This window comes from Desmodus rotundus, chromosome 6 (assembly GCF_022682495.2).
Source record: "Desmodus rotundus isolate HL8 chromosome 6, HLdesRot8A.1, whole genome shotgun sequence".
Classification (NCBI taxonomy): Eukaryota; Metazoa; Chordata; class Mammalia; order Chiroptera; family Phyllostomidae; genus Desmodus; species Desmodus rotundus.
This window is the reverse complement of record NC_071392.1, coordinates 158,850,137-158,965,553: the sequence shown is the minus strand read 5'-3', so window position 1 is coordinate 158,965,553 and position 115,417 is coordinate 158,850,137. Positions and strand designations below refer to the sequence as shown.

At 62.0% G+C, this 115,417-nt stretch overlaps 5 protein-coding genes across 11 annotated transcripts in view; 1 reads left to right on the top strand and 4 right to left on the bottom strand.

Moving 5' to 3' along the window:
• Positions 1-1,557: 1,557 nt before the first annotated feature.
• Positions 1,558-18,070, bottom strand: EIF3B (eukaryotic translation initiation factor 3 subunit B). 2 transcript variants are annotated; one of them, XM_053926704.2, is made up of 19 exons: positions 17,418-18,070; positions 13,395-13,587; positions 11,867-11,986; positions 11,460-11,517; positions 11,133-11,261; positions 10,741-10,898; positions 9,282-9,413; positions 9,135-9,201; positions 8,771-8,817; positions 7,723-7,933; positions 6,955-7,027; positions 6,168-6,290; positions 4,768-4,846; positions 4,169-4,307; positions 3,712-3,837; positions 3,265-3,342; positions 2,779-2,887; positions 2,399-2,521; positions 1,558-1,989 (listed from the first exon to the last, which is right to left on the bottom strand). In XM_053926704.2, the coding sequence occupies exons 1-18, from the start codon at positions 17,842-17,844 to the stop codon at positions 2,418-2,420; spliced, it is 2,373 nt and encodes a 790-aa protein (XP_053782679.1). In that variant the 5' UTR covers positions 17,845-18,070; the 3' UTR covers positions 1,558-1,989; positions 2,399-2,417. The 2 variants fall into 2 exon arrangements, with proteins under 2 accessions (XP_053782679.1, XP_053782678.1); XM_053926703.2 differs by having other exon boundaries at positions 2,404-2,521; positions 17,418-18,066.
• Positions 18,071-30,303: 12,233 nt separating this feature from the next.
• On the bottom strand, positions 30,304-54,991 carry TTYH3 (tweety family member 3). Of its 2 annotated transcripts, XM_053926670.2 has the most exons (15): positions 54,650-54,991; positions 42,200-42,369; positions 42,002-42,113; positions 41,643-41,863; positions 41,242-41,337; positions 40,959-41,031; positions 40,594-40,669; positions 38,881-38,936; positions 38,171-38,263; positions 35,974-36,066; positions 35,636-35,772; positions 34,640-34,813; positions 33,987-34,062; positions 33,243-33,343; positions 30,304-31,877 (listed from the first exon to the last, which is right to left on the bottom strand). In XM_053926670.2, exons 1-15 carry the CDS (start codon positions 54,770-54,772, stop codon positions 31,862-31,864), a joined length of 1,617 nt encoding a protein of 538 aa, XP_053782645.1. In that variant the 5' UTR covers positions 54,773-54,991; the 3' UTR covers positions 30,304-31,861. The 2 variants fall into 2 exon arrangements, with proteins under 2 accessions (XP_053782645.1, XP_053782646.1); XM_053926671.2 differs by lacking the exon at positions 33,243-33,343 and having other exon boundaries at positions 54,650-54,989.
• An 8,586-nt stretch (positions 54,992-63,577) lies between these two features.
• IQCE (IQ motif containing E) lies at positions 63,578-89,408 on the bottom strand. 2 transcript variants are annotated; one of them, XM_053927222.2, is made up of 23 exons: positions 89,080-89,408; positions 86,529-86,576; positions 85,741-85,786; positions 84,036-84,164; positions 83,394-83,531; positions 82,637-82,707; positions 79,294-79,407; positions 79,114-79,164; positions 76,959-77,029; positions 76,550-76,622; positions 76,304-76,353; positions 75,089-75,252; positions 74,538-74,593; positions 73,713-73,873; positions 72,268-72,372; positions 71,515-71,605; positions 71,174-71,344; positions 70,802-70,825; positions 69,146-69,256; positions 68,568-68,689; positions 67,635-67,729; positions 66,532-66,648; positions 63,578-65,664 (listed from the first exon to the last, which is right to left on the bottom strand). In XM_053927222.2, exons 1-23 carry the CDS (start codon positions 89,239-89,241, stop codon positions 65,480-65,482), a joined length of 2,355 nt encoding a protein of 784 aa, XP_053783197.1. In that variant the 5' UTR covers positions 89,242-89,408; the 3' UTR covers positions 63,578-65,479. The 2 variants fall into 2 exon arrangements, with proteins under 2 accessions (XP_053783197.1, XP_053783198.1); XM_053927223.2 differs by having other exon boundaries at positions 83,394-83,528; positions 89,080-89,406.
• A 1,477-nt stretch (positions 89,409-90,885) lies between these two features.
• BRAT1 (BRCA1 associated ATM activator 1) lies at positions 90,886-101,027 on the top strand. 4 transcript variants are annotated; one of them, XM_053927221.1, is made up of 14 exons: positions 90,886-91,017; positions 91,798-91,940; positions 94,568-94,722; positions 95,267-95,414; positions 96,172-96,544; positions 96,827-96,943; positions 97,393-97,484; positions 97,965-98,083; positions 98,154-98,340; positions 98,556-98,629; positions 99,247-99,349; positions 99,457-99,555; positions 99,682-99,857; positions 100,155-101,027. In XM_053927221.1, the coding sequence occupies exons 2-14, from the start codon at positions 91,814-91,816 to the stop codon at positions 100,851-100,853; spliced, it is 2,469 nt and encodes an 822-aa protein (XP_053783196.1). In that variant the 5' UTR covers positions 90,886-91,017; positions 91,798-91,813; the 3' UTR covers positions 100,854-101,027. The 4 variants fall into 4 exon arrangements, with proteins under 4 accessions (XP_053783196.1, XP_045041053.2, XP_024432629.2 ...); XM_045185118.2 differs by lacking the exon at positions 90,886-91,017 and adding an exon at positions 91,024-91,285; XM_024576861.3 differs by lacking the exon at positions 90,886-91,017 and adding an exon at positions 91,024-91,573 and having other exon boundaries at positions 100,158-101,027.
• An 11,119-nt stretch (positions 101,028-112,146) lies between these two features.
• GNA12 (G protein subunit alpha 12) overlaps positions 112,147-115,417 on the bottom strand; it is a 56,394-nt gene continuing 53,123 nt past the window's right edge. The window contains exon 4 of the mRNA XM_024576822.3: positions 112,147-114,842. Within this exon, the coding sequence (XP_024432590.2) occupies positions 114,273-114,842 (570 nt within the window). The 3' untranslated portion in view covers positions 112,147-114,272. The remainder of the gene's footprint in view (positions 114,843-115,417) is intronic.

Below are 115,417 nucleotides of genomic sequence, written 5' to 3'. Positions count from 1 at the left end.
CGAGGGCGCGAGATGCCACCAGCTGACGTGCAGAGAAACATTTTCAGCTGTGATCATTTGCCCATATGAATTTCTAAAGTGACCCTGAAGCGACCTTTGGTTTTGACAAAAAGACGTGGTCACTGCCCCTTTGCCCACGCTGGCGTCCTGGCGGGGCCAGAGCCCGACTTCTCAGCACCCTGCAGGGCGGGTGACTTGTGGCGTCCTGGCAACACTTGGGTACGAGTCCAAGATGGGTCCCCGAGTCCGGTCTGAGGGGCGGCAGAGGCCCACACCAGTGCAGTGCAGCCTCTGGCTAGGGCTGCCGGAGCACCCAGAGCACCTAAGGTCCACAGGCCGGGTGGCCGAGACCACGCAGGCGGTGGCTTGGTGGGCCAGGCAGGCTGGTGCTGGACCTGCAGGCCCAGTTCAGGCTCAGGGCCTCCTCGCTGGGGGACCAAGGGCAGGAAGGGAAGACAGCGCTGTCCCTGCCACACCTTCTCCAGCCGGACCCCTGGATCCTGGCTCCATGTGAGCAAACCCCTCACAGCTGTGCAGGCTGCCAGGGCCTAGTGTCCACCGTGCACCCTGTCACCACAGGTCACACAGTCCCTACAGAAAGCCAGCCCCGGAAGCCCATTTCTGCAGCAGAGAGCTCGACCTAACAGCATCTCAGGATCTCCCATATACAAAGCGTGTCCCAGTCACAACCAGCAGGTGTGAACTCGTGAGACGTGGGTTTGGGGACGCTGCCGGGAGTCTGTGCCCTCCTGCTCGCTGGCACCAGGCCCGAGGCGCCAGGTCTCAGCACACGGGGCCTGCAGAACCGCAAATGACGCGGCCATGACAATGTGTTGACCGGCCAGGACCGGCCCGCCAGCAGCACAGACACGCAGGGCTCAGGGGACACACATGCACACTTGGTCTCTCTGGGGGCCTGGAGCCAGTTAGTGGTGGGGACAGGCCTGTGGCCAGCAGCCCACAGACCCAGCGGTTGCTGCAGCCCGAGGACAGGGGCAGAAGCCCCTCCCAGGATGGCCAATCGTCCAAGGACAGACGCCATCAGAGGCGTGTGCCCACCCCAGCGAGCCCCAAGGGCCTGTCCTGCCTTGCTGTGTGAAGGCCCCGCCCTGGGTGCCAGGAGATGGGGTTGGTGGGGGAAGCTTCGCTGACAGGTCAGTGGTGGACACAGGTCACAGAATACGGGCGGAGCGTGCATGGCTCTGTCCACTCCCTGGTCAGTGGGGAAAAAAGGTTGAGTACTCACAGGACAGCAGCTAAAGGGACGACCCTGCCCGCCTCCAGCCGGATGCCCGAGGAGCGGTGGACAGGGCTTTCTTGTCAGGCTCCATGGAGAGCGTGGAAAGAAACCCAAAGGAGCTGCTTTGGACTGACTGGACCGCACGTTCCTTCCAGCGCACAGCAGGACATGCAGGACACAGCCACAAGGGGGCCCCTGCATGCCACGCCTGCCCCCTGTGCCCGTGGGGAGCCCCACCGAAACCAGCCCTGCAGGGGCAGGGAGGGAGGCGCCCAACCCCGGCAGCCACCCTTGTTTAAAGACAGGAGGACAGCGTGTTCACTCAGGTCTGCTTTTATTTCCACCTCCGGCCCACGAGCCCTGCACCGCCTGCGGGCGGGGGACCAGGCGCCGCCGTGCCCGGAGCCGGGACACAGCTGCTGAGCGGCTCCCCGGCTGGCGCCCACACCCACGGAACAGCAGGTCCCACAGGGAGGCCACGCGGTGGACAGCCGCCTCAGCAGTGCGGCAGCAGGAGGTGGCCCTGCTGCCGCACCACGCCGGCGTCTCGGTAACAAACGCTGGTGGCGTGACTCGAAAACTGAATAAGAGACTGCAAGCAGCGCCGGGACCCCGCCCCCGGGACCCGGGGTGAAAGGCACGACTGGAGACAGGGCCTCCCGGGGCGGGCGGAGCGGAGCGGGAGGCATGGGCACTCGGGCCGGCGCAGGCTGTCTGCAGGGACGACCCGGCGCCAGCACTCGGAGATGCTGCAACAAGGGAACACGGCTGTCTGCCCGGCACACCGCAGGTACCACAGCCAGGCAGCCCCACACCACCCGCTCCATCTGAGGTGGTAGAGCACCATCGCCGAGGACGACCGGAGGCGCTCGTCCTGCCTGGACACCCAGAGACCCCTCACCCCCACACCCACCAGCCCTGAGGAGGGAACCCTCTGGGTCCTGCCACAGGGACTTTTCGTCAAAGCCTGCCCTGCTCCCTCCGTCCCAGAGCCCTGTGGCGAGGCGGGGTCAGCCCTGCACTGGATGTCACAGTTTGCACGCAAGAACGTCGTAACCTTGAGAACACAACCCTGGACTGCCTCGCACCACTGCACACCAGACGTGTTCCAGCGTGCGGGGCAGTCCCAGGGTGCCCCTCCCCACCCCCAGAAAGCACCTCACCACAGTGCTCTCGGTCACTCCTGACTCCCAAGGGGGACAACTTCTTCAGTGACAAAGAACTCAATGGTTTCCTCCTCCCAGTCCTCTACGTTGCTGTCCAGCTCATCTGTGTCCACGCCTGGAAAGGAAGGAGAGGCTCCAGCGGGCGGCGGGGCAGCACTGGTGCCCCTGGCTCCAGCCCGGGGGACACCCACACACAGGCTGGGCCAGCCATGCCCGAGTACCGTGGGCAGGCGGCGTGGGGCGTGCACCTTTCCTCAGTGGAGAACTGTCACCCAGCACTTGCTGTTTGCTGAGAAACCCGGGGAACCCACACACGGCCGCACGGGGAGCAAAGCGCTGTCAGGCACACGCCGAGTCTCCCCCGCGGGGTACCTCCGCGCAGCTCCAGGCGCTCGCTCTTCTGCTGCAGGTACCGCTCCTGGGCCGTCTGCCGGTACTTCCGGAAGTCCTCCATCATGGTCCGTCTTCTCTCCACCAGTTCCTGGCACGGGGCGGGGGTGACAGAGTGACGCTTACCTCACACCCTCACCGTGTTGCTGAACCGACACGGAAACCTGTGTCAGCAGCCACCCCACACCAGACGGCGTGAGGACACTCCTTTAACGGAGGCTGTCAGGGCGCCGACGGGCGGAGCTCGTTCTCATCTTTCCCCCCTCACTGCCCCACCCGAGTCTGTGTCTGGAAAGCACAGGGAATTATGGGGCCCGACTCCCCCCGTGATGCGTGAGCAGGCTCTGTGGACAGAGAGTCGGTGTCCCCACCGGACACGCCCTCCGCCCCAGCCAGGCGCTGGCCCCTCTCCCCCAGGAGGCGGCAGGGACTCTGTGGCACATCCGCCAGGGCGGAGAAAAAGCTGACCTTTGAGGCTTTGGACTGGCTCAAACGATCCTTCTGTTCAAAGATCTTGGAGTACTTCTTCAGGTCTTTTCTGATTTGCTGGAACAGAAACAGGTCACTCGGTACTTACACGCACAGGCCAGTACCAGGAGGGCAACCACGAAGTCGCCTGCGTGAAGCGACACTCACAGGCTCCCGGGAGCCCCGCTAGCAGGTCCCCAGGCTCACAGGAGCCCCACGGGTGGGCCTTCCAATCCCGCCAACCCCCCATGCACGCAAACTTCCCAGAAGAGACCAGTGTGGCCTGAGCGCACCTGAAAACCCTGGGGCCCGTCCCAAAACCGTTCTTTTCCATTCAGATGCTGTTGTTCGAGCATCTCTTCAAAGGGCCACCAAAATGTCACCTTTTCACTGCTCATTTATTACCACTGTTGTCACCATAAGTGGAAGGAAGGGAGGGGGGCAGACCTTTATCTGGTCCTGGCTGAGGAGTGTCGGGGGCCGGGGTCGCCACAACAGCTGACAGAAGCGGTCCTTGTTGTTCTTCTGTAAGAGGCGCCCCTGGAAGGTCCACAGCCAGTAGGCATTGTCCACCTGGAAGGGGCAGAGATTGGAGGTGACGCTCGGCACTGGCCCTGGCCCACACCAGGGCCCCGTGACCTGCGGCAGCAATGGGACCACAAAACCACCCACAGACCTCTACTTTCATCCAGCCGTACCCAGCAGGGGATGGCAGTCGACCGAGGAGACCCACCCCCCGGGGTCCCAGACCCCACGGGCTGCACACACAGTGGCCTTGACTGCACTGACCACCCACAGGCCCGCCCACTGCCCACGGGGGTGGGGTAAGGAGGCGACGCCCCCCTGGGCACTCTTTCCAAGGCAGAGAGGAAGCCGCAAGCCTAGCAACAGCCAGGCCCTGTACCTTATGGCTCCACCAGGACACAGAGGTGACGACATAGCGGCCAGTCGGGTCCCACTCCACGTCGGAGGCCATGTAGTGCTCGGCGATGTTCATGACAGTGCAGTCCGAGGCGTCCACGAATGCCAGGGCGCCGTTCATGCTGGGGACAGACGGGTGGGCGGGCGGGCCTCACCAGGAGCCCCGCTGCGCACGGTTCTCCTGTCCCCGCACCGGCCAGGCCCTGGGCGGGAGCTGGGCACTGCTGACAGCTGCCCCGCCGTTGGCGTGGCAGTGAGAGGACGTGGTGGTACCATCTTGCGGGACACGCTCTCTGCACCAAGCCCCCCGCCAGGGGGAGGGGCTGTTTGGTCCTTGTGCTCACCCCCCCACCCCCCAGGGAGGCTCACTCTGGGGCACAAGGCCATTGGAGGCCGTCCTGCCCAGCCTCCACCCCCAGGCCTGCGAGGTGAGCCTGGCAAGCGCCCGCTTTACGTCTGTCCCATCGACTGAAGCTGGGGTGACCCTCCAACTGAGAGAGGACTCAGCGGTGTCACCCCTCGGAAGCCAGAGCAGGAGGTGTGGGACCGGGACCGGGGCCAGGCCGGGTGGCAGACACCCACCTCCTGAGGCCGGCCAGCACCACGAACTGGCCCTGGGGGCTCCAGAAGATGGTGTTCGCCTGCTGCTTGTCAAACGCCTCTGAAAGGGAGGGGAGCGCCGGTGAGAGGCCGGGCCGCAGGCTCTGGGGCCAGCCTGCAGCCAGGACAGAGGGGCTGGCCACAAGCTCCCACTGCCCTTGCGGGTGTCGCAAAATGGGCTTTTGCCACCCCCCCTGTGCACCATGCCTATGAGAACCACCAGGGGCCCACTGTGGACACACAGTGACGTGACGGCCCGCATGGCACACAGGCACAGGTGGTCTCAGCTGGGGCACCACTCTGAGTAATGCCTCATGTTCAGAGCGATTTGCTCGGTGACGCAATGAGACAAAAGGTTTCTGTTTACAAGGAGGCCTGTTCCCGGGAGTGTGCACCAGGCTGGACTCCAGGTTCTACCAGGTTCTGACTCCCACGTCCTCCTGAATTCCACGCTCATGTCACCTCTCCAAAGCCGTCTCTGCCCACTGCCTTCTCGGACCCGGAGGAGCCCGGAGGCGGGGGGAAGGAGGGTCTGACCGGAGTGGGCGGTACCCAGGATCCCAGCTCAGCCTGACAGGAAGGGGTGCAGGCCAGAACCCCGGAGAAGCAAGCAGCTCTGTGAGCAGGGCCCCCCTGGCCCTGGAGCCCACGGCTGGGGCAGCCACCACTGTGGCCTCATGGAGACCACAGCGCAGCATTCTCGAGGCACCTGCATGCCTGCTCGTGACCCTCCCACAGCAAGGGCACAGCCTTCTAGCCGTTGGCGACTGCCCGTTTTGCGTCCAAGGGAAGGGAAATAACAGCACAGTGAGTTTTGCGATGGACAGCCAATTAATTCTTCCATGCATGCTGCTGAGCTGGAGGGAGTGAAAGCGACGCTCTCCCCAGAACCATCTCAGGACAGCTTCCCCCGACCCTGGGGCACACAGAGAGCCGTGCACGTGGTCAGAAGTCCTGTGTGACGCCCCAGGCCGTGTGGGGGCATGTGAAAGCATGCTGTGGAGCCACAAGCAACCGTTCTCTCTGCCCCACAGCGCTGCCCAAGGACCTACTGTGTGCTGAGCCCTGAGGACACAGAACGGGAGCCCTGCCTGCCTAGGGGAACAGGCCGGCCCTTCCCAGGCAGGGCTGAGGGAGAGTGAGGACGGGGCGCCCACACGGAGGGGCAGGGAGTATGTGTCCCCAAGACGGCAGCCCTGCCCACAGGGCAGGAAGCTCAAGTGTAAATGCTGCTGTGGGAGGGAGCTGCGGGACCTGCCTCTCTGTGGACGGGACGTTCCCACCAGAGCCACGACGGCTCGGCCTTCCAGTGGCTGCCCTGGCTGGCGCCCCACAGGCCCGCCAGACCCCCCACACGACACACGACTGGTGAGGCCACCTACTGATGAGCTCGATCTTCCCATTGCTCCTCACGTGGTAGAAAGACACGGAGATGCGCGGGGCCTCTCCGTGAAGCACTGCAAACTTGCTCCCGTTCGGCTCCCAGGCAAAGGCGATGATGGTCTCTGAAACCGGGAGAGCGGTCCCAGTCAGTCCCCCCCAACCCCTAGAGCATTCAAGGGCGCACAGTACAGGTGGAGGAGCAGGGTGCCTGGGGCCCGGAGCCTGTAGCACTCATTCCAGGCACAGCAGGGACACCTGCGCTGAGGCCGCACCTGGCCACCTGCCCTGGGCTGCACAGCCCACGCACTCGCCCTTCTCTGCACTGGCCATGGTGCTAACAGAGAGCCCACAGGCCCGTGAAGGGCTGGCCTCCTCCCCATCTCTGTACCATCCCTGCTCTTTCTCCTCCCTCCAGCAAAACGGAACACACAGGCTAACGCTGCCACCTAAGGGGAACCACGGCGATGGCACAGCGGTTCGGGCCCCAACAAGCTGCTTGAACCGGGAGCTTGTGTGAGGAGGTGACAGGGCTCAGAGGCCAGGCCCCGCCCCGTGCAGTCGCCTCTCTGCTCTGCCGGTAACCCATTTCCCCCAGCCGATGGGGGAGTGAAGAGACTGAACCTGGCCACCTTGCAAACGTGTGGTGACTCAGCACACAGCCGGCCACCAGGAGCGAGAGCCGAGTCCCAGCGTTCTGCCCCGCACGGCACTCCCACAGGTTCCCAAGGCCGGGTGCGCACTGCACACCAGGACAACTGGACCATGGCAAGGCCCCATGGAACTTGCCTTTCATTTCGACCACGTCGACAGGTACCTGCTTCTCCCTCATTCGGAATATTTCAAAGTTTGTGACAACACCCTGGTTAAAAAAAAAGAAAAAAAAAAAGGGCGACACTGAAAAAGTCAAGTACAAGGAGTACGCAGGGCCCATGGACGTGGGACGCAGGGACGGCAGGCTCCCCAGAGCTTGACCAGACACACACGTGGCCTTGACTACAAGGAACTACCCTGCAGGCCCCAGGCCCTGGTAACGCACAGATGTCCACAGGCCAGCAATGCAGCCCGCCTGCAAAATTCCCCCGGGGCGGAAAAGGTCCACCCGCAGGCAGATCGGAGCCTTTCTGACGGGGGCCTCCCGGCAGCACCACTGCAGGACGCCGGGCCCTCCGCACCAGGACTGCTCGGCACCGCTCTCCACCTGCGGCTGGCTGAACTGCAGACATGGAGCCCAGGACTCCGAGGGCCAGTGCCACCACCCTTGGAAGAAGCCCATGTCCAGGTGTCCCGCACAGCTCAGACCTGCGCTGTCCACGGGCAGCTGCCTCCCCCGTTAACTCTGCACTGTGAGTGTGCCACCCACTCAAAAGACACTCCTCAGCCAGAGTGTGACCAGAGCCCCAGCTGTGACACACACCAGCTCACCACATCCAGTGTCAGGTGGGTCCGAACCCCCCCCACAAAGCTGAACCACACCCCAGTCAGCACCTTGCAAACCACAGCTGGCTCCCAGCTGGGCTGAGGGAGGGTGAGGACGGGGCTTCCGGCACCACTCACCTGGGTACCCTTGGGCGTCCTGTCCACTTTGACGCACAGGTAGTCCCCGTTTTTCTGCCAGTGCAGCTTGCAGTCCACGACGTTGAACAGGTTCCTGACTCTGATCTCCTGCCTGCTGGGCAGCTGCATCAGGGTGACCCTCGCCGGAATGTCTTTGTCCTCAGGCACCCAAAAGGCTATGATGTTTCCGCCGGGAGACCAGGAAAAGTCTCTGCAGAGCCAGAGGACGAAGCGTCACCGAGGGCAGCTCGGGCAACTCGACCGTCAGAGCGCGCTGCTGGCAGGGCCGACTGCCGGGTGCTGCCCTAGGGCCGCGCAGTCATCTTGCCTCCAGACAGTGCGGCACTAGCCCACTCCGCCAGGGCGCAGGCAGGTGCTGCTGACTGTGTCCCCCTTCCCCGGCCCAGCCTGGCCCACGGGCCTCCAGGTGGCACCCAACCCCGCTCCTCACTGCTGCCTGCAGGTGAGATCGCTTTAGGCAGAGGGACCAGCCACTGGATTTCTGAGGACACGATGGGGGGAGCCCCACCCCAGCAGGTGAAGGAGGGCTGGGAAGACGGGACAGCGCCCCACCCTGTGAGCACCCTGGAGGTGCTGGGAGGAGGGCCACTCAGGAGTGCACGCCACGAGGAGCATCGCCACGGCTGCACGGAGGCGAACTGGTGCCGCTTTCATTCTTACGAGCCACGGCGCTGCCCGAGGACGTGAGAATGAAGGAACAGGAAACGTGGCTGCCCCTATGGGACGGACACTGCCCTGCGGAGACACTGGCCCGCTCAGAGGCTTCTGAGACAGAAAAGGGGGCCACTGACAGAGAGGAGCTGGACCCACTGCACAGTCACCCAAGTAACAGAGAACACCTAGGCAGAGCCCCAGCTGCAAGGAAGGGCCCTCAGGAGGTGCCCACGTGTGGGGAAGGAGACCAGCGGCCCAAGTGGCACCCAGCAGCACCCCAGGTCCATCCTCGTGCCGGAAACAAGGATGGCGTGGAGCCCAGGGCTTGTGGAAGGAGAGTGGGTAAGAGCAGCTGGGAGGGACAGCCACTTACTTTATGCCCGAGATCTTCAAGCTCTTCTTGTCCAGGAGACCCATAGACTGCCGGGAAAACAGGGTCACAGAGGACTCACATCAGCCTAATGTCTCAACATAATTTTTTTCTTTTTTTTTGCACCAAGGCAACCCGAGGTATCAATGGGAGCTTGTCAAAGGGGCGTTGTGAGCAGAGAGTGAGCGACAAACACCGAAACGGCTCCCATTTCCCAGCTGCCTCGCTGTCCCAGCACGCAAGACCCCAAGGGGGCACCATGCGGCCTCCATCCTGAACGTGCAGCCCCGCCCCTCCATCGCCAGGCTGGGGGGAACCCCGAATCCCAAGCCGGCCCCAGTCAGGTCTTGGTACCGAGGCCACTCACAGGCGTTTCATAGATGCTGAGGGTGTCAAGCGTCATTCTGGCGAAGAACTTGCCATCGTGGCTCCACCTGAGAAGGAGAGAGACTGTACCGGGCCCCACCCATGAGCTGCACAGGGAGGCACCAGGCCCCAGCCCTGGCCTCCTTACTTGAAGATGGGCCAGTGGGCTGAGCTCTCGCAGTGAAAGCCTCTCTTCTTCTGTCCCGTGAGGATGTCCCAGATGATGATGGCCTGAGGGTCGTCCTGTGTGTCCATCAGGGGGCTGAAGGTCACCAGGTATCTGCAACACGGGGAAACACTCACAGCCTCCTGCCCTCTGACGGAGGTCACGCCTCCGTGGGTAGCGGCTGACCTGTGGCCTGGGAGGCTGCGGGAACAGGCCCACGACTCCTGGCTGCCACGTTCTCGGCCCCAGGCTCCCTGGCCACTCTCCCGGAAGGACACCCCAGTGGAACCGGAGCAGAACCGCCCATGCTGTGGCGGCCCCGACTGCCTGGAGGCTAAGGCAGGGTCACAGGGACTAGGAGGTGGAGGCAGCAACCTGACCCGCCTGTCGTGTCCTGGCCCTGAGTCAAGCCTTCCTGGGACCCGACTACACGTGTTACCGCTGGCACGAGACGCCCCCTCTCTTCTGTGCTAACGCCACGTGGAAGAGGTGATGTAAAAATTACTCCATCAGACTAAGAAACCCCATCAGCTAGCACTTAAGAGTTACAGGAAACACAAGGACCAAAATGAAAACCGAAACACCCTCAGCAAATCAGGAAGGTGGGACGGCTCGCAGGCTGCTGGCCCGGTCCCAGTGAGTCGCTGTCCACCCGCAACCCGGCCTAAACACCATGTGTACCCCTGACCTGGGACCAGGTTTGACCCAAGCAGCTGTGAGTAAGAGCAACACGGGGACACGGGGAACGCAGAAAGCACACTGGAAAATTCGAAAGACACAGCGCACGCAGAGGCACGACCTGGGAGCCTGTGACGGGGCTCCCGGGTCCCACCAAGGACGGCCTGCGTGGTCAGAGGCGAAGCTGCAGCACTCGCAGCGTCCCAGAGGCACAGGTGAGGCGGCTCAGTGTGCTCCGGGACTGAGGCCAGGGCAGACAGGACACTGCGTGGCCGTGGCCTTCAAGCTCCCTGTGGTCTGCCCCCCAGAGCGGGGCCACACAGATCAGCACACAGCGGAGGGGCACCCATTCACAATTTACCCATCAGCAAAACACACAGTCTTGGACTGGATCCTGAGCTAAAGGGAAAACATTTTACAAAGACCACCTCTGGCTGAAGGGACAAAATGGGAGCATAAACCAGCGTTCCCCTCCCTGAGGCTGGTAGCAGCCCGAGGCTGCGCAGAGCTTCCCGTTCCTGGGACGTGCCCCCCTGGGGTGGGGGGGCTTGCTCCTTCCCCTCACTCCAGAAGGCTCCTGGAGAAACTCCGGCTGAACGCTCAGAGAGGAAATGGTGGAGCTACGCAGCCCAGCGGGGACCGCAGAGCCCGGTGGAGGGCACACGGGAGCTGTCCGAGTGTGAAGCGGCAGCACAGTGAGAAGGCGCAGGGTGAGCCGCCGACGTCGGGCCGGCACTGAAAGGAACAGACCCCACGGGCCTACCTTTCACAAGGCGAGAAGTCGATGAGCTGGACGCCCTGGTGGCTGAACCTCTGAATCTGCTTGAACTTCTCGCCTCCCCAGAGCGCAATGCCACGCTGATGGAAGGTCGCCAGGTAGGTGCCCTTAGGAGACCAGCGCACGTAGGTCTCTGTCCACCGCTGTGGAGAAAGCCAGGCTGACGTGACTGTGACAGCCGCAGCCCCGCTTCCCCCTGCGAGGAACCAGCCCGCGCACTCCGACCCGGCATACACCGGGAGCCTCCTGCCCATCCCAACTCCCATCACAGCTGGGGGACCGAGTGGAGCTGTTCGCACAGACCACACCTGGGAGGATGGGACACCCTGCCTGCCCCTGGGCCACGGTGGCAGTCCCAGGCGGCAGCAAACACTCACCGCTCTCTCCTCTATGGAGACAGGGTCCTTGACGTCGTTCCAGAATATGGACGTGCGGTCCCCACTCTCGAAGATCACGCTGTACTGATCTCTGCATTCCGCTTCCTCCAGCCAGTAACGTAAATTTCCCTAGGAAAAGAACCGAAGGCAAGGGACACAACGTACTTCATTAATTTTCATTGAAGACGACGACTTATGCGTGGCTACTGCTCACAGAGGCCGACAATTCCATCAGCATCTCTAACTCCCAGGGAGTCTGTCACCTCAAGCCAGAAGGCCAGCCCGCACTTCTCTCCACTACTTAGCTGTCGACGTGGTACAACGTACCAAGTCTTTGAAAGGCTGTTTTTCTGGAATATCCCACTCGTCACTGATGGTCATGTACCTGGAGAAGGAAACAACAGGTGGCTAACACAGGGACAGTGGCGGCCACCCCTGGCTCCTGCCCAGGCGGTCCGCGGTCAGCCCTCACTGAGCACCAGCTCAGCTGCTCGCCCCTGCCTGCCCGCCCGCCCCGGAACAGGGGAGAGGGTGAGCTTTTACTGGTAACACTTGGTGGGGGGGACATTAGTGGGGGGTGCACTACTGGCTATTTGAGGGGCTAGGGGTGTGAACGGGCCTGCAGGGGTCTGACTGGAGAATGGAACCACCCGGAAGGCCAGGGGCACGGCCCCCAGAACCTGGTCGCTCGGCGGGGCGGCGCCCAGGGCCTCGCGGCCCGAGCCTGAACCCACTTGTCGAAGTCGGTGAAGAGGTTGACTCTGAACGTGTGCTGCTTGTCCAACTTGTAGCCATCGGCGCTCTTCACGGCGTCCGTGGCGTGGGCAGGGGACGCGTACTCCAGGAAGATGTACCTGTGGCGGGCGGAGCCGTTCACGCGAGTGTGCACTTGGACCGGGGTCCCGGCTGACACAGGAGGCCCAGCTGGTCGCCAACATGGCTGGCACCACGGCCTCGCCCCTGCCGAGTGCAGGTGGTCGCCACGGCGTCAGTGCAGCTCCCTCAGCATGAAGGACACTCTCAGCAACCCCCAGCCCCCCCCCTTCACAGAAGAGCCCACCCACCAAAATGCCCGTCACCTGGACTACGGTGCGGCTTCACGCCAAAACCTACGAAACCGCACTTTACAACTGGGCGAGTTTACAGTGTCCATTATTCCAATACAGCAGTTATAAGATACAAAGTCGCAAACGTTACACATCATGTTGTGTTACAGGCAAAGTCACAAAGGTTAAAGAGCATTTTATTACAACAAAAATAGAATGTGAGGTATCCTTCTACCCAGTTCCAAAGAGAAAACGTTAGATGCGTTACCTGTACTTGGTCACTTAGTTTCTAAGAAGAAATCAAAGCTACCCCAGCTGGTTTGCAAACCTGAGTTACAACGCTCGGTCACCTCCCAGTGCTGTCCTCTCCGGGCTGGCACCCACAGGGAACGCCAATGGAGGAAGGCTGGCAGGACTGTGCAGCCAGACGCAGAACGCTCGCCCGTCCCCGCCGGCTGCAGTGTGAGCCAGTCACCGCCTTGTCACGGGCGGACACTGCCCAGCAACACTGCGGGGGCTTCAAGCCACCCCCGGCTCCACAGCAAGGAAACGACCACACTGCCCACAAGGGGACACGTGCCAAGCCTGCGACCGTGACACACTGCGCGTCGGCCGGCAGGAAGACACTGGGACGGCGACGGCCCGTGCACGAGGTGGAGGCGCAGTCACACCGCCAGCACGAAGACCAGCGTGGGACTCTAAGAGCGTACCGTAGGTGTGCGCAGCACCTCCCGCCGCCACATTTAACAGAGGCACTGCTTCAGGCAGCCCTAGAGGAGAGCTGCTGACTAAGCGGTGACACAGTGCTCTCCCCCAGACTGTGAAAACACCCCATTTCAGAGGTCAAGATGTGAGGGCGGGGGGAAAGCGTGTCATCTTAAAGCCAATAAAACCCCCACACACAGTTTGCCTGAAACTCTGCCAGCTTCCAGATCTACGGGCCCTTTGCCCAGGACGTGCCTTGTGCCCACTGCTCTGACAGCAGAGTGGAATGCCAAGCGCCGACCTCCTGAGTGGTCAGTAGCCAGCCTCCAACACCCTTGGCAAGCAGCACACCTGCCGCCGCCTCTGTGCGCTGGCCCGGAATGAGGGACTGCACAGTGCCCCAGGGAGGCGAGAGGCCAGCGACAGAACTCTGCCACGTGGAGCTCGCCGCAGGCGCCTGACACTGAGAGAGACGCCAACAATGCTGACGGCGAGAGAACCTGTGACTTACCCCTTTGTCTTTCCATCCTCCTCTGGGTAGAAGTCGTTGGTGATTTTCCCGAACTTGGAGAAGATCTTATGGATGACGTTCTTGAGCTTCTCCAGCCGGTCCGGCCCCACCTGAGGAACATTGTCGACGACAATGACCGAGTCGATCCCGTCCGCCTCCTGGGGCCGGTCTTTGAGCACGTCCCCGAGCAGCTCTGTGCAGGGAGAGATGTGCCCAGTGACCGACTGGCCCGGCCACAGGCCTGTGCAGCAGCTCGGTGCCCTGAACACCCTCCCAGGAGCAGGAAGGCGAGCCACCTGACACCTGTGCTGGGAAGGACGGACGGAGGTCTCGGCCCTGGGCTGCCTGCGAAGTTACACCTGCAAGAATCGGGAAGACGGGGCTCCTCACACTCCCGTCAACAGTCAGGACACAGGGGAAGACCCCTGGCAGCCAGCGAAGATGGTGACACCAGTGTTCAAAACAGACTGCGAATAACGCGGAACGCAGACCAAGAAGACCTTGCACCAGCAATCAGAGGAACCCAGAGAGGCTGGGACTCACCTGGGAAGCCTTCCCCAACCCACCACCAGTGCAAACCAGCTTCCAGGCGTCTCTTCCCAAAATCCCTTCTGTCTGAAGACGGCGTGGGGCAGAGCTGGGCATGTAAACAAGGAGACCAGAGAACGCACAAACTCGGGGGAGCGACGCAAATGCTGCGTCAGGCGATGGCTGGGGCCTTCCACTGGACAAAGCGTCTCGCAGGGCTGCCGGGGGCCCCCCGCTGTTTACAGGCATCACATTCCTACATGCTGGGACGTTGCTGGGAACACAGCAAGCAGCGTGTGCTGTTATTTTCTTAACTACACGCAAAACCTGAACGTGTGTTGTACTTGTGTATCTGCTTTTAAAGTTAAGGTGGCAGAACCCATCTCAAGTATTCCAAAGTCCTAGACCTGCTTCGTTTCCGTAAGCTGGAAGGCTGGAGCAAGAGAAAGAAGGAAACGCAGGTGTACAAATGAGAGGAACCAGTCAGCACGGGCCTGAGAAGCAGATGGGAGGCCGACTGGTTTGCCAGGGGCTTCAGGGCCACCTGCCAACTGCCATCCTGCCTGGGGCGGGTCCCACACTCTGGGTCCTTTGACCATAAGGCTCCAGAACCGGTAAATGCCGACCAGCTGCTGGAGACGGGCATTCGGAGGTCACAGCACCGGACAAAATAAAGCGAGTCCCACCCTCCCGTTCAAATTGGCTCGTGTGGAAAGCGGCGACACGCCAAGGCGCCGGGCTGGGAAAGAGGACAGACACTTCAGAGCCACCCTCGAAGCACACGGGCGAGACTGGCCGGGCTGCCAGCCAGCGCGAGCGCCTGCAGCCCCGGCTGGGGCCAGGAGCTCGGCACCACGCGTCTCCGCGTTCCGGGGCCCAAGTGCCACCCTGCGTTCTCCGTCGCACTGTCAAGAATTCCCGAGTGCCAGATAGAACGCGCCAGAAAACACTCCTGCTACAGTTCGTTCCCTCCACTTTGGGGTTTGAGATGTTCCATAATGAGTTGAAAGGTCTTTTAGAAAGAAGTCCTTTAAGTTAAAGAGGATGCCCTGTTAGAAACGATTTCTGATTAAGTTCAACCTTTATACGTGACAATGAAAATGTTATCTTAAAAAAAGAACTGCCACTTAAATCTCACACCCTGGCTGGTGCGGCTCCGTGGACTGAGCGCCACCTGCAAACCAGAGTCACTGGTTGATTCCCAGTCAGGGGAAAGGCCTGGGTTGTAGGCAGGGTCCCCAGCAGGGGGTGCGCAAGAGGCGACCACACATCAATGTTTCTCTCCCTTTCTCCCTCCTCTTTAAAGATAAATAAATAAAATCTTTCAAAAAAGAAAAAACAACTACCACTTAAATTTTAAAGAAACAAAAACTGAGACCAAAGAGAAAGAAGGCAAAGAGGCAGGTCCAAGCCACATCCTGAAGATGTCTCCCCTCCCGAGGCTCCGCTGGGTAGGGTGCTGGTAATCCTTCTGCAGCTCACTGACTGTGCAATTTCGTGGCCTGTGAAGCCTGATCTGAATTTACAAGGGCTAGAGTGGGAATACCAGTTCTTTATGAGAGTCTGCCGCACACAGCAAGGAGCGAGGGCGGCAACTACACAGGGAGAAACATGTTTCCGGCCCACACTTCTGGTTACTCCTGGCTCAGAGTCCCCATCTGGCTCCAGGAGAAACAGAAAAAAGCAATTCTCAAAGGTAAATATAAATATAAACAATACTTAGTGAGCCAAAGAAGAAGGCACTTAAGAGTTAACACTTCTGTTGTGTTTGGCAGAGCCCTGAAAGCAGCTGAGAAGCGAAGCCGAGAGCAGGCCCGTGAGGAAGACGCAGCGGGGCAGGTGTCTCAGTGGGAGGAGCCAGGGCTGCCCTGCACCGCAGGCCGCAGCTGACGGCCCCCGGAGTGGCCACTCACTCGCTGCTCCCTGTGCACAGGACAGTTCTCACGAAACGCTCCCGAGCACTGGACATAGCCAAGGGCCCAGGGAAAGCTGCAGGCCTGCTCAACGCGGGTCCCCAGGACCGGGGCCTCCCGTCACTCTGGCGCCCACGTGCTCCCCAAACCTGCTCCTGACAGCCCCTGACCACCATGCTGGGCACATCTGGACACAACCCCTGTGTTAAAACCTTGTGTGAAGGGAGCATGTGCAGAAAATGATTAAAAAAAGTCAAGCCCCGGCTGGTTTGGCTCAGTGGATTGAGCACCGGCCTGCAAACCAGTTCCATTCCCAGTCAGGACACATGCCTGGGTTGTAGGCCAGGTCCCTTTCCTTCTCTCTAAAATGAAATAAAACCTTTAAAAAAAAAAGTCAAATGTAGAATACATACCGAAAGCATCAAAATAGGCTCTAAAAAGAACACTTAGATTTCTAAGAACACCGACAAGGTCGGTGTGGTAGAAAGACCCCGGTCTGGGCAGCAGAGGCTGCAGCACCCAGGGATTCTCGACGGCCTGTCGGTGGTGGAAGCCCATTTCCCTCCCTCTCCACCAGCTGTACAGCCCCCCCTGCTTCTCACTGGGGAATGTCTTTATCTTACGAAACAAAGTATGACATGAAAAGTAAGGACACAAAGTAACCCTATAATACCACGTTTAAGAGCTGATAGCTCTATTTCAGTTTTCTAAACTTTTACATTTTACTGGAGACTCGTTATGATTCTGACTCAGTCGCGGTGCGATCACACACGCCACCTCAACAAACAGTCTTGGCGTCTCAGCGCAGCAACGCCACGTTTTCTTGGTGCAGCACTGGCTGCCCGAGTGCTCACTTTTCCCACCGCACTAAGACGTGGTCCGTGCACAGGGGTCCACTGCTGTGCTTCATGCCTGCAGAGATTAAATCGCTAAAAACAAAACAGAAGCCAACAAAACCCGCTGAGATTAGGAGCTGAACTCTCCCTCTGGGGCAGCAAGCAGAAATAACGCCTGTCAATGGAATCAGGTAGAGAGGAGAGCGAAGCAAGCTGCAACCAACAGGAAACCTGAGACAGACAATTATCTGCGACAGCACAGTGGTCTGCCTCCCCGATTACAGACAGACGCCCAGGCAGGGAATCGCAGAGCGTGCCTGGCACTGTCCCAGTGGGGAGCTTCTCTCTCTGCAGGGAGCTCTTCCACTGAGCGCTCCAGCGGCCCACCCCACCCCCCGGAGCCCGCACCGGGTCTGTTTCACCTTTGACAGGTGTGGCTGGACACTCACGCACCCACACCTGTAGCTGACCACTGTCACCGGAGACGGGCGGCAGGTGCGATGTCCTGCTTTGCTCGACCCTCACCGCCCCATCACACACCGGCCAGGCTCCAGCGTGTGCGCGGTGTGGCCGCTTCAACCTCGGAACAGCTGGGTCGCCAGGTTATCTCCACCCTGCCCCTCTTTTACAAGGAGAAAAGGAGGGGATCCAGAACCTCCCAGTAAATCTTGCCTCTCTGCAGGACACCGGATGGAAAATGGGGGCCACCCCCCGCTGACCCCAAGTTTGGCACCCCTCCGCCTCACCTTCCTCGCTCACGTCGTCCACGAAGTCCTCGGGGTCGCTGAAGGAGGGCTCGTCCGCGTCGCCGTTCTCAGCCGCGCCGCCAAGTTCCCCGCCCGCTCCGTCGGACCGGGCTTCGGCCGCCGCGTCCCGGGCCTGCTCTCCTGGGGCCCCGTCCGCGACCTGGGCAGGGAACTCCTCGGGCGGGGGCGGAGACGGGCCGGGGGTCGCGCCGGCCGCCTCCTCCCCGTTGGCCGCGGGTTCGGCGGGCACTTCAGGCCCCGGCCCTGTCTCCGACTCCTCGTCCTCGCCGTCCGCCGCCTCCTGCGCGCCGGGCCCCGCGGGCCGTGGGGGCTCCTCCTGCGGCGGCTCGGCGGCCGGCTGCTGCTGTTCGGGCTCTGCCCGTTCCTCGGCCGCCTCCGGCGCCGCCACGTTCTCCGCGTCCTGCATGGGCCCGCCGCTGCCGCCTCGCCGCGCTTCCGACTCTCCCAGGCCGCACCGCGCCTACGGCCGGGCCATGTGCGTGCGGCGGGGCGTCCCACGAGGATGGGGGGAACGCGCCCACGCCCCTATGCCTCCCAGCGGGAACCGGGAAACTCAAAGGGCAGACGTATGTCTACCAGCGATTACTACGGCGTTTCCACAACCAGTATGCGCTCAACGTCAATCACAGAGCTCCTCGCGCGTCTACAAATTCACTGCGAACTGCAGATCCCTGCTCTTGCAAGCGGATGGTTTCGCCCAACATGGCAGCCTTCTACCATCGGGCGCTGCGGCGAAGGGCTAAACCATTCGTGACGCCGCAGGGAGAGAGGGTCCCAGAAGTCAGCTTAATAGTCGGAATTGGGTAAAAACATAACTCACAAATTAATACTGGAAAAACCTGTAAACTCAAGGAACTGCTTTAGTTGTGACGTATTGACCTTTCACCATGTAAGCAGTTTCACTTAACATTACTAAGTTCCCCTCTCACTTGTCGGTGTTTAGACTCGTCTACTGACTGGGCACAAGAATGGACGATTCCAAAATATTAAAGGAATTCTGCCGAGCGAGAGATGGCCAACATTACTGGAAAGACGACCTCCCGGTGCAATACCAAAAAAATGAGAGTTGTGTTAATCAATCACGCCCGAGCGCACTGCGGCGTCAGTAATTCGCCTTTCTCCATTCCGATGTCAACAGTGGTTCGACCCGCAGGAGCCTCAGCCCTCCGCCGGGGTAGAGGGCGAGTGTGGGTCACGTGGGTGGGCGGGGACAGCGCGGGGGCGGGGCCGCGCTGCCAGGTGTGGCTAGAACTGGGAGCGGGCCAGTTTGACCCGAGAAGGGCGTCGTGTGTTTGTATCTTGTATTTTGGTTATTGCCAGGCGTGAAGACAACTGCTGATTGGGGATGTCTGAATCATCCTAAAAAGGGAACTCATTGCGGGGTGGGGGGGGTGGGGGGGCGTGAAACGAGAAGTTAGTGTTTAACGGAGACAGAGCCTCGTTTGGGAAGAGGAGCAAGTTCTTGAGTTGATGGCTTCCTAAAGCCAAATTAATTTCTTCTAGAGATCAAAGGTTTCACTTTTAGTTTCATCTGCACTTTTCATAGATAACTGGCTCCGCCAGCCCTTTTCTTCTACAAAGTGCTAAGAGTGACAAATCAATGGTGGCGAAGCGACTATTCAGGAGAAGCTTGGGAACCGCGGACGTTGGTTGGGTGGCGGCTTGTTTCTTCCGGGAGACCTCCAGGGCATTGCTGTTCCCCAGTGAAGGGGTTTGTCATATCCTTTACTGCTGGGAAATGATGAATGCGCTCGTGATGCAAAAAGTATATATTGGGTTGGCCAAAAAGTCCGTATGGTGTTTTCTGTAAAAGACCTGTTTTTCATTTTCACCATTTTAAATTGATTGATTTGGCTATTTTGAATATGTTGGCCATCTCCCCCCCGCGGTAGAACCTTGACTGGTTTCCATGAATGTCTCCATTTGATCGCTATCAGCCTCCACCGCGTCCAGTGAGAAATCCCCGAGCGCACCCTGTCAGACCAGTCACACACCTTCTCCGTGTACTGCACAAACCTTTGTATGCGTTTCAGTTGTCTCTTACCTTTCTTGAAATAATAATGCATGATATGCTGAAAATGCTGTGTATTTTCTTCCATTTTTAATATTAAACTGGTGACATAAAAATTCAATTTTTGTTTTTTAAAATGCACCGCTGGTATGACAGCTGTCACAATACAATCTAATAAAATCGTTTCAAATGAAATTGAAGATAACTACGCATTCCTAGAGCCATCCTACAGGAAAAAAGAATGAAAAATATAGACTGAAAACCCGACATGACAATGTGATCATTTTTGCTTCTAACACTCACCTTTATTTGAAAGAACTTCATAGGAGAAAAACAGCCTCCTTATGTACTGTTTCTGTTTCTGTTGCTCTTCTTTCCTTCCTGAATTTCCTGCTCTTACTGTTTCTGTTGCTCTTCTTTCCTTCCTGAATTTCCAGGTTTCATCTTCTCCATCAGCAAAAAGGAGGTAATTGTGCTCCCTGCCTCCCAACATTGTTCCCACACACTGTGTAAAAAAACATTTCGGCCCCGGCCTGCTGGCTCAGTTGGGTGGAGCATCATTTCATAAAGCAAAAGGTCGTGGGCTCCATCCCCAGTCGGACACATGCCTGGGTTGCAGCTTCGACCCCTGGTTTGGACGCATATGGGAAACTATTGATGTTTCTCTCACATTGATCTCTGTCTCAAAAAAAAAAAAAAAAGCGATTTAAAAGTGTCCTTGGGTGAGGATGAAAAAAAACCCATTTCGATAATGTCTGCTCATACACGATCTCATTTACTGTTTCTCACTCAACACTATAATCAAAGTTTTTCCCACGTTATTATGTCGTGTTTGTAATGACCATTTGAGACCAACCTAAGAAGTGCCCGTCAGGGCTGGGTCCCGGAGCAGAAACAGGACGTTCGTGGACGGACACGTGAAACCTCTGTGATGTCTGGGGAGTAGTTCCAGGTCCTGGGTGGGTGCTGTTTTCTTGGCTGTGACGTGTGAGATGTTAACATGGGTCATGAGAGCTTTCTGAGCTACCTTTGCAACATTTTTGCAGATTGTAAATTATTCCGAATAAAAAGTTTGTTAAGCCCTGGCTGGTGTGGCTCAGTGGTTGAGCACCAGCCTGGGAATCACTGGTTGGATTCCCAGTCAGGGCACATGCCTGGGTTGCAGGCCAGGTCCCCAGTAGGGGGTGTGGGCGAGGCAACTACACATTGATCTTTCTCTCCCTCTTTCTCTTTCCCTTCCCCTCTCTAAAAAATAAAATAAAAAAATAAAATCTTAAAGTTTGTTAAAAACTCCTGAGACTCAAACGTGCTTACGCACCCCAAGTCTACAGCAGCGGTTTTCACCATAAGCAATGGGGGGGTGACCCCATGCCCATCGATGGGAGAATGGCCGAACAATGTGGGGCCTCCAGACTGGGGGCCTCCAGACCGGCGACACCACTCAGCCTGGACAGAAAGGAGACTCTGGCCCCTGCTACTGCGTGGATGAGCCCCGAGGACATTGTGCTGAGTGAGACAAGTCAGACAGAAAAGGACAGATGGTGTGTGACCCCACTCATACATGAGGCCCCCAGCGTAGTCCAATTCACGGAGACAGGAAGTAGATGGCAGGTTCCATGGGCCGGGGGACAGGCTGAGTGTTTCATGGGGACAGAGTCTAGCTTGGGAAGGTGAGAAGTTTTTGGAGGTAACGGTGGTGATGATGGTCACACCACAGCGTGAACTTGCTTCCTGTCACTGAACTTACACTTAAAAAAGGTTAAATGGTAGATGTTATTTATCTTGTGTACATTTTGCCACAATGTTTTTAAAAGAAAAACAATGTTGCAAGCCTGCCTTTCTGGTGGTGGTTGTCCTGCCAGCTGGCTGGTAACCTCCAGAAGGATGCTGAATTGACCAGGCCTTGGTCTTTCCGTGATCGAGAAGAAATGACCCGCCTGCAGGTGGCGCTCGCAGGCCACCCACTGCAGTTACTGAGTTGGGCTGCTTTCTCCTTCTCACTCCTAACCTCAGGAGTAGGAAGCTCTCAGAGAGCGTCCCAGTCGTTTCTCCTGGATGTTTCATCCGGACAGGGCTGTCTCTATGGCCACAGAACAGGGAGAGGAGAGAACAGGGACAGATGGACTCAAAGGGTCCACTGTGGCCTCCTGGCCTCTGAACCCCCACTTCGCACCTGACCAAGGACACCTCTGCCCTCAGCGAAGGCTGCTTGGTCTCCCTCTTGAGATGGCCTTGTAACTCGGGGCAGGGGGCAGGGCTCAGACAGCCCCCACTGGCTCCAGGGGTTGCGGCCCCTTTGGTGTCCCCTATGAGCCTGTGTCCTAGCTGGAACCCAGGTTAGCACCACCGAGGTAGAAAGAGGGTGGTGGGGTCCATGGGGGGGCCATTTCTGCCTGGGCCCTGTCTGCACCCCACGGCCCCTGGAGCCCAGCTGCCAGACCTGAGCTGCCAGGTGGTCAGACTTCTCACCTGGTCACTCACGGAGCCTCAGACAAGCCCTGGGGCCAGAACTGCCAGTGTCCCTGCTATGGGGGCCGGGGTTGGGGGGGTCCAGTGGAGTGTGGCTCTGGCCGTGCCTCCCTGCTGTCCCTGGTGAGGAGGGGGTGCTGAGGACTGGAAGGTGTAGTTTGCCACAACCGGCCATCAGCAGGAGGAAAGAGTCGGGGCAGGAGTTGGACAAGAGTGCCCTTGTGTGGAGCGATGCCAGACAGGCCCCCCCACCCCCCCCAACCCTGGCAGGGCGCACCCGTCACTACCGGCAGTGCTGAGACCTGCAGAGCACCTGCTCCGAGCCCCCACTGCTCAGATGCTCCACAGACACCACCTCACACCGCCTCACTCAATCTTCTTGGCATTTTTAAATTTTTATTTTATTGATTTTAGAGAGAGAGGAAAGGGGAGCATGTGTGTGTGAGTGAGTGAGAGAAAAACATCAATTTGTGGTTCCACTGATTTATGCATTTACTGGTTGCTTTTTAAAAATTTTATTTTTTAGGGGGGGGGAGAGAAACATCAATGTGAGGTTGCCTCTCATGCACCCCCCCACTGGGGACCTGGCCTGCAACCCAGGCATGTGCTCAGACTGGGAATCGATACTGGAAATTCTCAGTCCACAGGCCGGTGCTCAATCCACAGAGCAACACTGGCCAGGACTGGTTGCTTCTTGTTCGTGCCCTGACTGAGGATCGAACCTGCAACCTTGGTGTACGGGGATGATGCTCTCACCACCTGAGCTACCCGGCCAAGGGCAAGTGTGTCAGTCTTTAATTTCTCTGATTCCAGTCAGTGTATAGCGGCTGAGGTTTTAATCTGTATTTCCTCAATCGCGGTGTTGGACTTATCTCATGTGCTTTTTGGTGGTCTGTACGCCTCCTCTCTGCTTTTGTGACTGTCCTGTTCGCCCATCCACGTCTTCTGCCCACTTTTCACTGGGCTGTCCTCTGGCTGTGAGCCTCCCACCAGGGCGAGTGTGACACGGGTTTTCTCCTTGCCTGTGGCTTGCACTCTCATTTTCTTACGGACTCGTGCAAAACCCAGAGGTTCTGGAGTTTCTAGGAAATCCGCTATGTCAGTTTTTTTTCTTTTTGGCTTCTGCTTTGTGTGCCCCTCTGAGAAATCTGTGCCTGTCTCAAGGCTGCAACCGTTTTCTTGAGTGTGTGTTTTTTCCTGGAAGCCGAATTTAAGTTTTACATTTAGATCCATGACCTGTTTTGGGTTAGGTTTTGGGTATAGTATAAGGTGAGAGATGAGGGTCGTTTATTTTTCCAAATGGACATCCCCTTGCTCAATAAAATTCATTGAAAGACTACCCTTTCCCTCACTGAGTGACCGTGGCAGTGTTATTGAGAATCAGTCGACCACGTGTGCACGGGCTAATTGCTGGGCTCTCCGCTCTGCTCCATCTGTCTGTCTGTGTTTCTGAATGAAAACCACATTGTCTCGAGTACAGTGGCTGTATACAGATCTTGAAATCAGGTAGCGAGAGTCCTCTTCGTTCTTTCTGACGATTGTGTTGATTATAAATGCTTTGTGCCTCCATATCCATGGTCTAATGGGGATACACATTTCTAGGATGACAGCATGCTAGCATTATGATTAGAAGTGCATCGAGGCCGTAAATTGAGGAAGAATTCACATACGTTCATATGAGTAGCCAGGTCTTCTTTAATTAACCTCAACAATGTTCTGTAATTTTCTTTCTAGAGGTCTCGCTCATGTCTTTTAAAAATTATCCCCAAATATTTCACTTTTTTATGCTATCAGTATTTTTAAAAGATGTTTCCAAATACACACGGTTAGTATGCAGAAATGTAATAGAGATTTAGATTCTCTAAATCTCTACAAGAACGAGGTTGTGTCTTGCAACCTTGCTACATGGGGTTCCCGGTTCAAACAGCCTTGCTGGAGTCTACAGAGCTTGCCACAAACGTCCATCCTTCCTGAACAACATTTCTCTCCTGTGTGCATCTCTCCTGCTTCTGGCTGCTCCGAGCTCTGACCTTGACGCCCTACTGCACGCACGCTGCGAGTGGGCTGGGGGCCTTCCCCCCAGGTGTCCGGCATCACCTCCTCCCTGCGCAGAGGGCGTGAACAGGTGCTGGCATCTCCAACGCTTTCACCCTTCATCGTAGCCGAAAGGCTGAGGGCGATTCAGACGCTTCCTATGCGCCTACTGAAGTGACCACACGGATTTTCTCTTTTGTTCTATCAGTATGGTGTTCGGGGTGGAGCTGCGTGTCTCCTTCCCCAGCCCCCATAAATACACACACACACACACACACACACACACACGGGGCGAGGTCCTGGCCCTCAGGACCAAGGGACGTGACTTTGTTTGAAAATAGGGCCTCTGCAGATGTAACCAAGAGGAGGCCATTTCGTGGCCCCAGTTCAATAGGACCAGTGCCCCTATAAGAAAAAGAAAATGCCTCGTGAAGACAGAGACACCCAGCAGGTGCCCACAGCAGCCAGGGGAGGGGGGAGCAGGTGACGTGTCTGCCAGCCCGGGAGCCCCGAGGGCTGTGGACATGCGCCAGGAGCCAGGAGAGGCAGGGAAGGCGCTCCCCAACACGTTTCAGGGCGGGGAGGGGGGGTGGCTGCCGGCAGCATCACGTCAGACCCCCAGCCTGCGGGGTGGTACATCCTCGACTGTCTGCTGGTTTTGGCCACCAGTTCTCGGTGCTTCTTTGCCGAGGCCCTGGGAAACTAACACGTGTGCTGAGCTGCGGGACCGAGTTTGAGACGTTAGTCAGTCCACTGGATTTCACCTGGTCCCAATACTTTATCCGTTTCGCACGTATTGCTGGATTGGATGTGCATATATTTTTTTAAGGATTTTTGTGTCTGTGTTCATGAGGAATAATGTCTGTAGTTTTCTTTTCTTTGTCTGGTTTTGTTATCGAGGTAATTTCCTTCTAAAGTTTTTGTCCTATTTTGGTATCAGACTTTGAGAGAAAGAGTTGGAGAAATACTTTTTTACAGAGCAGTTTAAGGTTCCCATCAAGATTGGGAGGGAGGCGCCCGGACGTCCCCTGTGCCGGAACCCCGACGCACACAGCCCCTTCCGTTACCAGTGTCACACACCCGAGTCAGAGTGGCAGGGCTAGTGGGGACTGACGGCGCAGGCGCCCGCGCCCCCAAGTCCACAGCTAACCTGGGGCCCCCGCTCCACGCCGCACATTCTGTGTGGGCTTAGACAGACTGGGGAAAGGGCTTTGTTCTTCCTTTTACTTAACATTTGTTTGTTGCTACTACGTGGAAATACAGTTGATTTTCGTGTATCGCTCTTGCATCCTGCCAGCTTGGGAAATTCACTCAGTTTAATTCGGTTGAGGTTTTTAGTTGTTTTTTTTTTTAATTTTTCTTATACTTCCATACACACCTTCCTTTCCAATCTATATGCTTTTTTTTTTTTTTTTTTTTTTTTTTTTGGCTATTCTACAGGCTACTACTACCTCCAGTCAGTGTTGAGTAGGGGTGGGCGTGAACATCTTGCTTTGTTGCTAGTCCGATGGGAAAATATTTAGTTTTTCACTATTATGTATGAAATCAGCTTCTGAGTTTAACAGCTGCTCTTTATCAGGTTGAAGAGATTTCCTCGTAGTCCTAGTTTGCCCACAGTTACAATCATGAATGGCTGTTGAATTTTGTCAAATTTTTGGCTTTTTGGGCATTATTTGCCCCTGAATTTTACATTTTCTGCCCATGAGATGGTCCTGTGGTTCTTCTGCTAATACCGTGCGTTACACTGACTTTCCAAACAATCACACCAGCAGCGCACCCCTGGAAGCAGCCCTGCCCCCGGGAGGCTGCCGCTCCTGCCCTTCAGAAACTCAGGAGACTCACTAGCGGAGCATCCGGACCAGGAGTTGGCTCTGCAAGGAAGGTTCTTGTTTGCTTTTTAAGTTGTGGCAAAGGCCACATAGCATGAACTAACCACCTTAGCTGGTTTTTCGGTGTGCAGTGCGGTGGCCCTGCGGAAGTCCCAGCAGTCGCGGCTCAGCACAACAGGAGGTACAACCTCACGTTTGGGGAGGTCACGGGTCTGAAAGGGGTCTCTCAGGGTTGAAATCTAGGTGTTGGCCGGTTCCTTGGAGGCTCTGCGGAGAACCCGTTCCCGCCCCCTCCGGCCTCCAGGGACTCAGGACTCCAGCCTCTGCTTCTACCGCGCTGCCCTGGCCTGCTCCCTCCCCCCAACGACTCCCTCCCTTGCCATCACATCCACCTGCTCAGACGGTTCCGGATTCTCTTCCCGTCTCGAGATCCTTAACTTTTCACATCTGCAAGGTCCCTTTTCCGTGTCACATACTCACAAGGTTCCAGGGATTCGAACCTCTTCTGCCACAGGCCACCCTCTGGCCCCCAAAGATTCCCATCCATCCCATAAGCAAAATACATTTACCCTCCTTAGTCCCCATCCCCAACGTCTCAGGTTAGAGCAGCATTTCAAGGTCCAAAATCGCATCTAAATCTCAAAGTAAAAGTCCCAACCCCCCCATCAAATAACGTCACCGGGTTTGGGTGAGACCCTTGTATGAGGGAGGTGCCCTGCCTTCTGAGCACCTAGAAAATAGATGCTCTGATCCCGACACAATGGTGTGTGTGACCAGCGTGGACAGTCCCCTCCAAAGGGACAGCAGGGAAGGAAAAGGGATCGAGCCCTCAGTCCACGCAACTTTGGGATCCAAGGAACAGAGGCAGTTAGGAGTCGAGGCCTCGGAATTACCCTCTGAGGCTCAAGGTTCTGCCCCCCAGCCCACCGCCCCGGGGCTGTGGCTCCACCCGGTCTCCCTTCCCTGTTCCCTGCAGTGGGTCCTGTGAGCCTTGCCCACCTGTTTCCTGCCTGCAGATGCTGAGGCCCGGGGAGGCCTCTCCTATTTTGTCCTTCTCTGTCCAAGCTGGCAGGGGCTCTGCTGACGTAGCTCTCTCCGGAACCCTTCTGGGCCTCCCAGGTCGGTCCTCAAGGCCGTCCTGAGTAATCCCCTCTCTGCTTTTGCTTCTGCTGACATGGCGCACACCTGTTCCCTTTCCGTGACTGGATACCGGGACCTTCGTTTCTTTCCAGGCACCAGGAAATGGTTGTCCAGCTGCTTCAGGCTTTCTCCCCGAAGCACCGTGCCAATCCATGCGAGTCTTCCGATTTTACTGCCGCCCGCAGGTGGCACAGGTTCTTTTCTGGGTGGCTGGCAGACCCCACTTCACTGGGCTCTCTTCCGCCGCCCCTCCAGGCTCCAGCCGCTCGCTCCTCCTTTCCTCCGCAGCCCCACAGGAGGCGCCTTTACGGCCTGCGGATCTGCCAACAGTCCGTTTAGGATGTGCCGGTGTGCCCGCTGAGATGACGTGGGTCCTGTACCACAGTCCCCCTCTCCTGAGCCCTCGCCGGCCAGGTGGCTGGCATCCACGTGTCCACGAACAGCCTATTCGAGGCAACTTGGGCTTCCTCTGTCACGCCTCTCAGAATGCTTCCAGTCTCTAATCCCAATGCCAGCCCCGCTCTTGGGGGGTCGTTATAGCAACACCCCACTTCCCGGTGCCCCTGCGGGCATGGTGCACTCTATCATTGCGGTAGGTGTCTCATTGGGGGGATCCCACAGGGACGCGTCATCCGGCCTGCGGGTCTCCGACGGTTGTTTTCAGCTTCTGAGAGTGAGCCTTTCTTTTCTTCTTTGTTAAATTCGTGGACCGTGCTTTTATTTCTCTCGCACAGCTGTCTGGGCGTGGCATGGCCTCAAGGGTTAATCTTGCTCCACTCAGCCACGTGTGGACAGCCAGCTGCCACGCTGCTTGTGGAGGCTGGGGTTCTCTCTTCATTACTCCCGATTCCATCTGTGATGCTCAGGTCCGTTCCCACCCTTAGGCCGGGACCTATGTCTTCCTCTCCCGTTGCCTCAGCCCGGGGCCCTAAGATCTTTATTATTTGTTTTGGTTTTTTTTTTTTTTAAGAATTCTTTTTTAAAAGATTTTATTTAATTTTAGAGAGAGGCAAGAAAAGGGAGAGAGAGAAGGAGGGAAACATCAATGTGAGGCTACCTCTTGCACGCCCCCTACTGGGGACCTGGCCCGGAACCCAGGCATGTGCCCTGACTGGGAATTGAACCTGCGACTTTCTGGTTCGCAGGCCGGCACTCAGTCCACTGAGCCACACCAGCCAGGGTGCGAATCCTCATGCCATTACCAATATGTGGTCTGAGCAATATGTGTAATGTCCAGGGGCCATTCCCGCCACTGTCTGTGCCACAGCTCCAGGACGGGGCTGGTTGCCGTCTCTCCTCATGGCCCAGCCCAGCGGAATCCCCGGGTCCTTGACCTCAGCGGATGGACCTCTCACTCCCTGCTCCAGCGTGGCACTGACAGCCGAGCCCGGACCAGCAGCTTGCTGGACACACAGTTCCACACTCGGCCCCCAGCCCCTCGGGAACCATGCGGAGGGCCCGACAGTCCCTGCACCAGCCCTGCCCTAACCCCTGTCTTCCAAGGCCGCCGCCCCCTGGCAGGGCCCCACGCCAGGCCGCTCCTGCCCCACAGCAGCAGGGTCTACTCTGTCTCCCTCCTCTCTGTCCACAGGACCTCCGACCCCCGCTCACTTCAAACCCTCCCCTGGCTGAAGTCCCAGATCAGCCATACCCTTGATCTCGCCTGCTCTCACCTCCCCTCCCTCAGGTCACGTCCACATCTTCCCTGGGCCAAGCCTCTGGCCTGACCTGTTCTGCCCAGCCCTCCCTCTGCTCAGCAGCCACCCTGAGCAGGAAGCCGCTCTCCCCCAGCCTTACTCTGGGCTCCAGACCGAGAGCCTCAGGCCCTTGGGGAACCCCACATTCCTGCCCCGTGGCTCTCCCACAGTCCCAGGTAATAGCACCCACCATTCTCCCACCCAGCCTCTCTGCCTGTCACCTCTCGTGCGCCCCCTACAGGTGGTGGTGGTGTCCCCTAGGGCACCTCCACTGCATATCCAGATTGCAAAGCAGGCTTCTGTACTGCCCTCGAGACGCAGTTCCTGGAGCACACACCCTTTGGAGAAGCCGCAAGGAGGACCAGAAGCCCTGCCCCCAAACCCTGGGTCTGATGCGCACCCCACTCTACTTCCCCAGCCCCAGGGTCCCCGCATGTGGCCACCCTGCCCACGGGCTCGGGTGGGAGCCAGAACAACTCAGGAGGGGAGGCCTGTTTTTTAAAATTTGTTTATTTTAAAACATGAAACCCAAGCTGAATAGAAACCACAGAAATTATATTGACGAGATTTTAGTATTTGCCAAGAAAAATAAAGCCCCAAAGATATAAAAATTAAACCCCAAGCCCAGTTTGGGGGGAAAAAAAAAAAAAGAAAAAACAAACACAGCGACAGCACATCCAGCCATGGCCCTGGGGAGGTCAGAGGTCGGAGGTCAGTGACCTCTGGCTCAGGCCTCTGTCCCCAGTCAGCGTGGATATTAAGTCTGGTGGGAGGGGATGGTGGGAGGGGACCAGGAGGGGCGGAGTCTCAACGGAATGGTATGGAGATCGCGTATAGCAAACATGAGCATGTGACTGTATGAACAACCCCCCCCCACTGCCCCCACTGGCCCCCAGGGGGCTGCCACCCACTCTCGTCCTGGGCTCGGCAGGGTCCTGGATGGGCAGGGGCAGGGTGCTTGGACTGGAATTGCATAGTGAGATGGGGTGGGTGTGGCTGGGAGAAGGGTCAAGGGCTTCCAACCAGGCCTCCCACTCTCTTCCCCGAACTGGGGCAGCAGCCAGGGCCCACAGGCCAGGTGTCCCAGCTGGACCCCGCCCCCAGCTCACCCAGCCTCGTGAGGGCTGAGCCCTGTGGGGCTTTGTAGGGTCCCTGCTCCCCACACGGTTGAGGACCCACCCCCCAGGATGCTGCAGGGCCAGAGGCACCCAAGGCCCACTGGTGCAGGGGTGGGGGGTGTGGAGAGGCTAGAGGGGTGGGGGACTGGTGCAGGGGTGTGGGGAGGTTAGCAGGGTGGGGATGGCCAGGAAGAGGCCCCAACACAGAACAAAAATAAAACCAATGTGGGCCCCCCCCTATGGCTGAAGCTCAGCTTTGAACCCCTTGGATTCCTCCCTTCTCCTGTATTCAGCGTCGGTGAGTGGAGAAACTGGGGGGCGTCACGGGCAAGTGGGCACACCCCGCCTATGCAGGGGGACTCCACGTCATCACAGGTCGTGGGCAGGCCTTGCCAAGGCCTTGCCATGCACGAGGCTGGCACCACAGGACTGCTGGGCCCTCCTTGTGGGAGGCCTGGATGCTCTGGCCATGGCCATGGGGCCGAGCCCAGGGCACAAGTGGGCAGGCGGGCTATGGCCTGGTCCCTGGGGGCCTGGAGCACCCCACAGCACAGTGAGGGCGAGGTCTGGCCATCCCAGGGCCCAAGTGAGTCCACTAGCACCCCCTCCCTTCCCAGGGCAGAGGCTGACCCCGGGTGGGGCAGATGTGGCCCTTTTGGTCCCAGACACCAGCACAAAGAAAGAGGGTCCCAGAGGGAGGGAGGCGGTCTGTCCGCAGCGGGCCCCAGGAAGGGGTGTTGCCCACGCTCTGGGAGTTAGCGTCCCCCGGCCCCCTGGTCTGTAAACTGCTCAGCCAGCTGCCTGGCTCTCTCTGTGGGACCTCAGCCGGGGCCTCACAGGCCACAGCCAGCACCCAGCCCCTCCGCGTAAGGCCGGCCAAGCCAGGGTTGGGGCTGGCAGGGGTCTTCCTGTCCCGACTTGGGGTTGGCCCCCTCCACGGCAGGAAACAGCAAACACTGTACACTAAAGCCAAAAGCACCCGAGGGAGGCCTTGCTCCCACTTCACAGGTAGGGAGACCGAGGCCACAGGGACCTCGGTCCTACAGCCCTCAGTCCTCCCGGGGCAACACCAGCCCGGGTAGGGCTGTCCGGGGCCTTGGACGGGCTGCCTGTCCTCCCACAGCAGCGCCCAAGAACCGGCGGCTCCAGCCTGACACCCGGCTGGTTGTCCTGGATTCGGGGCCACACTCGCCGGCCTGGCCGGGGGCCCTGGTGGGTGGCTGGGGTAAGGTTAGTGGTTAGTCCCCAGGGGCGGCAGGGGCTGGGGCTCATTCACAGGAGGCTCGGGTCCAGCCCCTGAGCCTGGGCTCCGGGACACTGCACCTGTCCTGGATGGAAAGGGGACGGGAGGGAGTGTGCTCGCCGGCAGCCCCATGGCCTGCCCACCCTAGAGATGATGAGTGTGGTTAGTGCAAGAGGGAACTGGAACCAGCTGCCAAGTCTGGGGGGAGAGGGAGAGGGTTTGGCACCAAGAAGGCGGCCAGCACTGGGTGAGCGGCCTGGGCTGGGCGTGATACCTGGTGCCCTCCTGCGGCGTGGAGGGCCGGGTGCTGCGGGTGCTGAGGGAGAAAGCGATGCTGGGCAGAGGCAGAAAAGGTGGCCCCTCCGGAGGCTTCAGGCCGCTGATGGGAGGGGCCTGCTGTCAGGATGGGAGAGAAGGAGGGAGACACTGCAGAGTGGAGCAAGGAGGCACTGGCGCCAGGGCACGGAGTGACCCAGGGCGTCAGGGCTTCGGAGGGGAGGAGGGTGCTGCGAGGTGGAAGCTGCAGGGTTTGAGGGTCCCCGTGCCGCAGGACTGGGCCAGGGGTGCAGCGCCGGCTGTGTGGCCTGGAGCAGGGCTCTGTGAACCTGCACCCTGGGAGGGCAGAGGGCGTGGGGCCGGGATGTCCTGTGGCAATGCTCCCAGGTGTCCAGGCATGTGGCCGGGGTCCCTGCTGGGAACTGCAGGCTCCTGCAGGAAGGGGCAGGGAGGGCCTGGCTGGAGGCCTTGAGGGAGGTGGGAGCAGCAGTGCTGGCCTGGGGAGGGCAGGGCGGTTGGCACATGGGGCTCTGGCCGGCCTGGCGGTCTAGTGGCCGCTGCCGCTGGAGTCGGGGCGAGGCTGGCTCGTGGCGAGGTATTTGGCTCTCATGCTGGACGTGTACTGCAGGGAGACAGGGAGGCATTGGTGAGCAGGGCATGGGCACAGCCTCGGCCGGGCGCTCTGCAAACACTCCCGGGGGCAGGGCATGTGGCTGGCAGCCTTGGGGGAGGGCTTGGGAGGGCCCGTCCCGACGAGATGAGCACTCTGCCCACACCGAAGAGCCAGAGTGCGAAGGCCCCCCGGGCCCAGGACCTGAAGGCCACACACAAGCCTTCCTTCCCCTGTGGGGCGCCGGCTGGGGGGCCATGCGAAGAGCGCCACGCAAGGGTGGGGGGCGGGCATGTTCCAGGAAAAGTCAGGTGGTCCCCGAGGACCTGGAGCAGCAGGGCCACGAGCCATGCTGCCCTATCACCCTGGGAAAGGAGGGCCCCCAAAGCTGTGGGGGCCCCTCAGGCTGAGGGGATGCTGCGGCCACTTAGCTGGGGGACCAGCTATGGGCTCCTCCCGGGCCCCAGACGCAGGGACAGGCGAGTGGGGGCGGGGAGGACTGCACAGCTCACTGCCCTCGTCCAACCTGAGGCGCGAGGGCTTTGCTCAGCGCACATGTGTGGGCCGGACCCGTGCATGTGTGTGCGTGCAAATGCACACATGTGCCCATGAACACACGTGGAGGAGGCAAGGGCTATGGTCCACGTGCAAAAGGCCCCACACCCATAGGGGTGGGGACAAGGGCCGAGACCTGTGCCACAGGTCACCGGTTGTCAAGGAATTTGGCAGACTGACCCCTCAGCCACAGGCTAGCCCACCCGACAGTCCCCAGGTCAGGAGGATGGTGTCCCCTGGTCTTGAGAACCCTCCTGGGACTCCTGCTGGGGAGGGTCTGTCGTGCCTGTTGGGGGCCAGGAGGGACACAGGAGGAGCAGCAGCGGGCACTAGGGGCTGTGGCATTCCGTGGACATGCGGAGGGGGCGGGGGCAGCGGGCTGCAGCCCAGACTGCTGAGGGAGCCCATGCAGGCGCACAGCACTATGGGGACGGCTGGGCGTAGCCCACACGCTCGTTGGCGCCACCTATGTGCACTTCGGGACATGCAGGGCCGCACCCAGGGGCCGGGCTCGCTGTGGGGAGGGGGCCTGGGCAGACGGTGTCCTAGCTGGGAGGTGACTAGAGCAGCTGGGCGAGGGGAGGGTCTCACTGCCCCTGACGTGGGGTGACGGCCCAGGGCCGGCCCCAGAGGTCTCTGGCTGTGCTGGAAGCGACGAAGCCACAGGCCTGTGCTGGCCCCACAGCACTGACTGGGGTGGCCCCAGGGCACCTGCGTCGGGCCCAGGCCAGCCCTGCTGCGGGCGGCAGTGAGCAGAGGGCATGAGGCACGGAGGCGAGGCAGGCAGGCGCTGCACAGGGCAGGGGCCAGGCGGGTCAGTACCTGTCACTCTGAGGGCACGGCCACCACCGCGCTCGGGCACTGTCCAGGGGCTTAAACTGCCAGCCTGTGTGGCTGCCATAGTCCAGGGCAGCCAGATACCGCTAGGAGGGCCCAGGGTGGGAGGGGTGCAGGAGAGAGAGAGAGAGAGAGTGGCCTCAACGCCAGGGTGAGGGCCCAGCTGGGGGTGGCTGTGGAGGCCAGGGCACAGGGCCGGCGGGTGGCAGCCGGGGAGCCTGCAGCGCCCCAGGTCCAGGAGGTCCAGGCCAGCGCTGCTTCAGGGCACAGTGGGGCCACTGCCCACTAGGGCAGTTTTTCTGAAGCAAGGTGACCTTCAGCCCCTCCGGCCGCCCTGTCCTTTGCAGCCCACCACCTCCAGAAGCCCATCCAGGACCCTGCCTCTCTGTAAGCTCCTTCTGTTTGGCACAAAACCGCTTTGTCCCCCACTTCCCGTGCTTCAGCCCTGAGGGCCGAGGGGACACCAGGCCAGGCTGGAGCAGCCAGGGCCCAAGGCCTGGGTTAGGCTCAGGATGCCAGAAGAAGGAAAAGAGGAAGAAGAAGGTTGGCTGGGAAGCAGGGCTAGCAGCCAGGCCACTGGCCTCTGCTGCCTACTTGGGCCCCAGGGTACCTTAAGGCCAGCTTACAAGCCCACCCAGCCCCGTTGGCCCGGCTGCAGGTTCACAGGACCACAGCAGACCACCCAGGTGGCAGGGTGGCGCCCCCGCCCGCCTTCCAGCTCCGACTTACTGAGGGTGGTGGGGACTCGCGCCCAATGAGGGGGGTGTTCTCACAGCGGGGGTTCTGGAAATTGGCATTCTGGCTCCTGAGGAGTGAGGAGAGAGGGGCTGTGAGTGGCCACAGGCCACGGTGGTCCCAGCTCTGAGCCCGTGGGCTAGCTCTGGATCCAGGCAAACCCTGTGCCCCCAACCATGGCTTCAGCAGGGGCGGCACACCCTGGGCTTTCTCACTGTCCCTGGGTGCTACCTTCTGGCAAGTGCCCAGCACAGTAACCAAGGGCTCAGAGTGGGCCCAAGGGTGTCCCCGCCTGCCCACCTCAGCCCCACCAGAGCATGCTCTCACCTGGCTGCCTGCGCATCTGGTGTCTGGCCTGGGCCTTGGGCCACAGCATCCCTGTGGCCTAGCTAGATGCAGACCCTGTGTCTGACCCAGTGGCCTCCCTGTGGCCTCGACCCAGGTCTGCCTGGGCACAGAAGGCCGACCCTACCCCACCCCATGCCCCGGCAGCCCCTGCGGGGGCAAGGCCCAGCCCTAACGTGGCCCCACTGTGGTATGGGCCCTTCTCCCCCTGTGTGGCCTCCTGGGGGCCTCTGTCCAGCAGCCCCCCTTCTCTGGCTCTGCCTGTCCCCGCCGGGGCTACCCCCAGCCCCCACACGACTCACATGTACTCGGTGACCGGGGCGTTGCTGACAGTGTGGGCTGCGGCTGGGATGCTGGCCTCACTGCCGTAGCTGCTCCCGCAGCTGTACAAGCTGGGCATGTGGACGCGGTAGAGGCTGTCGTGTGCCTGCCGCGGCCCTGGGCCGGCCTCCTCCTCCCCGTCCTCGTCTGGGCCTCTGTGGGGACGGACACCCGGCACAAGATCAGGCCCTGAATTCACCATCATCACCACCGTCGCCACCATCCTCATCGCTGTCACTGCCTCCATTGGCAGCGGCAGCGTCTCCATCACAACAGAGAACAAGGGAGTAGAAGTCCCGAAGAAGGGAAGGGATCTGAGCTGAGCTATCTGCCACCGGAGCTGGGCCACCGAGAAGCAACCACAGCCCAAAGGGGAGGGGAGGTGGTGATTGTGGGAGAGAAACCACAGGGCCCAAGAAGGGAAGGGGCTTGGCACCCCAATACCCCCCACCCAGTACTGACTGGGAAGATGAGGCAGGGGCTGCCAGGACCCCCCCTTCGAAGATAAGGACATAGTGGCCCCCAGGGAGGGAGGGGCCATTCAGGTCAGCCGGCTGAGTGGGCCATGGAAGCCACAGCCACCTGGGGCCCTCCCGGCAGAGCTGTGAGCACCCCCAGCCAGCCAGCTGCTTTCCCCCACAGCAGCCCTGCACACCTGCACCCGGGTGGCCAGCTGGAGGTGCAGAGGGCGTGGGCGGGCAGCCAGCCCCACGACGGGGGCCGCTTCTCCCCACCTGCTCTGGCCTGGTGGCCCCCCTGTGCTGGGAGCTCCTCAGGCTCGGTGTCCCGCCTGGGACACGGGGCTCCTCTAGGACCCGCCAGCCTCACAGAGACGCAGGGGCTGCTGGCAGGTCAGGAGGTGGGGAGGCACTGGTCCCGTCTCTGGGGACTAGGATGGGGGTGTCCGGAAGGCAGGTGCCTACCACACCCTGCGCGCCGGGGCTGGGGAGGCGTGAGGGCATCTCTGAGCCCCTCACCTCTTCTGCTGCCAGGTGTGCGGGACGCTGCAGACGATGGAGCTGAACATGAGTGCGGTGACGAAGGAGAACAGTGCCAGGTAGATGAGACCCTCGACGCCGTCATAGCAGAAGCCGGTCAAGGCCTGCACGTAGTCCTGAGTCCAGTGGGGACAGGAAGAGGCGGGACAGCAGGGTGAGACGGACACGCTGGGGCTGCAGCCCAGCTCACAGCAGCCCAGACCGTCCCCCACTCCCTGGGGAGCCAGCTGGAGGCTGGGCTGGGTCCCCACCCCGGCCCCCAGCTGCTCCCCTCTCCCAGTCACAGCCCCGGCCCCGGCCCCGGGAGCTGGTCTCACCAGGTGCAGGCTGCGGCAGTCCACCAGGGCCGTGAGGTGCTGCAGGTTCACCTCCGTGCCATTCAGCACCTCCTGGACACGGAGCAGAGGGGCCTGGGGACACACACCACGGGAGGCCAGCGCCACGTTGGAGGGGAGCCCTACCAGCCCCAGGTGCCTGGGGTTCTCCCAGGTCTCCACCCTCCTCACACCCTGCCATCGGGACCATCCCCAACCCTGCCGTCTCCACTCAGGCCTTGAGGATCCCCTGCTTTTACAAATGGCATCGCCGGAGTCTGGCCTGGCCTCCGGGGACAGCTGGGGACAGGAGGGGAGAGGACGACAGCGGGGCCCACAAATGCCTGTCCAGTGCAGACACCACTGTGCTGCCTCTACCGTCACAGAAAGGTCAGGCACACCCACATGTCTCCCTACACGGGTCTGGCCCTGTTTTATCCTCACCTGCAGACCTGTTTCTCATTCCTTGTTTTTTTAAAGAGAGAGAGGGAGGGAGAGAGGAAGGCAGAGACACACCGACGTGAGAAACACTGATTGGCTGCCTCCCGTACGCACCCCAACGGGGGATCGAACCTGCAACCCAGGCACGTACCCCGACCGGAAATGGAAACTGAGCCCACAACCCTTCGGCGACGGGACAATGCTCCACCAACTGAGACGCGCCAGCCAGGGCGGGCCTGGGTCTTTCAAAAGCTGTATTTTAAGAAATAGCTAAAGACAAAGGAAAATTTCCACAACTTTTAAAGTGACAAAACATCCCTGAAAACACTGTGTAGAGTGAGCATGGTCATGCATGTTTGAGTTGCCACATGTGTCTGCACATCCGTGTTGTTGGGTGTATGTCTGAGTCATGCATGTCTACGTGTCCGTGTGTCGGGTGTGTGTATGCGCCATGTGTGCCCGGGCACATGGACACCGCTGCCTACATCTCCAAGGAAAGAGGCTGCACAGACACACCCCGGGGGTGACAGTGGTCCCTCTGGATGAGCCACTGGACCTTACCCACCTCCCGTGACATGGTTTCCATGGCCCCCCTGCAACCTGAAATGGGGTCTCAGGACATGACTTACTACTAGGGCCTGACTCTGTCCCCCCAGAACCCGCCTGCTGAAGCCCTAACACCAGCTCCTCAGCATGCGCCCGCACATGGGGGCGGGCTCTGTGAGGGCCTGATGAAGGTAAAACACGGCTGTGGTGGGGGGACCCTGAGCCGTTCTCACCAGGGTCCCTGTGGGAAGAGAGCAGGACACAGACCCAGGGAGGGACGGCCATGCAAGGACACAGGGAGGAGACGGCCAGCCGTCCGCACGCCCAGGAGAGAGGCCTGGGGCAGCCAGCCGTGCCTGCCCCTGCGTCTCAGACTTCCAGCCGCCAGGCCTGGGAGACAAACACCTAAGCCCCGTGGTGTGGCGCTGTGATGGCACCCAAGCAGCCAACACACCTACCTACCCCCCCCCCAGGCTGCAAAAGACCAAGGGTGCCCTGGCAGAAATAAGAAATAAAAGGGAGTAACATTAACTTAGAGTGTGGGGCGGTATGCACACCTCCGGGGGGCCGGGCGTCAGCAGTGGCAGTAACAGTGCCCAAGTGCGAGGGGGAGAGAGAAGGAGGGGGAGGGAGATGGAGAGAGAGAAAGAGAGAGAGAGGGGCACCACCCAGCACCAGCACATGCAGAGTCCCTGCTGCCTCAGGTCCCCAGGATCCCCCAGGGGGCGCACCTGTGCAGGAATCACAGCCACGCAGGTCTTCATTTTGCCCTGCACCTCCTCCCAGTTTCCCTACTCTTTTAATATGAGGAGTTTGTACGACTTTTTAAATGAAGGATAGAGCCCTGGCTGGTGTGGCTCAGTGGATGGAGTGCCAGATTGTGAAACAAAGGGTCACCGGTTCAATTCCCAGTCAGGGTACAAGCATGAGTTGTGGGCCAGGTCCCCGGTAGGGGGTGTGCGAGAGGCAACCACACATTGATGTTTCTCCACTGCTCTTTCTCACTCACTTCCTCTTTCTCTAAAAATAAATAAATAAGATCTTAAAAAAAAATAAAGACGAAGAGCAGAATATTTTTTAAGAAGCCACCGAAAATCCCCAGGGACACAGAGGGAAGGATGGAGGAGAGGGACGGAGAAGCCTCTGCGTGGGAGGATGGGCAGGAGGCCCCTGCGTGGTGGTGCCGCCCGGCTACCCTGCGCCCACCCCTCACCTTGGTGGCCGGGGCCTCCCGGGGCGCGGTCTTCAGCAGCTCGGCCACGATGTCCTGCATCTCCACCAGCGCCTTGTGGCTGCCCGACAGCTTCTGCTCCACAGAGAGGCCGGCTGAGGGCGGTGAGGCCGGCAGCCTGCTACCCCCCCAGGCCCCGCCTCACATGGGGCGTCTGGGCACTCTGCTGAGGGGGCCCGTGGGACACCCCTCCCGGCCCCCAGGCGTCACACACCCAGAGGATGCAGACAGTTGGGGGTGCTGCATCTTTCAAGCAGACCTGCGGTCCTCAGGACCCTGAGTGCCAGGCAGCCACGGGGAGTGATGGGCAGCGGGCTGAGGGTTTCCCTCCAAACCCACCGTGGCCACACCTGCCCACTTACTCCTGCCGGCACAGGCCCCCCGCACTGTGAAGTGCTCCTGGGCTCCTCCACATCCACCCATTGGCTTTGCCCTGCAGGGCTGGCCAAGGGCAACCCAGGAAATGAGAGGAGCCCCAGGGATTTGGGGGTCATGGGGGCACCAGGGCAGTAACCTGAGGGGCAGTTAGTGACATCAACAAGGCGTTTGTCCAGCTGTCTCCTCACCTCACTGCGGCCTGACAGTGGGCCTGGGGGGCTGTGGATACCCCAGCTGAGGGGCCAGGGCCTGTGGGGGGCTTCTGCCTGTGCCCCACCCTGCGACCCAGGGGCCGGAGCAGCCCAAGCTCTCACCTGCTGGAAGGGGTTGGCGGCGCGGGGCGAGCAGGCCAGGTAGTACTGCAGGATGTCTGCGGAGAGAGGGCAGCGGCTGAGCAACGGGACGTTTGTGGGCGCGGCTGTGTGTGTGGCTGTGTGCACATGTGAGTGTCTACGGTCACGTGTGGGGTGGACTTGGGCCCCAGGGAGCTGGGCTGGGCCCAGGCCCTTCCGCTTTGTGTCCCCGCCAGGGGCACGACTCTCTTGCGGGGCAGCCTCGTACCTGCCCTCCCTCGGCAGCAGCAGCAGACGGGGCGCTAAGGGGGGGCAGAGGTGGTTGCTGGGTCAGAAGACCCCCGGGGCAGAACAACCCGTCTGAGGCCAGGGTGTCGTCTTCAAGAGAAGGAGATGCAGCCCAGAGGTCACAGCCTGGAGGACCCAGGACACAGCTGTCCTGTCTGCCCCCACCCCACTGAAACAGGGTCAGAGCCGCCCCCAGCGTGTAAAGACAGGGATTCACTCACAGTTCTGATTCTGGAAACCCTAGGAGACCCTGACCGCCTGCCCTCCTGCCCCTCCTTGCTCTCTGGCCCTGGGGCCCCCCGGGAGGTCAGAGTCCCGCCCTGTCCTGAACAGGACACTAGCTTTGCAGCTCCACACACCTCCCCTGCTGAGGGCCCTCGGGGGCCCAGAGCAGGATGGGCTCGGGGACAGGGGCCGGACAGGGGGCAGGGTGGGCCGCGCCCACACCCGGCCCCTCAGTTCTGGGGTCCCGTCAAGCTCGTGTGGAAACATGGCGAGGCCCCCACTTCACGCCAGCCGCTGTAAACGGGGCTGGCGTGTGGGCCAAGGCCTGGGACAATGGTGGGGACAGCTGTCACCAGCCTGGCCAGCCCCCGGCAAAGCAGGGCCCCCCACCCCATGGTGGGGCTCCTCGGGCTTAGGTGGAAATGATTCCTTAGCAAAATAGGCTAAAACCAGCCCTGCACGCTTGCCCCTGGGGCTTTCTTGGGTAAAAGGGGGGACAGTTCCGTGAGGGCCAGTCCGCACCCTCGGGCTCTGTCCCCCACCTCATGCTCAGCCCACAGCCCTGGAGCCCTCCTGCCTCTCCCCTGCATCCGAACTTCTGCCCCCATCAGCTCTGCCCTCTCTCTGGCCCAGGCCACTTCGCTGTCCTCTCCTCTCACCTGTGGGCTCAAGCAGCCCTGTCTCCTGCCGGCTCCCTCCTTGACCCCCTGCTGCTCTGGCAGCCCAAAGAAGCTTGGGGCAGACACTCACCCCCGGCACATCTCCCCCTGTTCCCCACCCTCCAATGGGTCCCTGGTGTGAAGTCTGAAGTCCTGAGCACACCTGGCCCTGATGCCTCCTACCCTCTCCTCTTGCCACGGCTGTTTTCTGTCTCACCAACACCCCCCGTGTGTCTCTGCCTCGGGGCTTCTGCACATGGGGCACAGCCGTCTCTGTTCCCACTCAAAGCCCCTCCTTGGCAGCCGCCAGACTGCTTGCTCTAAGCAGCTAACTGTCACCTCACCCCATCACTTGCGCCCCTCCTTGCCCTCCATGTCACCTACCCCCTCCCGTCGTCAGCGGCCTCCCACTTGAGGGAGTTGTTACTGTTCACTCGCTAGCTTCTGGTCCGGGTGGGCCCGGCCTCCCCCTGACCCTGACCCTGACCCTGGGGCCCCAACTGGGTACCTCGGCCTCACACAGCGGGGCCTTCCCAGCCCGGCAACAGGTGTGCACACTCACCCCCACTTAGCACCGAGTGTTCCTCCACCATCCTGGTCACGTAGGTGTCGGGGTCCACACAGAAGTCGCTGGAGCCCTGGAATGGATGTGGGCAAGGAAGACAGGGCAACCAAGCTGGGCCCTCCCACCCTCCGCTCTCCAGGGTGGAGCCTCTGCCCCCAGGGTCTGCTTGCACTCAGGAAGGTACTACATGAAGGGTGGGAGGGAGATGCAGGGACTGCTGTATGCCCCAGGGCAGGGCCCGCCCCCTCGGGCCCTCGGTGCCCCCCACCCGTGGGAGTCGGAAGGAGCGAGGAATTGAGGCTCCCTCCCCACCCCCAGGACAGGCCCTGCTGACAGGGACACCCTCCCTGGCAGCCACTCACCACAGACGCAGCCAGCTCCACGCCCAGTGCACCCCAGCTGATGACCAGGGCCAGGACCCCCAGCAGGCAAACCCTTGGGGCAATGAGAGCCAGTCAGCACCCCCAGACGAGGTGTGGAGGGGAGGCGGCGGGAGTCATGCCACCCACCAGGCTGTTGGCCAGAGGGCCAGCTCCCAGTGCACAGGTGTGGCTGCGCCCACACAGGGCCTGCGGCTCTTCCCCGGGGGCAGACCCTGAGCTTGACCCACCAATGGGGGAGGGGGAGGCCAGGGCACAGACTCACCCGACCAGGATGCCCTTGGAACTGCGGATGAGGCCGACCAGCACCAGCAGGCAGATGGCAACGTCGAGCAGAAGCAGGCCCAAGTAGCCCAGCCACCTGCAGGCACAGGGGGTGTGGGCCCCAGGCGGCTGGGGGAGGGCGCGGGTGCTGGGGCAGGTCAGGCATCTGGACTTGGGCTGGCAGAGTCGAGGCAAACAGCTGGGGACCCAAAGGGGCACCCATGGGTGGTTCTGGACTGTTCGGTCTGGAATCAGCTCTTCTAGTGGCTGCTGGAGGCCCAGACCCTCGGACCCATAAAACCTCAGGCACTGGGTGCTGGCAGCCAGCCGGCCCTCGGAAGGTCAGGCCTAACCCCGGAGTGGCAGGGCCAGGCGGGGTGGACCGTAAGGAGTGCACCGTACCTGTACCAGTCATAGAGGTCGACCTGCTCTGCCAGCATCTCCAGGGACACGGCCGGGTTCCTCCAGAACGGGATGGCAGCTGTGTAGCCCAGCAGTGTGTCCAGCAGGCCCTGCAGCCGCTGCACCGCCCGCAGGGGCTCGGGCCGAGTGGCCAGCTGCCGCTCCAGGCTCTGCAGGCTGGGCTCCGCCGAGCGGTTCAGGGCAGCAGCTGTGTCCCACACCTGCGCCAAGCAGGCGGGTGAGCCGGCGCACGACCACCCAGCACACACCCGCCACCCGGCCTCTTCCCACAGGCTCGGGCACGTGCGCAGGCACGGGATTTAGCAGCGGAGCCCCCTGCCATCTCGGCAGCCACTCACGCGGTCCTGGACCCCTGCCACTGTGCGGTTGGCGTGGCGGAGCGAGTAGGTGGCCCGATGGACGCCGTCGCTGGTCTCCCCGTTGCCATAGAACCCCACGGCGATGCCGGCGCTGGGACAGGGCGAGGTCGTGTGAGGGCGCTGGCATCCCACAGGGGCCCTGACCACCGCCAACAGGCCAGGCCCCGCCCCACTCACCTGCACACCAGTGTGGCGATGATGACACACCAGGCGGTGCAGCAGCAGTCGGCGTCCAGGTGCTCCTCGCTCTTGCGCCGGCGGCAGCACAGCCAGAAGGAGTAGAAGAGCAGGAAGAGAAGGTCCAGGGCCAGGCAGGCCAGCGCGGCGGCGCCCAGCAGCAGCAGCGCCTGAGGGCGGGGAAGCAGCGCTGGAGGTGGGGGCCAGGACCAGCACGTCCCGCCTGAGCTCCAGACAGGGCACCCAGAACCTGCTCCCTAAGAGCCCTCCCCTCCTCTGGGGTCGCAGCTCCCCAACACCTGCGTGTGGCACCTGTGGTCACCCAGAGTCTGGTCCTCAACCCTGCATGACACACCGGGACCCAACCCAAGCTACTAGGTGGAGCCAGGCGGGGAAGGCCATGGGGTCCACTTCTCCTACCCCACCTCACCCCCCTCCCCATGGGAGCTGTCACCTCCTGGGGCCCAGAGCCCAAGGTAGGATGTTTGAGCAGGGGTCCCCCTCCCTGTGAGGAGGTGCTTGGAGGGGTTGGCCAGAGGACAGCCTCCGAGCAGAGGTAGGCTCTGTCCCAGTAAAGGCCCCGCAAGGGGCTGCTGGCATGGAGCCCCCATCCTCACCATCACGCTCAGGCTGCCCTGGGCCTGGCTGCCTTTCCAGGCCCCTGAGTCCCCCGCAGCTTGGAAGGCCCGGAATTCTCCACCACATCCGGGGAGGCACCCCTGTCCCTAAGGCTGGGGTCCCCAGTGGGTGCTCACAGGGGGCAGGGAGGCGCAGCACAGGGCATTCGTTGGCAAGACCGGTGCCAGCCCCGTCCCCTCTGGGCCCTGCCCCCGGTCAGTTTGCTTCAGCCCATTTCACAAATAAACTGGCTCCAGAGGAGGCATGGAGGAAGGGGGCAGGTGCCCGCCCCACTGGCCCTCTGGGACCGTCAGCACAGGCCTTAGGGTGGGAGATAGAGGGCCACGTGCACCTCGTGGGGGCAGTGTGAGGAAGTACCCCCCCCCCAGGGGCCCATTGCAGGCGTGGCGGGACCACCAGCACCTCTCAGCTGCCCTCACTGGCCCCGCGGCCTGGACCCCAGGAGGACCTGGGGACACCCTCCCTCCCCATGTCTGGGTGCTCAGCAACTTGGCCTTCTGTGGGCCTGAGCCAGGGAGATGCTGGGGGTGGAACACCCGGGCCCAGTGCCCCAAGGGACTCCCTGGGACAAGAGGCTCGGCCAGAGGCACTGGGACTGCATCTCAGCCGCCCCGCCTCCGCCGTGCCCAGTGACTGTCTCCCTGGAGATGGTTGCCAGGCAGCGTGGGAGGAAGGCACTCTCCAGGGGAAGGCCAGGGCACCACTGGGAGGCCGCAGTCACAGGCCGTCTCGCAGTGCCCACCAAGCAATCTGGGCCCCATCAGTGTGGGGGATGGGGTGCTGCCACACCCTGCCTTGCACTGGCAGGAGAGCTGACCTCCCCTGCTCACCAGTGGTGGGGTGAGGAGCAGGCTGTGGGGCTGGCATCAGAGCCACCTCTCAGCCTAAGGCTCCCTCGAGGTCCCCGGGGTACTCAAGGTCACGGGGACACAGGCCAGGAGCCAGCTGTGGTGGGGAGCACGTTTACCTTAAGGGTTCTGGCATTAAGCACCAGCCCTACCCTACCCAACACTGCCCGATGCAGGGAATCAGTAAACATTAGGGTGCTCAGAAGAGCGCCCTCTTGTGGGATCCCTGGGTCTGCCTGCATGTGCACAGGCTGGGCCTCAACCAGGGGTGCCGCAGGGTCTGTCTGACCCGCCCCACAGGTCAGAGGCAAAGGGCAGTGCAGTCCACTGCCCGGGGCCTTGGCTCCAGGGGATGCCTGCACTTCCGGAACCAAGGCCACCCACCAGCCCCAAGTCAGTCGCCAGGCTCTGCCACTGTGGCTCCCCCCACACCCCTCCCTAGAAACCTGCACCCCACTGAGTCTCCCTCAAAGCCCCGCCAGCCGCGGCTCCCAGTGTTGCGGGCCCTCCTGGGTGAGGAGGCAAGGTTGGGGCGCAGAGCTCGGAGCTCAGCCGGGCGGCGAGCAGTCTGCACCGGCGCGTGGCCGGGACACGGAGAGCTCGCCCACCTGGGTCCCACGCCTCGGCGGCGCCAGGACCACCCACTCCCATCGACCAGATGAGAAAGCTGAGGCGAGATAAGCATCGCAGGCCCGGCCAGTTCCTGGTACCTGGGGCGAGGCACAGCGGGGAGGCGCCAGGGCCGGCCCGGAGGTGGGCGGCTGGGCAGTGTTCCTGGATCTTCTTCTACAGCTTTGATTGGGTTAGTTTTTTGTTGTTGGGTTCTTTTTCTTGGTTTGTTTTTCTATTTTTTTTGAAAAGCCACAAACACGTGCTACCTTTATAATTAAAACACCAAACCAGAAACCTGGGAGCAGCTCTTTCCAGCCAGGCGTGGGCAGCCGCTGGCCTGAGCCCACCTCAGTCACGTGCAGTCCCGTGTGGCCTCTGGTTGGCCCTGCTGGCTGTGTAAGATGGGTTAGTGCTTCCCACCCCCCGCCCCCCATCCCCGGGCTCTCACACCGGCCAAAGGCCCTGGCAGCCATGAGGCCGAGTTTGGGCCCCTCTCGGTTTGTGGTGCTGTGCCACAGCCCCTGCCAGAGCCCCCATGCCCAGGAGCCAAGATCAAGGGGAGAAACTCCCTGGGCGCCCCCACCAGGAGGCCAAGAACTGCCCTGCCCACTGCTGGACAGAGGCCCAGGGGAGGGCCTCCCTCCTGGCTCCCACCCTGCTCCCAAACTCAGGGCCCCGAGGGGCGCTCAGCTCCCAGGGGACTGGAGTGCCGCCATTCAGCTGCTCCTCTGCCTGGTTCTCCATGGGACCTTGAGCCGGTGACTTTAAACTCTGTGCCTCAGTTTCTCCACATGTAAAACGGCACATCGCTCTCCTGGACAGTTACCTAGATTAGGTGAGCAGCTGTGTGTAAAGGCCTAGAGCAGCTCCTCAGTGGGGAGCCCCTGGAAGGAGTCGGGGCCCACGTGTGTTCGGCCTGTGGGGGGCTGGGGGGGGCAGGCGGCGGGCGGGTGCTCTGCTGCCAGAGGGGAGGGAGCCCAGGGCCGCTCACAGGCACGGTGAGCGAGTGCACACCCACACATTCACACTCACATCTACAGCCACACATTCACATACAATAGTCATACCCGCACATTCATGTTACAGATTCACACCCACACATACCCACGCTCACACATGCATATGAAGGGGCTGCCGCATGAGCTCTCCAGCAGTGGCTACAAACTTGCAGGGTTGTGGGTGGTGGGTGGAGGGGTCCCAAGTCCCTGGGCACCAGACACTTGCCAGAGACTGGAAGGGGCTGGCCGGGGGCAGCCTCACACCCAGGACACTCCCATGCAGCCCTGCCTCAGGGAGCCAAGTCAGGGTGGGGCTGGTGCCCCCAGGCCCAGGCCCTTGGGGGTTAAAGTGGGACCTGGGCTCACAGCCGGGCACTCAAGGGCACACATGGCCCAAGCCTGGGAGGCATCGGCAGGTGGAGGCTCCTCTGGTGTCAGGTACCACCCTGCCCTCCTGGCCCGCCTGCCCAGCCCCAGGAGGCCGCACCTGACCGAGAGGGCAGGGAGCCCACTTCTGGCATCCATGTACAAGCTCCGTCTGCCCACACTTCCCCCAGTGGGTGCAATAAAGGCCTCAACAGGCTCATCCATTGGCAGGGGTGGTGCCCTGTGGCCCCGAGGCCTGGCAGAGTGAGCACTCAGAAACAGGGGGACCCTGTGACCCCCACCCCAAGCCCCGAGAGGCTGGGCTGCTTTCTCTCTGTCAGGGCCAGAACGGCTTCTTCCCAGGAATGTTAAACAGCAACCCCACTGGGTGGGAAGGCAAGCTGCAGGCTCCGTACCAGGACAGCCTCGTAGGGCCCCCACAGGGAGGTGACAGCGCCCTCCCGGTCACATGTGGGAGCCCCGCTTGCGGGGGTCGGCACTGGGAAGCAGCATCAGGCTAGGCGGCTGCTTCCTCCGGCCCTCGGGGCCCAGTGCCACGCCTGACCCCTGCCCCAGTTTCCTGAGGACAGTCTCCCAGAGACCAGGCTTCCGCTGGCACTCCCGTGGGGCCCGCCTCCCCTTTCCACGGGCTGGTGTCCCCGGCTCCTGCCTGGGCCCATTCAGAAAGAGAATGAGAACTGCCTGATCGGCATCTGGGCTCTGACCAAACAGAATTTTCCGTCTGTGACGGAAGGGACATCAGCACTCGGTGGGGCGCGGCAAGATGCTCGGGCCCACGTCCCGACCACCAGCCCCGGCGCTGGCAACCAGCCACCTGAAGCACCAGGAGTGTGCTGGGCTCAGTGAGGGCAGAGCGATGAGGACTCGGGCAGCCGTGTGCCACCAGGCGCCGCGGCCACCCGCCTTCCTGGCCCCCTGGCTTGTTCTTCAACCCCCATCCTCCTCTAGGCCCTGCAGCCCCTGCCACGAAGTGTGCCCAGGAGAATGCCCTGGCCTGCGGCGATGCAACCCCCTCTGGTGCCCTGAGCCCCCAAAGCCCACCCACTTAGGAAGCACTGAAGAGCCAGAGCTCGAGGTCGGAAGCCTCTCTCCACCCTAGTTCTGGCCCAGGCCCAGGCCGGAGGCCAGTCAGGCAACCTGACAAGCCCCAGCCCCCAGCAGGTCCTCCGAGCCTGGACAGGGGGACGCAGGGGGCGGGCAGGGGCAGCACTGAGGGGTGGGGGGGTTCCTGGCTCGGCCTCAGGCTTGCTGGCACTCTGGCTGCAAGGGGCCTGGGCCCCAGGCCCAGCCCACGAGGGCCGTGGTGGACCACCAAACCCGCCTAAAAGCTTCGTGGAGTGGGAGGCTCAGCTCTGCCCCACAGAGGGGAGAGCGGAGAGATTTGCAGGCCTCCGGCCAGCTCCTGCCACACCTCCTTTCCACCCCCCACCCCCCGCTGCCCCTGCCTCAGGCCGGTCAGCGCACTCGTGTGGGCCCACCTGCCACAATGGCAGGCTCAGCTCCACACAGGCCACACCGAAATGCCCCAGGCCACCAGGCTGGGAGCACCACGCATGACCCGACCACCACCCTGCTGTCCCGGCCCCAGCAGACTGACCCCTTTGCCAGCTTCGCTGTGGAAGTCACCGGGATTTCCTCGAGGGCACACAGCTGGCGGGGCGGAGGCAGGATCCCCGCCCAGTGGGGCAGCAGCCCAGCCAGGCTGGGAGCCGGCGAGGCCCGGGGCCAGAAGGCCGGCACACCTGGGCTCAGCCCTTGCCAGCCCTCCCTGAGGGCAGGCCCACCAGGTGGCAAAGAGCAGGGTGTGCCACCATCCTCGTGTTGGTGACCTGTCCCCCCAGGGCAGGAAGGCTGAGTGGCCCACAAAGGGCCCCTGGGCCCACGCTGGCCCGAGACAGGACATGGCAGCACCTGTGGCATCTGGACTCGGCACTGGGCCTGGCGCTGGGGCACCAAAGACACAGCCCTGCTGGGCTGGCCAGAGATTCCCAAGACCCCAGCAGGCAGACCTGGAGGCTTAGAGACTCCAGGGGGAGGCCTTGGGAGGGCACAGAAGCATCAGGGGGTGTCCCCTGAACTGTCCTCTGGGGCCAGTGGGTGTCAGCAGTGCACCATGAGGGGTGGGGACAGCCGGCAGCTGAGAGCAGGCTGGGCTCAGGCCTGGGCCTGCAGCACCAGGGGGCAGAGCGAGGGGTCTGGTGGGTGGGGTGGAGTGGGCAGGCAGGGGAGCAATGGGCCCTAGGTTGCATCTGAAGGGGCGTCCCACCCCAGCCCCAGAACTGCCTTCTCCAGAGGACCAGACCAGCATGGGGTATCCAGGAGGCACCTTGTAGGAACCCCCTCCCCTGTGTCTGGGCTGGGGCCCAGGGCGTCGGGGAGGGGGCATTGGGCCAAACCCTGAGTCTGGGCCCCTGCTGGGAAGCGCACACCCCGCAGCTGCCCCAACCCACTGAGACCCGGCTTCAGCCACAGGCTCACTGGTCCCCAGGCTGCCAAGGCAGGGGGACACTCACTTCCCAGACCAGGGACCTGAGGCCAGAAGAGACCCCCAGAGCCCATGCTTAAGTGACAGAGGCAGGGTCAGAGCTGGCACAGGCCTCTGGAGGAAAGCTCCAGAAAAGGCCGGCTCACCTCCTGGGCCAGGCCGAGTGGATGCTGAGGGCCCAGGCTGAGGGGCTGAGCTGGGCGCCGAGCTGGCTGTGTGGCGGCAGCCCCTTGCCCCTCCAACACGCCTGGCTGTGGCGGCCAGATCCCGGCCAGAAATTAAAAACAGATTTTCACTGAGCTAGGCTTGGGTTTGCAAATTCCATGCTGGTGAGCTCGTGGTCCTGCCTGAGAAAGCGCAGCCAGCGGCCAGCTGGGTAGGAGCCTGGGAGGGGCCCAATTTTCTGTCCACCCCCCCCACCTCAGGGTTCCAGGTCCACTGTCCAGGCCAGCAGGTGGCATGCAGACACACGCCAGCTGCCCTCAGGACCTCACAGGCACACGCCACACGTGCCTGGCCCTCCAGGAACCATGTGGACGGCGCCCCAGGGCCCCGGAGACACTCTGGCAGGTCACCCCCAGGCCCAGCACCCTCCCACCCCCGCAGCCTGGGGCCAGTGTGTAGGAAGCACTGAGGCCCGGCTCTCCCTGGCCCTGCCTGCCTGCTCACAGCGTGAATGGACATCAGAGAGCCCAGACTGCCTTGTCTATTTCCGTCCCACTGGCCTAACGTCCCTCCCAGCATGGCCCCCGGAAAGCTCTGCTCTTTACTAGCACTGTGCGCAAGTGCCTCCCCACTGGCCAGGTCTGGAGACCCGGAACCCGGATCCCGGCCGCAGGCGTAGCCAGAGGCTGCCTGTACCAGGGACATGTGGCCTGGGGGTGCGGCCCAGCCTGGACTGGACTGGACTGAGGGCCCCTTGTGACGGTCGGGAACTCAGCTTGGGGTGTGCAGGGCAAGGTGGCATGGCGGCGGCCACCCTTCTCCGAGGCGGAAGTGGTCTAGGTGAGAAGTGGTCAGCTAGGTTTTGGGGAGCCCAGCCTCACCCTAGGCCTTTGGCCAACGAAGGACAGGCTTGGCCACGGTGGTAACTGCGGGAGGAAAGAGCCTCTTTGGCACCCCTGCCCCTCCTGTGGGTGGGAGGGGGGGCGCACCGACAGCACAGCCCTCAGTGGAGGGCAATGGAAAGGGAGGCTTGTGGGGGCCTGTGCCGCCCATCCAGCACACCTGTGGCCCTGGCTCCACTCTGCACCACTCCCTGGAAGCACACCCCACACCCAGGCGCCTGTCCTGGCTCCAGACAAGAACAAGAGTGGCCTCGTGGCCAGCTGGCACCAAGCCCACCCCGCCTCTGGCACTGGACTGGCAGCTTAGCTTTGACCAAGCCCACCACAGCCCTCCTGCTCTGTCCATGGCACGGACCCTCACTGCCTCAGCAGACATCGGCCATGCTGTGGACCCCTCGGGAGGCCTGCTGGGCAGGCAGCAGGACCAATCTTGTTGGCCTCTGCCATCCCATCTCCTGCAGGGTCCCCAGGGCAGGCCTGGACCCCTCCTCAGGACCTTAGCTTGGGGATGTCCTCTGGGAAGTGGTCCCCCCTGCTCTGGGTGGCAGTGCCCCGTGTTCGCCCTCTGGAGCCTTGCCCCACTGAGGGTGCCGCCTGCCCCGTGGTTGTGGGGAGCCCCGGAGGCACCCGAGGGCTGCGTGTCCCGGCCCAGCACAGACCCAAGGGCAGGACCCCTGCAGACCCCAGGAGGCAGTGCAACCAGGTGCCCCCAGGGTCCTGCTGCTGCTCCCGTCACGTGCCCCAATCCCTCGGGGGGCCACATGGGGCACTTCCCATATCGGTGACCTGTCCCTGCCTGCAGATTCGGTTCCTCTTCTCCAACTGAGGACTCAGCAGAGTGCCTGTGGGGGGAGGGGTCCAGCCCTGATGCCCGCTGGACCTGCACTTGCCGGGGGCCCAGGGAACCCCTCCCCCAGCCTAGAAACTGCTGGGGGGGGGTTTGTGCACGGGGAGGGAAGCGTCAGCTGGAGCAGGAGCCTGCCCACATCTTCCACTCAGAGGTGCTCGCTGGCCAGGGTGGGGCCGATGGCGCCCACCCCCAGGGCCAGTGTGTGGCTGCCCAGAAAACCGTTTATGGAAAAACCAGCAGAAGCCTCTCGGGCAGAGCAGGTGTGGCCTGGGGGTCAGAGCTGCCCATCCAGAGCCTGACCAAGAGCCCCTGGCCAGGGACAAAAGAGCAATGTCCCTTCCTGCATGTCCCCTAGAGCTTGTCACTGCATCCTCAGACCCTTGAAAACCAGGAGTCGATAGTCTAGCACCAGAGCCTGGTGACGATGCACACCCCACACCGCCAGGCGGAGGAACCAGAGTCGGGCCCCAATGCCTGCCCCTCAGCAGGTTTGCGCTTGGCAGCACAGGCCACCAGCAGGCCAGCCCTCCGCCAGCCAAAGGCAGGCACGTGACCCCAGCGGTGCCAATTGGATTCTGCCCCTGGACTTTGACACTGGCCAAGAGGGAGACAGCCAGAGTCAGTGCGGCCCCACAGAGGCTTCCCTGCGCGCCCACCCACCCACGGGCCCTGCCCCCCGGAAGCCCAGCCCTGACCTCTGTCCTTGCTGCAGAAGCTTTCACCCGGCTCCCCGCGTGCTCTGCCATTCCGTACATTTCTGTCACTTGCAGCCTCAGAAGCTGGACTGCTACCACGGGGCGCAGGCCAAGCGTCAAGAACCCGGACCAGGGACACAGGCCCGAACACACGGTGATGGAATGCAGGCGACTGGAAGGGCGCACGGCGCGATTCTAGCGCCGAGAGTGCCCCCCCTGCCTGCCCAGCATAAGCGCACGGACGGACTCCGGCCAGCGAGGCTCCGTTTCTGTGCTCATGCTCTTTCCTGTTTGCCAGGTGGCCCACGCGTGTGCACGCCTTTTGTGAACTAGGAGAGAGCACCTCAGTGCTGCTGTTCTGCCAGAGTGGGTTTCCTTCCCAGCAGAGGTGAGGGTGGCGACAGGGCCAGCCTCACCCATCGGACCGGGCTGCTCTGCCACCCGCTGACAGGCACAGGCTGACCTGGCTGGCATCGCTTTAAACTCACATCCCCTCTAACTGGCCAGCAGCCTGGGCTCGCACACCTCTAGGCACTAAGCACTCACTGCCTTCCAAGGCAGCATGTTCAGATCAGAGTGACTCTAATTCTGGGCTGAGGCTCAGGCTCCTCCCTGCTTCAGGGCCTTGGCACATGCTGTTCCTGCTGCCTGGGACCCTCTTCCCCGAGGTCTCCCGTGGCTACTTCAGTCTCTCATCTTTAGGATCATGCCAGCAACGTGCAAGCACTCACATCTCTAGTAGGAAACAGGCCCCCGCATGGGGAAAACGTGAGGCGATGGCTGCCGTCTGCCCTGGTGCGTGGGCCAGGCTCCAGGAAGACACTGGCCCTGCTGCGTGTTCACAGCCTGGCTTGCGGCCCCCATGGAAGGCCAGGCAGCGCCTCTCAGTTGCCCCGTGTGTGGGAGCTCCAGGCACGCTGGGGTGGCTCAGCTCCAGGGGAGCCAGGCCAGCAGCCCCTCCTGGAGGCAGGTAGGGGTGCGGCTCAGGCAGTCCCCCAAGCTCCTTGGCCTCCTTCTCCCATCACAGATCCCATCAGCCCCACAGAACCAGCACCACACACCCCCGCTGTCTGTCTGTCCAGCAGTCTCCACAGGCCCCCAGGAGATGCACCCATGGCCAGGGAGTCCCTCCTCTCCAGGATGGAGGCCTGAGTGGGAACCTGGGAGCCTGAGACCCTCAGCCAAGAGAAATCACAACCTTCAGGAGCCAGCTGGGCTCCGGGAGGCCTCAGGACAGCCCCCACCCAGGAGGCCCCTGACCACCTGCTGCCCAGCTGAGTCTGGCCCCTGAGTCAGGAGCAAGAGGCGGGCAGCAGGGTTCTGGCCTGATCCCCGCTCACTGTGATTCTGGGCCAGTCCCCTCTCCCTCTGAGCCTCAGCCTGCTCATCTCTGTAACGAACACGGTCCTCATCCCCAGGCTCGAGTGACAAAAGGCTAGTAATAAATGTCCTCACACAGCGCCCTGAAACAGGGTGGCCGTGGGGCTTTCCAGTGGGTTTCACCAGGGCTCCCAACAGTGGATGGGGGCAGGAAACAGCAAAGAAGGCTGACGGCTGGTCTCTCATCCACCCCAAGTCTGCACCAGGCCCCCCCTTCCCCTGTACGGCTCAGGAGGTAGAAGCGCCCAGCTCACACAGCAGGAGAGGGCTCTGGGGCCCCTGCAGGCCAGGCTGGGGCTGGAGACAGGCAGGCACCCCGGCCCCGAGGTCAGGAGATGGAGGGTCTACCACCCACCAGTGGGACAGGGTAGTAGCCCCTCACAGCAAGGAATGCTTCACCTGGGGAGGCAGGAAGGGGCCCTAGCCATGGCCTATGGCGCCCCATCGCCTCACCCCCCTGGGAGGGAGCTCCCTCCGCTGCCTGCCCAGCTGGGAGCAGGAGCCTGGGCTCTTGCATCCCCGCCGCGATCGTGGAGAGAAGGTGCACCACCCCAGGGTCTGGGAGGAGGTATGAAGCCTCAGAGAGGTTGCACGCTTGCCTAAAAGCACCAGCACAGAGGGTGGAGGCAGGCCGAAGGCCCAGGTCTGGCTCACCCCGTAGCCCCCCACCGGGAGCACGGGTGGCGGGGGATGGAGACAGGCCGGTTTCCACCCTGTGAATTATTCAGTGGCTCGTTCTGCTCCTTAGAGAGGAGGCAAGAGAGAGGGTGAGTCAGAGCCTCCCACAGCGACAAGGAACCAGGGCTTGGGAGGAAAGGGCCCTGCGGGAGGCCAGGTCGCACTGAGGGGTACCTGGCCACCACCCCAAGGCCTCCCCGGCTTCAGGGGCCTGCCCCTCGCTCACTCCCAACCAGGTGTCCTGGAACCCCAGCTGGGAGGCCCACAGAGGACAGCACCCGGAGGGCAGGAGCGAGGTTGCCAGCCCAAGCGTGGCAGGCAGCAGGGACAGGGGTAGTCCCGGGGCCAGCAGGGGCACCTGGTGTGGCTGGGCATCCCCGGTGCCCCTGGGGCTGCCTGGAGCCGCAGAACTGACAAGGCAGTCCAGCCTCCAGCCTGTGGAAGCTGAGCTCCTGGGACAGACGTGACAGAGCCGGAACACAGAGTTCCTGGGGAGCCCAGAGCTGGTGCCCCCACACTGGTCGCCCCCCAGGGCTCAGCCTCTAGAATGCAGTGTGGGGTTTGTAAAATTCTGCTGCCTCTGGGTGTGCCTCGGCCAGGCCCGCGCCCTCTCTAATCTGCTCAGACACAGGTCCGCGGGACTGGGGGGGCAGGCACCGGGTGAGCGCTGGGACTGGGAGCCTGGGGCTCCCCTGCAGAGCTGGGGTGTCCACGGCACCCTCACCCTCTGCTTCCAGTTCTCTCCCCTGGATGAGGGAGGCCACAGAGAACAGAGGGGCTGTGAGCAGGTGAGCAGTGACATGGGCCATGAAACACTGGACTCCAGGGCCATCTCGGCAAGCAAAGCTGTTTCCACGCCACCCCGGCGGCTGCGCCACGACTGTCAGACAGAAGAGGCCCCGAGGGGTTCCAGTGGCCAGGTGACCAGGCACGCAGGTTGTGAGGCTGCTGGAATTCGGACTCCCAGGCAGGAAGGGACAGCCCACAGCCTGGTCCCTGGCCCGGTGCTCAAACAGCAGCAGCTCAGCGGCAGGGCTGGTGCTGGGGCTGGGCATGACCCTGGGCCGAGAGCTCCATTGGGACAGCCCAGTCACTGGGGAGAGGGATGTGAAGGGCCTGGCCACCCCCCACTCTGCCCAGGCTCAGCCCCCTCCGGCCTTCCAGGCCCAGGTCCACCTTGTGTCCCTGTGGCTAGGCCTCCTCCCTCAGGGGCTCCTGGCAGCCAGTCCCGGGCAGGCTAGGTGTCACCAGAGGCACACTGCACTGTGTGCCTCCCAACAGCCCAGCAGTCCAGCAGATCTTTGGGGCCCTATGGGTAGGGGACTCTGCCTGGCGACAACCTCCTACCCTCTCCCCCACCCCAGCTCCCCCCGCCCCCCCAGGGCAGCCCCTGTGATGGACAGGGGCCTGGGCAGGAGCTGACAGCTGGCAGAGGGGGTTCCACAGAGGGGAGAGAGGAAGCTCCACGGGACCCCAGAAAAAAGGGCCTTAAGCAACACCAGAGAGAGGCTAGAACCTGCAGGAGAGCAGTTGACCCTTAATGGGGGAGTGGGTGTCCTTACACCCTGGAAGAAGAGAGACCGTGACCAAGGAGAAGACCCTCAAGAAGGGGGGGCAGCAATGACTAGTAATGAAAAGTGGGGCATTTTTAAACCCTCAGAAAGGAGGGGGACAGCGACCCTCATGGAGGGGGCACCCGACCCACGAGGAAGAGAGCTGTGACCCTCAATGGGGGAGGGGGTGTCTTCAGACCTTTGAAAGGAAGGACCATGACCTGGGGCCCTGACCCTCGACCCGGGGGTCCGCGTCACCTGCTGGTAATCGGTGTCTTCGGGTCGGAACTGGCTGCTGGTGGTCTCCCAACGCAGGTTCAAGTGCGGCAGCCGGTGCAGGAGGGTCACCCACCAGGGCGCCGTGTAGCTGACCCCAGCCATGGCGGGCCGGCCGCCTCGGGCGCGCGGCCGCGGCGGAGCTCCTCGCTGGTCCGGGGCGCCAGGTTCAGAGGCCCGTCGACCCGGGCCTGGCAGCCCGCATAGCCCGCGCGCTCCTGGGCCCGGCCCGGCCCGGCTCGGCCCGGCTCGGCTGCGCTCGGCTGCGCTCGGCTCCCCTCGGCCGTCCGTGCCCGCCGCCTCTTTGTTCGCCGCCGCCACCGCCTCCGCGCGCCCCCGCCCGCCGCCGCCCCGCCCCCGGGCCGCCATTGGACTGTTACCCGAAGGACTCTCCCCTCCCACTAGCCCCTCCCCGCTACCTAACTCCGCCCCACACTGCCATTGGTAGGTTGGGCAAGGCTCCGCCCACATGTGACTCCGTCCTCCGGCCGAGGGGCGCTTGGCAGGGGAGGCTGGGAGGACCCGCGCCCTCTCCTCATCCGCAAACGGGGACCGGAGTCGGTCCGTTCCACCATTGCACGTTCATTAAGCTTCTCTGGGGGGGCGGTCTGGCGCGGCCGGGCTGGCGGGGGCGCGCAGCAATGGACCCAGGGGCCTGACTGGAAAATAAGGATGATCTGGATTCAGACCCTGGCATGGTTACCTAGAGCTGTGTGACCTTAGGCAAGTGACTTAACCTCTCTGTGCATCAATGTCCTCGTCTGTAAAAAGGAAGTACAATGCGTGTAAAGTGCTCAGAACACCAAAATGTGATAGGCAGTTCGACATGAGCCGACAAGGACGATGGGCCAGGTACAGGTCACCAGGGTGTCCAGGAAGGGGCAAAACTGGAACAATAAGGACCTGGACCCCAGAGTAACCTTTCCTCCCCAGACCTGTCGCTAGTCCTGCGGTAGACCCCCTTGGGGGAGGAACAAGGGGCCCAAGAGTGGCCTCACGCGATCCTATTAGGCCTTAGCAAGACCACTCCCTTACACAGTGATGCCTAGGGATAACAGCGAGCTTCAGCTCCAGGCCCAGAAAAGCAGCAAAACCAGACAAGTGGCGCCATGGCTGCCTCAGGACCAGCTGCACTGACTAACGACCCCCTGCCAGGCGCCGACCAATCAGCTAAGACCAGGATGCCAAAAGGGCGCACCTAGAGAACTGATCCCTGTTCTACTGAAACCGTCCCTGGAGACCTCCCTAAGCTTTCCCGCCTGCAAGAGAGAGAGAGAGAGAGAGAGAGAAACCCTCAGCACGAAGGACCCAGCACACTCCCCCTCTGGGGGCGTGCATGGCCCTCCCCCTTTCCCCTCCCCAACTCCTTCCCCAAAAGGCACGCACCTCCTCCACTCTACCAGACCCCACAAGACTCGAAACCAGGAGAGCAGTGGGCAGCGGCAGCTGGTCCCTGGCAGACCCCTGACCCTGTCTCCAGGGCCCCCTCTTCTCTGGCTTCCCAGTGAGCTCAGGCAGCCCTGCCTGGGCTCTCCCGTTGCTTCTAATCTGAGTCCTTCGCTGCTTCACTGTCCTGAGGGGGCTTTTGCTGTGACTGATAAATTCTTGCTTTACTGCACTTGGTCCCCTGACTGAGGAACCGAGGTCTTGTCGCCTTGCTGGTAACAGAAGTGTGACCCAGTAAGGGGACTCGAGAGTAGATTGGATCCCACCTGGCCTTCCTTCCATTTGGGAAAGGTTTTATCTTTGGTCCAGACCTAAAAGGAAGCCTGGCATCCTCAGGCCTAGCACCACACAGCCACCCTCCCTTCTGGGGGGTCTTCGTGCCCGTGTAGGGGAGATGGGGGCCCTGAGGACAGAGGAGGCTGGAAGCGCTGTGGGTGCTTGGCCCTGGTGCACCCCTCTCTCAGCACCCAGGGTCCGGAGGTGTGTGTCCTTTGGGCTCTGACTCTTCACTATCCTGGGTCATTATTTCTGGAACTCCTGGGTCTGAGAAACAGGTTTTCGCACCTGTGCCCCGGCTCAGCAGGCTGTGAGCAGACAGCGCCCCCCCACTCCCCCATCCCCCACAGCAGGCTGGGCTGGGCTGGGCTCCTGTGGGCAGGGACAGCTCTGGGCAGTGGCTTCTGGGGGGGGGTGCTGTCCTGACTCACCGGTTCCCTGTGAGAGGCGGCAGGCACGGGAGGGGTGGGGCAAGAGGCCTTTGCAAAGCGGTGACTCCTCCTCCCAGGGTGATTTGCAGACACCACCAAGTTGGGGACCAACTGGGCTGGAGGAAGGAGGTTGCGCCTACCATCCCCGAAGGGCACAGCTCCTGGCTCCTGTTATTGACTGCAGGTCCCACAGCCTTGCTTTGCGCACAGCGTCAGCGCAGCAGGCATACCGGGGGTCCCCAAGCTTCTTCCCAGTGCCCCAGAAGCCTCACAAAGTGGTGCCTTTGCCTCCGACAAGGCCAGAGAGCCGACCCAAACGTTATACGAGACGATAACTCGGTACGATGGGTTGAACTGCGACCCTTGAAAAGATCTGTCCGGGTCCCACGTGCTGGTGCCTGTGACGGCGATCTTACTCGGTCACACTGTGGAGGTGACCCAGTGAAGATGGGGTCACACTGGATGGGGGAGGGCCCCCATGCAAGGACGGTGGCTGTAGAATGAGAGAGAGAGATGTGGACACAGGTGCTGACACAGGGGAACGCGATGTAAACCCAGAAGCAGGCACGGGGTGATACGTCTTCCAGCCAAAGAACCCCGAGGACAGCCGGAGGCACCGGACGCCGGGCGAGGCCTGCAGCGCAGCCTGCCCCTCCGCCTCGGGGGGACCAGCCTGCCCACACCTTGATCTCAGGCCTCAGCCTCCAGGACGGAGACCATGTCCCTGTGGGTTCAGTGGCCTGGGGCGGGGTGCTTGGTTACAGAATCCACAGGAGACCCATGCGCTGGGCTGTTCAGAGCTTCCAGGTGGCAGGGGCTCTGTGACTGACTGGTACCAAATGGCAAAGGAGCTCATCACTAATACTCGTAATGTGCCTGGATGGCGAAGCCTTTCCTAAGGGAGTTCATGAGGAAGGATGATAAAGGGGTGCAGGTGGAGAAATGGAGGGAGACACACATATGACTCTGGCAAAGCACCACCAGAGCCTCCACAGGGGGACCCTGAGCCCCGAACCGGCTGGGGCTTGGGGCCAGTGCTAGCAAGGAGTCCCTTTGGGACTGAAAAGCCCTGGGAACATGCTTTCCTGGGAGACAAGGAGGACCCGGGGCTCCGGGGTCCGACCCTTGCTGCTGTGTGAGCTCAGGGAAGCACCTTTGCTCTGGCCCCTGAACTGCAAAACGGGGCTCCCGTGGCTGCTCAGTGCCAGGAGTGAGAGAGCGAGTGAGCCAGGTGCGGGGCAGGGCACGAGGCGGCACTGGCTGCGTGGTTTCCCCTGCCTGTCCTGGACGTGGGGCAGGAGGCTGGTCTCTAAGACCCACTCTACAGATGGAGCCACTGAGGCCCTGTCCTGCCGTTGCTGGGGATGCGTGAGAGCACTGCCCAGGGAGGGAACCAGATTCCAGCCTTGAGCTAGTGGCCGCAGACAGGGTGACCTGAAGTTGGACACCATGGCACGAGGAGTGAAAGACGACTTGGTCTGCATTGCTGCTGGCCACTGACTGGGGCACAAGGGATCGGCCTTCGATGACTCAGGGGTGACTCAGGAGGAGGTGGCGGAAGGGAAACCACTAGGCCTCCGCCAGCTAAGGAAGTGGCCCCAGGTGACGATAGGGGCTGTGGTGTCCCATCCCCTCTACCATGGACACCGGAAGGCCCAGTACTGCCCGCCTGCGGGGACAGAAAGGACAGCCCTGGCTGTCGCCAGCTGAGAGCCCTGAGCCAGGTGCCTGAGAACCCAGCCCACGATCTCCTCCTGCCTCCAGCCAGGTCCCCATGCCCCAGAGGGGTGGTGAGGGAGCTGGTGAGGCTCAGAAAGTCACCCGCCTCCTGGGACTGTGTGGAAACCCAGCGTGCGTGCCCGCTCCATCCCCTGGGCACTGTCCGCACACCCGCCAGGGCTTGTCTGTTCTGTTCTCATTCCTGACCCACACCCCCGTCTCAGGCCCTCTGCGCGCGTTCCCCTGCCATGGCTAAGGCGGGGACAGTCACGCTGGGCTCACAGGAGTGTGAGAAGCGTGTGAGACACCAGGATGCAGCGGCGCCCTTCACGTTGGCCGAGGTGTGGAAACAACCCGCGTGTCCGCCAGCTGGTGAACAGAGAAGCAAACGGTGGCCGGGCCATACAACGGGCACTGCGCAGCCCTGAAAAGGGCTGAGGGGCTGGCCCGGCCATGGTGGGGAGGGAGTGCTGTGTCTGTGGGTTTCTTTTCCGGGGGATGTAAAGACTTGCGGAGTAGAGAGTGGCGGTGGCCTCACAGTGCGGTGACTGTGCTGAGTGCCACTGAGGTGCAGGCCCGCACGTGGTTCAGATGGCTGTGCGAGTTTGCCCCACCCCCTTGGCGAGGGCTGCATGGGAAAGGGCCTCCCTCAGGTCTCCTTCCCTCCTTCCCCCTTCCTTGTGAGGGAAGCACAAGTATCAGAAAGTCTGAGCATTAAGGTCTGAGCAACTTGGAGGCATCTGGTAGAAGCATCTGGAATGAGGGGGAGGGCAGGCCAGGCCAGGCACAGCCCTGGGTCCCTCTCCCAGGCCAGGAAGGTGGCTGGGTTGAGGCTCCTGTGCCATAGTCCCACAAGCTGGGGGAGCCTGGAGAAAGGCCAGCGGGGGCTGGGCCCCCGATGCTGGGGCGGAAGCCAGAACAATGGAATCCCCTGCCTTTGGGCCTGATCCAAAGAGGTTCATATTTTCCGTGGAGATAGAGCTCCTGAGAAAGCCGGGGGATGGGTTTCCCTGGCGCCTGCCCAGCTGTGGCCGTGCAGCCAGCCCGATGCTTGCTCCCTGCAGACGCCTGGCTCACGGGCCCTGGCCACAGGATAACCACGGAGCACTGCTGGCCATGATGGAACCAGCCCCACCGCTCTGGAGGCTGGGAGAGATGCCAGCCGACTTGGTGCCCAAGAGGGCCACGGAGTGGAGATGTGAGTGGCCTCCCCCGTCTGGGGTAACCAAGCCAGCGGCCTCACCTCTCCAGGGAGCCCCTGGACACAGCGAATCAGCAGGGCCGAGCGAACGGCCGAGCGAGCGGCCAAGGAGCCGGTCCCCAGCCCCAGCCTGCAAGCACCTCCCTCTCTCAGACCTGCCTCACACACGGCGCTGGCGAGGCTAGTCTCTGGGTCCCGAGCCCCACGGCACCAACACCAGCCCTGAGGGAGGCGGACCAGGGCCGATGGGAAAGGAGACCAGCATGAGGAGGATGCACAGAGACACCCTCCTCCCACTCTGAGCTGCTTCCCCTCGGCCCCTCCTTCCTGCCCCACACCCAGCCTAGCCGGGTGGGCACGGTGCTGGGAGCCGGAGCCCTCTGGGAGCCCGTGTTGCCCCTGGGACTCTGGCCTATGGCGTGCACTTGGCCCAGCTTCCCCATTGGACAGCTGTCCCATCCGAATGCACCAGAGAGCAGGAAGTGGGATTCGGTCGCTCCTCTTGCTCGAGGACAGTGACCATGCAAGAGACGTTTGCACAAACACACCACACAACAGACTCTGGGCTCAGGACTTCAAACCAGCCCCGCCCCACAGAGGAGACCGAAGCCCAGAGGGTGAAGCAACAGGCTGGGGTCCTGAGCTGGAGTCTGAGCCGGCGCCACCCTCAGGGCAGACCCCCAGGGCCTGGCAGCATGCAGGTCTGGCCCTGGCCCTCCGAGTCAGGAAGGAGACCCGAGTCCCACCCGACAGGACTGAGCTGGGCTCTGACAAACCTCCCCCCGGCGGCCTGTTTCACTGTTGTGTGTGGCAGGGGCGTGGTGGGGGGAGTGTCCAGGGAGGCAGGGTAAGCCAGGGTTTCCCTCCCCAGCATGGGCTGCCTCTCCCCTGGAAGTGCTAGCCCAACCTCCACCTCTAGGTCCCCTGGGGCTTGGGCAGGTGGAGAGGCCTGGGCCCTCTGCCCTGGGCTCCTCCTCACCACCTTGGTCTTAGTCTTGGTCTTCCCCTGGGTCTTGGCCCCAGGGAAGCTGACCTGCTGTGCCCTGATGGCCCCGCCCTGGCTCCCAGGGCCCAGGGCCATCACCCCCATCTGCCCTTTCTGCCTCCTCTCTCCCACAGGCAGGGGTCAGGACAGGAGCAAGGCTGTGACTGGGGTAGGTATTGTCACGCCTGGCCCTCCATAGGTGCTCAGAGAGTTCCCTGGGGTGGGATGGACCAGGCCAGCTCTGGCCCCTGGCTCATTGCCGCCCAGAGACAGGGCGGGCCTCAGTCCCTGGTTTGGAGACTCAGGGCACTGAGGCTCACGCTGGGGCCTGGCATGGAGGGGCCAGCTGGGACCCTCAGCACAGAAACCCTCTGCCGCCACCACACCTTAGCCTATTTTGTGGTGTGGCTGGGGGGCAGGCAATGGGGAGCAGAAGCCCACACTGAGCTCCCTCCTCTGCCACACACTCAGCTCTGAGCTGCCCCTCCCTGCTCCACCCAGAGTGGGGGTGGTTGGAGATGCCCCTCCCCTCTCTGAGGCTGCCCCTCCTTGGCCAGTGCCCAAGTGCTCCTCACTGCCTCCCTCTGGGCCCTGGGATGCCCCAGCACTCTCCTCTCTCAGGGAGGGGCCGGCCTCCCTGGGCTTCTGGTACTGGGGGGCGAGTAGCATTCACAGGGCCCCTCTCCCGCCAGTGAGGCATTGTGTACCTCCCACCCTCTGAAACGCAAATCCAAGCCGGTCATTCTCCAGCCAGCAGCCTTCCCTGTTCCCATGGCTCCCGGGTGAGGCCGAGGTCCAGACCAGGCTTGCAGCCCCCACATGGCCTCCTTCTCCTCCTGAGACCCAGTGGGGCTGATGGCCAGGAAGACCCCACCCCCCTACCCTCAGCTCAGCCCCCCTTCCTTTTCTGGGGTGGGGTAGGGGGAGAGCAGGTTCCTGAGGCCTGGCCACTGCCCACTCCGTGTCCCTGGGCCTCTCTGGCCTGGCCGCTCACAGGCGGGAGTGCTTAGACCAAGGTCTTGCCCCCTGTTGGGAGGTGGGTCCCAGCTCCTGGGCAGGTGGATGTTTCCTGGGTGAAGGAATTTGCTCCAGGGTGCACGGAGCTTGGCCTCGTGCAGACAGGCTAGCAAAGAGAAGAAATAAACCTTGATATCGGGCACAAAGTGCCCCTCCCTCGGTGCCGGGCACACTGCAGACGTGCGGTAAATATTAAAACAGACGAAATGAACTCATTCTGTGAGAACACAAAGAAAGAGGGGCTGGTCCCAGAGCCTCTCGGTGGCGGGGCCGTGCGGGCTGGCTCTGGGGAAGGATCTTCCTGGCCGGGAACAGCTGTGTGAGGGGCCGACTGGAGGTGGGAGGCCTCGAGTTTCTGGAAAGGGCTGCACAGGGGAAGGTGGGCCAGGCCAGGCGGGCAGGGAGCCCACTGCTCCTCCATGGGACCTGCTGAGTGAGTGGAGAAGGTGGGTGTTCACAGTGGTTCTCGGCCTAGGACTGCGGTGGCAGTGTGGGGAGTAAGGACCAAAGGGCCTGGCCCTGGAACCAGGGCGGCCCAGAGGTGATCAGGTGCAGCGACCAGACCTGCCTCCTCTTCACTTTGCGATTTAAAACGTGTGTGTGTTAGCAGGGGCGGCACTTTTGGGACGCACGAGCCTGGGGAGGAAGGAATCACCCAGACCTGCTGCCTTGTCGGCAGCCCGGGATGCCTGGCACAGCTCGGACCCTGGCCTTTGAATCCCAGGCTTTCTGGGCTTAACTAATTCACAGCTTGGGAGCTGCCCCCCCGGCCCCCCTCAGAAAGGACCCAGTCCCATGGAGGCTTCCCACAGGTCCCCAGGCAGCTGCCTCTAATGGGGCCACCCTCCAGCTGAACCAGGGCTGAGGTCCCAGGGTTGCTGGCAGGTGAGGCCGAAGGCTGGCGCCCAACTGAGGACCTGGACCTGCTGCTGTCCCTCCGCTCCTGTTCCAGACCCAACAGCAGCAATAAAGGAACGGGCTTCAGATCCTGACCTTTCCCCTTTATTCCCTGGTGACTTTCAAGGAATCTCACACTTACGTCACCTTGAAAAGGACCTGAGGTCACTCAGTGACCGGTGCGGGAGAAATCCCATGGCTCCTTGCAGACCGAGCCCATTTCCATACTCATGTGTAGCCTGCCTTTCGCCGGGTGCAGGCCCGAGGCAGGACCTTACCCCGTTCTCTGGCCAGCTCCCACTGACACTCGCCCCACCCAGTTGCTGCCCTCGGCTCCCAGGCCCCAGCCTCAGGAGGCCATGTGGTGGGCCTGTTTGTGCCTGGGGCCTCTGAGGTGCCCCTCCCCCCACCGTCACAGACCCTGTAAGGCCCCACAGTCCCTCTGCAAAGCACCAAGTCTTCCAACAGACCCCTGGCCGGTGTGGAGCGCGATTAGCCTGCCAGGGTGGGCTCAGCAAGTCTGCGGCCACCAATGCGTGCAAGGGACGGCCAAGGAGGCCGCAGACACCTCGCCCTGTGCAGCAGAGCACTGGGAAGCAGGCCTCCCCAGGACTGGAGCAACTGGGGAGAGTGGCGGCAGGTTTCCCAGAAGTCAGCCTTGCCTGTCGCCGGCATCTGCGTGGGATTCCTGAGCAGACCATTCTCTCCCTGCCCCTAAACAGATGAGAGACAGGATGGGGGACAACACTCCCACCTCTCGTTTCCTGTGCTCAAGGCCTCACTGGGGCAGGGGGAGCCTGGAGGGACAGACAGAGGTGTCAGGAGGAGCCAGGTCTAATGCAGCCGCAGGCCCAGCAAGTGAGGCGCGAGCAAGGCAGCAGTGGTCCACCTGGAAGGAGTGAAAACCACCGCGCTGATGGGTAATTGTGACAAACGCGCTGCAGAACCACCTTTATTTGCCCAGGCCAACGGTGACGAGCAGGGGGAACTGGGGCTTCCAGACTCTGGAGGGGCTTCCAGACCCGGGAGGGGCTCCCAGCAAGCCCAGCTGGGTCCCACTGGGGTTGCCGGCAGGCACCCTGCACAGGCGTGGGCTCGATGGACAGGAAGCCCAGCTGTCCTGCCCTGCTGCCCGCACAGCTGAGCCTGGGGGTCTACCTCTTCCTGACGCCAGGACCACTTCCTCCCAAGGGACCTTGCAGACTCTCACCCGACAGTGCAGCTCGGATGGCCAGGCCCGTCAGAGTCCTTCCTTGCCGCACACAGGGACTGGCCCAGCCTACAGAAGCCCTGCTCCCTGCCTGGTCCCCACAGTGACACCCCTGCGGCCCTCTGCCCCTTGCCACCCCCCACAGGAGCAGCTCCCAGCCATACCCCTCACTCTCAGGGATCACACCCTGCACCAAGAACTCCGGCTCCGCCTGCGACACACCCTCACTCCCACTGTGGCCTCCAGGCTTCAGCCTTTCCTCTGCCTGCTGAGTCTGGTGGACCACTTCCCGCCAGCACCCGCACACAGAGGGGAGCAGGGTGGGAGGTGGGAATAGCCGCCAGGCCCTGCCCCCTGCCCAGCAGCCTGCTGCCCACCCACAGCGCAGGCAGCCAGGCCCAGAGGCCACAACTCGTCACTGCCGGTTTTGGGTATTGGGATGAGACAGGTGTGCCCCGCTGTCACGTCCATGGGATATGCAGGTGCTGTGGTGAAATCGGCACACCAGCCCCTCCTCCACCCAGACACGCAGGACCTGGCCTTCTGGGCACAGACATCTGAGGTCGCAGTCCCTTCTCCTAGGTCTCTTTTCCCTTTCCAGTCCCCCCAGGGACCTCAGCCCTGCCACCTCCCAGAGCTTCACCCCCGCAGGCTTGCCCCTTGCCCTGCTCACACCCCTGGCCCTGCCCCCTGCTCGGCCCTGAGCCCACCTGGGGGCCTGAGTGCAGCGTGGGGCTAGCCTGGCTGGCCCAGGGGAAGGCCAGCCCCAGGCCTGGAGCCCAGCTGGTGCAGTGCTGGAGGCTCCCCGGGACGCACACTGGACACCGGCCGGCCGGAGTTATCTGAGGTTTGTTGTTTACGGAGATAGCTTCGAGGCTCTGTGTTTAATAGGCCGCCGAGCTCGGTGGGCCCCAGGAGACCCAGGGGCACGGCGGACGTACGTGTTCCCACGGTGCAGGAGTGCCTTCTCGGGAAACTCAAGCCCACAGGCTTATCTTGTCCTCCTCAGCGCCCGCTGGCCAGGCCCCCGCAGGTTCCAGGTCGGCCTGGACGTCTCCCATGGCTGCCCCGCCCCTCCAGAGCAGGGCCGTGCCCTCAGGATGCACTGCCTGGAGCTGCTCGAGTGGACCGAAACTCAGACCGCCTGGTCGTGGGCGAGGATCATGCAGGCTCATGGCCCTGTGCTTTCCTGGTCGACTGGCTCCCACGGACCTTCAGCTCCGAACTTGGTGGCCAGCGCAGGGCGGGTCAGGCTGCCTGGGCCAGGCCCAGTGGATGACACCAGGCACGGGTCGGCACCCACGTCAGTCAAGCTCCCAGTCGGTCCAGTGGGGGAAACAGGCAGCCTGCAGACCGAACCATCGGACAGACTAGGCCTGGCTCAATTGTTTCCCGGGTGGAGGGCCAGGCGGCCGCCAGCTGCTGTGAGAGAGATGTCTCCTCGGGGCTCCCTGGCTGCCCCTGCAGTTCTGGCGACGGGCATGGGAGACCAGGGGCTGGCGTGACCACCGGCCCTCCCCCAAGATGAAGCAAAGGCACTCGGGCCCCTCCCATGAACAAAGGAGCCGAGCGGCAGGGAGCGGCTGCCCTTTGGGCAGGTACTGCCCTTCAGTGTGACCACCCACGCAGCCTACCCCTCCCCGGATAGCGCGTCACCAAGAGGGCCACAGCCACAGGGACCCAGGGCAGGGGGCGGGTGGGCAGCGTTCTTCACGGTGGGACGAGGAGCCACGACAACCTCGTCGGAGTCGTCGGAGCAGACCTCGTTCACACGCAGGGGTGCCGGGGGTGACCGCCCCTCGGGAGGGGACTCGGCTGAAAGGAACCAGAGACAGGAGGGTCAGTCCCACCAAATGCCCCGGGCACCGTGCCTGTCGCTCTTCCCTGGCAAGCCCAGGGTCACGGCCCAAGAGGGCCAGGAAGGTCGGACCTGGGACCTGGGACCTGGGCTCTCATTACCTCCTAGTCACACCCACCTTGGTGTGTAGGCTCCCCTGGGAACTGGGGCCTTGGGACAAAACCTGGGTGTTGGCAGCCACAGGCAAGGGTGTGGCTTTGGTGGCTCCGTAAAGATAAGAGTAACAAAGTGACCAACCACCGATTCGAGTTAGAGTTAAAGAAGATGAAGGACTCATCATGCTGCTGACACTCTGATTGGATCAGTTTCTTTTCTGTAACTTCCAAGACAATTACTAGAAGGGAAGCTTATGAAATTAAAACATCAGTTTTCAAGTCATCGTCAGGCTTTTCCTCCAGAAACACTCTGGCAGCAGATGGAACCAGGGCCCCGCGCGCACCGTCACGCAGACCCGGCTCCCACGTGGCGGGTGAGGCTGCGCTCACACCGCGTGCACATGCGGGAGGCAGGTCTGCGGATGCAGCACCTCGACCTCAGGGCTGCAGGGTCACCCCCTGGCTTCCCGTGGGGGCGGGGGCTTTGTGCACACTGTCCCTGAGACCCCAGAACTGCTCGTCTTGGTCGGCTGAGCTTTCCAAGTGGAGGGTTTGGAGCAAGAATCAAAGCTCAAGGCCCACTAGCTCGGACACAGCTGGAGGAAACGGCTGCAGTGGATTAAATGCGATTTCACACGTGGGAGGTCGGGTGAGACAGGCGCCGACCTTGGCTGGTGCAGAGCCAGCCTGCCCCCCGCACCTCCTCCTCCTGCCCCCTCCTGCACTCACCAGGGCTGCAGGGCTGCGGGGCTGCCGGAGCCCCCAGCCCCCACGGCCTCGGCCCCCGGGCCTCAGCTGCTGGTCCCCTCACGGTGTCCCCAGGGCTCATGCCGCGGTCTTCCCGACCTGAGAGGACACTCGAATGAGACGCACACGGCCTGTGGAGCCAGCGTTTACTCGCACAGGCCCGTCGTCACAGCCACCGCTTCCCCTCCCGTTTCTGGCTCAGAAGACCCCCTCCCAGGCAGTCAGTCACCTTGAGGGGCACACAAACACCGAGTCACCACATTGTGCCTGCAACTAATCCAAAGCCGCACCCCACACAACCCGCTTCCTTCTGCAGCTTTTCCTCCACCCGGAGCACTGCTGCCTACCCGCCCCACCCCCTGGGGTTCCATCTCTCCACCTAAGAACCACAGAACAGTGCTTCCTGGGAAACCTCCACTGGCCGTGACAACAGCGCCCCCGAGTGGCCCCTTCACAGCAGAGACCACAAGGCTGCGTTCTCAGTTTAGGGAGAGTCTCAGCTCAAGGCTGCCCTGTGCCTGTCTGTGTCCTCGAAGGCGTGGTCGGAGCAGACCCGTGGGACTGTCACCGAGCCCCAGACTCGGGCTGACTGGCCCTAGCTCCTCGCCGGGAGTGTCGGCCACACAAGGCGTCTCCAGTGACAATTTTGGAACTTAACGGATGGGAAAAGGAAATGGGAGCAAAGCTTTACTTAAAAACCAGCCACGGAGAAAGCCCTGGCCCAGGGTGGGAACCGCACAGCCTGGCTGGAGCTGAGAACCAAGTCACGGGGCCCTGGAGCTCCACTGGGTGGCCTGCAGGTGGTGGCAGGAACTGCCCACGTCACTGACAGCCACTGTCCCCAGCTCTGTGAGCTGCACCTGTTCCTCTTGAGACCCACGGGACAGAGGAAGGAGCTGTGACAGGGAGGCTGGGCCCAGGCATCTCCCAGAAAACACAGGACCTGGTTTGCGGGTGGCTGTGTGGGGGACAAGCCCTCTCACATGCTCACACATCCACATTCCAGGGACGGTGGCAGCTGTGTTAGTGAAACCTCAGAGGGCGTGCTGCCCCCGGCACTGACCGTCACGATTACACGGACTCACCGGCAGGAGCTGTGGCGGGGGCTGGAGAGGACGCCCCATAGCATGTGGCCGAAGCAGCCGACCTCTTCGAAGGAACTGCAGGGCAAGTCCTTGGACTGGAAGAGAGACAGAGCCGGGTGATAGCCGGCTCCTGGGTGCCCTGGAGCCGCTGGCCCGGTAGTGAGCGTGTGGCAGCCACACTCCCGCAGAGCCCACATCCTGGCCCCAGCTGACACGTGGGGGATGCGCCGTGTCCTCAGTCGGCCCCCAGACACTCGTGGAGGTTGGGCCTCAGACGCCTTCCTCTCCTAGCGGTGTCTTGGTGGTAGAGGCCCACCACTGTCCACTTCTGAGCCCGGGCGGGACCCAGCTATGGTGAGACAGGACTGGGGCCGTGTGGTTCTGACTGGGATGGCTCCTCTGCAGAGAGCCACTGCGGGCTCACCAGTGATGGGGCCGCTGTCCGTCGTGCAGGTCAGGAACAGAGGGTTGCGGAGGCAGGACAGCGGCACTTGTGGGCCTGGGAGGGCCTGAGCTTCCCAGGGCGCAGGCGCTGGCACTGCACACGGCGCTCACCGTGGGTGCCGCCCAGCCCGAGGCTGGTGTGGTGGTGCTCTGAGCACCTGCGGCCCGGAGTCCGGCCTGAAGGGCTGCCCTGGCAGGCGGTGCCGGTCCTCAGAAAGGGGCAGAGTGTACGCACAGGCCGGTGGTGGTTTACCCACTGGAATCCGCCAGCAACCCAGCGCCCAGCCCTTCCATCTGTCCCTCCACACAGGGCCAGGACGTGCCCCCTGCCACCCCCCGCCCCCGCCCCCAGTGGCACGGGAGCAATTTCTCCTGAGGTGGGCCTTTTGCTCTGGCAGCAGGCCAAGGACCCAGCTCTTACCCCCTGGGCATGCCTGCTCTGGCATCCCCTGGGGTACAGAGCAGAGCGGGGCCTGCCAGTCAGCTCACCTGTGCCCGGCCCGTGCCAGGTGTGCCCGGAGGACGGACTGGATGAGGGTAATGGCCGCCTCTTGCCCGGGGTCACCCCCAGCCTGGACAGTGGGGCTCAGAACGCAGGGTGCAGGAGAGTTCTGGAGAAAAGCCACAGGGGGACGGGAGCCCCGTGAAGCCCTCCGCCACCCTCAGTGTGGCCAGGCGTCACCCCGGACCTTGGGGAGCCAGGGGAGGGCAAAGCTCGGTGCAGGGGGCTCTCCTCCCCACCAATCTGTGGGCAGTTCCCTGAGTACAGGGTCGAAATCCCAGCCCAGAGACCCTCCTGCCCAGCGCCGCCTCATTTGCATGGGCTGCTATGGGAAGCGCCTGTGTCCCATTTGCAAGCTTCTGTCTTAATTGCAAGATGGACCTGCTGCTTGATCTTCTAGCGCCTCTGAGTCACTGGGCCTCAAGGCCACGGGCAGCCAGGCCTGGCCCCAGAGGCACCGGGTGTGGCCTGAGGAGCCAGGGCAGGCAGGTTGGAGGCTGGGAGGGGCCGCTTTCCTTGGCAGCTGAAGCTGGGAGCTGGGCTGGGTCCCGCCCTGGAGGCTCACCTGGCTTGGGAGGCTGGGTGTGCAGGGAGATTCGGAGCCACACACTTCGCTCAGTAACAGCCTCGCCCGTGCCAGGTGTCCCCTGAAAGCTGCCTGAAGCACAGTGGCCGCCTGGCAGGGAGAGAGGACAGAGGTGGTGTGGACTCCCAGGTGGCCGGCAGGTACAGACTGCAGGAGAGTCCCGGCAGCAGAGAATGGACATCCCTGCGCCACGTGGTCATGGGGACACATGTGTACCTCTTCCCTCAGTCCCCTGGGGCCTCCGGCGGCCACAGGCAGCACCCTCCAGGGAGAAGGGGCTTGGACGCCTGGCCCCCACAGGCTGTGTCTCGGAGCGGGACGGAGTCGTCGCGCACACTAGCCCACGCTGTAACCACCGGGAGGGCTCACGTGGGAACCAGTCCCACTGCAGACCCTCCGCCTCCACCTCCGAAAGTCACACCGGGGCCCTGGCCTCACGCCATCATGGTTTTCGTAACCACGCAGGGGCCCGAGACGACGGCCCGGGTTCGGGGCAGCTGTGGCCTGAACAAGCCTGCCCCTGCTGGTCGGAGTGCTGTGGCCCAACAGGACTGTGGCCCCAGAACCGGCCGCCCGGCACACCGAGTCCTCAGTGGTCTGGACACCCCATGACCACTGTCACCCAGAGAGAGCCCCTGTTTTCTCGGAGACAGGTGGCTAAAGCGACACAGATGCGTGGGTAAGAAACGAGCGAGCGCAGCAGAGGAAGGTGAGAGCACATGGGAGGTCACACTAGGGTCAGCGAGCTACAGTGACTGTTAGCAGCGGGCGAGGGTGGACGGTGCTGTTCGGGTAGCACGATGGAAGCCACATGCGGGCCCACTCTGTCCGTGAGCCCTCGAGGCAGCCCCACCTGGGGGTCTTCCCACCTGGACTCCCAGGGAAGGACACTGGGGCTTCTGGAGGGGGCAGAAGGGGAGGGCAGCACCTGGCTCAGAAGCTGGCTCTCTGGGCCTCTGGGTCCCAGCCTGGCTCCCTCACTCATTGGGAAGTGCGGGCGGTGTTAGTTAGCATCCGAAAGCCTCACGTTGGTGGCTGCTGGGGAGAGGCTGCAGGAGGGCGGAAGCCCCGGCTCAGGCCTGCACTGTCCCTCACGCAGTCCATCGGCACCACCTGCTGTCTGCGCTCCCCTCCGTCCGGGTCTGGCTGCCCTGTGCTCACACAGACGTGCTCCCCCGCTCCCCTGCAAGCTGCACGCCCAGGGCTTCACTTGCGCGACTGTTCCACCCAGAATGCCCTTCCTCTCCCTCCTGGGTCCTGAGAGGCCCTGCACACTGTCGCCGCCTTGCTGGAGTGGCGGGAACTCCCGGACCTGCCCCAGAGCCAGGGCCGCACGCAGCCCCGAGCCACCTCCCCCTGAACTGTGAGGACCTGTCAGGACCTGTCAGCTGTGTGTCCTGATGCCTGTGTCCCGCCGAGGGCCGCAGGGCACTTCACACAGAACTGGTGAATGAGGAACTGCGAGCCCGGGGAGGGTGTGAGTTATTGAGCATTTATTTGGGGTCAACACCACTCACGTGCCTCGCACGCAGTGCCGGGGTCCGGGCTGGCTCCACGCAGACCAGTGCTTAACACAACCACTGCCTGAGACACCCGCGCACCCTTTTGGAAACCAGTGGACTGCACCTCGCTTACCTCGTCCAGCATGGCCTTTTCCTTCTGAAATAAAGAGAAACCGCGAGTCAGCACGAGGGTGCGTGCTCCGCAGCAATGTCCCTTTCTGACCCTGCCAGGCCACCGTCCCTGGGAGGGGACATCGTGCCTCAGCAGGGAGCCCGCCCTCCTCCAGGGCAGCCGCGGTGAACTCCCCCCACCCGACGGCCCCGCGCCCCCTTGTGCCTCCAGGTGGGGTGTCTCTCCATTCCGTCTCTCCGGATCCTCCCGCGTGCCGCTGCGCCCATTGCCCGTCGTGGGCTCAGGGAGTGTGGGTCGGGGGACAGCCAGGCGCAGAGAGGTCTCTGCCGCTTGGAAACGACGCGGCACGGCTGGTGCAGCCCAGCGTCTCACCTGCCGTCTGTACACCTTCCAGCGCACCTGCAGGGCTCGGGCAGCTGCGTGTCTCCGCCCCTCCACGCAGGTGCAGGGGGGCCGGGGCAAGTCCTCCCCGCTGGCTTCGTACTCCGAGTGCTGCTGAGAGGGAATGCCGGCTGGCTGGGGAGGTCGAGGCTGCTCCTGAGCCTGCAGGGAATTGAGGTGTAAAGGGTGACCCCATGTCTGGGAGGGTGGCAGGTGCCACCTTCCAGGACAAGGCCAGGCTGATCTGACCAGACTGGTTAATCCCGAGGAGAAACCTGCTCCCGCCCCATCTGCCCACTGTGGGGAGTGGGAATGGCTCACAGGAACCGTACCTCGGGGGTCAGTTCTGTGCAGCCACCCTCCTCTTCCTTCTTAACTGTGTCCAGGTCTTGAAACTTCTTGGTCAGGGCTTGAATTTCCTCTCTGACGTGAGAAGGGAAAAGGTGGCACGTCACTTGTCATCACGCTGTGTGACATGTCCGTGTGTGACAGTAGGGATGGCAGCCTGAAAAGCGGGCAAGGACGCCTCTCCCAGAGTGGTGGGTCCAGCCGTCACCCACAGCACGCAGGACGGGCACCTGCTGTCTGTGTCCCCTCTGGATGGGAGTGCCGGGGGGTGGGGGGCTGGGACCGGGGGTCCCTGAGTGTCACGCCTGCTCCTGGTAGGAACTGAAAACGCTGGCTGCATGGGTGACGGACAGGTATGGGGCGTGTCCTTGGTCAGGCTTTAAAGGCAGAGCACACAGTTCCTCACCACGTGCCTGCCCTTTCCGACCAAACCGAATCGCACTTCCTCTGCAAACAGAAGTCTGTGTTTAGTTCATAACCTGTCTTATTACTTATTCTGAGCGCTAAACACCTCTGCTCGGACTTCTAATCTACTTTGGGGGCATTTGTACGGATGTAAATTCACTATTTCAGAGTGCACCATTCAGTAAATTTGCAATGTTCGGTAGCCATCACTGCCGGCTAATTCCAAAACCGCCGAGGGCTCGCCCGTCACCCCCAGCCCCGGCCTCACGGGAGGAGGAGGGCCACTGGCGCGGTGGAGCTGGGGTCGTGAGCACTCTCCGACTCCTGCTTACCTCAGAGCCTCCTCCTTCTCTCTCCTCGCCTTCTCTCCTTCCCGCAGATCTTCCAGCACCTTCTCCAGGTCGGCCTTCGCCTGGAGTAGCTGCTTCACCTCCAGACTGAACACAAAGCAGAGCGTTTGGCCATGGTCACACCACAGGTCAAGGGGCAGGCAGAGCGCCCAGGCCTGGGCGGAGGGCCGGGGAGGAGCCAGGAACAGACCCAGGAGTCACCGAGCACCCACCGGCCACATGCCAGCACAGCGGGGCGCAGGGGACGCATGGTGAGTACGTAGACTTGCTATGGTCCTGCTTTCATGACCTCACTGTCTTGCGGGCACGGGCTTGCCCCAGTCACACAACCAGGTCCCTAGCCCGTGGCCTGGGTGGTGGGGCTGCAGGAGCTGAGGCCTTGAGGGCGAGAGGGCTCCCCTGGAGCTGCTTCCACCTGGGCTCTCCTGGGCCCGCACGTGACATGTGGCCAAGAGTGTGGCTTTAAAAGGAGACCTCTGTCTGAGCTGAGCTCCAAACCTTCCAGGGCCCTGGGAACCTCCGCATGGGGGAGGCCACACCTGCGGAGCAGCCAGCAGAGCAGGGCCCACGGTGGGGGTCCCCCGATATGGAGCTGCTGCCACGCAGGGGTGGCGTAAGGGGTCACCGCAGACGTGACTTTCTTTTCAGAGCGCCTAGCCTGAGTTTTAAAACTTTTCCCGAAACACTCATTTTCACGAAAAACCCATCGGTCCCGTAGACGCACTGTTAGCTCAGACCCACGGGGACGGACGGGCCAGAGTGGAGGGCCTGGCCTTCCGCCATAAGGCCAGCAGTGGGGAGCTCCGGCTGCCGCTCAGCTAGGGGTCCCCCTAATGCCCGCAGGTGCTGGTGTGTTGGGCTCCCAGGTCCAAGGCAGAGCCCGTGCATCTCCGACCGTCCCTGAGCAGCAGGTTCTGAGAGACACACACGGCCTCAGAAGGCCCACAGCTTCAGATTCCTCGTGACAGAACTGAGCCGAGAGAAGCCCCGAGTTGCCAGCGAAAGGAGACAGGTGCATTTTGGGTGGGCACCAGATCAAGGCACCGGAGAGCAGAGAATAAGCGAAAGTCATAAAGCTTCGCTTTCGAACTCTCAGGGTCACACCGACTATTTCACAGCATTTACGTCACAGCGTTACGACGTCATAAACACATCACTGAATCTCTGCACGAGATCTAAAAAAGAATCTGGAAATCCCTCTACACTCAGTGGAAAGAGATTTAAATGACCACTTTTCAATGATGTAAATATGGCCAGTTAACGTCTTCCCTTTACCACACAAACTGCCTTTACTTTGTAACCAAAACATCAGTTCTGGAATCAACTAAAAATACCAACACGGTTCCTGCTGCGAGCTGACCTGCTCCCTGGTCTGACCCAGCGGCCCCATGCCCACAGCAGCCCGGGTTCAGGGCGGCCACACGTACTCTCGCTCCCGAAGCTGGGCCTGCAGGGCCTCCCGCTCCCCCTGCAGGCTCCGCACGGCGCCCCGGAGACTCTCGCTGTCCTCGTTTCCGGGCGGCGGGTGCGGCGAGGAGCTGGACGCAGAGAGGGCCTGCGGCTCTGGGCCTTCCATGGCACTGACCATCTGGAGGCGACAGGGCGCACTTCAGACGCCGGCTCTTGAGGCCACCACGGCACCGGCCTGCTGGGCCAGAGACACACAGCCCCACTGGGCCCTGCGCCTCCTCCCAATGAGCTCTGTTTAAAACAACCACGAAGCATCGAAGCTCACTCAGTTTTCTGCCTCTAAATACATGAACTGCCCCCTCTCAGTTGCCTCTGCTCCGCCCGCAAGGCGACAACGAGGAGCACCTCCCCAGGCCCTGGGGAGGTGCGCTTCTCTGAGTGCCCTGGAGTCGGGTGGCCATGGTCCACAAACCCGCCCGGCGGACAGCGGCAGCAAATGCGCCACGTGTGCACCAGCAGAGCTTGCTGTGAACTCGAGCGCCACACCTCGGTGAGGGTGCCACCGACGGCAATGGGCAGCGTGCAGCCCACGTGCACACGGGGCGCTGCGTGTCTGAAGGTGCCGGGACCCTCTGCACCCACCGCTGTCCCGACGCCGGCGTGGTGTGGCCCTCAGGTCCCGTCCACCCTCTGGCTGATGCGCCCGTCTGCAGACAGTGTCACAGGACGCTCGGCCACCTGGCTCAGCCCAAGTCCAGGAGCAGAGCGCCCGCCAATCCCTACCTTCACCTGCCGCCCTGACTCCTGGAACACAGGCAGTGACGCTGACCGGCAAGGCTCACCTTCTCCAGCTCTGCGACCCGTCTCAGCAGCCGGGGCTTGCTCCACTCCGCATAGCCTGGGGGAGCCAGGGGCTTGTAAGGGACACCCTCCGAGCAACCCCTGGCAGACTTGCTTCAGCCATCTCCTGCGTCTACTGGCCCCCCTCAGGGGGCCCCTGCAGGCTACAGGCTGTACACCAGCCTCTACAGGCTGGCACCCCTGTGGGGCTGCTGACCAGGCACCTCACTGGCAGACTCTCGCACTCAAAGGGCTTCTCAGCAGGGCTTCCGTCCCCTCCGTGGCCCGTGCTTGGCTGTCCGGTCTTTGGGGGCCCTCCCTGATGATCCTATCACAGGTGCACCCACCCACTGCCTCCTGCTGCCTCCTTCGCTCCTTCACCCCGCCCCTAGCACTTTCCCCGCCTGACCACCTCCGACCTGCTGGCTTCTCCCCCTCCCTGACACGCTGTCACCTCCACGAGGGACATCTGTGTGCTCTTGTCCACGGCCCTGTCCCCCGCACCCGGGACGGGGCCGAGCACACAGCAGCAGGGCGCGGCTGTGGGCAGTACCCTTCCTGCGGGAGGCGGAGGGCGAGCTGCTCAGCACACGGTCCAGGTCCTCCTTCAGGCTCTGGTTCTCCTCGGTGAGCTCCTGCACACTCCGCGACAGGCTCAGCAGGGCGCTGCTCAGCTTCCTCTGCCGTTTGAAGCTGGGCTTCTTCTCCGCCGGCGGCCTGGGGACCACAGAGCCGAGCAGCTAAGTGTGCGTTTCTAAGCTGATGTGGCAAGTGTGTGGGTGAGGGGCAGGTGCGGTGCTGCAGATGAGTGTTTGAGTCATGGGGGACGTGAAGTCTGAGTGTCCCCCCCCAGGCACACTCTACCCCGAACAGTCACCAGGTACGGACGCTCTGGTCCTGCCTCTTGTCACAGAGTCTGAAGCACAGGAGACCCTCCTTACCCACAGGTCTCGCGTCTACAAGTCCACCTACTCGTAACCCTGGGCAACCCACTGCGGGCGCGTGGGCCCCACGGGCAGAGGCCAAACTTTGGCTTAGGGTATGAGGCTCTGCGGGTGCGGCCTCACCCCTCACTGTCACTGGGGCCATTTCATGGTCTGCTTGGCACATGCTCTTCCCTGTTTAAAATGTCCCCCCAGGCAGCGAGTCCAGCGCTCTCGCTGGGGGAGGAAACAGCCACGGCCGTGAGTTCCACGTCCACGAGTCAGCACTTCTCACCGAGGGGGGTGTCCTAGACATCAGCACCTGAAACCATGCCCTACTGACTGGAAACGGTGCTGATCTGGGGGTGAGGCTGCACCCCCTGGGGCCGCTCCAGCAGGTGGGCGCAGAACGGCTGTGGGGGGCGACGCAGGCACCCCTGGGCCTGCGTGGAAGGGTGTGTCGACCCGCTATCTGCGGCTGGTGCCAGGGCAAGAGGGAAGGCCGTCCTTAAAGAGGCAGACCTACGACAAGGTGGCCTGACGTCGTGGGGGGAGGTACAGGGGCCTGGGAGATGAGGAGTCCTGGGCGCCTCTCCTGACACTCGCAGTCGGCAGACGGCCCTGCACCTGGCATCTCAGAAACTCGTGCTCGCTGACCCTGAGCCAGGGGCTCTTGGGTGTTCATTCTGACAATTGCCGCTCGGCGGCCGTGCTGACCACGGGGCTACGGCACCTCCGTCACCACGGCCACGGGGACACAGCCACAACCAGCAAGGACTGAGGGTGGGGGCGTGGCTTCAGGGTTGGACACGAGGTGGCATGCCAGCGGCCCGAGGTTATCGTACTTCCTGCCGGTGGTCTCCGATCTCGCCAGCAGCGTCTGGAGCCGGTAGATCTGCAAACACCAAGTCAAAGGGCATGAGATGCCTGTGTGCACAGGGTTGGCCCGCCCCTGAGAGAGATGCAGCTGGGGGCCAGCCTGTGTCCCTGCGAGAGGCAAGCTCTAGGTGCCCGGACTCATGTCGGCTCAGGAGGGCAGGGTCCCCAGAGTGCCCCGGCCCCCGGTCCCGCCCCAGGCGCAGGGCACCCACCTCCTCATAGTACGTCTCCACAGCAATCCTCATCTCTTCCAAGTTCGTGGTCTTCACGTCGGCCTGCAGCTTGCTGCCAACCCAAGCTCATGGTCAGCACTCGGTGCCCGTGTTCCCGGAGACGTTCTCACACCCACAGGCTGCTTCCCAAGGGGAGGGGACTGACTTCCTGACACTGCCCTCTGCTAGTAAGAGGCCACCTTTAAAGCCGGACACCTTTGGGGCACCAGAAAATAGAACTTGGGATTTCCTTAAATGAACCCAAACCCAGCTGGGAAAGGCTCTCCCTTTGCTCCCAGCCGGCAGGCTGAAGTGGGGCAGCGGCAGGACATGCTGGCGGAGGGGCCGTGGGGGGACAAGGCGAAGCATTGCCAAGTTCACATTGTGGGGGGGGGGGGGGCGCCCGCACCTGATGGTGCTGTCCCGGTCCTTGCACTGCTGCTCCAGCTTCAGCACCCGCTGCCTCAGCCCGCTGACGACCTGCCGGCAGAGCCGCCCGTCAGGTCGGCCACCCGCGCGGCCTCCCTCCTCTGGAGACTGGCCGTCTGGCCCCAGCTGGGTCGGGTCCCCTGCAGCTGACCCTGGCCTGGAAGTAGCCACATGTCTTCCTTCTCTCCGTTAAGGTTTCACTGTGGGGGATGACACCCCACCTTCCCAGAAGAAGACCCTTCCTTTTTGAATAGCCAACAACTTTTTCATTGGATTTTAAGGGGAGTTTAAATTGTATTAGTAGTACACGAATACTTTTTCTTGTAAAAACACATTCTAAGTGAAACTATACCCTTTGACCTTACCCCTCACAACCAAACACTGTTACCAGCTTCACTCATGTTCCCTAGACCCTGCCACACGCTGGCTCACATGCATGTGCACCCCAGCATGGGGTTATGTGAGTTTCTGGTCCTGCAGCCATGTGACTTGCTTGGTGGCCGTCTTGGGGGTCTGTCCCCCGAGTCCCCATCCACGTTGCTCTTCCCCGCGGGCCCCCGGCAGGGTGTCATTGGGTGCCCGTGCCCACTGTTACCAGCGCACACTCCGCCAGCACCCTCCCAGCCCCGTGTGCTCACACCAGGGTCCCCGAAGCGTGGATGGTGACAAGAGGACGCTCCGTCACAAGACACAGCCACTCGGGATGGAGACTTGGGACAAAACTGCAAAGGCCCCAGGACCCAGCACTTCAGCGTATCATCCACCGTGTCCAGCCCTGCCCCAGCGCGCCATCCAGGAGCCTTCGCCCAAGGGCACCCATCCCCCGGAGGGCCCCTCGCCCCCACTCACAGCCCGTACACGCTTCTGAACATGGTTCTGCTGTTCACGTTCTGTAGAAACCTCTCCGGAGATGTTTCCATGTTGCGGAATTCGGTTGGAAAGACTTCCTCCCCGTGTCCCCCCGAACTGGGCAGCTGTAACCGCTGTGCGTGAAGGCCCTCCTCCTGGCCCTCTGGGACGGTCCCGGAGAGAGCGCCATGGGCCGGAGGTGGCCAGACATCCCAGACCGCCGAGGCCTGTCGTTCTGCGCCTTTGCACCGCTCGTTCTGAGCGCACGGCGGCCTCCCTGGCTTCCGCAGTTGGGGCTTCCGCAGCTACTTCACATCGTGAGGCTTCACACACGGCAGTTTCAGGCAACGTCTTCGCTCCAGCACGTGCTACTGGGGACAGAAGGGCCCTGGCCGGTCCTAGGGCCACTCACTGCCACCCCATCGCTCAGCCCTGGTGTCCTGGCTTTGAAACTAGGGCCCGAGGCTCCTCCTGCAGGAAGCCAAGTGCGACCGTGTGCCTGTGTGCTCTCGGAGCACCGCTCTCCTGGCCGAGGCACGGGTGCCCCTTCCAGCCCGTAGGCTTGTCTGCGGGCCACGCTCACAGGACAAGTCAGCCCCGCGGAGGGGTGGCCTGTCTCCTTCCAGACCTGTTTCCTCTTCGTTGGCGCCGAGGGGAAAGCGTGGCGGCGTTGATCGAAGGCGCTGTCCCCCATTCTGGGGACCCTTTCCATCTTGTCTCCGGGTCTGTACTACAACTGATACGTCACCAAAACCCATTAGCCAGTCAGCATTGTTTCGGTCTCTGTGTTCAATCTCAAGGGTGTATCCCCTCTTTTTCTCGCGGCGTCTCACGCTGCAGGAAAAACGTCCTCCCTGGACTCGCAGCCCGTCTGCCGTGGGGCATTTTCTCCGCAGGTGAGTTTGCTGCCACGGCACCGGTCGCACGATGGCCCCAGCGCCTGGCGTTTTGTGTCCCTCCCCCTGATGTGCTTCGTGAGACAACACGGGCCGTCGCCTGCACGTGCGGTACGTTTGTGCTCTCTCTGCTTCGCTTCTGTTTTCAATCAGCGTCGCTGGTGAGGCGTGACGCGTTTGCTCAGCTGTGGTGGGGAGGCTGCCCCGGGCCTGTGGGGAGCGGCTCACCCTGGCCCCCTCACAGCCCCTGTGCAGCGTCTGGTAATCCCTGGGGCCCCAGGGAGGGTGGTTTCGGGAGCTCTGAGCCCTTCCTGTGCACCTGGCGTTGCAGGATGTAGTTAAGGAGAAACCCGCGGGAAGGTCACCTGTCCTGCTGCGGGCTGTACTCACCCAGCTGGTGTCGAGCCTCTTGTCCGCCAGAGTGCAAACGAAATCTGGGCCCTGGGCGAGCAAATGGAGGTGTGAGGCCTCGCAGTTCAGGTTCACCTCCGCTCCCACCCCGTCTATCGCGAGGTGGGGCCTGCGGCCTGGCGAGTCCGTCCAGGGCACAACCCCGGGGCCGGGACTCACCCGGGATGGACCCAATAGCTGCTCTATCTGCCGGTCCTTCCTGGCATTCTCCTCTTCCAGGCGCCGGAGCTTCGTCCGCAGCTGATCCGCGTCACTCTTCTGCATGTGCAAGGACTGCGGGAAGACAGGGCCACACACGGGCTCGCAGACCCCAGCCCCGCTCGGGACCCCGCGTGTGGCGGGGCGGGGCGGGGGGGGCGGTGCTGGGTGTCCCAGTAAGCAGCACCAAGGGCGTTGCTGCCATTCTGTGGGGGGAGCCACCCCACACCACTAAGAACTCTCCCAACCCAGAAGGCCGTGGGCGTCCCACGGGGACGCTGCTCCGCAAGCCACGGCTGCCCTGCAGGAGGGAGAGACCACTTCACCACAGCACCTGTCGCTGACGCAAAACAAGCTGAGGTCCCCCCAAAATCCTCATCCCCAACCCAGGCTCCGAGGCCAGAGCAGCGGCTCCCAGATGTTTGTCTGTGGGTGGGAACCTCACCCGTCCGCGGCGAGCCACGGGCACTGGACGGGCATTCAGTGAGTCAGCCAGTCAGTACACGGTCCCTGGGAAAGGTCAGAGGCCAACGACGGGAATTCCGCTTCCAGAAACTCGGAGGACTCACGCTTTCCCCCGCTCCTCCCGCCCCGCCCAGCTCCGGGCACTGCGGAGAGAGGGTGGACTCGCTGGACCGCAGGATCCAGGAGCAACAAGCAGAGACTGCCAGGGGCCCCTGCAGGGCCCTTTCCTCCTCCTGTGCCCAGGAAGGCGTCCCGGAGGAGCCAGCCTGGACATGCCTGTGGGCACAAGAGAAGCCTCCTCCCTCTAACAGGGAGGGGTGGCCAAATGAGGCAGCAAACTGACAGACACGGGTGGCCCCACCCCGGCCACCATCTCAGGGGACATGTGGCCCCACCCCGCCCGCAGAGGCTGAGAGGGGCCCGGCCTGCACCCAGCTGGGCTAAGGGAGGGGAGGGGGGTCAGAGGAGGCCAATTGAGGGTCAGGACTGTCCATTGGCCAGTGGCCACGAGGCCACACCCGCAGACCAGAACAGAGCCTGCAGCCCCCACGCAGCGGCAAGCACCTTCTGCGTAAGGGACGACACAGGCCGAGGGACACAGGGACGGACCACGCGCTGTCTGCCAGCCGCTCATTTTAAACAGTGAGGTCGGTGGGTGGGGTCAAGGCTGACAAAGGAGGTGCCATCGAACGTTCGCTGAAAGCAGGACGGCTCTATCGGCAGCAGGGAGAGCAGACTCCGGGGCACAGATGGCGGCACAGGGCGTGGCGTTCCTTCCGGAAGGGTCTTAAAGGCCAACCCACCAAGAAGGGAGGGACCCCCAATGTGGACCCACCAAACAGAAGGGCTGCAAACGAGGGGCAGAAACTGACAGGACGGAGAGGGGACAGAGAAGTGCACAGCTGCAGTTGGCTGAGGCTTCAACCCCTCCCCTCAGCAGGTGCCGAAGAGCCAGACAGGGGGTCAGCGAGGGCGCAGGAGCCCACGGGCCACATGTGAACAGGGACTCGCCCCGGCCTCGGTGAAGCCACAAGAGACGAAATCACACAGAGGGAGGCCTGTGGATCCCGGGGAACCAAAGCAGAAGCCGCTCGCGGGGACTGGACAACTCCAGGGAAGCCTCCACTCGTGGGGACTGGACAATGCCCCCCCACAGTCACAGGGCCGCCTCGAGAAAACAGCATCCGCGTGCTCCGGCGCGTCGGGGTCTGCTGGCCGCAGCTCAGCAGCATTGGGGAAAGAACGGCCGGTGGCGTGGCAGCCTGGCGGCGGGTGGAGCACGGGCCTCGTGCTGTGCTGTCCCATGTGCACAAGGTTGCCAGGACACCAGGCGGCATAGCTGGAGAAATGGCCGTGGCTGGCAGGGCCAGGGCGGCAGCGGGGAGGTGTCTGAGGTGGGGACGCTGCCCTGAACGGCAGCGGTAAATGCGAATCCACAGGACACAATGAGACAGAGCCGCACATGCACAGGGCTCTGCCATCACCCCAGTTCTGCTGCCACTGTGGGTCTGGAAGAGCTGAGCAGATGGGGGAGGGGGGGCGGGGACGACCATACGAGGGTACAGGGACCTCTCCGCACTTCTCTGCACCTTCCAGGGAACCTGTCAGCACCTCGGAGGGTTTTTCCCACAAGGTCTGCCGGCAGCGCGTGGAAGCACCTCCAGGGACTGGGTCAGGAATTCCCACGACAGCCCCACAAACCTGCACTAATGCCACCCCGTGTGTAGGAGGAAACTGAGGCACCGCCTGCCACAGAAGACGACCCTTGATGCTCAAGGCCCCAGTATGACAGCCACTGGAGGGGAGCCGCCTCCTGCCGCACCAGAGGCCGAGGCCGGCTTTTTCCGGAATCCACGACGGAGCTGCGAGCTCAGTCAGGATGAATCCACCGGGGCCACTTGTAGCCCCGAGAGGGTCCCTTCCAAGGGCGTCACTGCAAGGACTGCTCAGTTTCGGAGACGCTCCGAGTTCACTTTAGTAGAGCCTCCCAGCCAAAATCAGAATTTCCTCCGCACTGACCCCGACAGAGAGCCCAGTCGCAGGGGGTGCTGAGTCGCAGGCGGCTCCTGTGGGTAGGGGGACATCCTCCCTGGACCAGCAGAGGAGCACTGCGGGGCACACAGGGGCAAGGCCAGGGGCCGGCCTCCTTGCTCCGCTCCGGGGGCGCCGGCTGCCAGCACCGAGCTTTGCCTCCGGGCCCAGACTGGCCGCAGCCTTCCCGGGGGGCTCGGGTGTGGGGACAGCGGGTCTACAAATTGACCAACATCGTGGAAGAGAATGGACCCCAGTCACTTCTCCAGGGCCACAAGGACACAGAAGGCCATTGAAGCCGGTGCCATAACGGTGATGAAGATGACGAAGGTGATAACTTTCAACGCAGTGTACACTCTAGGGGGTGGGAGACAGCATGGGAAACATTAACCTTGACGGAAATCCCGGTTCTGGCCTGGCTTTGGACAGACCGCTGACCTCTCTGCGTCTGAAGGTCATCCCGCGGTAACCTAGGGCAGGGAGGCCTTGAGGAGGCCGGCTGAGCAAGGACCCACGGAGGGTCTTGCGAACACCGGCGGGAGCTCGCTGACAACGGGGCGCCACACAGCCGCGCCACAAGGCCAGCCTCACGCGCCGAGGGCCGGAAGGTCGCCTCGCCCGCCCCGCACTCGCACAGCACAGGTGCAGCAGGCGCCGGGCGTTTCTCCAACCAGGGCCGCCAGCCGGCAGGAGCGCAGGTGCCGCTGCGCGGCTCACATTCTGCCCGCGCGGCGCCAGGCTGACCCCGCCCCCTCTGCCGGGCAGGGCCTATCCGCACGCGGTCAGCAGAGAGCAGCGAGGGGCCCACCTTCTTCAGCTCGATGATCTCGTCGTACATGTCCTCCTTCTCTCTGTAGACGGGGGTCCCCGGGACATGACCTGGAGGGAGACACACAAGCCCCTTAACCATCTGAAAAGGAGAGCAAATTCTTGGCTGTACTTTCAGAAAAACCTGGGAGCTAATAAAATTATCCTTAACAATAACAACAGAAATATTTCAACGCTTTTAGTCCGATCTCGATAGTGCCCCCAAAGGAAATGGGGAGTGGCAGTGGTGGCCGGGAGGCGCAGACCGAGAGGGCTGTGGGTCAGGGGGGCAGAGGGAGGGTGTGTTTGCCGGTCCAACAGCAGCCAGAACAGAGACCAGCACACGACCTCCCAGCGGACGACACCCGCTCTGACCTCCCCACCGCACAGTGCACTGGCTCTCATGGGCACCCATCTCTCAGGACCTAAGATGTGCCCGCGGCTGCGGCAGGTGGTGAGCCAAGGGTGCCACGAGGCATCAGCAGGGAGACCCGGGGGGCCGGAGACAGAGCTGTGAGAACAAGCCACGTCCCTCTGGTGAGACGCAGGCTCCTCGGTGCTGTGGGCACCGCGCACCTCTGGTGTCACTGGCACGCCTAACTTAGGGGCAGGGCCAAGTGGAGCCTGGGACGGCGTCACTGTGCACATTAGGAACGCCACTTCCTGGGGGGCACAGTGGACTTTTGGGGGTTGCTGTCCTTGGGACATCACACCTTCTTCTCTTCCTTGGTCTTGCCCACTGCCCCCCACGTGCTCACCGTTGCTGGCCGAACGTCTGAGGTTTGACCTCTTCACTCTCAGTGTCTCCATCAGGTGGTCCGGAGTGCTGACCGGGGGGTGGGCCCAGGGACGCTCCAAGGTGAGGCCTGCCTTCTGGGGCTGGGTCGCACTGCCTGCTTGGGATTCAGGTGCAAGGGGCACAGGGGAGGCTTTGCCTCAGTAACCGATCTTCGCGGCGTGATGCGAGCCGGCTGACAAGCAGACAGCGGGGTCGGCGAGCTTCTACGTGTGCGGCCGCTCAGGAACCGGGACACCCGACATGTGGCCTCTGCCACTCCCACAGGAAGCGCATCCCCCACAGCCAACTCCAGGCTGCCCGCGTGGTATCAGCCGGCTCAGGGAGCTCCTAACAGTCTAGCAGCTTCGCGGGCGGTTGGAGCCGCTCCATACACGCCGCCAGCCGCGCCGACGGCACGAGGCCCCAGAGGACTGTGTCACACCCGCAAACCAACAGAACCCACGCTTCTGTGTTACGTAAAAGCTAGGAGGCTCGATGTCTTGTAGTAGACTCACGAAAATCACCCGAAGAAGTCATTTTAAAAGCTCTCTCTCAGATGGCTGCCCGCAATGTCCACAACCCTTCCCTCGAGCCAAAAGGTCTCTGTGGGAGACCCACGTACCTGGCTTTGAACTTCCCGGCCACAGCTGCTGCGGGGTGAAGGTCATTCTGGGACTGAGAGGCAAGCTGGCGGCCGTCTTCAGAGACCTCCAGGACGCCACTGCCCTCGGCTTGGAGGAGTACGGAGACTCTGAAAGCCAACGGGCATTTCAGGGGCAGAACACCTGGGCCCTCACCCCGCAGGCTTTAGAAAGACAAAACGAGTCAGGAGGGCGGGACACCCCACGGGAGCGCTGCCACAGACACCGACGGCAGCTGCTGCGGTGTGAGCACACGCTCACACTTGTTTACGTTTTGTCCTGAAGAAGTAACATATAGGAGACTTATTTTAAAGTACAAACCCGTAATTCTACCAATATTGCAACATTCAATTTCCCATTCAACTTTCTCAGGTAACACATTTTACATAGTTGTCCTCAAAATAACCATAATTTTGCATCCTTTATGCTCAGTAGTGTAAAATAAATACTTTTTACGTTTCTACGTAGTTCTAACATAGTAAATGACATTTAGAACTTAACACGTAAACTATCTAGAGGAAATAAAAATAATTATATCTTTCCAGGCTCCTTATGAGTTTGTCATCAAAACGAGGGAAATGTTTTAAAAATATCTTCTAGTCTGGGGTTTCATCTCTTTAATTTTGTAAAATGTGATGAACTCATGTAAAAGCTACATTATTTATAAAACATGCTTATATTTCTTAACTAAAAATATGTCTAATAAATGTTTTAATTCCTACATTTTTTCCATGGCTTTAGAATTTACGGAAATTTCCTGTTATAACTCAGAATGAGGGACTAAAGACACATTGGGCCCTGGCTGGGGCGGCTCACTGGACTGAGTGCCGGCCTGCAAACCAAATGGTCACTGGTTTGATTCCCAGTCAGGGCACATGCCTGGGCTGTGGGCCAGGTCCCCAGTTGGGGGCGCACGAGAGGCAACCACACACTGATGTTTCTCTCTTCTTCCCTTCTCCTCTCTCTAAAAAAAAAACAAATAAAATCTTAAAAAAAGAAAAAAAGCAGACACACCAGACCTTGGCCAGATGCTCTGCACTCGCCCAGGACCGTGCCGCACTTTGGGATGTTCCCAAGGAGCCTCCCAAACTGGACACCCACACAAGTGCTCACGCATGAGAGTCTATTAGTCACCCGGAAGAGCCCCCCACACTCAGGGATCGGCCAAGGAAGGCCTTGGCAGACAGAGCCGCCCTCCTGTCAGCGAGCCGGGTGGAGGGGGAGACAGCTTCTGCCTTCCCCCCTGGCCTGGGGGTCTGTGCCTGCGCAGCACTGCACCCCGACAAGCAGCTCTGGTCTCAGGAAACACGTCCTGAGGCAGAAAACAGCCTCCATGGCTGCGTCCCGAGGAGCTGAGCTCCTTGAGCCGCAGGAAAAACCCAACAGGAAAGGCCAAGAAGCCCTGTGTCTGTGGGAGTCTTGGGGACGGGGGCAACTCAGGAGCTGGCTCCCAGCTGGGCCTCCTCCTGCTGGGACCACGGGGCAGGCAGCGACCTGGAGCAAGTGCTCCCAGATCCAAACACGAAAACCAAGCTGAGGGGCCAGGATGTCACGTCTTGGCGATCCTAAGTCCTTAAAGAACAAACATCTTGGGTCTCTCTCCCAGGATGCAGGGGCAGCGCAGCCTCCGAAAACCGCTTTCGGAGAGGAGCTGGAAGGTGGAGGCACGGGCACCTGCGCACTTACTCGGAGACACGGGTGGAGGTCTGTGGACGCTTCTCCTCTTTGTCACCTGAAAGGAAGGAGAGAGGAAAAGCGCTGGAGCCTTCCCGGCAGCCCCCGTGGCCCCGGTCTGCTGCGCTGGCCCGCTGAGGGGCTGGGGGTATAAGGACGACGGGGGCGGACCCTGGCTCGGTGGGGACAGCCAGGTGCCACAAGCACACGCTCCAGGCTGCGGGGCCCCCAGAGTCCCGGTGGTCCCAGTCACGTTGCGCACACGGAGGGGCGGGGCCTCACGTTCGGGCTGAGGCCCCTGCACGAACTGCGAGCCTGCCCACCCCAGCCGGCCTCAGGCCAGCAGCACCAGGTGTGACCAGGCCACCCTGCTGCCTACGCTTCCTTGGGCCAGCGCCCACACGGGCCCGGACGGCCAGGACACCGCTGTGCAGCTGCAGAGAGCGCCCCTTCTCCCGCAGTGCTTTGCCGACCTCACTCAGAGCCCTGATCCCTCCCATTACGTGTCAGATTTGGGGGGCAGGGCAGGGCCCACTCCAAGTGCAGGAAGGACCTTGTCAACTGCCTCGCATACACTCCACTCAGGACGAAGTTCTGGATAAAAGCTTTAAAGTTACAGGCACAGTTACTCAACTCCAGCTAAAGACTCGCCACTGTACAAATGCCGAGTAGCACCTGGGGTTTGCATTCCAGGCCGAAATACAGCTGTGGTGGGGGGAGCCCCGCTGCACATGCATAGCTGACATGTGTCAGGGAACCACCAGCCCTGGGACACGCGGCGGCCTCCCGACCACACTCACCGTCTCCACGTCAGAGTCCAAGGTAATCGCAGACAGGCTGTCATCCCCCTGCAGGAAGAGATGCCACGCTGAGACAGCCCAGTGCCCGCCACGCTCCCAGAAGTCACACTCCCCAGGGAACAGCCGCCCGCTGAGGCAGAGGCCCCCATCAAGCCAGAGTAAACTTGGAGCACTGGGAGCTGGCAGCGGGCTGCTCCGTGGCATTGGAAGAGAGGCTGGGGCTGCTCCAGCCTGTCAGCCTAGCAGCCCATTTTCAGAGGCGCAGGGGACGGCGCGCTTCAGGGACGCCATTCCTCACGTTGCTTAAATGTTCTCTTACGCATCTTCACACGGAAGCTCCGGAAACCCGTGCCGTGTGCTGGTAAGAGCAAGCCAGTCATGTAAGAAGCATGCTCAGGGCCACCTGCGTTGTTTGGGCCAGCAAAGGCCCCGGTGCCCTGGTTCCAGACCCTGCCCTGGCCCAGCGAGTGACGTGGGTCCGCACTGCTTGATGCTGGTACCAGACTGCTGGTCCCTGCTGCGCGCCGGGCAGACCCGTCAGTCCCTGACTGGTGGCAGCGGCCTCCCAGCCATTGGGCATGTGTGTGCAATGGTAAAGGGTAAAAATCGGACGGGCCCAGGGCTTTCCACACAGACTTTGGCCAACAAGTACTTTCTGCTGACCCAAGGTGACCCCTAGGAGGCCAAGCTGAAATGCTGTCGTCCTTTCGCAGGCGTTGGCTCTGAAATCACTGCTGGTCGCGCTCAGGCTCCAGGGCACCCTGGGGGGCTCTACCCTGTGGGGCCCATCAAGGCCACAGCAGGGTGAGCACCACGCCTCCCCACCCCGCATTGTGGCGAGGACTCTGTGAAGTTCACGAGCAAGCCGGGGGCAGCTCTGTGCCAAGGGACAGGGGGACTGGACAGACTGGACAGCACTGGCCCTGCAGTGGCTCCCGCCTGGTGAAACAGACTGAGCTCCGCAGAGACGCCACAGGGAGCCTGGGCCCTGGGCTGAGTCCCAGAAGTGCCCGGAGAGCTCGGCGCAGCCTCTCAGCAGACTGACTCCTGTCCCTGCCCCGCAGAGCCTGGCTGTGGGAGGGGCCTGACAGGAGCACGAGAAGGACCTTTCTAGTAGCAGAAGAGGAACAGGGAAGAGCAAATACGGGGAAACGGATCAATAAGACAGGGGGACCCTCAGGTTAGAATCTTCAAAATCACGTTCTTGAAAACGTGTGGATATGGGGAAAACACTAATGACAAATTAAATGGCAAAGGTTGCAAAACAATATAAGTGACTCAATTTTTAAAACTGTGTGGAAAAAACGATGCATTGAAAAAAACTGGAAGGAAACACCCCAAACACTAACTGGTTTTCCGCAGGTAGTGAGGTTATGGATAATTAGCTCTCCAAACTTGCTCTAATGGGCGTGAATTATTTTTATCATCACACCTAAGAAGTTACTTTTGAGAGGAAGGGGCAGTAACTGCAGCCTGCAGACAGCCAGGCAGGCCTTCCAGATGGGGCGGGACTCGGGCCTGGAGGGACAAGCAGGCAGCTTCAGCTGCTCCCAGGACCCAGCGGCACTGAGCCCTCCTCTGGGTGCCGCTGCGCACTGCTACAGGCACCAAGGTTCCCTTTGCCTGGAACCTTCCAGAAGCTTCCCACTGGGCCCCGAATAAAGTTCACACTCCCTGCAGGGTCTGTGAGGCTCCTCGAGGCCAGGCTGCCTGTGCGCCCCCGTCCACGCCCTCGCCCCATGACAGACGGCCCCGCAAGCTTTCTTTGGGGCTCCGGAGCACACGGCTTCTTCCCACCTCAGTGCCTTTGCACTGGCTGGTCCCTCCACTGCAGACCTCCAAGCACGTGGGCGCTCAGAGCAACTGTTGCTGACACCCACTCGAAAGCAGCCCTGCCAGGCCGCCTGCAGTTTCGTTTGTCCGCAGCCTGGTGCAGTTTCCACTTTCTGACCGTCCCCAACATCTGCTGCCTGCCTTGCTCTCCCCCTGCTAGAATGCACCTATTTTGCGCACAACTCCCACAGGCATTCTCTGGGCCACAAAAACTAGCTAAAGGAAGGGCTGCTCTCCCTGATCCGAGGAAGGGAAGCTGGGCGGAGTCTCCTTTGGGAAGCCTTCTCTGGTCGGCGCTGGGCAGGGCCCTGTTCTCCAGCCTGGGGCTCCCTCCTTCACTCCCGGGATGGCTCGGCTGCTCGCCCGGTCCGCTGCCCGGCCCTGGAGGCACCGGGCGGGCGGGCACTCACACAGTGAGCTCCGCCCCCACGTGGGCCCTGATCGCGGGCGCCTAAGGCGAGGACGCTGCGTCCAGGAGGGCTTCCTGGAAGCGGCGGCCTGTGCAAGGGCGGGCGGGATCCAGAGGCGCCAGAGGCTGGACGAGGAGAAGCGAAGCCTGGCGGGCCGCACGCCGGCGAGGGCTGGCGGTCCTCTCTTAGGCGGTAGCAATCATGGCAGCTGTCACCGGCGGCCGCCGATCCCGGCCCGTACCCGCACCGGCCGACCCGGCGAGCTGGAGGGAGCAAGGAGGCCCGCCCGCCGGCCCGCCCGCGCTTACCGTCTCTGAAGTAGGATCCCCGGTGCCCAGCGACATGACGGTGGCGCTGCCCGGCCACCCCTCGGCGCTGCGGGCGCGGCTGTCCGGCTCCCGAGCTTCGCGGGCTGCCAGGCCGCCAGCAGCCTGGGCCGGTCCGCGCGCCGGCCGCGACCCCGCTGCCATGGCAACCGCGCGGGCCCGCCGAGCCCCGGATGTGGCTGCGGGCGACGGGGCCGACTGTGCGCATGCGCTCCAGCCCCAGCCGGCCTACAAGCTGCGCTCCCGGAGCCTCCCCCGCCGCAAGGCTCCTGGGCCTTCCCTGGCCCGTTTCGCCTGCGGCTGGAGTCGCCTCTCCCACTCCTGGGGCTGTGCAGACTCCCCGCGCCGCCTGCGTCTCTGCGTCACGTAATTTCTTGCGTTAGATCATACAGGCCGCACATGTCTATGACCTTTTATTTGCTGTTCTTAATGCTAAAAACGTAGGAAAACTTGCACAATACCTAGTATGCTGGCAAAATCTGCCCTGACCTCAACTCATGTGTCCACACGCATCTGCACGGAGGCTGTCAAGTGTTTATTCCACACGAAGGGTGTACTAGCGTATTTCCTGGCAGAACGACGAACGCTCTGGATTGCGGGGGTGTCCAACCTGTGCCCGCCGGCAGCGTGCAGCCCTGGATGGCTGTAAATGCGGCCCAACAGAAGATCTTAATTTACTTCAAACATGAGGGTTTTTTTTTTTGTGATTACGTGCCACAATGCATTTAATGTATGGCCCGAGACAACTCTTCTTCTAGTGTGGGGTAGAGACGCCAAAAGGTTGGACACCCCTGGATGGGGTGCGGCATCAACCGCCCTGCCCCCCCCTCCCCCGGCATTTTAATCTCATACACAGCCCAAGTGAGCCATCCCTAACATCTGAACAACTCTGAGAGGAATCATTTGTCCCCAAGTTTCTGGAACGAAATTGTGGACCTTGTAAGTGCAGAGCCAGACTGCCTGGGTCCGAATCCGAGCTGCGCCAACCCACTCGCTGAGACATCGTGGGAGTGAGCCTCCCTGTGCCTCAGTTTCCTCGTCTGGAGGGACAGCCAGAGCGCCCACCCTCCCAGGCTTGCTGCTGAGTCACCTGAGTGTACGTTGGGTGAAGCACTTAGCACAGTGCTGAGAGGTTCCCCCACGACCACTGCCTCGGCCAAGACGCGCATCCCCACTTTACGTTAAGGCTCTCAGTTCCGGGCAGGCACCTATGCAGTTCGAACCTTTTCTCCCACATAGTTCTAGACTAGGATCAGGAAGGACGCTTGTCTGAAGTGGTCCCCATCAAAATTAATGTGTTTTAAGCTCCCTTTTTATCTTAATGCCCACAGGAACTCTGCTTTCTATTTCCTTACACCCGGCATTTCCCCCACAATGTTGCTGAAAAACTCTCAGTGAAGATGAGTTTGTTTTTATATTTTTATCCACTGGCCTTGAGAACCTCTGGCACATGGCTAAGGGCACCAGATGTCCCAGTTTTCAGGCCAAATGACCAAGGACTTTGCCTCAAGGACAACGACGCCCCTTTCTGGCACGTGCCGCCCTCCCAAACTTGAGGTCCACGGTGCTGGGCATACCACGCCCCTTCCTGTAAATAGCCACACCCCTTCCGAGGAGACCCGCCTTCCAGGCGCAAGGCCGGTCGGTCGCTCAGGCACGTACCACTGAGAGTCCTGGGGCGGGGGGAGGTTCTGGGTCGGAGCGACCGGTGTGGCGATGGCTGGTCTCCAGTGCCTTTCAGATTGAGTTCCTCCCCCAGACCCAGACTCTGAGCTTCCAGAGTGGTCTCCAGGGAGCTGTCACGGCTCCCCGCGGCCGCCGTCCCCGTCCTCGCCTCCTCCAGACCCGGCGGGTAGCGCGGCCCGGGGCGGGGCCTGCGGGGTAGGGGCGGAGCCGCGGTGGCAGACCGACGCGGAGCTGGTGAGGCGCGCGCCTGGGGGTCGCGGGCTCAGTGGCGGGGCGCGATGGAAATTCCGGGCGCGGGCGGGGGCGCAACCTGGGCCAGCGTGCGCGGGGGTCCCAGCGCCACCGCGGCTGGCGGCCCCTGCCCCCTGTGGACCTTTTGGGCCGCACGGGCCGGGCGCCTGCGGCGGGGTCCACAGGCCTGAGACTGACCCCGAACGGCAGGGAGGGCTCTTCAGCAGGGACCTAGTCTCGTTCGAGTGGATAGACAGACACCGCCGCCCAGGCAGGCCTCCCGACCCCGACAGAGCCACTGGCCACCTCCCCCCCTTCCTTGACCCCAGGCAGTTTTCAGGTTACTTACAGCACTTGGGGTGCGTGTTAATGCATCTACCCGAGGGCACCCCCGCCCAGGCCCCACATGCAGGCGCACACTCCGCTGGCTGCGGGGTTGCGGGGTGCAGCCGGGCTGACTCCGGACTGACCTTCCAACCCGGACACAGACGCGCTTGCCCTGTACACGTGGCTGCCCCAGAACGTACCCACACTCCCGACTGGCCTACCCGCATCCTCGGTGAGCGTCGTGCTCTCGTCCTTCCCCCGGAGCCCGAGGTCGGCAGCTTTGAGCGCCTAAGGCCTCGTGGTTGACGCCAGACGGACTTCCTCCCAGCCCCGGGGCCTGGACGCAGGGCCCTGCCTGCTTTTGACCTGCTCCCTCCAGCCCCACTCTGGCTGAGGCTGTGGGTCCGACTCGTCTGGCAGTCCTGGTGGCACCTGGCCCTGACATTTCCTTTGCAGGAACTCCAGCCTCGCCATGGACCCCGAGTGCTCCCAGCTCCTCCCAGCCCTCTGTGCTGCCCTGGCAGACCCCAGGCAGCCCGTGGCAGATGACACCTGTTTGGAGAAGCTGCTGGACTGGTTTAAAACCGTAACTGAAGCGGGTAAGGGTGGGGGTGCTGTGCTTGACTTTGCCCAGGCGCCAGAGGGGGCACAGGGCTCCCCTGTCCTGGGGAAGGGGCACCCACCTGAAGGAAGGGCGTCGTTCCTTCACACCCTAAAGATCCCCGCAGTTACTTGGGGGCCCCTGAGGGAGCCATCAAGGGAGTGAGAGCCGGGGCTTGATGTCCTAGCCGATTCTGGGGTGGCTGCAGAGGGCGTGGACGGACTTATTTTTGTTCTCAGTGCTTTTGTTTTTGTGTCTTTATCAAGAAACCAGAAAGTAATGCCCATTCTTTATGTAAAACGTAAACAACACAAAGGAATAAGGAGGAAAACTAAACCACTATCGACTCTATTTCCTGTCAGGCTTTTTTTCCGAACTCATCGTAAAGCTGTATTTTTCTTACAAAAATGATGCCCTGAGACACTTCGGCGTCCTCCTTTCTGCCCTCACCCTCATGGTGGGTGTGTCCCGCATGGGGCACATTGAGTGACGGGCTGGCACTCGCCTTGTCAGTTGCATCACTGTGGTTAGGTGATGCGCCTCTTGCTTCATTGTTACAGGTAGTGCCAGAGATAATCCCGGTCACTGACGTCCCTAGTTCCTCGCTGGCTTTGGTTTCCTTTCCCTTTTACTCTCTCGGGTTGGCCGCCTGGGTCTTTCTCGTTTCTCCCCCGTGCCCATGAGGCTGCGCCTCCCTCCGAGGGTCACCCAGCGGCAGCCCTCGGTGTTGCTGTGCAGGGTTTTTGCTGTGATTTGGTTCCAGGTATCTCGGAGTTTTCATCGTGATTTTTTCCTTCGCCCACAAAGTATTCAACAGGGTGTCTTTTAGATTCAAAGGTGGGTTTTTTTTTCCAGTTTTTCTAATGGGTTTCGTTCGAGTGAGAAAACACCTGTACCCCTCTTCCTTCTGTCTTTCGGGCTTCGGTTGAGGCGTGCCGCACGGAAAGGTTTTGCGTGTGCTGTGGATTTTGCTGTATGATTCTGTTCTTTGGTATTTGCAGAGTCCTCAGGGGTGGCCTCGTTTGCAGTCAAATTAAAGAAAAATATTTTTGAGCAGCTTCATTGAGATGTAATTTGCATTCCATGCAGTTGACCCATTTAAAGCACAGAATTCAGTGGCTTTTAGTAAACGGACAGGGTTATGCAGCCGTCGCCACAATCTGCTTTTGCGACATTTACCCCGAAAAGAAGCCTGGTACGGGAGCAGCCCCGCTGGGCCCCGGCCTGTGCTCAGCCCTCTCACGTGTCCTAGCCTAGACTTGTTCCACACTTGCTCCTGATTCAAGTCTCTGCCGTCCTTGCTAGTCCGTTTGCTTCATTGTTTCTGCGAGGTATGTGAAAACGTTAGTGTTTCTTTGGAAGGCTCTTTTCCCCTTTTGCAGACTTGGGCGTTAGGGCAGGTCTGAGCAAGCGGAGACCACCGTGCCTTCTTGGTCTGTCTCTTTGAGTGCACCCCTCGTCCGGCAGCACTGCGGGTGCTTTCCTCCCTGAAGTCCGCTTTGTCTGACTTGACCCTTGCTGTGCCCGTGTTTTTAAATTTGGATTCGCTCGCTGCCTCTCTTCACCGCCTGCTCTGGGCAGGTCCCCGTGGGTGACGCGTCACTGTCTCCCACAGATGGGACGGTGCTGGCCTTTGGCTCCTAATTTAATCTGAGGAACTCTTACCTGAGTTTAGTCTGTTCCATTTGTGAGTCTACTGTTCTAGTTGAATCTGTGTTCACCATGTTCTTTCGTATTTTTCCCATGTCTGCCTCTGCTCTTTTTCCTCGTTTCTCCACCCTCCGCAGGGTTGTCAAAGCTTTTGGTTTTTCCAGCTCTTCCTCCTGGCTTTGAACTTGGGCGTTCCATCTACGTATGAGTGTTCTTCGGTGGCTCCTGGCAGGTGCTGGCTGGATAACAGTCTCAAGTAGACGAGAATCTCTGTCCTCTGTTCAGAGGGTCCCAGGGCCCCAGGGTCACTGACGCTCTTCCGTGTCTTTGTCGTGTGCTGTTCAGAGTCTGTCTTGTTCCAAAGCCTTTCGAAAGCCACTCCCGACTGGTGGAGTCGTTGCCTTTCAGTCTCACCCACGTGTAGGCTGGTCTCTGCCTCTTGCTCCTTCCTCTTCCTCGCTCTGTCCATCTCGCTCTGAGGGCAGCTCCGTGTTGGGAGGCCAGGCCCCTCCCTGGGGCCTCTCCCAGCCTTCGAGGTGGACACAGCGTGGGTGGGGCAGGGTCTCAGAGGCCGGGTCTGGGAACGAACAGCCGTCACCGTGCTTCCTTGCAACGAGTACTCGCAGTTCAAGAACAAAGTGTCCATTTGAGAGGGGAAACGGCCTCCTGCTTGGACCTGCACTTCTTTTCCGTAGTCAGCAAGGGGGAGCATCTCTTCAGGGTTTTTGGCCGTTTGTATTTCCTGGCTCTGCCCCCTACCTGCTGCGTTGAGATGCTGGCTTTCTAGTTTGTTCCCCACCTTGAATTAAGATATGAGTCCTTCATTGCGATGGCTGTGGAGATGTGCCCCCCACCAGACCGCTGAACCTGGAGGCCTGAGAGAAAGGGGTCCGGGAGTGCCAGGGCAGCGGTCCGTCAGGGGACTCGTAGCGCTGTGCCCCTGGTGACACGCTCCCTGGCTGGGCCTGTGTCCAGGGTCCAGCCGGCTGCTGTTGGAGGACAGCCCCTGCCTGGTGGAGCTGCTGTTCCAGGTGCCGAAAGCCCAGGGCCTGAGTCCTGGCGTCCTCTCCTTCTCCCTCCGCCTGGCGGGCGTGCTGGCAGCCCAGGAAGACTGCTTCCAGTACCTTCAGGTGAGCTGGTCCTCTGGCCTGCCAGGCCACTGAGAGGCTTTCTTCTCCGCGGCACCTAAAGCAGGGATGGCCATCACCACCCCTGAGCCTCCGAAATGTGACCCTCTACCCTGTGGCTTGTAAAGAGTGTGAACGGGGGCGGGGACAGGCCTTCCAGGCCAGCTGTGCTGGGACACCTGGGTGGGGGATGTGGCGGACGGTGGTGTCCTGGTGGACCCCACTGGCCTGGGTCAGGAGGTCAGCAGGCCCTGGAGACCACTGGGGGCCCTTGGGTACAGAGCAGAGTGGTCAAAGCTGGGTCTTTGGAGGTAAAGCTGGGGTGCTGCTGTGGGGGGAGCGTGTCTGAAGTAAACTGTCAAGATTAAGGGGTCTTTGTTTAAAACGTGGCACAGGGGGCCTCCAGCCACTTCCCAGGGGCACAGTGGCCCCGGGGCACATCCGCAGCATGCCAGAAGCTTCCCCGTGAGCATCCACAGTGGCAGAGTATCTCTGGGCTGCCTGTCCCTGGGAGCCTAGCCCGGTCACTGTCCCTTCTCCACTCTAGCAGGGGCAGTTGCTGCCTGGGCTCTTCGGAGAGGCAGGCCCCCTGGGCGGAGCGGCCTGGACGGCGCCCACAGTGCGCAGCGGCTGGATCCAGGGCCTGCGTGCTCTGGCGCAGCACCCTAGTGCTCTGAGCTTCCTGGACGACTTTGGTGAGTGCCCCGCCACCGCCTGCCCACCTGCCCGCCTCCCCCAGGCCTGGCCGAGCCTGGCGCTGTGTGGCCCCTGGGAGACCCTTGCTGGGCTTCATGGTCTCTGAAAGTGGCGGTGACATTGGGGACTGTTGTGAGGAGCATGGTGACCAGGAGCTAGAGGCCCCTCGAGAGTGTGAGGCTGGCTGCCCTCGCTCAGCGGCGGGCCCAGCAGCTGGGCTGGCTTTGGCACCCACTGGGAGGGCTCAGAGGCCCCTGTGGGCGAAAAGCCCTGGCAGGAAGTGGTGCTGATCACCCCACTGAACTCCCGCTCTGGCTCTTTTTCCTTAAAATACTTAATTTGTTTTGAGAGAGAGGGGACGAGAAGGGGAGGGGGAGGGGGAGAGAGAGAGAGAGAGAGAGAGAGAGAGAGAGAGAAATATATTAGTGGGTTGCTTCTTGTGCACCCCCAGCTGAGGACCTGACCTGCAACCCAGGCATGTGCCCTGACTGGGAATTGAACCGGCAACCTTTTGGTTTGCGGGATGATGCTCACTGCACTGAGCCACACCAGCCAGGGCCCAGCTCCGGTTCTTCGGTGTCCAAGCAGAGGACGGCTGGGCCTCTGACAGCCCCTCCGGCAGTTGGCGGTGCTTGGGCTTCCCCTGAGGTCTTGGGCTCTGCTGATGGACGCTGCCCTGTGCTGTGGCCTCTGCGGCCTCCAGCATGCCCTGTCCCCGCTGACCCCACTGTCTTCTCCCCTCTCCCCCCTCCCCAGGCGCCCTGGACACCATCTTCTCCCTGCAGGGAGACTCCAGCCTGTTCGTGGCCTCGGCGGCTGGGCAGCTCCTGGCACACATCCTGGACCTGTGTATGCGAGGCCCAGCCGGGGCTCTGCCCGGCCTGCAGGCTCATGACTGGCCCGCGTGCGCCCAGAGGGTTGTGGGCCACATCGAAGAGTCCCTGTGCTCCACAGCCGCCCCGCGGGTCACACAGGCCCTGAACGTCCTGAGCACCGTCTTTGGGCACTGCTACAGCCCTTGGGCGCAAGTCCTCTGGGTGCGGCTGAGTCCCCTCGTGGCCTGTCTGCTCGAGAAAGACCCTGTCCCAGCCGCACACTCGCTGGTGGATCTCCTCCTCAGCCTGGCCCGGTCAGGTCCCCGGGGCGCAGTGGGGGCGGTGGGGGAACGTGGGTGCTTGCTGTCCTTGGGAAGCCTTAGGGCAGCTGTTCCGCCAGGGCCGAGTCTCACTGGCTCCCCAACAGCACTACCTCAAGTAGAGGGAGCAGCAGAGGGTCTGAAAGCCGGCCCCTGGGGAGGACCCTCCATCTCTGCTGGGCACGCCCAGCCGTGGGCGTGGCAGTCCCCAGGTACCGCGTGGGCCGTGGCAGCGGGACAGGAATAACTTTCTCTTTCTGGGGCCCTTCTCTGCAGGTCCCCTGCGCTGAGTTCCGAGGGTGGCCTGTGGGAGATGGTGGCGCAGACTCTGGGCCACCTGAGCCCCACACAGGCAGGGCCCCTGGCTCTGGGGGTCCTGAAACTGCAGGACTGGTGAGTGTGGGGTCCGTGGTGTGGGGGCAGGGGCTCCAGGGAGCACTGGAAGCTGAGAGCAGTCAGAGGCTTCCCTCCAGGGCCTGCTGGGCAGCGAGGGGCTGGGTGCGTGGGCCGTCACCACGGCTGCGCACCATCTTTACGGACAGAGTGACTTTTTCCAGCCAAAGCTCCGCAGGCTCCGCAGGGCTGAGACAAGCTCTCGGGGTGCCTCTGCCCGGGGCTGGGCTGGGATCGTGTCCACCACCCACTCGCTCTGCTGCTCTCTGCCCCTCCCAGTGACCTCAGGTTAGGGCCCTGGGCCACCATCGAGTACACACCCCAGGGTGGGTACTAGTGCCCAGAAGCCGGGCAGTGGGCCCGCACCCCGCACTGGCCGAGGCTGTGAGGAGGGCAGCTGGCTTGCCTTGGGGTCAGGGGGCGGCACTCATCACGTCCTGTGTCCTCAGTCCCCAGGCACTGAGGACACAGGCCTTCGACATCCTCCTCCAGCCCCTGGCCTGTGTCCTGAAAGCCGCTGCTGAGGCCCCCGGACCCCCAGGTATGCCCCTTGGGAGGGCAGACTGGCACAGGGATGTGGGACTCTCGGGCCAGAGCAGGCTGCAGGTAGCGGGGTACTCGCTACCCCGACTTGGAGAGCCACTAGCCGTCCTTCCCCGACCCTGGCCGTGGCAGGCGGTGGCTCGTGAGCAGAAGAGTCACACGGGCCCAGACCCACCTGGGTTCTGTGACTTGTTGCGTCAGCTGCAGGACAGGTTGAGGATTAGCCGTGTGGCCCGTGCCAGGCACAGAGAGGGGCCTCCTGGCCAGCGGGAGCGGGCTGTGGGGCAGTGGGGACTCGGGTGATCGAGAGCTCAGGCCTCAGCCCGGGTTGGCTGGCCATTACTCTGGACAAGCTGCCTGCTGGGACCCTCTGGTCCTGGTCTCTGGTGGCAGAGGGTGGACAAGGGGTCAGTGACCTCTGGCGAGGCCTGTGGTGGCTGTGCCCGCTGACTGGGAGCCACTTCTGGTCCACCCGCAGGCTTGCCAGCTGAGCCCGCGGGCGACTCGGCCGTGGTGGACGCCCTCCTGTCCTCCAGGTCAGCCTGCGTGGGCCTCTTGTGCCAGACCCTGGCCCACCTGGAGCTGCTGCTGCCGATGGTAGGTGCGGCCCCGGCCTGTGGCCCCCCGCAGCAGATCTGTGGCCGCACTGACCCTCCCTCCCCCACAGCCCCAGTGCCCCTGGCCCTGGCCCCAGGGCGCCCTGCTCGGCGCTGTGGTGACAGCCTTGCAGTTCTGCCGCGGCTCTGCGGTACCTGCCTCCGACGTGGGGAGCCGCCTCTGCGTGATCCTGGCCGGCTGCGTCCGTGTCCAGCGAGCGGCCCTCGACTTCCTGGGGGCGCTATCTCAGGGGACAGGTGCGTCAGAATGCTTCCTCACGCTCGATGCGGGTTTGGAGCAAGCCCCAGTGTCCCTGCTGCTCAGGGGTGTCCTGGGGCTGCTGCCGTCTGTCATCTCTGGGATGGACCCGGTTGCGATGGGTCTGTCCCTGCTCCCTGGGTTGACGCATTCCCTCGTCTGCTGGGGAGCCCCGGCTGGAGGCTGTGGCTTCACCCTCCCATGTCTCTCTCAGGCCCCCGAGAGTTGGTGACACAGGTGTTCGCTGTCCTCCTGGATTACCTCACAAGCCCTGATTCCAGCCCCACGGTACAGGCCTGCAGTGTTGGGGGCTGGGGGGCAGAGTCCCTTCTCAGAGTGGGCTTAGAGGGGCTGGCCCGGGGCCTGGTGCGGCTGAAAGCGGAGCGCTGGGGCGCACTGGGCCGTGGGAAGCAGGACAGGTCTGGGCTCTTCGAGGGGTCTCCACAGGAGACGTGACCTGGAGCCAGGGGGCCCCTGCGCTTGGTGTCCAGGAGTTTCCTGCAGACGTGCCCATTCCCCCAGCCCCCCACTGAGGTCGGGTCCCGTGGGTGCGGAGTGAACGGCACACGGGCCGCTGGGCGGCGGTGGGGAGAGCTGGACACGGGCCCCCGACTCCTAGGGCTTTGAAGCAGAGGCGCCCTGGCTGTGTTCAGGGTCTGTGGGCAGGAGTTGCATTTCCCCAGGAGTGAGGTTCCTCACGGGGCCCCCCCTCCACTCTCCTTTGTCTGGGGGGTCAGTTCTGCTGCTTCGTGAAGCTTCGCCCTCACAGGAGGAAGCCCGTGCTCCATCTCCCTGAGGCTGGCCCCATTTCACGCCCAGGGGGTGGGAGCATGGGGTGGGGTGGGGTGGGGTGGGGCAGGTGGGCGCTCCTGCTGCTGGCCCTGCAGCCCGCTCTGCCGCCCCAGGTTCTGAGGAAGGCCTTCCAGGCCACGCTCAGGTGGCTGCTGAGCTCACCCCGGCCCCCTGGCTGCTGCGATCTGGACCCCCACACCCAGCACTTCCTTGGAGGTAACCAGGTCCCTCCCAGGGGTACACTAAGGCGCAAAGGGTGGGGATGGTGGGGGCGGGGTAAGGAACGGGCGGCCGGGCCACTCTGAACCGCCCTCCCGCCCCAGAGCTTCTCCCTGTGCTGCAGAAGCGCCTGTGCAGCCCCTGCTGGGAGGTGAGGGACTCGGGCCTCGAGTTCCTGGCCCAGGTGACCCGGGCCTGGGCAGGTGAGTGCAGGCGGAGGCATCTGTGGGTCAGCTGGCGGCCTGGGCCCCCTCGACTGCCCTCGCGGTGTGAGGGGAGCTGTGGGCTCGACCCCTGGTCCCAGCTGGCTGTGGCGGCCCTGCCCGCAGGACAGGCCGGCTTCAGACACGCGCTCCTGGCCTCAGAGGTGCCTGAGCTCGCCGAGCAACTCCTGCAGGACCCCGAGAGCTACGTTCGCGCGAGCGCGGTGACTGCCGTAGGACTGCTGTCCAGCCGAGGGCTGCATGCTGCCCCCAGCAGCCCTGAGCACCTGGGAGGCCTGCAGGTAAGAGGCGGCAGGGCCCGGGGCCAGGCAGCCCACCCGAGACCTGTCTTGATGCCTAGCGTGGGCACTTGGGGCCAGGGCTGTTGGGCAAGTCCCCTGAGTCTCCCACTCAGCGTCCAGCACCATGTCTCTCAGATACGGTCGCCCCCAGGTGACAGCGGGGCCCATGGAGGCAGGCACGTGGCTTGGCCCCAGACCTGCACGGCTGGTCCTCCAGGGGCTCTCCCTGGCCTGCATCCCCGAGCCAGCAGGTGCCTGCCCTCGGGGCTCCTCTACCCACTCCTCTCTGTCCCCCAGAAGAGCCTGCTGCTGGACCTTCTGCACATGCTCTCTGCAGACTCGGAGGGCTTCCCCCGGAGGGCCGTCATGCAAGTCTTCACAGAGTGGCTGAGAGATGGCCATGCTGAGGTGGCCGAGGACACGGAGCGCTTTGTGGCCAGGGTGCTCCAGGCGGCAAGCCAGGACCTGGACTGGGAGGTGCGGGCCCAGGGCCTCGAGCTGGCTCAGGTGTTCTTGGCCCAGACGCTGGGCCAGCCCGGCCCCCACTGTCCCTATGCAGTGGCCCCGCCTGCGGCTGCGCCCCCCAGCCCGCTGGCCCAGGCCCTGCAGGTGCTCTGCCGAGTGCAGCTCTTTGAGTTCGCCTTTCGGGCCTTGTTTGACTGTGACCGAGCTGTGGCCCAGAAGTCCTGTGACCTCCTCCTCTTCCTGCGGGACAAGGCCGCCCCCTATGATGGCCCGCAGGGGGCGGGGAGCAGCCCTGATGTGGCCTCCGTGGAGGCCGCGCTGCAGAGATGGCGGGCAGGCGAGCAGGGCCAGCTGCTGGGGCCCCTGGAGCCCGAGGCCGCGATGGCGGTGCTGAGGGCCATGGACCTGGAGGGCCTGCGGGGGGCGCTGGCGGAGAGCAGCGACCATGTGGAGAGGAGCCCCCAGTCGCTCCTGCAGGACATGCTGGCCACCGCGGGCATCCTGGGGGACAACGAGGCTGACTGCTACTGAGGCCGCCCCATGCGGCCTCCCTGCCCCCGCCGCTGGGCCTCGTCCCTCCCTCAGCTTGGTCTGGCTGCACACGGGACCCTCAGGGAAGCCAGGGCCGGCGAGGCCGGTGTCGCGCGTCTTGCTGTATTGTCGAAGCAGCGCTTTTCTACTGAAAATAAATGGCATTTGACAGGGCCCCTGAGTCAGTGTCGAGTCCTCAGGGAGCTCGGGGAAGTGACTGAAGAGGCACCCTCCCTCAGTACAACCACCTGCTTCCTGGCATGGGGTCTCCGCTTGGGCCCACTGGGCCTCTGGGAGGACTAAGGGTCAGGCAGCAGGTGGTGCAGACAGGAGGGCGTCTGGCTGCAGACCCTGGCCCCTCCTGACAGTGACCCTGGGTCTGACCAAGGCTGCGTTTCCAGCCTCTGACTCCCCACGGTCGACCTAGGTTTATCGCGAATCAAAGCTCACCGCCTCGACCAGGCAGACAGAGCCACTGGTGGTAATACTTGGGGGAGCAGAGATCCAGGCTGTTCCCCAGGGGCCAAATGGGTGTGCCAGCCTTGGTCCTGCTGTCCTGGGCAGTGACCCCTGGGTTGCGTGACCCTGGGTGAGCCACTTGCTCTGGGCCCTGCTTCCCTGTCTGCCATTCGCCTCCAAAGGCAAGCATCGTGGCGTTCTAAAGCACCCGGCGCCGTCGAAGAAGAAACATAAAGAGAAATTTAAAAATCAACTAAGTGAAAATACACCTAGAATCCATGGGGTGCAGCAGAAGCAGAGCTTAGAGGAAGACTCATAGGGTTGAGCGCTTACGTCAGAAGAGAAAACGTGTGGAAGCAGTAAGTTTTCATTTCAGGAAAGCTGGGAAGTGAAGACCAAATTGAATCCAGAGTAAGCAGAAGAAAAATAATAAGAATTAGAGCAGAATCAGGTTGAGAAAGAGAATCAATAGAATCATCTAAACCACAGGCTTGGTTGGTCCTTTGCTCAATAGATCAATACATTGTTAAGCCTCTAGCCACACTGAAAAAAAAAAAAAAAGGGCAGACATTACTAGTGTCAGAAATGGGAGAGGGGAGACATCCCGATGGCTCCCGTGGACGCTGGGAGGACCCTGGAGAAATGCTAGGGATGACTGTGCCCGCAGCTCTGATGGCCCAGGTGGACGCACATGTCCCTTAAAGACCTGACTGAGCTCCAACACCTGCCCACAAGGAAAAATCTAAGTGGACCCATTGCTTTAAAGAAATGGAATCAGTAATTAATCACCTTCCACAACAGACAGCCCCCCGCCCAGGTGGGCTCACTGCTGACTTCCACCAAACCTGTTGTGAGGACAAAGTGGTACCTGTTCTGCATGATTGCTTCTGGAGGGCAGAGGCAGAGGGAGTGTTTCCTGACTCACCTGAAGGTAGCCTCACCTCAACACCCGGTCCAGACAAAGCTGTTCCAAGGAATGAGACCACTGTTGCCAAGGACACGGATGTAAAGACACTCAAAGAAGTGACAAATCCAGTAACGAAGGAAAACTCGGTACTGACCCGTGCGGGATTTTCCCAGGTAGGCGGGGCTGGTTCATCCTCAGCACCATAAACGAGGGAGGGCTTGCAGAATTGGGAGTTCTTGAGGGTGATGCCCAGAAGTCACACACACACACAGACACATACACGTCACCATCTACGTTCCCTGCTCCGGACGACAAAGGGCTGTGGGGACATCGGAGCCGAATGGACAGGAGGGTGCAGCTCTGTGCCAGGGTTGGGGCTTCTCCGTCTGATGCTGCAGAGGGAAGGCTGGTGGGCGGGGGAGCCCAGATCAGAGAAGGGGCTCCACAACCCCTCCTGGGGGTGGGCACCTGGGCCACTGGAACCAACAGGCAGTGGGAGAGCAGGGAAGGTGCAAGAAGGCATTTCCTAGCCTAGGCAAGCCGGGTGGGTGGGTTGTCCCACACCCCCACCTTCCCAGCCTGAGACTCAGAATCTCCCGAAACAGGGCTCCAGTGAGCCCAGCCCACGAGTGTGGGGAGGGGCCTCCCCTGCCCGTCACTGGGGAGGAAACAGTGGTACAGTGGAATTTTGGGCCCACAGGCATGACAGCCTCCACAGGAAGCCGGGGGCCTGAGTGCACTGAACGCTTCTGAGGAGTGTGAAACCCGACTCTCGTGGGGTGTCCCACCCTTGGGCGTCTCTGCGCCACAGTGGAGGAAGAAGAGTTGTCCTGGGCCACACATTAAATACGCTGCAACATGTAATCAATCACAAAAAGCTCTCATAATGTTTTAGGTAAATTTACGTTCGACTTGGCATTGGGCTGCATTCACAGCCATTCTAGGCTGCGTGCGGCCCGCGGGCTGGACACCCCTGCCCAGAGCTCTTTCTCCAGGGGGTGCTCAGGAGGCCTGGAAGGTTCTGGCTGATGCTAACGACTATGAGCACGATGCAGCTGCTGGCCTGTTTGGCCGAGCGTTCTCAGAAGAACAAGAATCAGAGTGTGCCTTGCCCAAAGTCTGGGCCATCTGTCCAGGCAGATGGGGGACTGGTGCCCAGGGCTGCGAGGTTTGGGGACAGCCAGCCCTGATCACCTGGCTGGTCTGCCTGCCCTTCCCATGGGGCAGCTCCCCTGGGGAAGAAGTGGCCAGGACATGCCCCTTCCAGGCCTTTGGACAAAGCAGAGGCGAGGAGGCGAGCTTGTCAGAGGAGGGGAGGGCCGGCTGAAGGTCAGTGTGGCCTCAGGGTTGGGCGGGCAGTGCAGAGCACTTCCTGTCTGGCATCTGCCTGCTTCAGGATCCCCTCTGGTACCTGAAGAGTTTGGCTCCAGGGCGAGGCATGGCTTTGCAAGCTGCACTCCCGGGTGGCCCCCAGGCAGGGAGAGAGGACGTCTGAGGGGCCGAGGCCACACGAGGGAACAGGTGACGCCTTGTCTGCACAGTGGGGTCCCGGGGTGCAGAGCCCCAGATGGGGTGAAAGGCCCGCGCTGGGCCCAGCTCCTGGGGTCTTCCTGACCTGCCCTGGAGCCCGGGGCAGGTGCACTGGGGAGGAAGAGGGAGCACAGGCCTGCCTGTTAGCAAGAACCAGATGCACTGTGCTGCTCAGGCAGGGCCCTGACCTGGGCTCACGGTCTCACCTGAGCTCTTGCATCATGAAGGGGCCGCCCCCGCGCTGGTCTCTGCAGGGCTCACTGTCACCGGAGGTAGGGCTGGGAGGCCCAGCCAGCCTGAACAGGACCCTCAGAGCCACCCTCCTGACCTTCCAGCCCGCGTGGCCGTGCTGCCCTCTGCTGGCGTCAGGCGGCACTGCAGGGAGATCGTGCTCCCTGGGAAGGTTTGTTCAAAACCTCAGAGACTTGACTCCGAGTTCAGAGTTCAAAGGCAGACAGTGTTTATTTTTTTCTGTAAGTCCACCTCTGGATGAAAACAAAATTTAAAAAGTTTTCACTTGAAGAAAGGCAAAATCCCATCAACCCAATCGCTTTGGCTTCATTTTAAAACCAAATGTTTTAAGCCCAAAGCATTACGTGGGTGGATCTCGCTGTGTCTGAGGTTCTGGAAGGCCCCTCCCCTCTGGGAGGCGGGCAGCCAGGCCTCAGCGCCTCACCTGCAGGCTGTCCTCTGCAGGTGGAATGGCACCATCCTCAGTGTCCTCTCCAAGGCTGGCTGCTGTCACGTGCAGGGCCACAGGGCCACGGCTTAGGATCCTCTTAGTGTTCGAGGAGGGAGGCCAGCTCCGGCTGCAAAGAGGGATCTCAGTTATGTCCTTCCTTGGGCCTCTCCCCAGGATGCCTGCCTCCCCGGGCCCCCAACCTGGGGAGGTCCCTGGACCCTCCTTCCCACCCGGAGAACGCCATGCAGTGTCGGGCCCTTTCTCCTCGGGGCGCCACCCACGTGACCGCAGGGGCTCAGCAGGGGAAGGGGCCCCAGTCCCAAGTGGGGAGAGGACAGCTGCCACGGCCACGCCCCTCTGAGGAGGGGGCGCTCAGAGGCCCTGTGGGGGGCGCCCGGCCTTGCTGTAGGAGGGGAGCTGCCCCCATGGTCCCCAGAGCCCCAGTCAGTCTTGGCCATGAATCCCGACTGGCCGCCAGGACAGCTCCTGCGGACTCTGGTGGGTGACAGAGCGATGGCGAGGGCCTGGCCAGGGGAGGCCTCTGCGGCGGCCGGCACTGGGCAGCGCCCTACGGCAACGCCCTCTGAACACAAAGCCTCGATTCACAGAGTCCGCCAGTCGCCACGGTGCGGCGCTGTGGCCGTGGCCCGTCTCCCCCATTGCCGAGGGCAGGTGGGCAGCGTGCCCCGCAACCTAGCACTGGTGCGTCCCCCCCGCAGGCAGGACTGACGGGCCACACATGCAGCACAGCGTCGGAGTTAATGCAGCCAACACAGAGCGTTGATTCCCTTTGCTTTTCACAGGGTTTTAGGAGTGAATTGTAAGCCCTGTGTGATTTACTTGGAACGAGGCTCAGGAGGGACAGCGGGCTCTGGCGAGCTGCCATGTCTGCCCATCCTCAGGAGGCGCCTGTCAGGACTGTGTCAAAGCCTGCCACTGGCCCTGGGTGGCTAGGGACAGTGGGGTCCCCTTGAGCAAGGGGCTCCCTAGCTGGTATGTGACCAAACAGAGAAAGACGCCCGTGTCTCCCCCTCCTAGAGACTCTGTGCCTGGACACAAGCAGGCAGTGTTGAGGAGTCGGCCGGCCGGGAGGCAGGGGAGCCGTCGGTGTGGGAGAACACCCCGCTCCGCAGCGCCGACCCGGGCTTGTGCTGTGAGAGCCCCTTGGAGCCCGGCACCAGCCTGTTGGAGCCCCTCGCCCCTGATGCATGGATGCCTGCCATCATGGCACAGCTGGAGCCCGAGGACAGGCTGGGCTCCCTGGTGGTCCTGGAGGGCCCGCCGCAGTTCGGAACTGGCACAGAACATGGGCCGTGGAGACGGAAGAGACAGAGGAGCTGGCGCGGGTGGACAGAGCCGTGGGAAGTGTGTTCGTGGGGAGGCTCCCAGCCTGTTAGACCCCTCGATCTAACTGGGCCTGAATCCCAATTTCCTTCCGTCTTCTGCAACAGGTTAATCCTTGGAACAAGATGAGGTTATCAGGACATCTGAGTAAGTGTGGTTCCTTCTCTCATTCAAAACTTGGTCTGGGATTTTTATGTGGCCACTCTGAGCAACGTGTGTCCCCAGGAGCTGGAGCTGAGGGCCGCGGGGCACTCAGGCATGGACAGAGGAACGGCAGGGGGTGGGCACTTCTGCCGCCAGTTTCCCTCCCCCAGAGAGGTCTCCGCGCTGTTGGACTGACTTGTATAATGACAACTGTGTTCACAACAGAAATCCTTTCGCTCTCATGTCGAAAACACGCCGCACTCTGAAATGACCTGATTGTGCCTCGGGGACCTGAGGGAGAGGGAGCTCGGGTCACGGGCGGGGGTTGGGGGGCGGTGAGGGCCACATTCTCAGCACGTCTATCTGTGCCCGTGGCCTTTGGCTCTCAGCTGTGACGAGTGTCCCAAAAAAGCATTCTCAAGTGGGCAGGGACAAGCCCCTAACTGCAGAGCCTCCTCCTTGGCCCCTCCCCCCGCCCCCCCCCCCCCCCCATCGTCCCCAGCTGCAGACGCAGGCCGGAGAGACGTTCTGGAAACAACGATTCATGGCCTGAGACTCTGTAAAAGGACAAAGACGGCTGCTTCCCAGCCCCTTCTCTGTCCCAAGTCCCTGGAGTCACAGCGCAACTCTGTGAGCTTGCCAACGCAGGGGCCTGGGCGGAGCTAGCAACACTGTGGCCCGACACTGCCTAGCTGCTCCGGTGCCGGGGGCCAGATGTCCGGCGCACCCCGAGGGCTCGCTCACACCCCAGAATGGTGACTGGACCAAGGGGGACGGGCAGTGAGGCCCCGATCTAAGGGGCAACAGACACACACCCTCTCTGGCAGCCCCGACTTCCCACGTCCTGGCCTCTCAGTTCTCCCTCTTCCTCTCTGAGGCTCCGTCAGATGTCAGATGAGTGACAGACCATCCTGAACCCCCCCACTGGCCCCCGCCAGGCGGCCCTGTGGGACAGGACAGCCTTTCAGCCTCGTGCCAGCCCTGTGGGGCGGGGAGCAGGGACATAGTCTCACTAATGCTGACCCACGGGCCGTCCTGGACCTTTCTGGGAGGAGACCAGTCTCCAAAAGGGCTTAAAGGGGAAATAAACAGACAGTGGCTGAGCCAGGGCGCTGACAGTGCCGCCCCGGTCCCAGTCTAGACCCCGCCAAGGTCAAAGGAGAGGCCGCAGTGCCCCAGGGACATGCGCACACAGAAGGTCCACGCAGAGCTGCTCTGCGGGCCGACAGGGCAGCTTTTCCTGCAAACGCCCTCCACCCCGAGCAGGCCTGCTCCGTCCCGGGGGCTCCTGACCTCCATCCGCCTCTGTGCCCAAAGCCACCCTGCCGGGCAGGCGCCTTCCTCTTGTGGCCGAGGAGGCCCAGCCTCCTCCGCTTGGCCCTGCGTTCTGGGTCTTTCTTGGGAAAGCACCCAGGCAGCCCCTCAGCCCGGCCCGGCCTGGTCCTGACCTGACCCGCGGGCCGGGCCACTGCTGCCCCAGCCCTTGGACTCCCTGGAGGTCCCAGTGGCCGGGTGGGTGGCAGCGCTCGGGCCCAGGTGCCAACGTCAACAGTTGGAGCTGCTAGGGCTTCGCCGCCTTGTTTAGGCAGAGGGCGGGTCCCAGTAGGAATATTTTCACCTTAGAGGACCGGGAGGAGGCTCACAGAGCCCGCATGGGCCTGCTGACTGGCCGTACCCCAGCGTTTTCATCCGTGCACTTGGTCCTGTGGCCGGGGCAGGCCCCTCTGTCCCCAGGGGGCTCCACTGCCCTCGCAGGCCCCACCTGGCACCCGGGCTGCCTCTCAGAGTCCCCCCATGGGGCTGGCCTCCAGCCCAGAGCACGGCTTCCACGTCCCCTCTCCACCACGGCCAACACGGCGTCCCTGCAGGTGGCACACGTGGCCCGGATGGGGCTGGAGCTCGCGCATACCCTCCCCTGGATGGCCAGCCTTTCAGCAGCCCATCCTTGCATCCTCTCTAAATCAGAGTCAAGTTTCAGATGGGAAGTGTCCGCAGGCTTGGCCTGTCATCTCGGGGAGGAGGGGCCAGGGAGCAGCTGGGCGGGAGGTGCCGATGGCCGTGTCTTCCTTGGTGGCTGCCCCCTGCCTCAGCACGTCAGTGGGGAAGCTGGGCCAGCACGTGCAGGCCTCTCGCCCGAGTTAGACAGGATCCACTGGACCAGGGGGACAGCGCTGGGGTGCGAGGGGTCCCAGGAGGGCTGGTGCGGGCTCTGAGCCCGCAGACAGGAGCCCGCACGTGTCAGGTGCCGAAGGCAGGAGCACCTGGGAGCTCCGCCCACCCTCCTGAGGGTGCAAGCAGGAATGGGCACAGGGTTGGTGAACTGGAAGGGGCACTGGGCCTTGGCCCCTCCACCCTCACCCCTCAAGAACGGCCTGCGGCAGCTCCCTCAGGGGTCCTACTGGAGAGGCCCCTTTCAGTGGACGGCGGGGACTCAGCACTGCTGGGCTCTGGTCTGTGGGGGTCTGTGTGGGGGCCAGAGGATGACACAGCGAGTTACTTCCTTTCTCCGCCCCTCAGCCGGCCCTTCCCTTGTCCTGTCTGTCCCTGAAGCAGAGCTGGATGTGCAGCTCTCGCTACCACGACCCCAGCTTGTCATGGGCCCCAAGCAGGAGCGAAACCTAAGAAAGATGAGGGACGTCCAGGGGCCCTGGACTCCCTGTCACCTGCCATTAGCCCCCAGCGGACCTCTCGTCAGCCCTGGCTTTCCCCAGGTCATGTGAGGTTCAGTCATGCGTTGATGACCGGCCTGGGCAGCATCGCTCGTGGGTAAAAGTCCAGGAGCCACGTGGAAACGCACCTGCGTGTCAGCGCCTCAGTGCTGGGGTGACCCGTGACTTTGACACAAGGAATACAGCCCGCCCCGCTCCGAGTGTCTGTCACACTCGCGTACACCTCCATCCCAACACCGACCGGTGCCCGAAGCCTGAATAAAGGGCTTTAATCAGGGAGAGGAGGGCGCTCCCGAGTCTAACAGAGACCGGAAGAACCCTTCACTAGGTCTGAGCAGGGAGCCGCGTCCCGCCAAGGGTGCGCGTGGGGACCCGCTTGCACAGCTTACCCGTGCTGTCACCGTCACGGGGTGGCACTTTCCTGTCCGTGGAAGGGCCTCTCGGCGACGGGCCCTTGCTGTGGCGGGCGGGCCGGAGTCCTGTTTCATTACCCGAGACGCACTCAGCGCAGGCCCGCTTCTGTTCCGGTCATCCGGCAGGAGGGTTCAAAAACCTGACTCCTCAAACCGAGTCACTTCCTGAGTGCTTATTCCAGGTTTCTGTGCTTTCCAGGGTCAAGGTCGGCGCCTTCGAGAGGTCACAAAAGGAAAACGCCGTTCTTCTGGTTGGGGGTGGTCATTACTTCTGCTTATACAGACGTCCCCACGGTATTCTGATACGATACGCTGGTGGCGCTTTCTCTGCTTCGACGCCACAGGGTCACACGGCCCCCTGGCGTGTCCACAGCTTTTGTCCACACTGGGGTCGTCGGCAATGGGAAAGGTCATCACGGTGACAAATGACCGAGGCTGTTGTTGGGTGAACACTGGGCAGCACGTGAGCTGCTGGCCCCCCGCTGCAGGAGGGAGGCAGCAGACAGCCCGGGCCCAGCTCTGAGACTGTGACACCCCACCCACCTCCCCACCCTGCTCGGTGGCCCAGCACCTCACGCCTGTGCTGCGCACGCTCGAAAACTGCGCCGGGCCCTGTGGTTCCGAAGAGGTGCCAGCCTGCAGGCCAGTGCTCCCCAGGGCCCCACGACCCTCTGCTGCCCGGCAGGAAGTCCCGGCAGCTGCCACTGTGGTCCAGGGGTCGCACACGTGCGGACTGCAGCCATCGGAAGGAAAGGCACCACCTTTGCAACAGCTGGAAGCAGAGAACCTGATTTCTGGGTGGGGCCAGGCTCACCCCTGTGCCTCACTGGGCTGTGTTCAGTCTTAGCCCCTTGTGAGACCCTCCCTCCCTCCCAGTGACGTTCTAAGGCTGACGGGGGAATCGCAGGAGGAACACATTACTACAGGTCAGGGCCCGATGTGGAAACAATTCTCGCCGGTTCCCAGCCATTCTGCACCCTGACAGCTGGGAGGGCGAGCCCTGCTGCTGGGCAGGAGCCCTGCGTCTGTCCCTCGCCGCCCCCGGACTACAGGTCCCCGGGTTACCCACCCCACTGGGACATCTGAGCACTCACCATTTCTGGAAACTGTCCCGCTTCTTCTTGCCGCCATCTGGGATTAGCACCTTTAAGAAGCTCAGCTCTCCCAGACCCGAGCCCACGGTCTCCAGGCTCCGTGGCCATATCAAGGCCACCGCAGGCACGCGTCCCACCCTGGGAGCTGCTCTGGGTGCCAGGTGTCCCCCGGGAGGGGCTTCTGGAGTTAGTTGCCTGCTTTCGGTCTGAAGTTCTCACCTGAAGAGATGGCAGCAGCAGCATGAAGGTCACAGCTACCTGTGACGACCAGGCCGCCCTGAACCCTAAATAAAGAGCCTCCAAGTTCTGGAGGGAGAGGCCCGGTTGTAAGAGTCAGGAACCAGGCGGGCAGGCCCTAGTGACCTGGAGACACCGAGGGGGGACAGGAGCAGGCAGGAGGGCATCTCCACACCCCACAGCCACAGCCCCGAGTCAGCCTCCCTGAGCCCCTGCAGACAGTATGTCCTGTGTCCCAAGGGCCCCTAACGCACCATGGCAGCTTCTGACCCGTCTTACCCACACAAGGACCCTCCCCCGCTCTTCAGGGCCCAGCCCAGTGCCCCTGCCTGCAGCTTGAAAAGATGGGCAGGGCGGCGAGCCAGCCCCTGGCCCAGCACGGACCTGCACCCCAGGCTGGCGCCTCTGCTCTGCAGAGCAGAGCTGCTTAAACACCCAGGGGCCACTTCAGAGGGTACACGAGCACATCTGGTGCCCCTGCCGGGGAGAGTGGCGCCCTGACCCATGCGGCAGGTGGAGGGAGGACGCCCCCACTTCGCGTAAGTCGCAGAAGCAAACTCACCAGTTCCTCGTGAGGCAGGTTGCTGGTCAGAAGGGGGCGTCGGTGGCTGTGAGGTGGGGAAACAGGGCTCTTGCCACACCAAACACAGAATCCCACCGGCCCAGCAGGTTAGGGGTCCTGGGGGGGGTCCCAGAGCTCGGGTCCAAAGGTGCCAAGCCCCTCTGGAGACCTGACTGCGGTGCCAGAGCTGACCATCAGTTTTGTCCAACTTGACAGATGGAGGAATTGGAACCTGAAGACCCCACCTGGCCGCCGGGACAGTGAGGGGCACAGTGTGTGCATCGGCGGTCTTCGCTGGGGGTCTCTGCCTTCCTACCAGCGGTCCGGTTAAGCCCCATAGGTGAACGTACACCACAGCGCCCCACCCAAGAGATGCCATTGAGTGAAACACACAGTTTCCAGAAGCTTCCTGAGCATACAAACCACACCGGCCACTGGGGAGGCCCGCTGTTCGTGCCGCATGTGATGTGTCTGCCCTTTGCGGCTGCGATGGTAACCCTGGGGCTCACGACAACACAACGCCACCCACCCTTCCCCGGCCTCCCTCTGGCCTCCCGACACGTCCCCCAGCAGTGGCCGCTGCGGCTACTGCCTGTTCGGAAGCCGTGCTCAGAGGCCCCCGTTCAGAACGGTCTCTGCGATGGCGGCCCGTGTGCCGGGCACGTTAGCATGTGGAGGCACAAACGGTGATCATCAAATAGCGAGCCCTCAAGTAAAGTTAGGGTCGGCGTTACTCGCTCTAAGTTCTGGGGTCTGATACGTAACTTCCTGTTGGCTTCGAATGCTGAGTGGTGTTTTCTGTTAAGCACAGAGAAACGAAGGGTCCATTTTAATAAACATCCAGAGACCGAAGGGGGTGAAATCACAGACCATTTCCCCACAGCAGTGCTGACCTGGGCGCCGCGTGCCAGCCACCTGCTGTCCTGCGGACACTCTGCTCGGGGGGGGGCTTCCCCTCACATCCCACGTCCGGGAGTGTCTGTCCTGGGGCCCCCGCGTTGGTCCCTCACAACTACGGACCCCGTTTCCAGGTTAGCGTCTGATCTTGGGGTGACGATAACACAACTCACTCTTTTCTTATCTGAGAAATGAAACAATTCACCGGGACCAGAATGCCAGAGATCCCTTAAGTCACAGAGCTGTAACTCGACATCTTCAAAACAACTTCTCCACAAACAGGACAGCTAAAAACATCTCAGCAAAAGGCCCCCCGTGTCCTTACTGCAGACGGTACGACTCAGAGAGCAGCGTCTTGTTTTGAGGAAGTTTATTGTTACATTTTTGCAATAATAGATGAGGCACAGCTATCTCCTGCTTCTCCAATATCTCAATAAAAAATACAATAGTCAAGGGTAACAGTGAAATTAGGATAAAAAGTTACAAAGCTGAAGGTCTGAGAGACAAAAACGACTACAGTCTGCGTGTAGGAAAGGTGTGAACGGTTTAGTTCAGCCTTGCAGACAGCCCTCTTCTCCGGCTGTGACGAGTCCCAGAACTTAGAGCCAGCGCCACCGACACCTTCCTCCCAGGCCTGGGACCCGGACGCCCAGGCTCAGCGAAGGGGCCTTTGGGCCGCACCATCCTGCGTTCCAGGCAGCCCAACACAGTCATGGTCCCTTGTACGCACGTAAAAGCGAATGAGCAGACGTGGCAGGCTGGTTAAAGGCAGAGGCACTCGACAGGGCTGCCAGCAGGTGCGCGGACCAGGGGGTCAGCAGCCCCCGCCCCAGTCCACACTTCCAGGTTGGTGAGGAATGGCCAGAACCCTCACACACCCGACGAGACACAGCACAGGGACAGATGGGGCCGCCCCCACTGTCACCAAAAGCCAACGTGACCTCAGAGCCACCTTCCCTGGCGGCCCGGGGCTCCTCCCTCGGAGCCACGCGGTCGGCCCTGATTCCGGGGGTGGCCTCTCAGCTTGTGAGGAGCCACAGGAAGGAGCACAAAACAAGCAACTTCTTTCTGGCCAAGAAATCCAAAGCAGCTGAAACTCCCCAAACGCCGCCACTCAGCCCCGAGCGCCAGAGAGGAAGGGTCTCATGTTGTCTCCTCATCAAGCACACGGGGAAAACAAGGGTGCCTCAGAGGAGGCTGCCCCCCCTCTTCTGGGTTGGGCTTGCCTCGAGATTCTAGCGTATCTGGCCTGCTGACTCGGAGCCAAGAGAGGTGCCAGGGGATACAGGAGGGGAGCAGTGTGGCCTCAGGACAAGGGCCCCAGGAGGTGTGAGGCAACCACAGCGACATCCTGGGGCAGCCACAGAGGAAGGGCTTTCCCTTTTCTTTCAATGCCGAGGGAAGTCCCAGGCGCCGAGACAGGCTCTGCAGCAGAGCAGCTCCCAGCGGGGACCGTGGAATGCAGTGTCCTTGTACACGGAGTGGCGCAGGCAGGAAAGTGGGTGGCGAACTGGGTGCCACTGAGCAGCCCCGCCCCTGCCTGCAGCTCCTGCTCTCTAGGAGAGCCTCGGCCAACAGGGGCCTGTGCTGCATGGGCGCTAAAGCGGCAGGATCCCCGGGCCAGAGCCGGGATGGTAAGGAGGGCTGAGACAGGGGCAGTCTGCAGAAACTCGGGGTGCTGCGGGGCTTCCTGCAGGGCTGTGGCAGCAGTGCCCCAGCAGGTGCGTGAACACAGGCTGTGCTGGTGACTCTGCAGCTGTGGGGCCGAGAGGGCGGGAGCGCCGTGCTGAGCCCCGGCAGCCGACGGCAGGGATCACTGGGAGGGGACTCCTGAGATGGGAAAGTTGTCTGCGAGGCCAGTTGGTTTGTCTGTGCCAGTGGCTGGGGGAGGGCAGGGCGGATCCAGAGTAACAAGCACCGCAGTGCGCCCAGGGGGAGAGGGACAGGTCCCGTCCACAGACCTGGGCAAGGTGATAGGCAGGAGGGACAGCGCACGCTGGGGCAGTAAGGCAAGATCACACCTGTGGAGCCCCGCCCCACCCTCTGAGGCGGGCCCTGAACGTCACCTAAGGGCCTGCGCCAGGGGCTCCCAGGAAACAGGCACGGGAGCTTTAGAAGGCAACTTGCTCACTTTGGGAGGCGGCGCCCGAGACCCCCGGTGGGCGGGGGCGGGGCAGGCGCGGGACTGCGTGAGCAGCATCAGTGTGCACACGGCCTCCTACTAGCTACGGCAGCAGAGCTTTGGGGTTAGACCTGCAAGTTAGGGAGAGAGCCGTCTGCAAGGCCGGCTGGTCAGTGTTTTGTCGTCAGAGAGAGTGCGCACATGCTCGGTGACGCTGCGTCCGGCGGGAGCGACGCTTCTGCAAGGGAGAGCGTGCTGCGCGCCAGTCTGGCCGCCCCAGAGTGGCGTGCGGAGTCTCAGTAGTGTGCACCCCCAGGACTCAGTAGCTCGTCGCGGCCCCGCCCCCCGGCCGGGCGGCCTCACTGCAGCATGATGTCCTTCAGGTTCTCCTGCAGGATCGTGTCCTTCACCGCGTGGAACACGAAGCGGATGTTCTCCGTGTCGATGGCCGTGGTGAAGTGGTGGAAGAGCGGCTTGCTGCGGCTCCTGCGCCGGCGGTCGAAGCTCTGCACCAGGAAGCGCTGCACGTCCTCCAGCCGGTGTGGGTCGCCCTGGAAGTCGGGGAAGTGCTTCCTGATGCTCACGCCCTTCACCTTCTCCACCAGCAGGTCCGTCTTGTTGAGGAAGAGGATGATGGACACGTTGAAGAAGAGCTTGTTGTTGGCGATGGTCTCGAAGATGTTCATGGACTCCACCAGCCGGTTGGTGCGCCGGTCCTCCATGAGCACCTGGTCGTACTCGCTGGAGGACACCATGAACAGGATGGAGGTGATGCCGTCGAAGCACTGGAACCACTTCTGGCGCTGGGACCGCTGGCCGCCCACGTCCACCATCTTGAAGGGGATTTTCTTAATGACGAAGTCGTGCTCCACGATGCCCTTGGTGGCTTTCCGCGCCAGCAGGATGTCTTGCTTGCTAGGGGTGTAGTTCTGTAAGACACGGCAGGGGAAGTTTAGGGGGCCATTGAGAGAGGACGGGAAGAGGAGGCGGGAGGAGAGACTCAAACCGGTTCTGCGAGAAGTCAAACCAAACACGAAAAGCCACGCTGCTTTAGCAAGTTAGATGCACCTCGGGGCCGAAAGCAAAGGGGCAGAGGAGCTCACTTCAAAACGAAGGCCGGAGGACGCTTTCGGCATCTCACCGATGGGTCTCGATGGGAAACCTCACGCACTGTCTTCTCCACAGGAAACTAGCCATCTTTCTTTGCTTCTGCCCCACAGCTACCTTCTAATCCCCTAACTTCTCGAGCAAATCCACTCCAAAACCCTACCTTGAGGTAGTTTAGTTTAGGCCGTCAGGAGATTTAATGTTACCTGTGGGCCCGCCGGGCCCGCCAAGCCTGACCCCCGCGACCACCGCACGCTGCGCTCGGGCCGCAGTCTCCCCAAACCGCACAAGGTGATAGCGCCCCAGGACCAGCCCCACTTCGCAGGGCAGACAGGAGCCGGAGAAAGCTGCAACCACACTGTGGGACGGACGAGGAAGCCCGACAGGGGAGAGCCCG

Excerpts from the sequence above, each read along its gene's own strand:
- EIF3B (XM_053926704.2), bottom strand. The coding sequence starts at position 17,844 with ATGCAGGACGCGGAGAACGTGGCGGCGCCGGAGGCGGCCGAGGAACGG. Across the intron at positions 13,588-17,417 it reads GGACGACGTGAGCGAGGAAG|AGCTGCTCGGGGACGTGCTC; the intron begins GTGAGGCGGAGG and ends CTCCCTGCACAG. Across the intron at positions 6,291-6,954 it reads CGACGTGGTCGAAATGAAAG|AGACCATCATCGCCTTTGCC; the intron begins GCAAGTTCCATG and ends TCCCGGTTTCAG.
- TTYH3 (XM_053926670.2), bottom strand. The coding sequence starts at position 54,772 with ATGGCTGGGGTCAGCTACACGGCGCCCTGGTGGGTGACCCTCCTGCAC. Across the intron at positions 38,937-40,593 it reads ACACTCGGTGCTAAGTGGGG|ACATCCTGCAGTACTACCTG; the intron begins GTGAGTGTGCAC and ends CTCTCTCCGCAG. Across the intron at positions 36,067-38,170 it reads GGGAGGCCCCGGCCACCAAG|GCCCCTCTGCTCCGTGTCCA; the intron begins GTGAGGGGTGGG and ends GTGTGTCCCCAG.
- IQCE (XM_053927222.2), bottom strand. The coding sequence starts at position 89,241 with ATGGCAGCGGGGTCGCGGCCGGCGCGCGGACCGGCCCAGGCTGCTGGC. Across the intron at positions 79,165-79,293 it reads AGCTATTGGGTCCATCCCGG|GGCCCAGATTTCGTTTGCAC; the intron begins GTGAGTCCCGGC and ends TTGCTCGCCCAG. Across the intron at positions 77,030-79,113 it reads AGAGGCTCGACACCAGCTGG|GTCGTCAGCGGGCTGAGGCA; the intron begins GTGAGTACAGCC and ends CTCTGCCGGCAG.
- BRAT1 (XM_053927221.1), top strand. The coding sequence starts at position 91,814 with ATGGACCCCGAGTGCTCCCAGCTCCTCCCAGCCCTCTGTGCTGCCCTG. Across the intron at positions 91,941-94,567 it reads TAAAACCGTAACTGAAGCGG|GGTCCAGCCGGCTGCTGTTG; the intron begins GTAAGGGTGGGG and ends GCCTGTGTCCAG. Across the intron at positions 98,341-98,555 it reads GGCGCTATCTCAGGGGACAG|GCCCCCGAGAGTTGGTGACA; the intron begins GTGCGTCAGAAT and ends TGTCTCTCTCAG.